The 144,179-nt window shown below is 44.5% G+C and overlaps 1 protein-coding gene across 3 annotated transcripts; it reads right to left on the reverse strand.

Annotated features, from left to right (window-relative positions):
* Window positions 1-21,081: 21,081 nt before the first annotated feature.
* On the reverse strand, window positions 21,082-117,594 carry spg21 (SPG21 abhydrolase domain containing, maspardin). Of its 3 annotated transcripts, XM_041175160.1 has the most exons (10): window positions 117,360-117,574; window positions 107,881-108,004; window positions 101,260-101,353; window positions 82,080-82,241; window positions 75,739-75,819; window positions 73,927-74,072; window positions 44,534-44,642; window positions 41,936-42,043; window positions 30,434-30,574; window positions 21,082-23,004 (listed from the first exon to the last, which is right to left on the reverse strand). In XM_041175160.1, exons 3-10 carry the CDS (start codon window positions 101,320-101,322, stop codon window positions 22,885-22,887), a joined length of 930 nt encoding a protein of 309 aa, XP_041031094.1. In that variant the 5' UTR covers window positions 101,323-101,353; window positions 107,881-108,004; window positions 117,360-117,574; the 3' UTR covers window positions 21,082-22,884. The 3 variants fall into 3 exon arrangements, with proteins under 3 accessions (XP_041031094.1, XP_041031093.1, XP_041031095.1); XM_041175159.1 differs by lacking the exon at window positions 107,881-108,004 and having other exon boundaries at window positions 117,360-117,578; XM_041175161.1 differs by lacking the exons at window positions 30,434-30,574; window positions 107,881-108,004 and having other exon boundaries at window positions 117,360-117,594.
* Between the last annotated feature and the right edge of the window lie 26,585 nt (window positions 117,595-144,179).

Genomic DNA, 144,179 nt, shown 5'->3' on the forward strand with positions numbered 1-144,179 from the left:
GTTGTGCCCTGTGTTGTTCTGTGGTGCTCAGTCGTGCTCTGTATTGTTCTGTCGTGCTCAGTCGTGCTCTGTATTGTTCTGTCGTGCTCAGTTGTGCTCTGTATTGTTCTGTGTTGCTCAGTTGTGCTCTTTATTGTTCAGTGGTGCTCAGTTGTGCTCTGTAGTGTTCTGAGTTGCCCAGTTGTGCTCTGTATTTTTCTGTGTTGCTCAGCTGTGCTCTGTGTTGCTCCGTTGTGTTCTGTGGTGCTCAGTTGTGCTCTGTATTGTTCTGTGATGCTCAGTTGTGCTCTGTAGTGTTCTGTGTTGCTCAGTTGTGCTCTGTATTGTTCTGTGTTGCTCGGTTGTGCTCTGTATTGTTCTGTGTTGCTTGGTTGTGCTCTGTATTGTTCTGTGTTGCTCGGTTGTGCTCCGTGGTACTCGGTTGTGCTCTGTGTTGCTCAGTTGTGCTCTGTGTTGCTTTGTTGTGCTCTTTATTGTTCAGTGGTGCTCAGTTGTGCTCTGTAGTGTTCTGAGTTGCCCAGTTGTGCTCTGTATTGTTCTGTGTTGCTCAGTTGTGCTCTGTATTTTTCTGTGGAGCTCATTTGTGCTCTTTGTTGCTCTGTTGTGTTCTGTGGTTCTCAGTTGGGTTCTGTGTTGCTCTGTTGTGTTCTGCGGTGCTCAGTTGTGCTCTGTATTGTTCTGTGGTGCTCAGTTGTGTTCTGTGGTACTCAGTTGTGCTGTGTTGCTTTGTTGTGTTCTGTGTTGCTCAGTTTAGCTCTGTATTGTTCTGTGGTGCTCAGTTGTGCTCTGTATTGTTGTGTTGCTCAGTTGTCCTCTGTATTGTTCCGTGTTGCTCAGTTGTGCTCTGTGTTGCTCAGTTGTGCTCTCTGTTGCGTTCTGTGCTGCTCAATTGTGCTCTGTATTGTTCTGTGTTGCTCAGTTGTGCTCTGTTTTGCTCAGTTGTGCTCTGTCTTGCTCAGTTGTGTTCTGTGGTACTCAGTTGTGCTCTGTATTGTTGTGTGTTGCTCAGTTGTGCTCTGTTTTGCTCAGTTGTGCTCTGTGTTGCTCAGTTGTGTTCTGTGGTACTCAGTTGTGCTGTGTTGCTCTGTTGTGTTCTGTGTTGCTCAGTTTAGCTCTGTATTTTTCTGTGGTGCTCAGTTGTGCTCTGTATTGTTCTGTGTTGCTCAGTTGTTCTCTGTGTTGCTCAGTTTGCTCTGTGTTCCTCAGTTGTGCTCTGTGTTCCTCAGTTGTGCTCTGTTGTGTTCTCTGGTACTCGGTTGTGCTCTGTGTTGCTCAGTTGTGCTCTGTGTTGCTCAGTTGTGCTCTGTATTGTTCTGTGGTGCTCAGTTGTGTTCTGTAGTGCCCAGTTGTGTTCTGTAGTGCCCAGTTGTGCTCTGTAGTGTTCTGTGTTGTTCATTTGTGCTCAGTGTTGCTCAGTTGTGTTCTGTGTTGCTCTGTTGTGTTCTGTGGTACTCAGTTGTGCCCTGTGTTGTTCTGTGGTGCTCAGTCGTGCTCTGTATTGTTCTGTCGTGCTCAGTCGTGCTCTGTATTGTTCTGTCGTGCTCAGTTGTGCTCTGTATTGTTCTGTGTTGCTCAGTTGTGCTCTTTATTGTTCAGTGGTGCTCAGTTGTGCTCTGTAGTGTTCTGAGTTGCCCAGTTGTGCTCTGTATTTTTCTGTGTTGCTCAGCTGTGCTCTGTGTTGCTCCGTTGTGTTCTGTGGTGCTCAGTTGTGCTCTGTATTGTTCTGTGATGCTCAGTTGTGCTCTGTAGTGTTCTGTGTTGCTCAGTTGTGCTCTGTATTGTTCTGTGTTGCTCGGTTGTGCTCTGTATTGTTCTGTGTTGCTCGGTTGTGCTCTGTATTGTTCTGTGTTGCTCGGTTGTGCTCCGTGGTACTCGGTTGTGCTCTGTGTTGCTCAGTTGTGCTCTGTGTTGCTTTGTTGTGCTCTTTATTGTTCAGTGGTGCTCAGTTGTGCTCTGTAGTGTTCTGAGTTGCCCAGTTGTGCTCTGTATTGTTCTGTGTTGCTCAGTTGTGCTCTGTATTTTTCTGTGGAGCTCATTTGTGCTCTTTGTTGCTCTGTTGTGTTCTGTGGTTCTCAGTTGGGTTCTGTGTTGCTCTGTTGTGTTCTGCGGTGCTCAGTTGTGCTCTGTATTGTTCTGTGGTGCTCAGTTGTGTTCTGTGGTACTCAGTTGTGCTGTGTTGCTTTGTTGTGTTCTGTGTTGCTCAGTTTAGCTCTGTATTGTTCTGTGGTGCTCAGTTGTGCTCTGTATTGTTGTGTTGCTCAGTTGTCCTCTGTATTGTTCCGTGTTGCTCAGTTGTGCTCTCTGTTGCGTTCTGTGCTGCTCAATTGTGCTCTGTATTGTTCTGTGTTGCTCAGTTGTGCTCTGTCTTGCTCAGTTGTGTTCTGTGGTACTCAGTTGTGCTCTGTATTGTTGTGTGTTGCTCAGTTGTGCTCTGTTTTGCTCAGTTGTGCTCTGTGTTGCTCAGTTGTGTTCTGTGGTACTCAGTTGTGCTGTGTTGCTCTGTTGTGTTCTGTGTTGCTCAGTTTAGCTCTGTATTGTTCTGTGGTGCTCAGTTGTGCTCTGTATTGTTCTGTGTTGCTCAGTTGTTCTCTGTGTTGCTCAGTTTGCTCTGTGTTCCTCAGTTGTGCTCTGTGTTCCTCAGTTGTGCTCTGTTGTGTTCTCTGGTACTCGGTTGTGCTCTGTGTTGCTCAGTTGTGCTCTGTGTTGCTCAGTTGTGCTCTGTATTGTTCTGTGGTGCTCAGTTGTGTTCTGTAGTGCCCAGTTGTGTTCTGTAGTGCCCAGTTGTGCTCTGTAGTGTTCTGTGTTGCTCAGTTCTGCTCTGTATTGTTCTTTGTTGCTCAGTTGTGCTCTGTGATGCTTATTTGTGCTCTGTGTTGCTCAGTTGTGCTCTGTATTGTTTTGTGTTGCTCAGTTGTGCTCTGTATTGTTGTGTTGCTCAGTTGTCCTCTGTATTGTTCTGTGTTGCTCAGTTGTGCTCTGTGTTGCTCAGTTGTGCTCTCTGTTGCGTTCTGTGCTGCTCAATTGTGCTCTGTATTGTTCTGTGTTGCTCAGTTGTGCTCTGTGTTGCTCAGTTGTGCTCAGTTTTGCTCAGTTGTGCTCTGTGTTGCTCAGTTGTGTTCTGTGGTACTCAGTTGTGCTCTGTATTGTTGTGTGTTGCTCAGTTGTGCTCTGTGTTGCTCATTTGTGCTCTGTTTTACTCTGTTGTGTTCTGTGATGCTCAGTTGTGCTCTGTATTGTTCTGTGTTGCTCAGTTGTGCTCTGTGTTGCTCTGTTGTGTTCTGTGGTACTCAGTTGTGCTCTGTGTTGCTCTGTTGTGTTCTGTGGTGCTCAGTCATGCTCTGTATTGTTCTGTGGTTCTCAGTCGTGCTCTGTATTGTTCTGTGTTGCTCAGTTGTGCTCTGTGTTGCTCAGTTGTGCTCTGTGTTGCTCTGTTGTGTTCTGTGGTGCTCAGTTGTGCCCTGTGTTGTTCTGTGGTGCTCAGTTGTGCTCTGTGTTGTTCTGTGGTGCTCAGTTGTGATCTGTATTGTTCTGTGGTGCTCAGTTGTGCTCTGCAGTGTTCTGTGTTGCTCATTTGTGCTCTGTATTGTTCTGTGTTACTCGGTTGTGCTCTGTATTGTTCTGTGGTGCTCAGTTGTGCTCTGTATTGTTCTGTAGTGCCCAGTTGTGCTCTGTAGTGCTCAGTTGTGCTCTGCAGTGTTCTGTGTTGCTCAGTTGTGCTCTGTGTTGCTCACTTGTGCTCTGTATTTTTCTGTGTTGCTCAGTTGTGCTCTGTGTTGCTCAGTTGTGCTCTGTTTTGCTCAGTTGTGCTCTGTGTTGCTCTGTTGTGTTCTGTGGTACTCAGTTGTGCTCTGTATTGTTGTGTGTTGCTCAGTTGTGCTCTGTGTTGCTCAGTTGTGCTCTGTGTTGCTCTGTTGTGTTCTGTGGTACTCAGTTGTGCTCTTTATTGTTGTGTGTTGCTCAGTTGTGCTCTGTGTTGCTCAGTTGTGCTCTGTGTTGCTCAGTTGTGCTCAGTTGTGCTCTGTTGTGTTCTGTGGTACTCAGTTGTGCTCTGTATTGTGTGTTGCTCAGTTGTGCTCTGTGTTGCTCACTTGTGTTCTGTGGTACTCAGTTGTGCTCTGTATTGTTCAGTGTTGCTCAGTTGTGCTCTGTGTTGCTCTGTTGTGTTCTGTGGTACTCAGTTGTGCTCTGTGTTGCTCTGTTGTGTTCTGTGGTACTCAGTTGTGCCCTGAGTTGTTCTGTTGTGCTCAGTTGTGATCTGTATTGTTCTGTGGTGCTCAGTTGTGCTCTGTTGTGTTCTGTGGTGCTCAGTTGTGATCTGTATTGTTCTGTGGTGCTCAGTTGTGCTCTGCAGTGTTCTGTGTTGCTCGGTTGTGCTCTGTATTGTTCTATGGTGCTCAGTTGTGCTCTGTATTGTTCTGTAGTGCTCAGTTGTGCTCTGCAGTGTTCTGTGTTGCTCAGTTGTGCTCTGTATTTTTCTGTGTTGCTCAGCGGTGCTCTGTGTTGCTCAGTTGTGCTCTGTGTTGCTCCGTTGTGTTCTGTGGTACTCAGTTGTGCTCTGTTTTTCTCTGTTGTGTTCTGTGGTGCTCAGTTGTGCTCTGTTTTGTTCTGTGGTGCTCAGTTGTGCACTGTGTTGCTCAGTTGTGTACTGTATTGTTCTGTGGTGCCCAGTTGTGCTCTGTATTGTTCTGTGATGCTCAGTTGTGCTCTGTAGTGTTCTGTGTTGCTCGGTTGTGCTCCGTGGTACTCGGTTGTGCTCTGTGTTGCTCTGTTGTGTTCTGTGGTACTCAGTTGTGCCCTGTGTTGTTCTGTGGTGCTCAGTCGTGCTCTGTATTGTTCTGTCGTGCTCAGTTGTGCTCTGTATTGTTCTGTGTTGCTCAGTTGTGCTCTTTATTGTTCAGTGGTGCTCAGTTGTGCTCTGTAGTGTTCTGAGTTGCCCAGTTGTGCTCTGTATTGTTCTGTGTTGTTCATCTGTGCTCAGTGTTGCTCAGTTGTGCTCTTTGTTGCTCTGTTGTGTTCTGTGGTACTCAGTTGGGTTCTGTGTTGCTCTGTTGTGTTCTGCGGTGCTCAGTTGTGTTCTGTGGTACTCAGTTGTGCTGTGTTGCTCTGTTGTGTTCTGTGTTGCTCAGTTTAGCTCTGTATTGTTCTGTGGTGCTCAGTTGTGCTCTGTATTGTTCTGTGTTGCTCAGTTGTTCTCTGTGTTGCTCAGTTTGCTCTGTGTTCCTCAGTTGTGCTCTGTGTTCCTCAGTTGTGCTCTGTTGTGTTCTCTGGTACTCGGTTGTGCTCTGTGTTGCTCAGTTGTGCTCTGTGTTGCTCAGTTGTGCTCTGTATTGTTCTGTGGTGCTCAGTTGTGTTCTGTAGTGCCCAGTTGTGTTCTGTAGTGCCCAGTTGTGCTCTGTAGTGTTCTGTGTTGCTCAGTTCTGCTCTGTATTGTTCTTTGTTGCTCAGTTGTGCTCTGTGCTGCTTATTTGTGCTCTGTGTTGCTCAGTTGTGCTCTGTATTGTTTTGTGTTGCTCAGTTGTGCTCTGTATTGTGTTGCTCAGTTGTCCTCTGTATTGTTCTGTGTTGCTCAGTTGTGCTCTCTGTTGCGTTCTGTGCTGCTCAATTGTGCTCTGTATTGTTCTGTGTTGCTCAGTTGTGCTCTGTGTTGCTCAGTTGTGCTCTGTTTTGCTCAGTTGTGCTCTGTGTTGCTCAGTTGTGTTCTGTGGTACTCAGTTGTGCTCTGTATTGTGTGTTGCTCAGTTGTGCTCTGTGTTGCTCATTTGTGCTCTGTTTTGCTCTGTTGTGTTCTGTGATGCTCAGTTGTGCTCTGTATTGTTCTGTGTTGCTCAGTTGTGCTCTGTGTTGCTCTGTTGTGTTCTGTGGTACTCAGTTGTGCTCTGTGTTGCTCTGTTGTGTTCTGTGGTGCTCAGTCATGCTCTGTATTGTTCTGTGGTTCTCAGTCGTGCTCTGTATTGTTCTGTGTTGCTCAGTTGTGCTCTGTGTTGCTCAGTTGTGCTCTGTGTTGCTCTGTTGTGTTCTGTGGTGCTCAGTTGTGCCCTGTGTTGTTCTGTGGTGCTCAGTTGTGATCTGTATTGTTCTGTGGTGCTCAGTTGTGCTCTGTGTTGTTCTGTGGTGCTCAGTTGTGATCTGTATTGTTCTGTGGTGCTCAGTTGTGCTCTGCAGTGTTCTGTGTTGCTCATTTGTGCTCTGTATTGTTCTGTGTTACTCGGTTGTGCTCTGTATTGTTCTGTGGTGCTCAGTTGTGCTCTGTATTGTTCTGTAGTGCCCAGTTGTGCTCTGTAGTGCTCAGTTGTGCTCTGCAGTGTTCTGTGTTGCTCAGTTGTGCTCTGTGTTGCTCACTTGTGCTCTGTATTTTTCTGTGTTGCTCAGTTGTGCTCTGTGTTGCTCAGTTGTGCTCTGTTTTGCTCAGTTGTGCTCTGTGTTGCTCTGTTGTGTTCTGTGGTACTCAGTTGTGCTCTGTATTGTTGTGTGTTGCTCAGTTGTGCTCTGTGTTGCTCAGTTGTGCTCTGTGTTGCTCTGTTGTGTTCTGTGGTACTCAGTTGTGCTCTTTATTGTTGTGTGTTGCTCAGTTGTGCTCTGTGTTGCTCAGTTGTGCTCTGTGTTGCTCAGTTGTGCTCAGTTGTGCTCTGTTGTGTTCTGTGGTACTCAGTTGTGCTCTGTATTGTGTGTTGCTCAGTTGTGCTCTGTGTTGCTCACTTGTGTTCTGTGGTACTCAGTTGTGCTCTGTATTGTTCAGTGTTGCTCAGTTGTGCTCTGTGTTGCTCTGTTGTGTTCTGTGGTACTCAGTTGTGCTCTGTGTTGCTCTGTTGTGTTCTGTGGTGCTCAGTCGTGCTCTGTGTTGTTCTGTGGTTCTCAGTCGTGCTCTGTATTGTTCTGTGTTGCTCAGTTGTGCTCTGTGTTGCTCTGTTGTGTTCTGTGGTACTCAGTTGTGCCCTGAGTTGTTCTGTGGTGCTCAGTTGTGATCTGTATTGTTCTGTGGTGCTCAGTTGTGCTCTGTTGTGTTCTGTGGTGCTCAGTTGTGATCTGTATTGTTCTGTGGTGCTCAGTTGTGCTCTGCAGTGTTCTGTGTTGCTCGGTTGTGCTCTGTATTGTTCTATGGTGCTCAGTTGTGCTCTGTATTGTTCTGTAGTGCTCAGTTGTGCTCTGCAGTGTTCTGTGTTGCTCAGTTGTGCTCTGTATTTTTCTGTGTTGCTCAGCTGTGCTCTGTGTTGCTCAGTTGTGCTCTGTGTTGCTCCGTTGTGTTCTGTGGTACTCAGTTGTGCTCTGTTTTTCTCTGTTGTGTTCTGTGGTGCTCAGTTGTGCTCTGTTTTGTTCTGTGGTGCTCAGTTGTGCACTGTATTGTTCTGTGTTGTTCATTTGTGCTCTGTATTTTTCTGTGTTGCTCAGTTGTGCTCTGTGTTGCTCAGTTGTGCACTGTGTTGTTCTGTGGTGCCCAGTTGTGCTCTGTATTGTTCTGTGATGCTCAGTTGTGCTCTGTAGTGTTCTGTGTTGCTCGGTTGTGCTCCGTGGTACTCAGTTGTGCTCTGTGTTGCTCTGTTGTGTTCTGTGGTACTCAGTTGTGCCCTGTGTTGTTCTGTGGTGCTCAGTCGTGCTCTGTATGGTTCTGTCGTGCTCAGTTGTGCTCTGTATTGTTCTGTGTTGCTCAGTTGTGCTCTTTATTGTTCAGTGGTGCTCAGTTGTGCTCTGTAGTGTTCTGAGTTGCCAAGTTGTGCTCTGTATTGTTCTGTGTTGTTCATTTGTGCTCAGTGTTGCTCAGTTGTGTTCTTTGTTGCTCTGTTGTGTTCTGTGGTACTCAGTTGGGTTCTGTGTTGCTCTGTTGTGTTCTGCGGTGCTCAGTTGTGTTCTGTATTGTTCTGTGTTGCTCAGTTGTGCTCTGTGTTGCTCAGTTGTGTTCTGTGGTACTCAGTTGTGCTCTGTATTGTTCTGTGTTGCTCAGTTGTGCTCTGTGTTGCTCTGTTGTGTTCTGTGGTACTCAGTTGTGCTCTGTGTTGCTCTGTTGTGTTCTGTGGTGCTCAGTCGTGCTCTGTATTGTTCTGTGGTTCTCAGTCGTGCTCTGTATTGTTCTGTGTTGCTCAGTTGTGATCTGTATTGTTCTGTGGTGCTCAGTTGTGCTCTGTGTTGTTCTGTGGTGCTCAGTTGTGATCTGTATTGTTCTGTGGTGCTCGGTTGTGCTCTGCAGTGTTCTGTGTTGCTCGGTTGTGCTCTGTATTCTTCTATGGTGCTCAGTTGTGCTCTGCAGTGTTCTGTGTTGCTCAGTTGTGCTCTGTATTTTTCTGTGTTGCTCAGCTGTGCTCTGTGTTGCTCAGTTGTGCTCTGTGTTGCTCCGTTGTGTTCTGTGGTACTCAGTTGTGCTCTGTTTTTCTCTGTTGTGTTCTGTGGTGCTCAGTTGTGCTCTGTATTGTTCTGTGTTGCTCAGTTGTGTTCTGTGTTGCTCGGTTGTGCTCCGTGGTACTCGGTTGTGCTCTGTGTTGCTCTTTTGTGTTCTGTGGTACTCAGTTGTGCCCTGTGTTGTTCTGTGGTGCTCAGTCGTGCTCTGTATTGTTCTGTCGTGCTCAGTCGTGCTCTGTATTGTTCTGTCGTGCTCAGTTGTGCTCTGTATTGTTCTGTGTTGCTCAGTTGTGCTCTTTATTGTTCAGTGGTGCTCAGTTGTGCTCTGTAGTGTTCTGAGTTGCCCAGTTGTGCTCTGTATTGTTCTGTGTTGCTCAGCTGTGCTCTGTGTTGCTCCGTTGTGTTCTGTGGTGCTCAGTTGTGCTCTGTATTGTTCTGTGATGCTCAGTTGTGCTCTGTAGTGTTCTGTGTTGCTCAGTTGTGCTCTGTATTGTTCTGTGTTGCTCGGTTGTGCTCTGTATTGTTCTGTGTTGCTCGGTTGTGCTCTGTATTGTTCTGTGTTGCTCGGTTGTGCTCCGTGGTACTCGGTTGTGCTCTGTGTTGCTCAGTTGTGCTCTGTGTTGCTTTGTTGTGCTCTTTATTGTTCAGTGGTGCTCAGTTGTGCTCTGTAGTGTTCTGAGTTGCCCAGTTGTGCTCTGTATTGTTCTGTGTTGCTCAGTTGTGCTCTGTATTTTTCTGTGGAGCTCATTTGTGCTCTTTGTTGCTCTGTTGTGTTCTGTGGTTCTCAGTTGGGTTCTGTGTTGCTCTGTTGTGTTCTGCGGTGCTCAGTTGTGCTCTGTATTGTTCTGTGGTGCTCAGTTGTGTTCTGTGGTACTCAGTTGTGCTGTGTTGCTTTGTTGTGTTCTGTGTTGCTCAGTTTAGCTCTGTATTGTTCTGTGGTGCTCAGTTGTGCTCTGTATTGTTGTGTTGCTCAGTTGTCCTCTGTATTGTTCCGTGTTGCTCAGTTGTGCTCTGTGTTGCTCAGTTGTGCTCTCTGTTGCGTTCTGTGCTGCTCAATTGTGCTCTGTATTGTTCTGTGTTGCTCAGTTGTGCTCTGTTTTGCTCAGTTGTGCTCTGTCTTGCTCAGTTGTGTTCTGTGGTACTCAGTTGTGCTCTGTATTGTTGTGTGTTGCTCAGTTGTGCTCTGTTTTGCTCAGTTGTGCTCTGTGTTGCTCAGTTGTGTTCTGTGGTACTCAGTTGTGCTGTGTTGCTCTGTTGTGTTCTGTGTTGCTCAGTTTAGCTCTGTATTGTTCTGTGGTGCTCAGTTGTGCTCTGTATTGTTCTGTGTTGCTCAGTTGTTCTCTGTGTTGCTCAGTTTGCTCTGTGTTCCTCAGTTGTGCTCTGTGTTCCTCAGTTGTGCTCTGTTGTGTTCTCTGGTACTCGGTTGTGCTCTGTGTTGCTCAGTTGTGCTCTGTATTGTTCTGTGGTGCTCAGTTGTGTTCTGTAGTGCCCAGTTGTGTTCTGTAGTGCCCAGTTGTGCTCTGTAGTGTTCTGTGTTGCTCAGTTCTGCTCTGTATTGTTCTTTGTTGCTCAGTTGTGCTCTGTGATGCTTATTTGTGCTCTGTGTTGCTCAGTTGTGCTCTGTATTGTTTTGTGTTGCTCAGTTGTGCTCTGTATTGTTGTGTTGCTCAGTTGTCCTCTGTATTGTTCTGTGTTGCTCAGTTGTGCTCTGTGTTGCTCAGTTGTGCTCTCTGTTGCGTTCTGTGCTGCTCAATTGTGCTCTGTATTGTTCTGTGTTGCTCAGTTGTGCTCAGTTTTGCTCAGTTGTGCTCTGTGTTGCTCAGTTGTGTTCTGTGGTACTCAGTTGTGCTCTGTATTGTTGTGTGTTGCTCAGTTGTGCTCTGTGTTGCTCATTTGTGCTCTGTTTTACTCTGTTGTGTTCTGTGATGCTCAGTTGTGCTCTGTATTGTTCTGTGTTGCTCAGTTGTGCTCTGTGTTGCTCTGTTGTGTTCTGTGGTACTCAGTTGTGCTCTGTGTTGCTCTGTTGTGTTCTGTGGTGCTCAGTCATGCTCTGTATTGTTCTGTGGTTCTCAGTCGTGCTCTGTATTGTTCTGTGTTGCTCAGTTGTGCTCTGTGTTGCTCAGTTGTGCTCTGTGTTGCTCTGTTGTGTTCTGTGGTGCTCAGTTGTGCCCTGTGTTGTTCTGTGGTGCTCAGTTGTGATCTGTATTGTTCTGTGGTGCTCAGTTGTGCTCTGTGTTGTTCTGTGGTGCTCAGTTGTGATCTGTATTGTTCTGTGGTGCTCAGTTGTGCTCTGCAGTGTTCTGTGTTGCTCATTTGTGCTCTGTATTGTTCTGTGTTACTCGGTTGTGCTCTGTATTTTTCTGTGGTGCTCAGTTGTGCTCTGTATTGTTCTGTGTTGCTCAGTTGTTCTCTGTGTTGCTCAGTTTGCTCTGTGTTCCTCAGTTGTGCTCTGTGTTCCTCAGTTGTGCTCTGTTGTGTTCTCTGGTACTCGGTTGTGCTCTGTGTTGCTCAGTTGTGCTCTGTGTTGCTCAGTTGTGCTCTGTATTGTTCTGTGGTGCTCAGTTGTGTTCTGTAGTGCCCAGTTGTGTTCTTTGTTGCTCAGTTGTGCTCTGTATTGTTCTGTGTTGCTCGGTTGTGCTCCGTGGTACTCGGTTGTGCTCTGTGTTGCTCAGTTGTGCTCTGTGTTGCTTTGTTGTGCTCTTTATTGTTCAGTGGTGCTCAGTTGTGCTCTGTAGTGTTCTGAGTTGCCCAGTTGTGCTCTGTATTGTTCTGTGTTGCTCAGTTGTGCTCTGTATTTTTCTGTGGAGCTCATTTGTGCTCTTTGTTGCTCTGTTGTGTTCTGTGGTTCTCAGTTGGGTTCTGTGTTGCTCTGTTGTGTTCTGCGGTGCTCAGTTGTGCTCTGTATTGTTCTGTGGTGCTCAGTTGTGTTCTGTGGTACTCAGTTGTGCTGTGTTGCTTTGTTGTGTTCTGTGTTGCTCAGTTTAGCTCTGTATTGTTCTGTGGTGCTCAGTTGTGCTCTGTATTGTTGTGTTGCTCAGTTGTCCTCTGTATTGTTCCGTGTTGCTCAGTTGTGCTCTGTGTTGCTCAGTTGTGCTCTCTGTTGCGTTCTGTGCTGCTCAATTGTGCTCTGTATTGTTCTGTGTTGCTCAGTTGTGCTCTGTTTTGCTCAGTTGTGCTCTGTCTTGCTCAGTTGTGTTCTGTGGTACTCAGTTGTGCTCTGTATTGTTGTGTGTTGCTCAGTTGTGCTCTGTTTTGCTCAGTTGTGCTCTGTGTTGCTCAGTTGTGTTCTGTGGTACTCAGTTGTGCTGTGTTGCTCTGTTGTGTTCTGTGTTGCTCAGTTTAGCTCTGTATTGTTCTGTGGTGCTCAGTTGTGCTCTGTATTGTTCTGTGTTGCTCAGTTGTTCTCTGTGTTGCTCAGTTTGCTCTGTGTTCCTCAGTTGTGCTCTGTGTTCCTCAGTTGTGCTCTGTTGTGTTCTCTGGTACTCGGTTGTGCTCTGTGTTGCTCAGTTGTGCTCTGTATTGTTCTGTGGTGCTCAGTTGTGTTCTGTAGTGCCCAGTTGTGTTCTGTAGTGCCCAGTTGTGCTCTGTAGTGTTCTGTGTTGCTCAGTTCTGCTCTGTATTGTTCTTTGTTGCTCAGTTGTGCTCTGTGATGCTTATTTGTGCTCTGTGTTGCTCAGTTGTGCTCTGTATTGTTTTGTGTTGCTCAGTTGTGCTCTGTATTGTTGTGTTGCTCAGTTGTCCTCTGTATTGTTCTGTGTTGCTCAGTTGTGCTCTGTGTTGCTCAGTTGTGCTCTCTGTTGCGTTCTGTGCTGCTCAATTGTGCTCTGTATTGTTCTGTGTTGCTCAGTTGTGCTCAGTTTTGCTCAGTTGTGCTCTGTGTTGCTCAGTTGTGTTCTGTGGTACTCAGTTGTGCTCTGTATTGTTGTGTGTTGCTCAGTTGTGCTCTGTGTTGCTCATTTGTGCTCTGTTTTACTCTGTTGTGTTCTGTGATGCTCAGTTGTGCTCTGTATTGTTCTGTGTTGCTCAGTTGTGCTCTGTGTTGCTCTGTTGTGTTCTGTGGTACTCAGTTGTGCTCTGTGTTGCTCTGTTGTGTTCTGTGGTGCTCAGTCATGCTCTGTATTGTTCTGTGGTTCTCAGTCGTGCTCTGTATTGTTCTGTGTTGCTCAGTTGTGCTCTGTGTTGCTCAGTTGTGCTCTGTGTTGCTCTGTTGTGTTCTGTGGTGCTCAGTTGTGCCCTGTGTTGTTCTGTGGTGCTCAGTTGTGATCTGTATTGTTCTGTGGTGCTCAGTTGTGCTCTGTGTTGTTCTGTGGTGCTCAGTTGTGATCTGTATTGTTCTGTGGTGCTCAGTTGTGCTCTGCAGTGTTCTGTGTTGCTCATTTGTGCTCTGTATTGTTCTGTGTTACTCGGTTGTGCTCTGTATTTTTCTGTGGTGCTCAGTTGTGCTCTGTATTGTTCTGTGTTGCTCAGTTGTTCTCTGTGTTGCTCAGTTTGCTCTGTGTTCCTCAGTTGTGCTCTGTGTTCCTCAGTTGTGCTCTGTTGTGTTCTCTGGTACTCGGTTGTGCTCTGTGTTGCTCAGTTGTGCTCTGTGTTGCTCAGTTGTGCTCTGTATTGTTCTGTGGTGCTCAGTTGTGTTCTGTAGTGCCCAGTTGTGTTCTTTGTTGCTCAGTTGTGCTCTGTATTGTTCTGTGTTGCTCGGTTGTGCTCCGTGGTACTCGGTTGTGCTCTGTGTTGCTCAGTTGTGCTCTGTGTTGCTTTGTTGTGCTCTTTATTGTTCAGTGGTGCTCAGTTGTGCTCTGTAGTGTTCTGAGTTGCCCAGTTGTGCTCTGTATTGTTCTGTGTTGCTCAGTTGTGCTCTGTATTTTTCTGTGGAGCTCATTTGTGCTCTTTGTTGCTCTGTTGTGTTCTGTGGTTCTCAGTTGGGTTCTGTGTTGCTCTGTTGTGTTCTGCGGTGCTCAGTTGTGCTCTGTATTGTTCTGTGGTGCTCAGTTGTGTTCTGTGGTACTCAGTTGTGCTGTGTTGCTTTGTTGTGTTCTGTGTTGCTCAGTTTAGCTCTGTATTGTTCTGTGGTGCTCAGTTGTGCTCTGTATTGTTGTGTTGCTCAGTTGTCCTCTGTATTGTTCCGTGTTGCTCAGTTGTGCTCTGTGTTGCTCAGTTGTGCTCTCTGTTGCGTTCTGTGCTGCTCAATTGTGCTCTGTATTGTTCTGTGTTGCTCAGTTGTGCTCTGTTTTGCTCAGTTGTGCTCTGTCTTGCTCAGTTGTGTTCTGTGGTACTCAGTTGTGCTCTGTATTGTTGTGTGTTGCTCAGTTGTGCTCTGTTTTGCTCAGTTGTGCTCTGTGTTGCTCAGTTGTGTTCTGTGGTACTCAGTTGTGCTGTGTTGCTCTGTTGTGTTCTGTGTTGCTCAGTTTAGCTCTGTATTGTTCTGTGGTGCTCAGTTGTGCTCTGTATTGTTCTGTGTTGCTCAGTTGTTCTCTGTGTTGCTCAGTTTGCTCTGTGTTCCTCAGTTGTGCTCTGTGTTCCTCAGTTGTGCTCTGTTGTGTTCTCTGGTACTCGGTTGTGCTCTGTGTTGCTCAGTTGTGCTCTGTATTGTTCTGTGGTGCTCAGTTGTGTTCTGTAGTGCCCAGTTGTGTTCTGTAGTGCCCAGTTGTGCTCTGTAGTGTTCTGTGTTGCTCAGTTCTGCTCTGTATTGTTCTTTGTTGCTCAGTTGTGCTCTGTGATGCTTATTTGTGCTCTGTGTTGCTCAGTTGTGCTCTGTATTGTTTTGTGTTGCTCAGTTGTGCTCTGTATTGTTGTGTTGCTCAGTTGTCCTCTGTATTGTTCTGTGTTGCTCAGTTGTGCTCTGTGTTGCTCAGTTGTGCTCTCTGTTGCGTTCTGTGCTGCTCAATTGTGCTCTGTATTGTTCTGTGTTGCTCAGTTGTGCTCAGTTTTGCTCAGTTGTGCTCTGTGTTGCTCAGTTGTGTTCTGTGGTACTCAGTTGTGCTCTGTATTGTTGTGTGTTGCTCAGTTGTGCTCTGTGTTGCTCATTTGTGCTCTGTTTTACTCTGTTGTGTTCTGTGATGCTCAGTTGTGCTCTGTATTGTTCTGTGTTGCTCAGTTGTGCTCTGTGTTGCTCTGTTGTGTTCTGTGGTACTCAGTTGTGCTCTGTGTTGCTCTGTTGTGTTCTGTGGTGCTCAGTCATGCTCTGTATTGTTCTGTGGTTCTCAGTCGTGCTCTGTATTGTTCTGTGTTGCTCAGTTGTGCTCTGTGTTGCTCAGTTGTGCTCTGTGTTGCTCAGTTGTGCTCTGTGTTGCTCTGTTGTGTTCTGTGGTGCTCAGTTGTGCCCTGTGTTGTTCTGTGGTGCTCAGTTGTGATCTGTATTGTTCTGTGGTGCTCAGTTGTGCTCTGTGTTGTTCTGTGGTGCTCAGTTGTGATCTGTATTGTTCTGTGGTGCTCAGTTGTGCTCTGCAGTGTTCTGTGTTGCTCATTTGTGCTCTGTATTGTTCTGTGTTACTCGGTTGTGCTCTGTATTTTTCTGTGGTGCTCAGTTGTGCTCTGTATTGTTCTGTGTTGCTCAGTTGTTCTCTGTGTTGCTCAGTTTGCTCTGTGTTCCTCAGTTGTGCTCTGTGTTCCTCAGTTGTGCTCTGTTGTGTTCTCTGGTACTCGGTTGTGCTCTGTGTTGCTCAGTTGTGCTCTGTGTTGCTCAGTTGTGCTCTGTATTGTTCTGTGGTGCTCAGTTGTGTTCTGTAGTGCCCAGTTGTGTTCTTTGTTGCTCAGTTGTGCTCTGTATTGTTCTGTGTTGCTCGGTTGTGCTCCGTGGTACTCGGTTGTGCTCTGTGTTGCTCAGTTGTGCTCTGTGTTGCTTTGTTGTGCTCTTTATTGTTCAGTGGTGCTCAGTTGTGCTCTGTAGTGTTCTGAGTTGCCCAGTTGTGCTCTGTATTGTTCTGTGTTGCTCAGTTGTGCTCTGTATTTTTCTGTGGAGCTCATTTGTGCTCTTTGTTGCTCTGTTGTGTTCTGTGGTTCTCAGTTGGGTTCTGTGTTGCTCTGTTGTGTTCTGCGGTGCTCAGTTGTGCTCTGTATTGTTCTGTGTTGCTCAGTTGAGCTCTGTATTTTTCTGTGGAGCTCATTTGTGCTCTTTGTTGCTCTGTTGTGTTCGGTGGTACTCAGTTGGGTTCTGTGTTGCTCTGTTGTGTTCTGCGGTGCTCAGCTGTGCTCTCTGTTGCGTTCTGTGCTGCTCAATTGTGCTCTGTATTGTTCTGTGTTGCTCAGTTGTGCTCTGTGTTGCTCAGTTGTGCTCTTTGTTGCTCTGTTGTGTTCTGTGGTACTCAGTTGGGTTCTGTGTTGCTCTGTTGTGTTCTGTGTTGCTCAGTTTAGCTCTGTATTGTTCTGTGTTGCTCTGCGGTGCTCAGTTGTTCTCTGTAGTGTTCTGTGTTGCTCAGTTGTGCTCTGCGGTGCTCTGTTGTGTTCTGCTCTGCCTGGGTCTATTGGGCTCTGGCAGGCTTTGTTTGGCTCTGTTTAGTTCTTTTAGGCTCTGTTTCTCTCTGGTTGGCTCTGTTTTGCTTGTTTATCCAATGTCTGGAAGCTGGCTTTGTGCTCCAGTCTCATAACCTCATAGCATCTGTTTCAACCCATAACAGCTATTTGTTGAGGGTCTGGTGTTATAGTGTCTCCACTGGCAGGCCTGGTTTATCAATACAAATGGCTTTCATGTAGTTCCCTTTGAAGTTGGTCTATGCCGGAGGCAGGTCTGTTAGCAGCTCCTCAGAAATAACAGGGAGTGACATTTCCAAAACTGCTGAGTGGCTTTTGTTCTGGTGACTCTCAGACAAGGGATCAGCTATCTTAATTGCCTTTGTTCATTCAAAAGGTCCAATTTAAAATTGAGAAATAGCACTGAACATATATTTTTATAAAATAGATAGTGTTCTATTCCATCACAGGACAATGAGGCAAGGACCTGTCTTTTGGCAGGACACTTATGTAATGGAGTCACAGTAAATGTCTAATTATCACACCAAATCGTTTTGTTCTGATGGTGGTCTGTCTGATGGCTTCAAATTTACTTGAATTTCTCCTCTTGTTCCTCTCTACATTACAGGAAGAAATTGTCTTCAGTCCCTAGAGGAAAATTCCTAGCATAATTTTCTCATTTTCTTTCAAAACTTGAAGTGTATTATGTAAAGCCTCAACACTTTTCTTGTGACATGGTGCATTTGTCCTGGATAATAACTTTTGCATCTCTAACACATTGCACTTTACCGAGCCTCTCTTGATATCGCATGCTGGTATATCCTCATTTGCTGTTGGTGTGGCAATTTGAAGGCAGAGTGAGCTGTCCTATATCCAGGCAAGAGTGTGGATGTAATTCTTGAAGACATGTCCACTTTTGTAATATTGCCTTGTGATCAAACGCTGGCTAATACTAAAGAAATGGTGAAAGCTTTTCCTGTGCTATTTGGACTATCATACCACTGTCATTACCATTAATATCTAATTATTTTTCTCCATCCACACAGGATACAATTAATTGTTTACTACAATACTAATATTAAATGTCTTATTTCCAGTCAGTCTAAATAAATATGCTTTTTCATGGTTTCATTTTATAATCACTGGAATTATCTAACTTTTTCTGTACAAAATTCACAGGACATGACTGTGTAATGTGCTAATTTGTAGTTCAATAATCAGTGAATTTCAAATAATTATTAAGTCCAATAAACAATGATATCATCTATTGGTTAATTCAATAATGGTAAATATCTAATTATTTTAATGCCAAGTAAACCAATAAAAATCTGATTAGTGTTGCTGAATATTAACAGAAAATATCAGATTATTGTCCAGTCCAATAGATGCAGATAACTAATAAAATTTCAGTTCAATGATCACTGTAATTATCTAACACCCATCCAATAGTTAGGTTCTAATTATTCTTCAGAAAATAATCACAGTAAATGTTGCCATTCCAATAATAATGAATTGAATAATTATTTCTTCAGCCCAAAATCAGTGATTTGTGAAAATTAGTCCATTGATTACCATAATCTTTATAGAATCAAAGAGATCAGAATTTTTTTGGTCCAATAATCAATGTAAATACCTGAAAATGTGTTCACTCCAATAAGCACAAATATTTAGTGATTGTTCATGTCCACGAATACCAATATCTTTCAGGCTTTCATTCCACTAATCACAATGAATATAGAGTTATCATCAGTCCAAACAGCTTTGAACGTATATAATTATCATTCACTTCAATATTAACTTTAATTATCTATTTGTTATTCCAGAAATCACTTGTTTAGATATTATTGTCTATAAATCATCTGAATTTTCAATAATTACTAATTAACATTCAGTCCAGTGATCACAAGAAACATCTAATTATTATTCAGCTCAATATGTTCAGATTATTTCTAATTATTGTTCAGACATTAAAGATGCCATTAATGTCAAAGATGACATTAAAGATAATAACTATTGATTAATCAAACAGTAAACACAAATTTTGGCAGTCCAGTAACAACATTAGATGATCAATTATTAAGTCCAACAATCACAGTGATTATTCGAATGAAGAAAAGTTAGAAAAAATTAATGTAAACATCATTGCTCAGTTCATGATAAAAGTAAAGCTCAGATTATTGTTCTGTCTAATAAGCGCAGTAAATATCTCATTGCAGGTCTTAACTTCTTGGAAAATATCTAATTACTGTTTAGTCAATGAGTTGCAGCAAATATAAGTTAGCACTTCATTCCAATAATCAAAGTGAATACTTAATGATTCCTCTAGACCGCTTTGAATATATCTAATTACTTTTCACTTCAGTCATTTGATAGTACAGAACTTGAACATTGCTGAAAAGAGACAAATGTTGCTGAGGCTTTTCATCCTGTGCTCACCGGGACAAATGCAAGAATGCCAAATTTCAAATGATCAAAGCAATTTATACGATGGGAAAAAAGGATAGTACTTAGTCGGCAAGTCCACTCTGGCTGAGGAAATGCCGTGGAGAACGCAAAAGGGAATACACGTCTCAAGCTCCCTGGTAATTCAAGAAAAGGTGCAAGGCTTGATCAATTCCTTTAGTTTGCAGACTGCAGGTCCTTGTGTATGAATGCATGTTGCTTCTAGTGAGTAAATGAGGCATGTTACAAGCTCCACTGATTATCTTGAATTGTAATGTGGTAAATGAATTTCAGGGCTGGTGTGATGCCAGGTACGTTGGCCATATGTCCGAATGATTGGTGGATAATAACAAACAGCATCGCTAACTACTTGCAATAGGCAGAGTGCTGACCACACTCAACCAACCTGTGCTTGCCAAACTGAGGACATGTATAATTTTAGATGTGACTCTGCAATCGGGCAGCTTTTGCTGAACAACCTCAAGGGTGCCAACAACAGATTTAAGAATATCAGTCTGACTCAATGTAGCTCACATATGCTTGCCAGAAGGCACATATATTCATGGACCTGTCCTCTGCACGTAGAAGGAATAGGTCTAGCTATTGCATCTTTCTTTGAATTAACAAAACCATGGGGGACAATAGCTCCTGGTGCACTCACCATGGCAACACCTGGACCAATCAGAGCTGACTTTTGTCATGCAGTACAAATTGTTGGTCCCTTTGAAATTTGGCATTCTTGCATTTGTCTGGATGAGTGCATGACAAAAAGCTTCAACAGCATTCCCCTTCTCATCAATCCTCAAGTTCCCATTAATAGAGATTTTATTTTTTTTTTAAAAGCAGCATTTATCAACCAGTAAGAACTTATTCTTTACCGCAGTGAATTGAATCGTCATTGATGAAGACTCCATTGGTAAACAGACCAGTTTACCTGTCTCATTGTATTGTATGTATTTTAGCATTGTGCAAACAGGTAGTTTAATTACTGAAGTGACAGGATTGCATTATTGAATTTTCCAGCAGCTCCACTAAATATCTGTTTAATTGGAATCTGTTAGCTTATAATTAGAAAGGACTTATGTTGCAGTGTGGAATGAACTGTCACTAGTAGGATAATGTCTTCAAAGTGCCCATGCCCAGGTTTCCTTTGTCTGCAAATCAGCTGCCCAGTAAGCAGAACATCTGCTTCTCCAAGACAAAACAGAGAATTGTTTCTCATGGAAACACAGCAGATAAGAGTTATTTCACCAAGGATGATTTTTACCAGAACCTGTCAACTACTGTGTTCGTTAAGTCTTTCTGAACAGTTCCTAACTGTGTACATATACATCTCATGGTCGTTTTGTTGCTTTGCAGTCTGCTGAGGATTTAGTCCCATTCTTCTGAGCTGCTGAGTTTTCCACTTTGACTATTGATTCCGTGTGATCACTATTCGGACCAGAATACTCTTCAAATTCCCGACATCAGTAATGTATTCATCGAACATTTGACGATTCTGACACAAACTGAACCATGGCTTCATTTTCAGACAATGATTTGCCTTAAAGTTATCTGGTTTAGTTCATTTTTAGAGGATCAGCTTCTGACTGATATTTCCATTAACTTGTGTTCTGGATGATGGATCAGTTGGTCACTTGCTCAGTTTCCAGTGGCTCATTCAGTTCATTTCCTGCTGAAACACTCATTCCAGCATTTGTTACCCCTTGGTGTGACTATTCCAATTCATTCCCAGCTGGCCTCCCACATTCTGCCCTCTGTAATCTGATGGTCATCCAAAATTTTGCTGCCCATATTCTTATTCACACCAAGTCCCGTTCATCCATCCCTGTTGCATAGTGACCCTACATCGTGTCCCGATTTTAACATTCTCTTCGTTGTTTTCAAATCCCTCCATACAATGTCTTCATAACGGTCTGCAGACCCACACCCCTCCAAGATATTTGCACTTATCAAATTCTAGCCTCGAGGAATCCTGGTTTTAATCTCTCCACCGTCGGTGGTCATGGGGTGTGAGGTGGTGAGGGTCCAGGTGAAGGGATTTAGAATTTCCGATTTAGAAATTCAAAGAGAAATATTGAGGCATCAGAACAGCATAACAATGAATAAGGACAAGCAGAGCGGGACAGGAAGGGATAGAGGGTTTAAGGAAATGGTCATTGCAGGGAATTGAAGTAATAAAGTGAAATGAAAAGTTCTGTATGCACAAAGCATCTGCAATAAGATAGATGAACTAGTGGATCACATAGAAGTAAATGACTTTGATCTACTCACCATTACAGAGACATGATCAAGGGTAGGAAATAAATATTCAGGATACACAGTCTTTTAGGGAGACAGACAGAATGGCAAAGGAGGAAGGGCAGCCCTGATATCAAAGGATTACATAGAGGAATTCGTGAGAAAGGATGTGGCCTCAATAGGTCATGAAGTAGAATCATCATGGCTGGAAATTAGGAATAGCAAGCATCAGAAAAAACTGAGAGTAATTTATAGGCTCCCTAACAGTAGTTATACCATTGGGCAGAGCATTAAACAAGAAATTATTAGCGGTTTTAACAAAGAAAATGTAATAATTGTTGGGGAGTTTAATCTTCATTTACTGGAACAATCAAATAGGCAAGAGAGTGGTCTAGAAGATCAGTTTGCAGAATGTTTGTGACAGTTTCTTGGAGCAACACATTGTGGAACCCGACTAGGATAACTCTTAGATCTAGTACTGTGTATTGGAGGAGGGTTAATTAATAATGTTATAGCATGTTCTGAGAAATAGTGATCATAATACAATTCAATTACATTTAAGATTGAAAGTGACATACACCAATCGCTAGCAAGAATCTTAAACTTAAATAAAGCCAATTATATAGGTTTGGCAGGAGAACTGACTAAGGTTTATTGGGTAAATGTACTAAAAGGCATGGCAGTAAATGAACAGTGCCATTCATTTAAAGAAACAATTCAAAACGTTCAACAAAAATACATTCCATTGCAAAACAAAAATTCAAGAAGGACCTACTCAGCAAGAAGTACTCACCTGTGGCTCACTCAGGAATTAAGGATGCAATTAAAGGAAGAGGCTTACAATGTTGCAAAAAAAAACAGCTGAAAACCTGATGATTGGAAGAGTTTTGGAAACCAGAAAAGTTGATAAAATTTGAAAAAATAGAATAGGTGAGTAAACTAGACAGAAATATAATGCCTTCCCAGAGGAAATAGTTTCTCTGTACCAACTGTTTTCAATACTTAACATTCTTAACATCTTTATTAAATCATTCCTCAACCTTAACAGAGTGTACAAACTAATACCATGTGCCATATCCTCATAAATTAATCCGTATAACCCAGGCATCAATCCATTAAATCTACGCCGCACCACTGAAGGCCAACATATGCTTCTTTGACCCAGCGTCCAGAACCAACATTGGTTTGCCACTCACCCTTTTGCTGCTCAAACCTAAAATTAAAATCTTTCATGTTGGGGGCACCATTTACAGATTGCTATTTCTGGTACACTAAGTCCAATTCCAGTCTCTCTGACAGCACCCCGATAGTGCAGTGACATCACTTAAGGATGAAAAGTAGTCCAAAATCTTCAAACAACTCATTTAAATTAAAAACAGAAAATGCTAGTCAAAAAATGGCAGCAATTGTGGAGAAAAGACAAGGTGCCATCAAATGATGCCGTTTTACCATGAACATATAGTACAATGTTTAAACAATCGAGAAAGTAATTTATTGGCCAGTATAATGCAATAATGCAAAAACCTCCAATAATAGGGGCTCAGCCCCAAAAGACATTTTTAAAAGAAGTTTTGAATTCTATTAATTGCAGGTTAGATATGCACTCCATTCACAGAATGCAGTAAACACATCAATAGCATTAGCACACTAGAGTATAATCTAGACAACTACTTCCTGATTTCAGTGAATTGTCTCCCAATGAAACATTTGGCACAGAATGCCACTTTCAGCTAATATTTTCAGCAATATGTTTACAGAAGAATATTTACACTTTAAACCATAATCTAATAAACAAGTTAAAGACAGCAAATTTTCAAATGTGGGTTTTATATTTGCAGCAACTGCAAACAGATTCATTGATTAATTAAAATTACAAATTAACCTTACAATGTATACGTGCATTTATTTTAATAGATTATATGAACTTCAAAACAAATGATTGCAACCATTTAAATAAATGACTAAAATATTTGCAGTACATCTAATCAGGCACAAGTACAAAATAAAGGCCCAACATTACTATTTAGGTATCCACCAAAAATATAATTCAGGATCAAGGAACCGTAAGGTGATTGGACCACAGGCAAGATGCAACTGAAACGCTTAATTGGTCAAAAAGTGAATTAAAATAAAATGGGCTTGAACAAAATGGAACTGACATAAGAACTATATAAGGAGACTTTGTTCTTAGAGTTGGTTATTTACCTATGGCTTCGATTCCATAGCTCTAATTAGACAACAGATTGTGGGCAGTTTCAGACAGAGGTTTCTGGGGACTCGATCCATTTGAAGAATGAAAATAATCAGACATCTCATTTTCTCTGCCAAAAAGAATTTGTTTTTAAAAAGGCACTGCTGACAGTTCAAAAAAACCTAGTAGAGTTCAGTGCCTTCATGTGGAAATTCACTCCATTTTTCCAAGGGACAAAGTCACAGCTCTTCCTCATTCCTATTTTCAATCCTGGCTTTGTGTACCTCAAGCTCTTCGGCACTCACCATTGCTGGGTCAATTGCAGCATATCGTGTACCATGGAACTGTCGCAGGTGGATCTGAAAATAAGGAGAAGGTTTAAACCGTCTAATGCATTGTACCTTTACTGAGCCAAGTTACTGCAAAGCAATAAGCAAAAACTTAGAACATTAAATAAATTAAATTCAAGTATAATTAGAAACAATGGCTGCCCATTTAAACAGTTGTAAATTCTGACATTACCCATTATATATCCATTTGAACAAGAAAATAGGAAACATAGGCAACCTTTATTATTGGGTACGGAATAGTGGGACAGGTTGTCAGGTGAAGTAGAAAAGCAAAGCAGAGTTAAAGACTGTTAAATGCTGTTGGGGCTGCACTCAACCAGGCAAGTGGAGAGCATTCCATCACACTCCTAATCTGTGCCTTGGACAGGCTTTTGTGGTGATTTTTTTTTGAGGGAGTGGGGGATTTAGGGTTATCAATTCCATAAACACAATGCTGCAGGACTCCAATACTTGAAGCATTGCCTATCAAAAGTAGATTACATTTCACAAATGGTAATCACTAAGACAATATGACAGTGATGAGACAGCAAAGGCCTACATTTAAGATTGTACATCAATAGCGTCAAAACACATCTACATTTTGTTGAAGCTACTTTCTTAAACCAATTCCACCAAAAATTTTAACAGTCCAAGATACAGTTAAGGGAGAAACATATGTTGCAAGAACACTGTACAACAGCCACTTATTTAAAAATTCATTCACAGGATATGAGCGTCACTGACAAGGCCGGCATTTATTGCCTAGAGAAGCTAATGGTGAAGTGTGTTCTTGAACCGCTGCAGCCATATGATGAAAATACTCCCAACAGTGCTGCTTGGAGGAAGGTCCAAGATTTTGACCCAATGATGAAGGAACAGTGACAAAGTTCCAAACCAGTGTGGTTTGTGTCTTGGAGGGGAACTTGCAAGTGGTGGTACTTCCATGCATACTCTGCCATTGTCCTTTTGGGTGGTAGTGATTATGGGTTTAGATAATGTTTTGGCTTTCCACAGCCTTGGTGAGCTGGTACAATGCATCATGTAGAAGGTACAGACCAATGCTCCCTCCCAGCTGCTCAGGTGCACAGTCATGCAGCAGTTTGGAACTTACTATGGGATGCAATAGACATGCTGTACGTAGCAAACCAGTGTGGCTGCGCAGCTGAACATATTGTGTAATGTAATAAACAGGCTGTGCACAAAGAAAAATCAGACAGAAAATTGGCACACTGCAAGTTTGGTGTGCCAGTGATTTTTAATGTTTAGTGGCTGTTTAAGCTGGTGGAAGGAGTGCTAAGCAAAGGGGCTGAATGGTGTTGAGCTTCATGAGTGGTGTTGGAACTGCAATCACCCAGGCAAGTGGATTGTATTCCATCTCACTCCTGACTTACTCCTTACAGATGGTGGATAGGCTTTGGGGAGGCAAGATGTGATACGGACATCACAGATAACAAAGCCTTTTGTAGCCAGATTGTCTGGTCCAGTTAAGATTTGCGTCAGTGGTAGCCTCCACATAATGTTGTTGATGGGACATTTAATGATGGCAGTGCCATGAGCACATGGCTAGACCCTCTTTTGTTGAAGATAGTCATTGCTTAGTACTGGTGTGGATGTTACTTGTCACTAATCAGAAAAGGTCATGACATAAGTGTTTGGAACCACATTCATCCTTCCCTGAGGTCCCCAGCGTTATGAAAGCCAGCATTCAGCTAATACTATGCACTCCATAAGATATCAAGAAACAGCTCAGCTCACTAGATACAGTAAAGGCCCTGAAACATCCTGGCCAAAGTACTGAAGACTGAGCTCCAGAATTAGCTTTGCCTCCAGCCAAGCTGCTCCGGTACCAAACAATGTGGAAATTTGCTGAAGTATGTCCTGTCCACAACAACCTGGTCAATTATTGCTCCATCAGTCTACTTTAATCATCTGTAAAGTGACAGAAGGCAATACTATCAAGCAGCACAGGCTTGCTCACTGATGCTCATTTAGGTTCCAAGGCCACTCATCTCCAGATCGCATTACAGCGTTGGTTCAAACCTGGATAAAGGAGCTGAATTCCACATGTGAGATGAGTGTAACTGCCCTTGACATCAATGTAGCCTTTAACCAAGTGTAGCATGAAAGAACCCTAGTAAAACTGAAGTCAATGGGAATTTTTGGGGCGGTTGGGGGGATGAGGGGGGAGCTCTCCAATGGCTAGAGTCATACCTAGCATAAAACGAAAATCGTTGTGGTTGTTGGAGGCCAATCATCACAGCCCCAGGAAATAACTACATAAGTTCCTCAGGGTAGTATTCTAGGTCAACCAGCTTCAGTTACTTCATCAATGACATTCCCTCCATCATAAGGTCAGAAATGGGGCATTTGCTGGTGACTGCAGAGTGTTCAGTTCTGTTCGTAATCCTTAGATAATGAAGCATCATGCAGCAAATTCTAGACAACATTCAGGCCTGATTAGTGGTAAGTGCAATGACTACCTCCAGCACGTGTGAGACTAACCACCTCCCCTTAACATTCAATGGCATTATATTTAATAGCAGTATAGCTGAATGAGTGTAGATGGAATAAGGAGTCGGGAATTTGGTCCACGTGCTAAGTTCTGGTAAGTTTTTCTAAAGTTCAAAAATAGATTAAGAGTCAGACTCTGACATATAACTAACAACCTCAAGTGAATTAAATAGCCTTGTTAAACAAGGGGCTGCCATGTAATGGCAGTTATCTGTCAATCAGCTGAAAGCAGTTGGTTCAATAATGAGATGTACATGGACTGTGGAGCTGGGCATTTGGTTCATATGGGAATTCAGTGCACAGGACAAAAGATATTATCTGATACCTTTTTTAAAATCAGTCTCCAATAATTGGTGAGTTTTTCTTTCCTTGTCTCAAGTTAGGAAACTAACGTTCTAATATATTAGAAAATTAGAAAAATTTAAAAGCTTTACTTAACCCTTAAGTATCAAACTTACAGGAACAAGAGGAGCTGATTGTTAAGTAAGCCTATTTGACTTTCTCGCCTCTAGCTTATAGTAAATAGTCAAAAAGTCAGCTTAACGTATGGCAGGGAAGCTCGGCCATTGCGGACAATGGAATGCCCATTCCTATGCCATTTGGGGGTCATGGACACTTCATGGGACAAGCACATATGCAGGTGTCACCAGCTGCAGAAACTTGAGCTCCAGGTTTCGGAACTGGAGTGGCTGTCCCTGGAGTCACTGGTGTGGAGTACTACATGGATAGCATGTTTAGGGAGGTGGTCACACCACAGGTTAGGAGCATACAGGCAGAGAAGAAAAGGGTGACCACCAGAAATTCTAGGATGACCAGACAGTAGTACAGGAGTCCTCTAAGTCTAGTTCGGTCACAAACCAGTTTTCCATTTTGGATGCCGGTGAGGGTGACAGTTCCTCAGGGGAGAGCAGCAAGAGCCAGGTTTGGGGCAACACAGGTGGCTCAGCTGTAGGGGCAGCAAGGAAGAAAAGTGGAAGAGGAATTACAGAGCAGCTGCAGGACATTAAGGGGGAGGGTGATCAGCCAGAGGTCATAGTTCACATTGGTAATAGATTGACTAGGTAGAAAGGTATAAACAACATAGGTAAAAAGAGGGATGAGGTCCTGAAAGTAGATTTGAGAGAGCTAGGTAAGGCATTAAAAAGAAGAACCTCAGAGGTAGTAATCTCCAATTACTAGCAGTGCCATGTGCTAGTGAGCATAGAAATAGGAGGTTAGAGCTGATGAATACGTGGCTGGAGAGATGGTATAGCAGAGAGAGATTCAGATTCCTGAGGCATTGGGGCCTGTTCTGGAGGAGGTGAGACCTGTACAAGCCGAACAGTATGCATTTCAATGAGGTCAGGACCAATATCCTTGCTGGGACAGTTGCTAGTTGAGGAGGATTTAAATTACAAGGGGCAGGGGGGAGAGACTTGAGGGTATACTCAGTTGGGGCAAAATCAGAATTGGTAATGGAAGGCAGAACATCAGTGAGTGAGTTTGGAAGACAGAGGAAACAAAAGATAGAAAATAAAAAACGAGTTTGGCAGTGCTCAAGGGTATATACTTCAATCCAAGGAATAGCACAAAGAAAGCAGTAAAGCTGAGGGCACAGATGAAGATGTAGCAGTACGATGTCATAGCTATTACAGAAACATGGCTTAATGAGGGACCAGGAATGACAGCTCAACATTCCTGGTTACAGGGTTTTCAGACAGGAAGTGTGTGTGGAAATTTTGGTTAGAGCGGCAATTACAGCTGTGAGGAGGGATGATATGTTAGAAGGATCAATTGAAGCCATGTGGATTGAGATTAGGAACAAAAAAGGTCACTCACACTACTAGGCATGTACAATAGACCCTCCCAAACAATAGAAGGGGAAAAAATAGCAAATATGTAGGCAAATCTCTGAGAAGTGCAGAAACAGAGCAGTAATAGATTTTAACTATCCCTAATATTAACTGGGATTGTTTTAGTGAGAGAAGAATGGAGGGAACAGAATTCTTAAGGTGCATTCAAGAAAACTATTTTGGCCAGCATCCAGCAAATCTGACACGAGGGGGCACGGTTCTTGACATAGTTCTGGGAAATGAAGCTGGGCAGCTGAAAGGAGTGACAGTGGAAGAGCATTTTGGTGATAGTTTTAACATAATTATGGAAAAGGCCAAAGATAAAACAGGAATTAAAGTTCTAAACTGGGGCAAGGCCAATTTTACTAAGTTGAGGAGTGATTTAGCAAAAGTGGAATGCAAACAGCTACTTGAAAGTAAAATGGGAGGCAAAGGGAAGATTCAAGGGATTCAGAGTAAACATGTTCCCACAAAGGAAAAGGGTGGGATGGCCAAACCTAGATCCCCCTGGATGTCAAGGAATTTACAGGGCAAGATAAGACAGAAAAGCAAAGCTTATGTCAGACGCCACGAACGCAATACTACAGAAAGCCGAGAGAAGTATAGAAAAAGGTGGGGTACAGAAAAAGGTGTGAAATCAAAAAGGAAATTAAGAAAGCAATGAGGGGGCCTGAAAGAATATTGGCCAGCAAAATCAAGGAGAACCCAAAGATGTTTGGTCAATATATTAAGAGTAAAAGGATAAAGAGTAGGGCTCATAAAAGACCAAAAAGGCAACCTATATGTGGAGGCAGAGGATATGGGTATGGTTCTTAATGAATACTTTATGTCTGTCTTCATAAAAAGTAGACCTTGTAGTTAAGGAGGGGTGTAAAGTCCTGGGTGTGATAGACATAGGGAGAGAGGAAGTGTTAAGGGGATTAGCATCCTTGAAAGTGGATAAATCATCAAGGCCAGATGGAATGTAACCCAGGCTGAAGAAGCCAGGGGGGAAATTGCAGAGGGTCTGACCATCATTTTCCAATCCTCACTGGATACAGGTGAGGTGCCAGAGCATTGAAGGTCTGCTAACATTGCACATTGGTTTGAAAAAGGAATGAAGGTTAGACCAAATAATTACAGACTGGTTTAAAAAAATAAAAGCTCCTGGGATCCATGGAGAATGTGGGTACAAAATTAGCTCAGTGAAAGGAAAAAAAGGGTAATTGTTGATGGATGTTTTTGTGACTGGAAGGCTGTTTCCAGTGGGATTCTGCAGGGCTCAGTGCTAGATCCCATGCTTTATGTAGTATATATTAATGATTTGGACTGTAAATATACAGGGAGCGGCCAAGAAGTTTGCAAATACAAAAACTGACCATGCAGTAGATAGCGAGGAGGATTGCTATAGGCTGCAGGAAGATATTAATAGACTGGTCAGGTGGACAGAAAAGTGGCAAATGGAACTCAATCCAGACAAATGTGAGGTCAAACAAGGCAAAGGATTACACAATAAATGGGAGGATATTGAGAGGCGGAGAGGAAGTGAGGGACCTTGGAGTGAATATCCACAGGTCCCTGAAGGTAGGACAGGTTGATAAGGTGGTTAGGAAGGCATATGGAAGCTTTTCATTTATTCGCCGATGCATAGAAATAAGAGCAGGGAGGTTATGCTGGAACCATACAGAACATTAGTTAGGCCACAACTTGAGCATTGTGTGCAATTCTGGTCTCATTACAGAGATGATGCAATTGCATTAGAAAAGATAGAGATTTACGACATGTTGCCAGGACTGGAAAATTGCAGCTATGAGGAAAGATTGGATAGGTTGGGTTGTTTTTCTTGGAACAAAGGAGGCTGAGGGCAGATTTGATTGAGATGTGCAACATTGAGGGGCCTGGAATGAGCGGATGGGAAAGGCCCATTTACTTTACCAGAGATGTCAGTGACTAGGGTGCAATAGATCAAAACTGATTGGTAGAATGATAAGGAAAAAGATTTCACCCAAGGCTTATGGGATCTGGAACTCTGCCCGAAAGAGTAGTAGAGGCAGAAACCCTCAAGTCATTTAAAAGATGTCTGGATATGCACCTCAAGTGTTGTAACCTGCAGGGCTGCACACTAAATGCTGGAAAGTGGGATTAGGCTGGGTGGATCATTTCATAGCTGGCGCAAACACAATGGGCCAAGTGGCCTCTTTCTGTGCCGTAAACTTTCAATGATTACCATCACCGAATTGCCTGTCAATATCCTGGGGCTCATTATTAACAATAGAGTTTTAATTGAAGTAGCCACTTAAATACTGTGGCTACAAGGGCAGGTCAAAGGCTGCAAATTCCACAACAAGTGACTCATCATCTGGCCTTTCAAAGCCTTTCCACCATCTATATGATACAACACAGGAATGTGACAGAATATTCTCTAGCTGCCCGTCTCAGCAAAGCTCCAACAACACTCTAGAAACGTGACACCAGCCAAGACAAAGCAGTCCATTTGATTGGCACCCCATCCACCACCTTCAATATTTGCTACCTCCACCAACAGTGCACATTGACAACAGTGTGCACTACACTACAGTATGCACTACAGTAACTCAATGACCTTCCTTTGACAGCACTTCCAAAACTCATGATATCTAATGCCTAGAAGGACAAGGAAAGTAGGCACATGTGTGCATCTCCAATATCCAAGATCCACCTCATCCACACCCCCGCCCCACATCATACAGACTTGGAACTATACCATCATTACTCCTTCATTGCTGGATCAAATCCTGGAACTCCTTCCCTAACAACACTGCTGTGTGAACAGCAGTTCAAGGCAACAGCTCAGCACCTTCAAAAGGGAAATTGAGGCTGGGCAATAAACGGTGGCCTTGCCAGTAATGCCCACATACCATGAAAGAAAGAATAATAAAAAAAAGTCCAAGCTGTCTGTGACAGTTTGTCCTTGAATCATGTACATGTCAAGAAAAACTCCTGGAACTCCCTCCCTAACAGCACTGTGGGTCTGCCCACACCACGTGAACTGAAGGAGTTCAAGGTAGCAGCCCAACTACACCTTCTCATGGGCAATAAATGCTGACCTCGCCAACGATGCCAACATCCCGTAAATAAAAAGAAAGAAAACAATTCACCTGTACATAAAGGTTAACCTCAGCACTCCGACACAAATAGGGAAAGTTGCCACCAGTTTTAAGATGCGCCCGCCTTGCATTTGGATATAATTTATACATTTCTTCTTTGGCTTCTTGAGAAAGTGCACTGTGGTCAAAGACCTGAAACAGATGACAGAAAACATAACTAGAATATGCAGCTTGAATTATCAAAAAATAAAAACTTGCATTTATCAATCGCCTTTCATGACCAAAGGACATCAAAAGGTGCTATATGAATGCAAGCCTTGGTTTCTTAAGCTGGGCAATCAATCTACATACACAAAGCTCCCACAAATAGCAATGTGATAATGACTTAGATAATCTGTGATTTTGATTGAGGAACAAAAATTGACCAGAATCTGGGGATAATTCTGCTACACTCCTTTGAAAAAGTGTGATGGCAGCATCTCCAACAGCAAAGCACTGTACTCAAGTATCAGCATAGATCTTTTGTGCTCAAATGGGACTTGAACTCAAAACCGTCCAACTCACAGGCAAGAGTGCTACCAACTGAGCTACAGTTGACACATTACATTGACATAAGATATTCATAGATGCCATATTTTATAAACACAAAGTCAGATAATCAAAGGAAGGTTGAGGCCAATCATGGATGGAAAAGATCAGCATTTTGCATCTGCCTTCATTAGAGAAGAGGATACTGACAATGTACCCAGTAAAGAAATTTAATGGTATAAAATTAAAGAGCTGGCATTGCACAAAGTAGAACAGACACTCGGTTTGGACAATTTACATCCTAGGTTTCTCAGGGAAGTAACAATGGATAAAGTGGAGGCTCTGGCCACAATCTTTTAATCTCCTTAGATATGGGAATAGTGCCAGAGGACTGCAGAATTGTAAATCTTATACTCACGTTCAAAAAAAGGGGGAAGGGATAAATCAAAAAACTCTGTCACTGAGCCTAATGTCAATGGTGGAGAAAGATCCAGAAATCATAGCACATAATTAATTATTTGCAAGAACAAGTCAATAACTGGCTGCCAATACGAAGTTGCGAAAATGAGCCCTTGCCTGCCCTTTCAGGAGGGCGTCAATGATTCCACGGTGCTATTTAATTCATTGATGCAATACAACCCTGTCCTCCACTGACGATGGGCACGTCTATCTCCCCTGCTGCATAACAGAGTGTGCATGCAATCCCATCACCTACTGCGCACCCCCCCACCCTCCCCTCCACTCCCTGACAGACCATCTGCCAGTAAGCAAAGGACACAGATTTAAGGAATGGCAAAAGAACCAGAGGTGATGTGAAGAACACGACATATCAAGCTACTATACTCTGAATGTACAGCCTAAGAGGATGTAGAAACAGATTCAATAATAATTTCCAAAGGAAATTCGATAAATAGTCCAAAATATTTTAAAAATTTAAATATAAGTGTGGGCTCGCAGTGTGGCTCACTTACACCTGCTAGATGCTACATATTTTCACATACAGGGCCTTGTCCTTTGTAAACAGAAAGAATGTGTCCCCACACACTGCCTTTTTCAACTAAACAAAAGCTTGGAGGACAACATTCCCTGGTTCATTCCCCATGGCAATGCCTTGGCCAGAGTTGAGCCGCCGGCTTGAATTTAACTGAAAGCTTGGCAGTTAATTGTTCCCTGGTACATTGGTAGAGGCATTGCCATGGACAATCAGAGTCCACTTGCGATCCAATCAGCACCCTCTTCTCTTGCAATATAAACTGTTCAAATTTGAGATTTGGTATTCTTGCAAATCTGTCCTGATGAGTGCAAGACGCAAAGCTTCAACTGCATGTCTTTTTTCAGCAATACTCAAGCTCTGTCTTTTTTTTTTCCTCAATTAAATAGTGGAGAGGGTTGATGAAGGTAGTGAGTCCACTGATGTTGTATACAATCTTTCAGAAGGTATTTGATCATGAACCACATAACTAGACCTGCTAGTAAAATTAAAGGAACAGCGGCAGCTTAGATTTAAATTAATAAAATTGGTTAAGAGACAGAAAGCAGACAGTAGCACTGAATACTTGTTTTTTTAGACTGAAGCGAAGTATTCAGTCATGTTCCCCAGGGGTCACGCCATTTTTGTTGCTTTCAGTTAATGGCCTGGACTTATGGCATAATTTCAAAGGTTAAACATGTTGTAAGTAGGGAGGTCAGTAACAGATTTCAGAAAGATATAGACAAGTTGTGAAATTAGAAGACACATGGCAGATACCATTTCATGCAATGAAGTTTGAACTGATAGGATGAATAAGAGGCAATATAAATTAAACAGTACAATTTTAGAAGGGGTGTAGAAGCAGAGAGCCCTGGGGTTCACACACACAAATCAGTGAAGGTGGCAGGATAAGTTTAGAAAACTGTTTATAAGAAACAGGAAGCCTTGATTGTAGTGTCATACCCTGAACAGGCATGTCATATTATAAACTTTCAGTCCATACTTTTAAAATTTGGACACAGATATTAAGATGGCTGCCGCAAATCATGTGACTTTTGGCATTTGAACCACAGACAATATCAAGTTGCCAGTGAATACCTAATTAAATATGGACATAGGTGAGGGTACATCAACCATTTGTGGAATTCACACATCTCATTGTTTAAGGATGGGCCAACACCTAAAGACCATGGAGTTTCCAGATTACCTGTCTCCATGTTTCATACTGGACAAAAGGAAAGATTAAAACTCAATGGCCACTATCTACTTCATATTGTATCACAATGGCCTCCACATCCAACTAGACTGGGTGGGCCTCAGAAGTGTTAACCCAGCTGTCATGTAACAAACTGTGTTTCAGGGACTACACCTTTATTACCCAAGCACCCAACAGATCCATCAGAACTAGTCATCAGCCAGTCTGAGAACCAGACTCTGAAATAGCTGAAGTCTTCAAGCAACCAAAGTACGTAACCTATTCTAGTTTCAAAGTTCACTGGAGAACCAGCCTTCTAGATATTCGATGACATACTATACTCTAGATATCTATCTCACCTGATGTGAACACTTCACTTTACAAAACCCTCACTTCAACTCTAAATTGTTGAATCCATTCAAGAAACCACAGGGCTGCCACGTGAGACACCAGATACCACAAACCAGAGACTGAATTAACTGTAGTCTGTAAAATTGCACTCTGTAACTGATCCATGTGCATGCACGAGACAAGATGTATGATGTGTTAATTTTGGGTAAATATGAGGGAATAAATAACCTTCATTTTAAACTCTCAAAAGCTGGCTGCCGGATTATTTGTGATACACACTCCAAGGGTTATACCAAGACAAAACATACTGACTACAGGCTGTAAGACAGCACATACATTCTGTCCATGACAGAACTGCTGACTCTAGATTGACATTCATTGGAGCAAACGAGCTAAACCTGACTTTTAAGGAATATTGAAAGTAGAAGGGAAAAGTGACATAGCCAAAATTGTGGAAACAAAAACTAAAGGGATTATAGCAGTAAGCTTTGTGAATTGGTTGACTTTGACATAAAAGCATTTGTGCAACAGGAAGCCTTAATTTGGGCTAAATTAACATCTTTAACCATAGAATAGCTAAAATGCACAGCTAGGCAGGTAGAACTTAATATACATTGTAAAGAACCTATTTTTATTTTTCTTGGACTGTGGCTTTAAAATTGGACTGTGGTTTCAAAAAGTACCACTGGAAAAGGATGTAGAATATATAATGTTGCTATCTCCTGGAACAGGGTGCTAGGCTGGAAAAAATGGTGCCAGAAATGGTTCTGAACTAAGAGGGACTGCCTAGCAACATTTTAATTGGCTCCCGAGCAGGTGACCAAGGTTGTGTGTGATAGCAGTGAGCCGAGAGATCCTAGCCTGAAAAGAGAACGCACCTCACACCTAAAACCTCTCTCTCTCGTGTGTGTGTGTGTGTGTGTGTGTGTGTGTGTGTGTGTGTGTGTGTGTGTGTGTGTGTGTAAGATTCCAGTAAATCTACAAGGCTAGCTAGCTGGCCTTTTTCCCCACAAAAAGTGCCTTCCTATCCACACTATCTATGCCCCTCAATCTTATACACCTCTATCAGGACCCCCTCAACCTTCGCTGCTCCAAGGAAAACAGCCCCAGCCTATCCAATCTTTCCTCATAGCTCAAACCCTCCAGCCCAGGCAGCAAGCAGATGAATCGTCTCTGCACCCTCTGCAGTGCAATCACATCCTTCCCATAATGTGGTGACCAGAACTGCACACAAAACTCCAGTTGTGGCCTAACTAGCATTTTATACAGTTCCAGCATAACCTCCCTGCTCTTGTATTCTATGCCTCAGCTAATCAAGGCAAGTATCCCATATGCCTTCTTAAAGTAATAGAGTTAAAAGTTAGCAGTTCATATTTCTTTCTTTTGCCACTGGTTAAAGACAATTTGTGTAATAAACAGATATTTACTTAAGTTTACAAACCTGGTGCTCATACTGTGTTAACCTAAATGAAACAGTTAGGTAGAATTGGGCAATTTGGTGGTCTAATCTAACTTTCCACATTTGTATTAAAAGTGCTGGTTGAGCAGAACAGTAGAAGATACAGAACACAAAACAGATTACCTTGGCCAAAATCCACCTTGAATAGCAGCAACTAGAGTTAGGAGTTTCAGGCAAGAAGAGAGGAATGTGAAAGGCATAAGGAAAGGGAGGAAAGAGAATCCCAGGAGAGAAAAGAGGATTGGGCCTTCCAGCTGGAGAAACTGGAGAAAGAATTACAGGCACAAAGAATAGGGAACTAAAGCAGATTGAAGCAGCTGAAGAGAACTTGTCTTTACCTAGTGGAGATGCTGTTGGTAATTCAAGTACTCGTGGGTCAGATATAAATTTTGATTGCTTATTCCCAACTACTGCTCAAGTTTGAAGAACAGGAAACCTGTTGTGAAAACCTCCTTCACAACCTTTGAGAAGCTGGCAGATCAGTTAAAGTGGCCAGTGAGTATTGAACTCTCCTAACGCAGGGTTAGTTATTAGGAAAAGCCCATGAGGTTTGCACTCTGTTGCCTGCAGACAGTTCTGCAAGTTATGAACAGACAGTGGTTGTGAAAGACTGAACAGACAAAGGCAAATCCCAAGTGCCTATGAACATGTACTAGAGGCGTACAGCCAAGCCAACAATTCTGGAACTCTCATAAAAAGCCCACTTGAATTTTCCTCAAATCCAACAGAATTAAACAAATAGCACTTGACTGGTGAATCAGCTCCAAAAATTGACCATACCCATGGTGGAACAAGCAGAGATTAAAATCTGCCTCCCATCCGGCTTCAAAATCCATGTCAAGGAACAGAAGGTTTTAACAGCCAGGAATGCTGCCATCCTTGCTGATGACTATGACATCATCTACAGGCCTGGGAACTCCCCAATAACACTCAGAAACTTGGGAATAGAATAGGTGGAGTAACCACAAAAAGGAAAATAAAGATGTCGGAGCGAGAAGTTCTCCCAAGTCCAAAGTGAAGGCACAGATAATCAAAATGACACGAGGCCCACGTGTTCTCACTGCAACATAGGGCATAGAAACAGAAAATAGCAGGAATAAGTCACTCAGCCCTTCAAGCCTGCTCCACCATTCAATATGGTCATGGCTGATCCTCTATCTCAACGCCATACCCCCGCTCTCTCGTCATTCTCCTTGATGCCTTCAGAGTCTAGAAAACTATTTCCTTCTTAAATATATTCAGCCTTCTGTGGTAGAGAATTCCATTAGTTCACCACCCTCTGAGTGAAGAGGTTTCTCCTCATCTTAGCCTTAAATGGCCTTACCCAGTATCCTGAGACTGTGCCCCTTGTTCGAGACACCACCCAGCCAGAGGAAACACCATCCTTGCGTCCAGTCTGTTCAGCCCTGTCAGAATTTGATGTTGCAATAATATCCCCTCTCATTCTTCTAACTCAGTGAATTTAGGTCTAGTCGACCCAACCTCTACTCACATGACAATCCTGCCATCCCAGGAATCAGTCGGGTGAACCTCCCGCTGCACTCCTTCAACAGCAAGCATGCTCTCTCTTAGGTAAGGAGACCAAAACTGCATACAATACTCCAGGTGTGGTCTCACCAAGGCTCTGTACAGCTGCAGTAAGGCATCCTTGCTCCTGTACTCAAGTCCTCTCGCAATGAAGGCCAACATACCATTTACCTTAACTGCTTGCTGCACCTGTATGTTTGCTTTCAGTGATTGATGTAAAAGGACACCCAGGTGCCTTTGTACATCAACATTTCCCAACCTATCACTATTTAAATAATACTCTGCCATTCTGTTTTCCTACCAAAATGGATAACTTCACACTTATCCACACTATACTACATTTGCCATGTATTTGCTCACTCAACTTGTCTAAATTGCCTTGAAGCCTCTTAACATCCTCATCACTCACATTCCCAAGTTTCATGTCATCAGCAAACTTGGAAATATTAAATTTGATTCCCTCATCCAAATCATTGATTTATATTGTGAATAACTGGGGTCCCAAGCACTGATTCCTCTGGTATCCCAATCATCACTGCCTGCCACTTCGAAAAAGACCCAATCATGCCTACCCTGTTTCCTGTCTGCTAACCAATTCTCAAGCCATGCCAATAGAATACCCCCAAACCCATGTGCTTTAATTTTGCACACTAACCTCTAAACTAGGACTTTATCTCCAGACCTGATGCTAGAGGCTCAAAGGGGCCCGCAGGTCTTTAAAGAATTCACAAGATTAGTCCTGAGGAGGATGTCCCTGTAAGTGGCATAGCAGATCAGGCACTGACCCTAGCTGCAGGAATTAGCCCCTCTAGTAGTATCACTCTATGCATTGCTGAACCTGACAAAATTCCTGAGTGCGACCGGAGTTCTGCCCATCAAGGAACAGTGCCCCTGTACCCCTCTAAGGGAATAAGCAATCCATTTACTGCTCAGGGATACAGTCTTGATATGGGGAAACTCAAAAAACTCCATGGGGCCAAGGTACTAAATAATGGAGTTGGAAGATACATGTCCCTTCCCCTCCATCGGGTCCACCTACAGAATGACTTAGTCTCGGGTCCATTCACTATAGGGATTGTACCCAAGCTGCTGATGGCAAGGATAAATTTCTCGCTTGGAAATGACTTGACTGGTAGTAAGGGAGCGAGAAAAGGAAAACCAAGCAACTATGGGGGGGGAAGCTCCCATGATTTTCCCCAATTGTGACTCCAAGTCACACAGGCAAATTTAAAGGAGAGGGAGCCAGCACCCCAGCTGGATGAGCCAGGGGTCTGGGCAGTTGAAACGTTGTTTGGAAACCTGTCTGAAAGAGCCTCCTTAATTAAGGCACAGCAGGCAGATTTCGAATGAAAGCACATAGCACAGGCTGCCTGCTCTGAGGCAGAAGCCACCTATGTTCCCGAGTGCTATTACCTAAGAGATGAGGTAGCAATGTGGAAATCGAAACCCTTTGGGAGACCTGCAGATGAAGAGTGGACAGATTGTAGTGCCCCAGAATATTGTAAGGAAGTGTTATGAATTGCCTATGCTATCCAATGGTTGGACATGTGGGTTCCCACAAAACTTCAGCCTGCATAAACAGATACTTTTCTGATCTCACCTACTGTCTGATGTGGCCATGCTTGTCAGGTTCAGGAAAACCTCAGGCCACAATTGCAACTGCCCCTCAAACCCATAATGACATTTGGTAAACCCTTTAACCGAATCCTGATAGACTGTGTAGGGCCGCTATCCAAATCTAGCAGAGGCTATCAGTATTTCCCTATGATAATGGACCTGGCCACCCGATTCCACAAGGCCATTCTTCTCAAAAAGATCACAGCTAACTCCCTCATGACTGGGATAAGGGCTTCGGCTTCCTGCTGCTCGCCACAAGGGTGTCCCCGAATGAGTCCACAGGCTTCAGCCCATTTGAACTAATTTATGGGCATAAGGTTTGAGGCCCTGAAGCTAATAAAAGAAGTTTCTGGAGCCCGGGGAGGACACCTCACTGCTGATGTATCCACATTCCGGGAACGACTCTTTAATGCCTGTGCTGTGGTCAAGGAACATTTAAAAACCTCCCAGTAAGTCATGAAAAACAAGGCAGGCAGACAGGCATGCTAGACTCAAACTCTCCAGCCAGGAGAACAGGTCGAAGTGCTGCTGCCACTGCCAAATGATCCTCTCAGGGCCAAAAGAATCAGTGAAGTAAATTATTTGATCCACACCCCCAACTGGAGAAAAAAAAAATCAGTTATGCCAGCTTAGTATGTTAAAGAAATATCATAGCCAAGAACCGAGTCAACCAGTAAGCCTTTGCAAGAGCGTAGAGATAGAGGACAGCCGGGGAGAGTCAGACAAGGAGGGATGACTGGAGGAATCCGAGGTCAAACCTCCACCTACTATGCTGGCAAAAATAAATTCTGAAAAATCTAAATGCCCTATTAACTGATCTAACAGAACAGCAGCAGAAGGATACAGCCACCCCTGCTCTGGGACCCTAAAGAAATCTGCAGGGACCAACCAGGATGCAACCCACTAAGACACCACAATGTGAGCAGGGGGGGGATACCCCTCTACCAAAGCAAATTCCTACCTACTGAGCCCTGACAAGCTTGCTCAGGTCAGTCAAGAAATAGACAAGGGCACAATCGAGCCCAGCCAGAGCAGCTGGAGCTCCCCCACTGTATTAGTCCCAAAACTAGTTGGATCATTGACTATCAGAAGGAAATGCAGTGACCTGAACTGATTCATATCCAATCTCTCGCATCAAAGATTGTACAAATAATGTAAATCACTCTGCCTACCTCAGTAAAATTGACCTTTTGAAAGGGTACTGGCAAGTCCCCATGACCCCCAGAGTGAGAGAAATCTCGGTCTTTGTCAGCAAGGTGGCCTAAACCAGTATACGGTCATGCCCTTCAGCCTTAATAACGCCCAGCAATCTTTCAGATGTTGCAAGGTTGTGGTAGCTGGATTAATCAACTGGGCAGTATGCCTGGATGAATTGTTAATTTGCAATGATATCTGGAAGGTCCATTTAGACTACCTGGAAGCAATGTTTTAGGGTCTATGGAGAGTCATCGTTGTTGTGAACAATGTTGTGAACTAAGAGCAAGTTTGCAATTGCAAAGCTAACTTATCTGATGCACAGTGGGACAAGATGGAGTGCTACCTTGGGAAATGAAAATATGCACCCTGGTCGATTTTTGCATTCCCAAAACAGAGAGAGAAATCCTGCCACTTTGGAAATGAGCAGGTTCTACTGAAAGGTTGTGCCAAATTAAAGCCACTCCACCAACCAATTTACTAAAGAAAACTGCCAAGCTAGTGTGATCAGAGGCATGCCAAAAGCTGTTTGAGAAATTAAAAGCCATCCAAATAAATGGACCTATGCCAAACTTCAGTAAACCATTTAGACACAAATATAGGGGTAGGCACAGTCCTACTCCAGGATGACAACTCCGGAACTGTATGGCCAATTGGCTATTTCTCAAGAAAGCTAAACAGACATCAGAAAAAGAACTCTGCAGTTGAGAAAGAAACATTAAGCCTTTTGTTAGCTCTGCAGTATTTAGCGTTCTATGTTAATAATAGGCACTGAGAGACCCTAATATACACAGACTATAACCCATTAAAATTCCAAGAAAAATTTAAGTGATCAACCCCAGATTGTTCTGATGGAGCTTACGCTTATAGTCTTTTAACTTAAAGATTACATACATATCTAGCTGGAAAGAACGTCATGGCTGACACAGTATCCAGATTGTAAACCCGCAAGGGAGTGCAACTTAGAGAAAACTATAGCAATACTGGACTCTTGTGTGAATGTCAGAATGTGTGCAGGACATACGTGTACGTTTTCTCTTGTTTCACAGAGACGTCATGTCATGCCTAGTACAGGCATGTCATACTGTGAACTTTATATCAATACAGTATCAAGTCTCCTGATAATACTTAATTAAATATGGACACAGGTCACAGCCATTTGTGAAATTCAAACGTCTCCTTGTTTAAGGGTGAGCCAACATCTAAAGGCTATGGCGTTTCCAAACTGCTTGTCTCTATGTTTCATACTAGACAACAGGGAAGACTGAAACTCAATGGCCACCATCAACTTCACATCGTATCACGACAGCCTCCCCGTCCCGAACCAGGCTGGGTGGGCCCAGGAGTGTTAACCCAGCGGTCACGTGATTAAAATTTCAGGGACTGCATCCTTATTACTCCAGGTCCCAGCAGAATCTTCAGAACCAGTCTGAAGCCAATCTGAAAACCAGATTCAAACTAGCTGCACGACATCAAGCAGCCAAAGTACTTAGCCTGTTTCAGTTTCAAAGTTTACAGAGGATCAACCTCCTAGATGAGAATACAAAAAACCCCAACTCTTTGCTTTAAAAGAAATTCACTAACTTTAAATCATCAAATCCATTCAGGAAATCACAGCAAACCAGAATTCGTAAATCAGAGACTAAATTAACTGTAGTCTGTAAAAATACACAGTCTTTCTCTCTATCTAGTCTTTGTGCGTGCGTATGCACACACATACAAGTGGTGTGCGCGCATCTGTGCGTGTATAGTGTAAACCTGCATGTGAAGTTGCATTAATTCGGCCTAAGCGTGATAGTATAAATAACCTTTATTTTAAACTCATGAAAGCTTGCTGCTGGATTATGTAAATGGGATACACATTGCAAGAGTAAAAGACACACCTCTTTCCAGACAATACAGCTGATTATGCACAGTAAGAAAGCACACACATTTGGTCCGTGACATAAAGGCACAGAGTACAAAAGCAAGTAAGTTATGCTAAACCTATACAATATACTAGTTGGGTACCAGCTGGAGTACTGCATCTAATTTTAGACAACACACTAAGATATCAAAGTCTTGCAGAGGTTGCAGAGAATTATTAGAATGGTAACAGACACGAAGGACTTCAGTTATGTGGAGAGGCTAGAGAAGCTGTGCTTGTTCTCTTTGGAGCAGCGAGGGTCGGGAGATTTAACTCAAGTGTTTTGATAAAGTATATAGTGGCATGGGGGTCAGGAACCAGAGACACAGGTTTAAGCTAAGTGGCAAAAAAGTCAAAAGGGGAGATGAGAATTTTTTTATGCAGTGCATTGTGCACTCCCTGGAGGGGTGGTGGAAGCAAATTCAATAGTAACTTACAGATGTGAATTGGATAAATACTTGAAAGAAGAAACTTGCAGAACCATTGAGCGGTGGGGAAAAAAAGAGGAATAGGACTAACTGAATAGCTCTTTCAAAAAGCTGGTTAATGTACAATAGGCTGAATGGCCCTCTTCTGTGCAGATAATTACAAAGTATTACAGGAAATTTGAACTTGTTACAGATGCAAGTTTAGAAAGTATAAAGCATCAATATCTGGGATTGGGGAAAAAGTAAGCCACGAAAGACAAAGATAAGTATCACTTATCAAAGATTCACTAGATTAAACAGTTCAACAATGGGCAACTTCCAGCAATTGAGGGGATCTCAGCCACTTGGATATAGAAAATCAAACAAACACATACTTACATCCATTATGGTTACAGGAACATCTTTGATCTTGTGAGGCTCTACATAGGAATTCTGGCAGTTAAGAGTGAGACGAGAGGCCAGCTCACCCTGTCCTAAACTCTCCAACTGTTCTTCCACAGAAAGAGAGAAATCAGAGGAGTTCATGAAATAACAACACAAAGTAAGGCTAAAGCATCTGGAGTTCAAACTTTTGAATCTTTAAGCACCCTGTAAGTGACTGCCCCAGTTGATAAAATACTAGAACAGCTAAGGTCATGTAATGCACAAGATATTACCAGAGTCACTGATTTAGAGTGACTCCATAAGTCAAGGGCAGCTCAGGAAGTGAGTAGTGTTCTTGCCTCTGAGCCAGAAGCTCCAGGTGACAGTCCTACCAAAGGACTTGATAGCCAAAGAAGGTGCATCCAAGCTGGTTGAGTATCAATCTACAAATCCTTCCACACAAAACAATGGTAGGCAGTAAGGCAGGGTGATATTCCTGGGCAGCCATGTGTTGGAAAGGATTCTGGAGCCTCTACAATTACTATCTACAGCTCCAGACCATAACATGCATGTAAAATGTGCATGTTGCTGCAGCAACACAGACCCCAAGTGAACTGCAACACACCATGAGCAAATTTTTACTCATCAAATCTTACTCTGGTCAGATCAATAAACTGGGAGAGAAGATATAGCACTTCCAGGACATGAGTGATGCATCAGATTTTGCATCAACTTCTATAATTACAAGTTATCAACAATTATCTTAACAAGCTTTCTGAAATTAATTTTCATCTTCCACTCTCACATCAGACTTATGATTTCTAACATCCAAAGGGAAACTTTAAATAAAATGAAAAAAGTTGAAGAAAATATGGCAAAATAAAACCTAGTAACTAAAGAGGGAAGGATAAAACACAAGGGCTGCCCCAAGATCCACCCACCTCTGTTTTGACAGAGTAAAATAAGGAACAAGTACCCTTTGGTGAGTGGGTCAAAAATTAGAGATCATAGATTTAAAAATCATCAGGAATAGTAACCCTTGGACCCTGGCTAATGCCCTGGGAACACAGGTTCAAACCAATTAATAAATCTGGAATATAATGCTAATCTCAGCAATGGTGACCATGAAACTAACATTAATTGTTGTAAAAACCCATCTGGTTTAGAGAAGGAAATCTGCCAACCTTATCTGGTCTGGATTGTGACTCTGGACCCACAGCAATGTGGTTGACTCTTAACTGCCCTCTGAAACAGCCTAGCAAGCCACTCGGTTCAAGAGCAATTAGTGATGGGCAAGTGCCCCCCAACATCCATTAAAAGAATAAAGAAAAACAAAAGGTCCAGTGCGGAGATGAGTAGAGAGTATTTCACCCAGTTGTCAGGATCTATAATGCTGTACCTGAAAAGGTAGTAGTTAGTGGGAGTCAATTCCATAAATAATTTTGAAAGTGAGTTATTGGACAGGTGCTTGAAGATGAGGAACTTGAAATACAGGCAAAAAGCAGGTCTGTGGGACTAAGCACAAATGTTCTACATGGAACAAATTTAAGATTCTACAAATTGGATAGCTATTACTCTTTGCGTACATAAAATGGCCTGAGCTGAATCATTCTATGATTGTATGAAATTAGGCTTGTATTCTCTGGAATATACAGGTTGTGATTTTATTGATGTTTTTAGGATTTTCACAAAGGAATTGGTCAGATAAGGGAGAAAAAAGCTTTTTCTGGTGCCAAGGGAGTCAAGGCCAAGGAGATTATCAAAAATTGGAGCCAGGCTATTCAGGAGAAAAGTTAGAAAAGACTTTTCAAGCAAAGGGTGAAAGCTCCGTCTCACGAAAAATAGTAGATGCTAATTCAATCAATAACTTTCAATCTAAGATCAATAGATTTTTGCTAGCCAAAGGCATAAAAGCATGTGGAGCAAAGGCAGGTGGATGAAGTTAAGATGCTGTTCAGCTATAATCTCAATGCCAGAAGAGGCTTGAGGCTTTACTCCTATTGTTTTTTTCTCTTTCTATTTTCATGGGATATGAGCTTCACTGACAAGGCCAGCATTTGTTGCCCATCCCTAACTGCCTTTGAAATGAGTGGCTTGCTAGGCCATTTCAGAGGGCAGTTAAGAAGCAACCACATTGCTGTGGGTCTGGATACATGTGGGCCAGATCAGGTAAGGGTGGTAGATTTCCTTCCCGAAAGGATATTAATGAACCAGATGGGTTTTTACAACAATGATAGTTTAATTAGACTAGCTTTATACTCCAGGTTTATTGAGTTTAATTTCCATCAGCTGCCATGGTGGGTTTAGAACTTATGGCCTTAGGGCATTAGCCTGGGCTTCTGGATTACTGTTCAGTGACATTACCACAATGCCACCATCTACCCACCCCCACCATAGCATAGGGACAAGGTTCCATGCAGTAATTTTGACTGAAGTAGTGATGCTCCCTAGGATGTGACTCACTGGTGTCAGTCTTAGTTTTCTCCTCTCCATGTTTTTCTTATGCTCTGTACATTAATTTCTGCTGGGTTTTATGGTTAAATGATTCAAGTTCTAGAACTCGGGTACGCCAGTACGTTAGACAGTAAAGCTTTGCCCAATTATTTGGCTTACCCGATCAACCATGAAATCGATCGCATCTGCCATTTTTGGATCCACGGGACCAGCTGTAAAATTTCCAAGAACAATCTTCTTCAACATAAATCCAGGCATCAGCCAGAAGCTAGAAGAAAAATTTCATAAAAGTAGCAGAGTCACATCAATAGAGAGCACTGAAGAAAATAAATACAATTAATACAAATAATTAAATGGGAAACAGATTATGAATTTGTTTTCAGATTGTGCGCAGATGGGAACGTCAACGAGAAGAAACAAACTCAGTAAACTGACCATCAGATGCTTCCACAATTTATCATTAGGCCGGACGAGACTTGAAATTGAGCAGGATCAGAGTCGATGCATGGGAAGTCCTTGCGGCTGACTGGAATGCTTGGACACAAGCGGTCAGGAAAGGCATGGAGAAAGCAGAGGACTAAAGAAACGGCAGTATAGAGAGGGGAAGGAAAAAATATCAGTCCATTTCAGGCCAGTGCCATTCATCTGTCAGCTGCAGAAGGGACCGCCACTTGCGAATTGACCTCTACAGCTACAACACACCATGTCCAATTCAAAATGGGGGCAAGAGGGTGAAAGGAACAAGGAGAGAATTTTTAGATGCAAAACTCCAAAGTTAAAGAATATTAGAGCCAGCAGTGTTCTGACCTGAGTTGGTTACACTTACGACTTCAAAAGTCGCCTGTGTTGAATAGGGGGCCTGCAACCATAGGACGGTTGCAGGAGATTAGAAGGGAAAAACCGTGCCGGGAGTAAGCAGAAGGCCCATGAAACCTCAATCTTTATACAACTCTTCAAGGCAGCACTCAGACCAAGCAACTAGTCTTCCAACTAATTTTATAAGTATCTGAATTAAGTTTATTGGTGATCTAAGTCTAATAGAGGTATGAGAAAATGTGATTTAGGAGTTCGGTTTAGATTATAAGTAACTGATTCACTGTATCTTTTAATATCTTTAAAATAACTGGCGTTTAAAGGTAGAATGTATTTATTAACATTCATGTTCTTTGATTTCTGTATGGCAAAATTCATTTGATTTAAACCATGAATCTTGGGGCTTCATTCTTTTTGTAAATATCTGGGCTTTTGGACTCTAAAAAAAATTACATGATTGGTCTTTGCTAAGATCATATGGACACCAAAGTCTCTCTGCTCATGGACTCGGAGTCAAGAGTATTTACAGCACAGGAGTAAGCCATTTGGCCTGAGTCCATGTCAGCTCTCCATTGAGCATCCAGTCAGTCCCATTGCCCTGCTCGATCCCTGTAGCACCAATTGTCCATCCAATTTCCTTTTGATATCATTCATCTCCACATCCACCAGTCTTATGGACATCAAGTTCCAAGTCAATTTCTATCCAATTTCTAGAAATGGCAGTTGCTGGGGTGAAGTGCTTCACCCATGGGATGTGGGAAATCTGTGGCGCTTCAAGTGTCCCGGACAACTACATCTGCGGAAAGTGTACCCAATTGCAGCTCCTCACAGACCGCAGCAGTTGGATGCACTTAGGAGCATTCACGTGGCGGAAAGCGTCATTAACAGGAGTTTTGCAGACGTGGTCACACCCAAGGTACAGACAGATAGATGGGTGACCGCTAGAAGGGGTAGGCAGGCAGTCAGTGCAGAAATCCCCTGTGGCTGTCGCCGTCTCTAACAGGTATACAGTTTTGGATACTGTTGAGGAGATGGCCTATCAGGGGAAAACAACAGCAGTAGCCAGAGCTGTGGCACCACGGCTGTCTCTGTTGTTCAGCAGTGGGGTCAAAGCACAAAAGAGCAATTGTCATAAGGGACTCTATAGTCAGGGGCTCAGATAGGCGCTTCTGTGGTCATGAAAGAGACACCAGGATGATATGTTGCCTCCCTGGTGCCAGGGTCCAGGATATCCCCTGATCGGATACGGGACATTCTGAAGAGGGAGGGAGAACAGCCAGAGGTCGTTGTACACATTGATATGAACCACACAGGCAGGAAGAGTGACGAGGTCCTGCAGCGGGAGTTCAGGGAGTTAGGCAGAAAGTTAAAAAACAGGACCTCTAGGGTTGTAATCTCAGGATTACTCCCTGTGCCACGTGCCAGTGAGGCTAGAAATAGGAAGATAGTGCAGCTAAACACGTGGCTGAACAGACGGTGTAGGAGGGAGGGTTTCCAATATCTGGATCATTGGGATCTCTTCCAGGGCAGGTGGGACTTGCACAATAAGGACGGGTTGCATCTAAACTGGAGGGGCACCAAAATCCTGGCTGCGAGGTTTGCTGGTGTCACTCGGGAGGGTTTAAACTAGTATGGCAGGGGGATAGAAACCAGAGCAATAGGTCAGCAGGTGAAATAAATGACTGGGAACTAGTGAAAATGGCCAATAGGACTAAGAGGAAGAGCAGGCAGGGAGAAATTATTGAACACAGTGGGACTGGGGGTCTGAAATGCATTTGTTTCAATGAGAGAAGTATAACAGGCAAGGCAGATGAGCTTAGAGCTTGGATTAGTACTTGAGACTATCATGTTATTGCTATTGCAGAGACTTGGTTGAAGGATGGATAGGATTGGCAGATAGATATTCCAGGATTTAGATGTTTCAGGCAGGATAGAGAGAAATGTAGAAGAGGTGGGGGAGTTGCACTGCTGGTTAAGGAGAATATCACAGCTGTACGATAGGAGGACACCCTCGGTGGGCTCATGCAGCGAGGCAATATGGGTAGAGCTCCAGAATAGGAAGGGTGCAGTCACAATGTTGGGGGTTTACTGTAGGCCTCCCAATTGCCGGTGGGAGATTGAGGAACAGTTGTGTAGGCAGATTTTGGAAAGATGTAAAAGCAATAGGGTTGTTGTGGTGGGTGATTTTAACTTTCCCTATATTGACGGGGAATCACTTAGTGCTAGGGGTTTGGATGGTGCAGAATTTGTAAGGTGCATCCAGGAGGGCTTCCTGAGACAAGATATAGATAGTCCAACTAGGGAAGAGGCAATACTGGAACTGGTATTAGAGAATGAACCCTTTCCCTGGCTACCCTCTTGCTTTTTACGTATGTATAAAAGGCCTTGGGATTTTCCTTAATCCTGGTTGCCAATGAGTTTTCATGACCCCTTTTAGCCCTCCTGACTCCTTGCTTAATTTTCTTCCTACTTTCTTTATATTCTCCATGGGCTTCATCTGTTCCCAGCCTTCTAGCCAGGTGGTCGAAGTTTCAGTAGGGGAGCTTTTCGGGAAAAGTGACCATAATGCAGTAAGTTTCAAGGTACTGGTGGATAAGGATAACATGAATCCTCAGGTTAAGGTGCTTAATTAGGGGAAGGCTAATTATAACAATATTAAGCAGGAACTGAGGAATCTAGACTGGAGGCGGATGATTGAGGGCAAATCAACAACTGACATGTGGGGGGGGCTTTCAAACGTCAGTTGATAAGAATTCAGGACCAGCATGTTCCTGCTAGGATGAAGGATAAGCATGGCAATTTCAGGAACCTTGGATAACGAAGGATATTGTGAGATTAGTCAAAAAGAAAAGGGAAGCATTCGTAAGGGCTAGAAGGCTGGGAACAGATGAAGCCCATGGAGAATATAAAGAAAGTAGGAAGAAAATTAAGCAAGGAGTCAGGAGGGCTAAAAGGGGTCATGAAAACTCATTGGCAACCAGGATTAAGGAAAATCCCAAGGCCTTTTATACATACGTAAAAAGCAAGAGGGTAGCCAGGGAAAGGGTAAGCCCACTCAGGGACAAAGGTGGGAATCTGTGTGTGGAGCCAGAAGAAATGGAAGAGATACTAAATGAGTACTTCTCATCAGTATTCACCAAAGAGAAGGACTTAGCGGTTGATTTGTCTAGGGAAGAGTATGTAAATAGCCTGGATCATGTTGAGATCAAAAAAGAGGTGTTAGGCGTCTTGAAGAATATTAAGGTGGATACGTCCCCAGGGCCAGATGGGATCTACCACAGAGTACTAAGGGAGGCAAGGGAGGAGATTGCTGGGGCCTTGACAGAAATCTTTGTATCCTCACTGGCTACGGGTGAGGTCCCAGGGGACTGGAGAATGGCCAATGTTGTTCCATTTTTTAAGAAGGGTAGCAGGGATAATCCAAGAAATTACAGGCCGGTGAGCCTTACGTCAGTGGTAGGGAAATTATTGGAGAAGATTCTTCACGACAGGATTTACTACCATTTGGAAGCAAATGGGCGTATTAGTGAGAGGCAGCATGGTTTTGTGAAGGGGAGGCCGTGTCTCACTAACTTGATCGAGTTTTTTGAGGATGTGACAAAGATGATTGACGATGGAAGGGCAGTGGATGTTATCTACACGGATTTCAGTAAGGTCTTTGACAAGGTCCCTCAAAAAGGTAAAGTCACATGGGATCAGAGGTGAGCTGGAAAGATGGATACAGAATTGGCTTGGTCATAGAAGACAGAGGGTAACAGCGGAAGGGTGCTTTTCTGAATGGAGAGCTGTGACTAGTGGAGTTCCGCAGGGATCAGTGCTGGGACCTTTGCTGTTTGTAGTATACATAAATGATTTGGAGGAAAATGTAACTGGGCTAATTAGTAAGTTTGCAGACGACACTAAGGTTGGAGGAGTTGCAGATAGTGAAGAGGATTGTCAAAGGATACAACGGGATATAGATCGGTTGGAGACTTGGGCGGAGAAATGGCAGATGGAGTTTAATCTGGACAAATGCGAGGTAATGCATTTTGGAAGGTCTAATACAGGCAGGAATTATACAGTAAATGGCAGAACCCTTAAGTGACGGGCAGAGGGATCTGGGTGTACAGGTCCACAGGTCACTGAAAGTGGCAATGCACGTGGATAAGGTAGTCAGGAAGGCATATGGCAAGCTTGCCTTCATTGGCAGGGGTATTGAGTATAAAAGCTGGGAAATCATGCTGCAGATGTATAGAACCTTGGGTAGGCCACACTTGGAATATTGCGTGCAATTCTGGTCGCCACATTACCAGAAGGATATGGAGGCATTGGAGAGGGTGCAGATGAGGTTTACCAGGATGCTGCCTGGTCTGGAGGTTATTATCTATGAGAGGTTGGAGAAACTCGGATTGTTCTCACTAGAGCGATGGAGACTGAGGGGCGACGTGATTGAAATTTACAAAATTATGAGTGGCATGGACAGACTAGATAGTCAGAAGCTTTTTCCCCAGGGTGGAAGAGTGCATTACTAGGGGACATAGATTTAAGGTGAGTGGAAAAACTTTAGAGGAGATGTGCAAGGCAAGTATTTTATGCAGAGGGCAGTGAGTGTCTGGAATTCGCTGCCAGAAGAGGTGGTGGAAGCAGGTACGATAGTGGTGTTTAAGAGGCAGCTTGACAAATACATGAATAGAACGGGAATAGAGGGATACGGAACCTGGAAGTGCAAAATGTTTTAGTTTGACAGGCAATATGATCGGCGCAGGCTCAGAGGGCCGAAGGGCCTGTTTCTGTGCTGTACTTTTCTTTGTTCTTTGTTCAATACCACTTGCTGCATACAAAAGATTTCCTCACATTCCACCTGCGTTTCTTGCCTAAAACCTCGTGTCCCCGATCCTCATATCATCAGCTAATGGGAATAGTTTTTCTTTGCCCACCTTATCCAAACCTGTCATAATCTTGTGTACCTCTACCAAATCTTTCCTCAAACTCCATCACTCCAAGAAAAACCCCAGTTTCTTTAACCTATCCTTATAGCTGAAATCTCCCATCCCCGAAACCACTTTGATAAATTTCCTCTGCACCCTCTCAAGGACCCTCACATCCTATAGTGTAGTGACCAGAACTCAACAATACTCTAGCTATGGCTGAGCCAGAGCTTTATAAAGGTTCAGAGTAACTTCCTTGCTTTTGCACTCAAACGCTTCTATTTATCAAGCCCAAAATCCCACATGCTTTGCTAACCACTCAACATATCCTGTCACCTTCAAAGATCGATGCATATGCATCCCAGCTCCCTCTGTTCTGAGCACCATTTATACCTGCGCCATTGAGTCTATATTGCCTCATGTTGTGCACTCAGAAACTAAGCTCCAGGTTGTCAACACCTCCTTTGAAGCTATGAGAAAAAAGGTTGGTTTCCAACCAGCTCCCACAGGACAACATCTCACTCCTTGAATAAGATTAAGAAAGATCCTGGAAACTGTGGACTATTTTCCTTCTCTCAATGAAGGCAGACACAGGCGACAAAATTAATCATTGCCTCCAATGATGGTAGCTCAGCTTTAGGCCGACTAAGAGACAGTATTCGACGCCCAGGATCTCAAATACAAGACTAAGGTCATGGTTTACCAGGCAGCAGTGATCCCTGGGCCCTTATAGGCTTCACAGACTTGGACAACCTACAGCAGGCACCTCAAAGCACCAGCAGTGCTGCCTTCGCAAGATCCTCCAAGTCCAGTAGCAAGACAGACAATTTCAACAGCATCGTCCTCTCTCAAGCAACATGACCAGCATGCCCTCTGAACAAGGGCAATCCGGGATGGGCAATAAATGCTGATGGCCACATCCCATGAATGAGTAAAATAAAGGGTCATGGGGGCACAACGGAAAATTGTTGTTTAGACAGCATCTAGATCAGCCATGATCTTAGGCTGAATGTATCAAACCGCTACAAAGTTTACTCAGCATCAACCTCGGCACCAGAAACGACAATGGCAAAATCAGCCCTGCCAACCCTACAAAATCCTCCTTGCTAACACCTGGTGGTTTGTGCCAAAATTGACCTACAGGCTAGCTGGCAGAGTCCCAAGGACACAGCTGCTAGGCTGGGTCTGCTGCAGCTGCTAAGGGAACCAAAAGGAGGAACAAGCCTACTTGACCCCTTCCTCACAAATCTACCTGTGGCAAATGCATCTGTCATTGATAGTATTGGTCGGAGTGACCACCACAGAGCCCTTGTGAAGACAAAGTCCTGTCCTCACTGAGTATAGCCTCCATATTGTGTGGGACTACCACCAAGCTAAATGGGGTAGATTTCAAACAGATTTAGCAATTCAAAACTGGGAAACCATGAGGCACTGTGGGCCATCAGCAGCAGAATTATATACAGCCATAATCTGTAAGTCAGCTTGAAATATCTCCCACACTACCATCAGGTAATCAACTCTGATTCAATGAAGAGTGCAGGAGGGCATGCTAGGAGCATCAGGCATACCTAAAAATGAGGTCTCAACCTGATGAAGCTACAACACAAGAATACTTGCATACAAAAAAATTAAAGCACAATGCAAAAGATAGAGGTAAATGATCTCACAACCAATGGATCAGATCTAAATTCTGTAGTCCTGCCACATCCTGTCATGAATGGTGGTGGACATTAAACTAACTAGAAGAGCAGGCTCCACAAATATTCCTCTCCTCGATGATGCGAGAGCCCAGCACATCAGTGCAAAACACATTTGCAACAATTTACAGTCAAGGGCCATGTGCATTGGAAAAGGGGGAACCAGTGGATGTACTGTACTTAGATTTCCAGAAGACATTTGATAAAGTGCCACATCAAAGGTTACTGTGGAAAATAAAAGCTCATAGTGAAGGGGGTAACATATTGGCATAGATAGCCAACAGGAAACAGAGTAGGCATAAATGGGTCTTTTTCAGGTTGGCAAGATGTGCCACAGGGATCAATGCTGGGATCTCAAATGTTTACAATTGATATAAATGATGAAGTGATGGATGCCAAATTAACTGATGACAAAGACAAAGTGGGACAGCCTGTGAAGAGCACATAAGGAGGCTACAAAAAGATATAGATAGGTTAAGTGAGTGGGCAAAGATCTGGTAAATGGAGTATAATGTGGGAAAATGTGTAAATTTACACATAATAGAATGAATAGAAGAGAAGCATTTTATCTAAATGATGAGAGATTGCAGAACTCAGATGCAGCGGGATCTAGGTGTCTTAATGCATGAATTGGAAAAGGCTAGTATGCAGATACAGCAAGTAATTAGGAAAGCTAATAGAATGTTATCAAAGAGATAAAAACAAAAAACTGCGGATGCTGGAAATCCAAATCAAAAACATAATTACCTGGAAAAACTCAGCAGGTCTGGCAGCATCAGCGGAGAAGAAAAGAGTTGATGTTTCGAGTCCTCATGACCCTTCAGCAGAACGGGGTGAATCCAAGGAGAGGGGTGAAATATAAGCTGGTTTAAGGTGGGCAGGGGGGGGTTGGGTGGGGGGAGAGAAGTGGAGGGGGTGGTGTGGTTGTAGAGACAAGCAAGCAGTGATAGAAGCAGATAATCAAAAGATGTCACAGACAAAAGAACACAGAGGTGTTGAAGTTGGTGATATTATCTAAACGAATGTGCTAATAAAGAATGGATGGTACGGCACTCAAGGTATAGCTCTAGTGGGAGTGGAGGGCATAAAAGATTTAAAAATAATGGAAATAGGTGGGAAAAGAAAAATCCATATTATTGGAAAAAAAGGGGGGAAGAAACAGAAAGGGGGTGGGGATGGAGGAGGGAGCTCAAGATCTAAAGTTGTTGAATTCAATATTCAGTCCGGAAGGCTGTAAAGTGCCTGGTCGGAAGATGAGGTGCTGTCCCTCCAGTTTGCGTTGGGCTTCACTGGAACAATGCAGCAAGCCGAGGACAGACATGTGGGCAAGAGAGCAGGGTGGAGTGTTAAAATGGCAAGCGACAGGGAGGTTTGGGTCATTCTTGCGGACAGACCGCGGGTGTTCTGCAAAGCGGTCGCCCAGTTTACGTTTGGTGTCTCCAATGTAGAGAAGACCGCATTGGGAGCAACGAATGCAGTAGACTAAGTTGGGGGAAATGCTGCTTCACTTGAAAGGAGTGTTTGGGCCCTTGGACGGTGAGGAGAGAGGAAGTGAAGGGGCAGGTGTTGCATCTTTTGCGTGGGCATGGGGAGGTGCCATAGGTGCGGGTTGAGGAGTAGGGGGTGATGGAGGAGTGGACCAGGGTGTCCCGGAGGGAACGATCCCTACGGAAAGCCGCCGGGGGGGGTGAAGGGAAGATGTGTTTGGTGGTGGCATCATGCTGGAGTTGGCGGAAATGGCGGAGGATGACCCTTCGAATGAAGAGGCTGGTGGGGTGATAAGTGAGGACAAGGGGGACCCTATCATGTTTCTGGGAGGGAGGAGAAGGCGTGAGGGCGGATGCGCGGGAGATGGGCCAGATACAGTTGAGGGCCCTGTCAACGACCATGGGTAGAAAACCTCGGTTAAGGAAGGAGGAGGACATGTCAGAGGAACTGTTTTTGAAGGTAGTATCATCAGAACAGATGCGACGGAGGCGAAGGAACTGAGAGAATGGGATGGAGCCCTTACAGGAAGCAGGGTGTGAGGAGCTGTAGTCGAGGTAGCTGTGGGAGTCGGTAGGCTTGTAATGGATATTGGTGGACAGTCTATCACCAGAGATTGAGACAGAGAGGTCAAGGAAGGGAACGGAAGTGTCAGAGATGGACCACGTGAAAATGGAGAGGTGGAGATTGGAAGCAAAATTAATAAATTTTTCCAAGTCCTGATGAGAGCATGAAGCAGCACCGAAGTAATCATCGATGTACCGGAGAAAGTTGTGGGAGGGGGCCGGAGTAGGACTGGAACAAGGAATGTTCCACATACCCCATAAAGAGACAGGCATAGCTGGGGCCCATGCAGGTACCCATAGCCACACCTTTTATTTGGAGGAAGTGAGAGGAGCTAAAGGAGAAATTGTTCAGTGTGAGAACAAGTTCAGCCAGACGGAGGAGAGTAATGGTGGATGGGGATTGTTCGGGCCTCTGTTCGAGGAAGAAGCTAAGGGCCCTCAGACCATCCTGGTGGGGGATGGAGGTGTAGAGGGATTGGACGTCCATGGTGAAGAGGAAGCTGTCCCGGTAGACCAATCGTGTCAGCTTGCTCCTGCCCCACGGAACTCATTTCTCATTATCTTGACTCCCTTCTCTCTCCCCTTGTCCAGTCCCTTCCCACCTACATCCTTGATTCCTCTGACACCTTACGTCACATCAACAATTTCCAGTTCCCTGGCCCCAATCGCATCCTCTTCACCATGGACATCCAATCCCTCTACACCTCCATCCCCCACCAGGATGGTCTGAGGGCCCTTAGCTTCTTCCTCGAACAGAGGCCCGAACAATCCCCATCCACCACTACCCTCCTCCGTCTGGCTGAACTTGTTCTCACACTGAACAATTTCTCCTTCAACTCCTCTCACTTCCTCCAAATAAAAGGTGTGGCTATGGGTACCCGCATGGGCCCCAGCTATGCCTGTCTCTTTATGGGGTATGTGGAACATTCCTTGTTCCAGTCCTACTCCGGCCCCCTCCCACAACTCTTTCACCGGTACATCGATGATTACTTCGGTGCTGCTTCATGCTCTCGTCAGGACTTGGAAAAATTTATTAATTTTGCTTCCAATCTCCACCCCTCCATCATTTTCACGTGGTCCATCTCTGACACTTCCCTTCCCTTCCTTGACCTCTCTGTCTCAAGCTCTGGTGATAGACTGTCCACCAATATCCATTACAAACCCACCGACTCCCACAGCTATCTCGACTACAGATCCTCACACCCCGCTTCCTGTAAGGACTCCATCCCATTCTCTCAGTTCCTTCGCCTCCGTCGCATCTGTTCTGATGATGCTACCTTCAAAAACAGTTCCTCTGACATGTCCTCCTTCTTCCTTAACCAAGGTTTTCCACCCATGGTCGTTGACAGGGCCCTCAACCGTGTCTGGCCCAGCTCCCGCGCATCCGCCCTCACGCCTTCTCCTCCCTCACAGAAACATGATGGGATCCCCCTTGTCCTCACTTATCACCCCACCAGCCTCTGCATTCAAAGGATCATCCCCCGCCATTTCCGCCAACTCCAGCATGATGCCACCACCAAACACATCTTCCCTTCACCCCCCCGGCGGCTTTCCGTAGGGATCGTTCCCTCCGGGACACCCTGGTCCACTCCTCCATCACCCCCTACTCCTCAACCCCCACCTATAGCACCTCCCCATGCCCACGCAAAAGATGCAACACCTGCCCCTTCAGTTCCTCTCTCCTCACTGTCCAAGGGCCCAAACACTCCTTTCAAGTGAAGCAGCATTTCACTTGCATTTCCCCCAACTTAGTCTACTGTGTTCGTTGCTCCCAATGTGGTCTCCGCTACATTGGAGAGTCCAAACGTAAACTGGGCGACCGCTTTGCTGAACACCCACGGTCTGTCCGCAAGAATGACCCAGTCCTCCCTGTCGCTTGCTATTTTAACACTCCACCCTGCTCTCTTGCCCACATGTCTGTCCTCGGCTTGCTGCATTGTTCTAGTGAAGCCCAATGCAAACTGGAGGAACAGCACCTCATCTTCCGACTAGGCACTTTACCGCCTTCCGGACTGAATATTAAACTCAACAACTTTAGATCTTGAGCTCCCTCCTCCATCCCCACCCTCCTTCTGTTTCTTCCCCCTTCCTTTTGTTTTTTCCAATAATTTATATAGATTTTTCTTTTCCCACCTATTTCCATTATTTTTAAATCTTTTATGCGCTCCCACCCCCACTAGAGCTAAACCTTGAGTGCCCTACCATCCATTCTTAATTAGCACATTCGTTTAGATAATATCACCAACTTCAACAGCTGTGTTCTTTTGTTCCTTTGTCTGTGACATCTTTTGATTATCTGCTCCTATCACTGCTTGCTTGTCCCTACAACCACACCACCCTCCTCCACTTCTCTCCCCCCACCCAACTGCCCCCCCAACGTTAAACCAGCTTATATTTCACCCCTCTCTTTGGATTTACCCAGTTCTGCTGAAGGGTCATGAGGACTCGAAATGTCAACTCTTTTCTTCTCTGCCGATGCTGCCAGACCTGCTGAGTTTTTCCAGGTAATGCTGTTTTTGAATAGAATGTTATCGTTTATTGTGAGGGGGATTGAACACAAAAGCAGGGAGGTTATGCTTCAGTTATACAAAGCACTAGTGAGAGCACATTTGAAGTGTTGACGCTGAACAAAGTTAATAAACTCTCAACAAAGAAAGATTGTGTGTCTTAATTTTGTCTTCAACTGGAGTGGATCCTATTATCAATGGTTGGCAGGGAATGGTTGGCCTAAAGATGAAGATTGGAAACTAAAACTTATTTTCAGACAGAAGATTGCAATTGGAGTTATTTTGGAAAAGAACAGCTGAAACCAAGTGTAAAGCATTAAGGCATGATTTCCCGCCATTGTTCTATGAAGCTGAACCTTATGACCAATGGAAGGATGAAGTGTATATGTTGACAGGGGTTACGTCCTTACCAGAGAGGAAGCAAGGTATGACTTTGATACTTCCGCTTCCCAGCAGAAACAGGGTCAGATGTAAAGTATTTTCAGAGCTCCAGGTTCATCAATTGGACAGTGAGGAAGGTTTAGATACATTCTTGAATTTTATGGACAAAATTTATAAGAAAGATAATCTGTTAAATGCATATGAGGCATGGTCAGACCTTGATAAATTTAGAAGGATGAACAGTTATTCCATAGAAGAATATATCATGGGAATTAACAGGTTATATACAAGACTGCAGAAATTCTATTTGGAGATTGCTAATTTAGTGCTTGCTTTCAAATTGTTGGATTGTGCGAAAGTATCGAACATGGATTTAGGTTCTCAGAAAGAGATATGCTTTTGGGGCAGATGTCTGAAATTTTAAAATTTTCTAGGGAAACCTTTCATTTCCAGCCACTTTTATGGCTCCAATGGAACATTCAACAGTAACACGAAAGATTCAATGCCAGCATCATTTCGAGACCATTTAGATGTGGAGTGCAAGCATCGATGCGAAAGAACCACAAACAAAAGAAATGAGGATAGAGACCCTTCTGGCAGCTTTAACAGGCGACAGGAATTGGTTAACTACGGCAAGAGAATGAACTCCAGGAATAACCAAGGAATGGTAAACAGGTGCTTCCAATGTGACATGAAATATCATTATGCAATGAATTGTCCGAAGCAGAATAACAGGGTTTTTGAAATGATACATGGAAGGATCGGAAGAGGAAGATGACAATACTGATCAGTCAGAAGGAATTGTACTGGTCACCAGAAGCTTTAGTCTGGTAATGGAAGTTCCAGTTGCCAACACCTTGAATTGTGCTGCGTTAGATAGTGGCTACATGTCTACAATATGTGAAATGGATTAGTTAAAGGGTTGCCTCAATTCTCTATATAGTAAAGACCAAAGCAAGATTAAGGAATGTGAAAGTTCCACTTACTTTCGGTTCAGGGCTGATAATAGAAACTAGGAGGAGTAGGCCATTTGGCCCTTCGAGCCTGCTCCACCATTCATTATGATCATGGCTGATCATCCAACTCAATAGCTTGCTCCTGCTTTCTCCGCATACCCTCTGATCCCTTTCGCCCCAAGAGCTATATCTAACTCCTTCTTGAAAACATACAATGTTTTGGTCTCAACTACTTTCTGTGGTAGTGAATTCCACAGGCTCACCACTCTCTGGGTGAAGAAATTTCTCCTCATCTCAGTCCTAAATGGTCTACCCCATATCCTCAGACTGTGACCCCTGGTTCTGGGCTCCCCCGCCATCGGGAACATCCTTCCTGCATCTACCCTGTCTAGTCCTGTTAGAATTTTATAGATTTCTATGAGATGCCCCCCCCCCCAACTCATTCTTCTGAACTCCAGCGCATATAATCTTAATCGACTCAATCTCTCCTCATGTCAGTCCCGCCATCCCAGGAATCAGTCGGGTAAACCTTCGCTGCACTTCCTCTATAGCAAGTACATCCTTCCTCAGATAAGGAGATGAAAACTGCACACAATATTCCAGGTGTGGTCTCACAAAGGCCCTGTACAATTGCAGCAAGACATCCCTGTTCCTGTACTCAAATCCTCTAGCTATGAAGGCCAACATTTGCCTTCTTTACCACCTGCTGCTCCTGCATGCTTTTACCTTCAGTGACTGGTGTACAAGGACACCCAGGTCTCGTTGCACATTCCCCTCTCTCAATTTATAGCCATTCAGATAATCTGCCTTCCTGTTTTTGCTACCAAAACGGAGAACCTCACGTTTATCTACATTATACTGCATCTGCCGTGCATTTGCCCACTCACTCAGCTTTTCCAAATCATACTGAAGCATCTCTGCATCCTCCGCACAGCTCACCCTCCCACCCAGCTCTGTGTCACCTGCAAATTTGGAGATATTATATTTAATTCCCTCATCTAAATCATTAATATATATTGTGAATAACTGGGATCTCAGCACCGATCCCTGCGGTACCCCACAAGTCACTGCCTGCCATTTGGAAAAAGAAAAAGACTCATTTATTCCCACTCTTTGTTTCCTGCCTGCCAACCAGTTTTCTATCCATCTCAATACACTACCCCCAATCCCATGTGCTTTAATTTTACACGCCAATCTCTTATGTAGGGCTTTGTCCAAAGCCTTCTGAAAGTCCAAATAAACCACATCCACTGGTTCCCCCTAATCAACTCTACTAGTAACATCCTCGAAAAATTCCTGTAGATTTGTCAAGCATGATTTCCCTTTCATAAATCCATGCTGACTCTGTCCGATTCTGCCACTGTTCTCCACATGCTCAGCTATTAAATCTTTTATAATGGAATTTTCCCCACTACTTGGTCTATAATTCCTTGTTTTCTCTCTGCCTCCCTTTTTAAATAGTGGGGTTACATTAGCTATCCTCCAATCTGTAGGAACTGTTCCAGAGTCTGTAGAATCTCGGATGATGACCACCAATGCATGCATCATTTCTAGGGCCACTTCCTTAAGTACTCTGGGATGTAGATTATCAGGCCCCAGGGATTTATCGGCCTTCAATCCCATCAATTTCCCCAACACCATTTCCCAACTAATACTGATTTCTTTCAGTTTCTACCTCTCACTAAACCTAGTGTTCACCAACATTTCTGGTATGTTATTAGTATCCTCCTTTGTGAAGACAGAACCAAAGTATGTCTTTAGTTGGTCAGCCATTTCTTTGTTCCCCATTACAAATTCCCGTTTCTGACTGTAAGGAATCTACATTTGTCTTCACCAACCTTTTTCTCTTCACATACCTATAGAAACTTTTACTGTCAGTTTTTATGTTCCCTGCAAGCTTACTCTCATGCTCTATTTTCCACTTCTTAATCAATCCCTCGGTCCTCCTTTGCTGAATTCTAAACTGCTCCCAATTCTCAGGTCTGTTATTTTTTTCTGGCCAATTTGTATGCTTTTTCCTTGCATCTAATACTATCTCTAATTTCCCTTGTAAGCCAAGGTTTGGCCACCTTTCCTGTTTTACTTTTGCGCCAGACAGGAATAAACAATTGTTGCAGTTCACCCATGCGCTCTTTGAACGTTTGCCATTGCCTATCCACCGTCATCCCTTTAAGTAACGTTTCCCAATCCATCACAGCCAACTCGCGCCTCATACCATCGTAGTTTCCTTTATTAAGATGTTATAGAGTCACTAAAAGAGAGTTGTGATTCCATGCAAAATAACTGGGATAATCCATTTTATCAGCAAAGATGTAGAATCCAGTGAAATACACTTACTGCTGAGTAAGCCATCTATGAAAAAGGCTCCAAAGAAATTAGGTATGGAACACGATAAGGAACTGTTTTTGGGAAATCTGTAGCTTTACAGTTTGCACAATCCGGACATTATTGTACCCCCTTAACAAGGCCTAATGTTTCTAATCACCATGTTAAAACAGTGTTGATGACATCAGGGATAGGAGTTTAAAGGAAAAAAAGACAAACTGTTTTAAAATTAGATTGTCAGTTTGCCCATCCATCAAGTCATAGGTTAAAAATTCTACTAAAGGATGCAGGGGTAATAAAAGATGAATATACTAAACTTATAGAAAAGATCAGTGAGAAATACAATGTGCGAAGAAAAAGGAGGACACCATCATGGTCTGTAGTAAGTCTCCCATTAGCAAGTCTTCAATAAAATTGTAGCAATGGACTTGAGGAAATGGGATGAGGACAAAAACATTTTTCTCTTACACTTCATAGACATGGCAACTAGACTCAGTCTGTCAACAGTAGTATATGATAAAAATGAAAAGGTGATTTTGGACAAGATAATGGAAAAATGGATGGGAACTGGACTGGGAGCAATTTGCCAGCGATGAATTTGTGAAAATATGAACATCGTAGTAAAGAACAAAGCAGCGGGAAGTCCCTTTAGTAATAGGGTTTGTGAAAGAAATCATGCAGTAATTGATGAGATGGTTCACAAAATCTGAGCAGGCCAACCAAGTTGTAAACTGAAATCCGTCCTGGCATGGGCAGTCCGTGCAAAGAATTCACTTCAAATCGTTAGTGGCTATAGTCCCTATCAATTAGTTTGAGAGAAGTCCAAAAATACCTTCGATGATGTAGGATCAACCCTCCCAGCCTCGGAAGGGACTACAATTAGTTCAAATTTTTTTTTTTTTTTGAGTACTTGAATGACCTGCATGCAAGGAGAAAGGCATTTATCAAGGTTGAGGTTTCAGAGAAAATTCAGCGAGCCTATGCATGGAGAAGGCCACCAGAAATAAATTTTAATTCAGGGGACATGGTATATTACAAAAGAGAAGGGCAGTAAGGATGGAAAGGCCCGGGTAAGGTTATAGGCAGTAATGGACAAACAGTAATTTATCAAACTGTTAGGGTACATTATTGGCAATGATTATACATTTAAGTGAAGAAGGACCATGCACTTCACATACATATATACATTAACAGATCTAGCAACTTAAGACTGGGCATCTATGAGGCACTGTGGGCCATCAGCAGCAGCAAAGTAATGCTCAACATCAAACTGTAACCTCATGGTCCATCATATCCCCCACTCCACCACTACCACCAAGGCAGGGAATCAACCCTGGTTCACTGAAGAGTGCAGGAGGGCATGCCAGGAGCAGCACCAGGCATACCTAAAAATGAGCTGTCAGCCTGGTGAAGCTACAACTCAGAACTACTTGCATGCAATAGACAGAGCCACAACTAAGATCTAAGCTCTGCAGTCTGGCCACATCCAGTCGTGAATGGTGGTGGACAATTAAACAACTCACTGGAAGAGGAGACTCCACAAATATCCTCATCCTCAATGACAGGGGAGCCCAGCACATCAGAGCAAAAGATAAGGCTGAAGCATTTGCTACAATCTTCAGCCAGAACTGCCAAGTGGATGATCCATTGCGGCCTCCTCTGGAGGCCCCAGCATCACAGATGCCAGTCTCCAGCTAATTCAATTCACTCCACATGTTATCAAGAAGCAGCTGAAGGCACTGGATACAGCAAAGGCTACGGGCCCTGACAACATTCCAGTAATAGCACTGGAGACTTGTGCTTCAGAATGTGCCACGCCCCTAGCCAAGCTGTTCCAGTACAGCTACAACGCTGGCATCCACCCAGCAATGTAGAAAATTGCCCAAGTATGTCCTGTTTACGAAATGCAGGACAAATCTAACCAAGCTACGCTCAATCATTGGTAAAGTGATGGAAGGGGTCGTCAATAGTGCTATCAAGCAGCACTTGTTTAGCAATAACCTGACACTCAGATTGGGTTCTGCCACGATCACTCAGCTCCTGACCGCATTACGGCCTTGGCTCAAACCTGGACAAAAGAGCTGAACTCAAAGTGAGATGAGTGACTCCCTTGGTATCAAGGAGCCCTGGCAAAACTGGAGTGCATGGTAATCAGTTGGAAAAGTCTCTGCTAGTTGGAGTCATACCTAGCACAAAGAAAAATGGTTGCAGTTGTTGGAGGTCAATCATCTCAGTTCCAGGACATCACTACAGGACGTCCTCAGGGTAATGTCCTCGGCCCAACCATTTCAGCTGCTTCATCAATGACGTTCCTTCTATCATAAGGTCAGGAGTGGGGGTGTTTGCTGATGATTGCACAATGTTCAGCACCATTCGCAACTCCTCAGATACTGAAGCAGTCCACGTACAATGCAGCAAGACCTGGGCAATATCCAGACTTGGGTTGACAAGCGGCAAGTAACACTCGTGCCACACAAGTGCCAGACAATGACCATCTCCAACAGGGGAGAATCTTACCATCGCCCCTTGACGTTCAATGGCATTACTGTCACTGAATCCCCCACTATTAATATCGGGAGGTGGGAGGGGTTACCATTGACCAGAAACTGAACTGGACTACCCATATAAATACTGTAGCTACAAGAGCAGGTCAAAGGCTAGGAATCCTGCAGCAAGTAACTCACCTCCCAACTCCCCAAAGCCTGTCCACCATCTACAAGGCACAAGTCAGGAATATGATGGAATAATCTCCACTTGCCTGGATGAGTGTAGCTCCAACAATACTCAAGAAGCTTGACACCATCCAACACAAAGCAGCCTCCTTGATTGGCACCCCATCCGCAAACATTAACTCCCTCCAACACTGACACACAGTGGCAGCAGTATGTACCATCTACAAGATGCACTGCAGCAATTCACCAAGGATCCTTAGCCAGCATCTTACAAACCCACGACCACTACCCATCTAGAAGGACAAGGGCAGCAGATGCACAGGTACACCACCACCTGGGAGTTCCCCTCCAGGCCACTCACCATCCTGACTTGGAAATTAATCATCGTTCCTTCACTGTCACTAGGTCTAACAGCACTGTGGTTATAACACCACAGACTGCAGCAGCTCATCTTCTCAAGGGCAATTAGGGATGGGCAATGAATACTGGCCTAGCCAGCAATGCCCACATCTCACGAATGCATTAAAAAAAGATATGTTGGGAAATTACAAGGAGCAGACTATGGCAGATAAAGGGATGACTGAATATGAACAAAGCAATACTGAAGTGCAGGATAAGTCTATTTATCCCAAAGGAAAACTACCCAAAGTTGGCACTTGAGTAACTAGAGAAAGAAGCTGGCAACATAGAAAGGAAACTGTGGAAATGAAAGTGTTTTAATGGGTTGAATGATGAGTCAAGGGTGTGGCATTTCTCAGTTTGCTCCGTCCTGTTGAAAACAGCTTGTACTCAGCTAAAGCCAGGCCCAGCAGTGTTCTATTGATATCACAAGGAGAAACTGGCCAGTATTTTTATAATGCACACTGACAATTTTCTGTGGGGTGGTTCTGCAGAATTTCAGCAATGGGTGATTTTTAAAATAAAACGGATTTAACATTGGAAATCAGGCTTCGGGGGGGTTTAAACATATAAGGGCTAGACATTAAGCAGAATAAGTCAGGAGCAACCTTGAATCAACAATCTTACTAAGAAAATGTCAGTCACATCCCAATAAGTCGGGCTAGCTCCTCACAGAAAGAGCATCTTGCATCCAAGGAAAAAACAGGCTAAAAAGTTTGATTGGACAGTTGAGCTGGTTGTGCACTCAGACTAGACCTGATGCCAGTTATAATGTATTGGAACTGAGTACTATGATGAAACATGATACAGTTGAGGAAGTTCTGAGAGTAAATAAAACATTGAAATTAAATTGAGAAATGCGCACTCAAATCTCCAGCCTCGGGTGGACCAGGAGATATGAGGTTAGTCATTTTTAGCGCTACTTCACATGCCAATCTTCCAAATGGATATTCTAGCACAGCAGGATTTATCATTTTCTTGGCAGGAAAAAATATGAAATCTTGCCCAATGGCTGAGAAGTGAAGAAAATGAAAAAGGTAATTAAAAGCACCTTAGCTACTGAAACACTGGTGTTAGTAGAAGCTAGAGTTATGGGAGTGTAGGTATCTAGTCGACTGAAGGAAATCCTATACAGGGAGAGAGAAAAGTTAGCCCATAGAATGCTATGTGGATAGCTGTTTTCTTTGGGACAATGTTCAAGGGTGTCACTGAAAAAAGGTTGAGGATTGACCTTGCTGGTATAAGCAAATGTTGAAAAGACATCCTAGGGTCTTAAAAGAGTTGGCTAATGGGGTAGTTGATGCGGTTAATTTTACTAAATTCGCTAGGTTCCGGAAAGGTTCCAACAGATTGGAAAGTAGCAAATATAACCCCTCTATTCAAGAAGGGAGGGAGACAGAAAATAGGTCAGTTAGCTTGTCGTCTGTCCTGGGGAAGTTATCAGAATCCATCATTAAGGAGGTTATAGCTGGGCACTTGGAAGAGCTCAAGACAACCAGGAAGAGTCAACATGGTTTTGTGAAAGGAAAATCATGTTTAACCAATCTATTAGGAGTTTTTTTGAAGGAGTAACATGTGCAGTAGATAAAGGGGAGCCTGTAGACGACTGTACTTGGATTTCCAGAATGCATTTGATAAGGTGCCACACCAAAGATTATTACAGAAAATAAAAATGCATGGTGTAGAGGGTAACGTATTAGCATGGATAGAAGATTGGCCAGCTGGTAGAGAGCAGAAAGTATACATAAATGGGTCTTATTCAGATTGGCAGGATGTGATGAGTGGAGTGCCACAGGGATCTGTACTGGGACCTCAACTTTTACAATTTAAATCAATGACCTAGATGAGGAGAGTGAAGACATGATAGCTAAATTTACAGATGACTCAGAGGTAGGTAGGAAAGTAGGTTGTGAAGAGGACATTGCAGATGGAAATATACAGGTTGAGTGAGAGGGCAAAGATCTGGCAAATTAAGTTTAATGTGGGAAAATGTGAGGTTGTTCACTTTGGCAGGAAGAACAAAAAAGCAGAGTATTACTTAAAAGGAGAATGGCTGCATAATTCTGCAGCAGGATCTAGGTGTTCTAGTGTATGAGTCACAAAAACTTAGTATGCAGGTACAGCAAGTAATTAAGGAGGCTAATGGAATGCTATCCTTTATTATGAAAGGAGTTGAACATAAAACTAAGGATAAAAACAAAAAACTGCGGATGCTGGAAATCCAAAATAAAAACAGAATTACCTAGAAAAACTCAGGTCTGGCAGCATCGGCAGAGAACAACAAAGTTGACGTTGAGGACTCAAAACGTCAACTTTGTTCTTCTCCACCGATGCTGCCGGACCTGCTGAGTTTTTCCAGGTATTTCTATAAAAGTAAGGATGTTGTACTTCAGTTATACAGGGCATTGGTGAGACCGCACCTCTAACAGTGTGCAGTTTTTGCCTCCTTATTTATGGAAGGGTGAAAATGCATTGGAGGCGGTTCAAAGGAGGTTTACTAGATTGATACCTGGAATGAGTGGGCTGTCTTATGAGGAAAGGTTGGACAGACTGGGCTTGTTTCCACCTGGAGATTAGAAGAGTGAAGGGTGATTTGATTGAAGTGTACAAGATCTTGAACAGCCTTGACAAGATAGACATCGAATGGATGTTTCTTCTTGTGGGTGAGTCCAGAACTAGGGGGCACTGTTTTAAAATTAAGGGTCACCCTTTTAGGGCAGAGATGGGGAGAAATTTTTGGAGGGTTGAGACACTTTGGAACTCTCTGCCTCAGAAGGCGGTGGAGGCAGGGTCATTGAATATTTTTAAGGCAGAGGTAGATAAGATTCTTGTTAGGCAAGGGAATCAAAGGTTATTGGGATTAGATGGGAATGTGGAAATCGAAACACATAATCAGCCATGATCTTATTGAATGGCAGAGCAGGCTCGAGGGGCCAAATGGTCTACTCCTGTTCCTATTTCTTATCAGAATCTCAGAACCGCTCAGTGCAGAAGAGGGCCTTCGGCCCATCAAGTCTGCACTGACACGTGAGAAATACTTGACCTACCCACCTAATCCCATTTACCAGCACTTGGCCCATAGCCTTGAACGTTATGACGTGCCAAGTGCCCATCCAGGTACTTTTTAAAGGATGTGAGGCAACCCACCTCCACCACCCTCCCAGGCAGCACATTCCAGACCATCACCACCCTCTGGGTAAAAAAGTTTTTCCTCACATCCCCCCTAAACCTCCTGCCCCTCACCTTGAACTTATGCCCCCTTGTGACTGACCCTTCAACTAAGGGTAACAGCTGCTCCCTATCCACCCTGTCCATGCCCCACATAATCTTGTACACCTCGATCAGGTCACCCCTCAGTCTTCTCTGCTCCAACGAAAACAACCCAAGTCTATCCAACCTCTCTTCATAACTTAAATGTTTCATCCCAGGCAACACCCTGGTGAATCTCCTCTGCATCCCCTCCAGTACAATCACATGCTTCCTATAATGTGACGACCAGAACTGCACACAGTACTCCAACTGTGGTATCACCAAGGTTCTATACAACCCCAACATGACCTCCCTACTTTTGTAATCTATGCCTCGATTGATAAAGGCAAGTATCCCATTGCCTTTTTCACCACCCCACTAACATGCCCCTCCACCTTCAGAGATCTATGGACACACACGCCAAGGTCCCTTTGTTCTTCAGAACTTCATAGTGTCATGCTGTTCATTGAATACTTCCTCGTCAAATTACTCCTTCCAAAGTGTATCACCTCCTTTTCAGAGTTAAATTCCATCTGCCACTTATCTGCCCATATGACCATCCCATCTGTATCTTCCTGTAGCCCAAGACACTCAACCTCACTGTTAACCACCCGGCCAATCTTTGTGTCATCCGCAAACTTACTAATCCTACCCCCACACAGTCATCTCTGCCACTTATATAAAATGACAAATAATAGGGGACCGAGCACAGATTCCTGTGGTACGCCACTGGACACTGGCTTCCAGTCACTAAAATATCCTTCTGTCATCACCCTCTGCCTCCTACAACTAAGCAAATTTTGAATCCACCTTATCAAATTACCCTGTATCCCATCTGCCTTTGCCTTCTTTATAAATCTCCCATGTGGGACCTTGTCAAAGGCTTTGCTGAAATCCATATAAACTACATCAACTGCACTACCCTCATCTACACACCTGGTCACCTCCTCAAACAATTCAATCAAATGTGTTAGGCATGACCTCCCTCTAACAAAGCCATGCTGACTATCCCTGATCAAACCTTGCCTCTCCAAGTGGAGATAGATTCTCTCCGTCAGAATTTTCTCCAATAGTTTCCCTACCACTGACGGGAGACTCACTGGCCTGTAGTTCCCTGGCTTATCTCTTCAACCCTTCTTATATAGCAGAACCACATTAGCTGTTCTCCAGTCCTCTGGCACCTCCCCCATGGCCAGAGAGGAATTAAAAATTTGGGTCAGAGCCCCTGCGATCTCCTCCCTTGCCTCCCTCAGCAGTCTGGGACAAAAATCATCCGGACCTGGATATTTGTCCACTTTTAAGCCTGCCAACACCTCCAATACCTTGTCACTCCCTAAATAAATGGGTGAATGCAAGGGTGGGACTGTTTGAGGAAGAGAGGTGCTTGCTCCAAGCAATTTTTGAAATATGGAAGACCAATATTTTCTTTGAATGCTTGGTATTTAATTATAAAAGGTAAAAAAGAAAAAATATTTAAAGAAGGGGAATATAGGACCTATTAAATGGTTGGCTGCACAATAATGAGGCATAGATGAAAAATATGTAATTTTATTTTTGATTAGTTTGAAAGATTGTTTTTCAAATGTTTTTAACGTAAAAGAGGGGAACCTGTCAATGTCTTGTCAATTACATTAAGGTTTGTTAATGTCAACTACACTTATGGGAAACAGGTATTTGAACACACAAAAAGGGGGTGGCTGGGACACTGGGTAAACGTGAGGAGTGTTGACACTGAACTAAGTCATTAAACTCTCAGCAAGGAAAGACTGTCTTAGTTTTGACTTCACCAACCAGCGTGGATCCTATTATCAGAGATGTAGACTGGTGGAAAGAGCAAATGTATGGTGGCTGAAATTAAGCACAGAAAAATGCGAGATGATATTCTTCCTGTCAAAAAGTGAAGAGGATTTTAAGAAAGCATTTGATAAAGTACCCCAAAAAAGCTTGTTGAAATTGAGGTGCATGCAATGGGAGAGGCAGTGTCAGCTTGGATAAAAAAAATTGGCTTGTAAGAAAACAGCACTCGTGGTAAATTGTTTTTCCAGACTAGAGGATGGAGACAGTGTCAGTGTTAAATTATTGTTATTAAATACAGGGGACATGATTAAGAAGTTTACTGACAATACAAAAATAGGCTGTGTGGTTGATAGTGAGGAAGGAAGCTGTAGACTGCAGGAAAATATCACTGGATAGGTAGAAAAGTGGCAAATTGAATTCAATTTGGAGAAGTGAGAGGTAATGCATCTGGCAAGGGAATACACAATAAATGGTAGGATACGGAGATGGGCAGAGGAACTTGAAATGCTTGTTCACAGATCCCTGAAGATGATAGGTCAAGTTGAGAAGATGGCTAAAAATGTACACGTTAATACTTTACCAGTATTAGCCCAGGCATAGAATACAAGAGCAGGATTCTATATTAGAATTGTAGAAAACACTAGTTTTGCCACAGCTACAGAAGTGTGCGCAATTCCAGTCACAACATTACAGGAAGCTCTAGAGGTTACAGAGGAGATTTACAAGTATTACAGAAAGGGAGCAGTTTAATTTAAACAGCCCTGATTTCTCCTCTCACCACCTGTCCATAACAAAGGTGTTTTGACTTTGATTTCCCCCTTTGTAAACTGACGTATTTCCCAACCCCTCTGTTTTGGTGTGATCAGATTTCTATTAATAGCCCCACAGCAAACTCGAAATAGGGTGAACTCAGAGGGTAGTTCATTCACACACACAAAACACAAGAGCATTCGCAATGCACCCACTCTTTTTTTTGCATTCCTACAGTAAAAGAGGGATAAAGAAGAGGTACAGGACAAATAACAAAGAAAATAGAAATGATTGTTTCAGATAAGTCCAGAATCAGAAGTCCTTCAGAGGTCAGCAGGTTGAAACAGATGCTGGATAATCCACTTTTCCAGCAGAGATGACTTCCACGATGAAATGGGCAGGCAGAGGTGAATTAGTCTTGTAGACAATGGCACAGAAGTTCAGGGGTTCCAGTAGAAACAGCATAGATGGGACTAGGCATTCAAACCTGGACAGAGCCTTTTTCTGACTTGCTGCTTAGTTGATGGAAGATGGCAGAATGATTGGCAGTACAGCTAGACAGGCTAACTGGTTCTCCCAGTGGGGCATGGGGGAAATCATGTGACATGACTCCAACTTCTCCACTTTGACTTTAACAAAGGGTGCATATTCCTTTATCTGGATTCTTGAGACTGAAACTCAATGGTTGAAACATTAACAAAAGCGACTGCAGGGTCCAGTGTCCTAGCAGGTTAGGAGTCTCCACTGGCCAGGCCTTGCTAAAGAAATGTAAATTATCTTTGCATAATTCCCTTGGAAATTGGTCTTCTGCATCTCTTCAGAGATAACGAGGAACTTCTCTGAATACCAGCAAGATCATTCTGTCTGAGTCATAGTCAGCCATGGCTTCAATCATTGTAAAGCCTTTGTTGAGTTTTTTTAAAAAGTTTAGGATGTAGCCTGGATGATATACATCAGCATATTTCCAGGGTTGGAAAATTCTAGCTACGAGGAAATATTGGTTCAGCTTGCCTTGTTTACTTTTTGAACAGAGGAAACTGAGGGGGGATTTAATTAAGATGTAAAAAATTATGAGGTGTCCAGATGGAGTAGACAGGAAGAATCCATTTCCCTTCACAAAGAGGTCAATAACCAGAGGGCACAGATATAAACAACAGAGGTTAGAGGGGAGTTGTGGAGGAATTCTCTCAACCAAGGGGTGATGGAGGTCTGTAACTCTCTGTCTGAAAGAATGATAGAGGCATAAACCTTCACTGCATTTAAAAGGTGCTTAAGACACGCACTTGAAGTGTTGTAGCCTACAAAGCTATGAACCAAGAGCTTGAAACTGGGATTAGGATGAGCCGCTATCTTTCAGCCAGCACAGACACAGTGGTTTGAAACGGTTCTGTTGAAGGGTCATTCAGACTTGAAACATTAACTGTGTTCCTCTCCGCAGATGCTGCCAGACCTGCTGAGTTTTTCCAGGTATTTTTGTTTTTGGTTTGAAGTCTGCCTTTTGTGCCAATTACTATAATTCTATGATAAGAAAAATGACAGAATGTCTCTCCTTCACAATACGTTTAACAGCTGGAATAGGTTTCCGAAGGAGCAGGCTGGGGTTTTTAAGGCAGGGCGTTTGAATCATTTAACAAACAGTTGGTTGCTGAAACGGGGAGCTAATAGGGTTGTTATTCTGCAAGAAAGCGATAAAATGGGGTGAAAGATCTCCTTCATTGAAACCCAAAAAGGCCAGAAGAGTTTAAGGAAGCTGATAAGGAACAGACTTTTTATTCATTCACTTGATGTCACTGCGTTTATTGTCAAACATTAATTGCCCTCAACTGAGTAGCTTGCTAGGCCATTTCAGAGGGCAGTTAAGAGTCAACCACATTGCTGTAGGTCTGGAATCACAAATGGTAGGTTGGGTAATGCAGCAGATTTCCTTCAGTAAAGGGTAATGCATGAACCAGATATGTTATCACAACAATCCAGTAGTTATGTGGTCATCATTACTGATACCTGATTTATTTATTAACTGAATTTAGATTTCCCAGCTGTCATGGAGGGATCTGAACTCATGTCTCATAAAATCATAAGAACTATGGGCAGGTGTAGGCAATTCAGCCCCTCGAGCCTGCCCCGCCATTCAATGCAATCATAGCTGATCTCATTTCGGCCTCAACTCCAATTTCCCGCGGAGAGGCCCCATAACCTTTCAACCCGTTGCTAATTAAAAATCTGTCTATCTCCTCCTCAAATTTGTTCAGCATCCCAGCATCCACTGCACTCTGCGGTAGTGAATTCCAGAGATTCACGACCCTTTGAGAAAAGTAATTCCTCCTCATCTCTGATTTAAATCTACCGCCCCTTAGCCTAAAACTATGGCCTCTCATTCTAGAATGCCCCACAAGGGGAAACATCTGCTCCACGTCTACTTTGTCTATCCCCTTTAGCATCTTTTCTCCCTCAATTAGATCTCCTCTCATCCTTCTTAACTCCAGCGAGTATAGGCCTAAACTGCTCAATCTCTCCTCATAAGACAAGCCCCGCATCTGTGGAATCAACCTAGTGATCCTCCTCTGAACCGCCTCCAATGTAACTACATCCTTCCTCAAGTAAAGGGACCAAAACTGTACACAATACTCCAGGTGCAGTCTCACCAATGCCTTGTACAGTTGCAACAACACTTCCCTATTTTTATATTCTATTCCTTTAGCAATAAATGCCAAAATTCCATTTGCCTTCCTTATTACCTGCTCTACCTGCATACTGGCTTTCAGTGATTCATGCACGAGGACACCCAGATCCCTCTGCACTGAAGCACTCTGAAGTTTCTCTCCATTTAAATAATAAGTCGCCTTTTTATTCTTCCGACCAAAATGGATAACCTCACACTTATCCATGTTAAACTCCATCTGCCAAATTTTGGACCATTCACCTAACCTGTCCATATCCATTTGTAAATTTCTTATTTCTTCATTGCAACTTACTTTCCACCTATTTTGGTGTCATCTGCAAATTTAGCTATAGTACCTTCTATCCCTGAATCCAAGTCACTGATGTAGATTGTAAATAGTTGGGGCCCAAGGACCGAACCCTGTGGCACCCCACTAGTTACAGCTTGCCATCCAGAAAAAGACCCATTTATCCCGACTCTCTGCTTTCTGTTGGTTAGCCAATCCTCTATCCAAGCTAATATATTACCCTTAACTCCATGTGATCTTATCTTGCGTATTAATCTTTTTTGCGGCACCTTATCAAAGGCCTTCTGGAAGTCCAGATATACAACTACAGGATCCCCATTATCCACTTTGCTTGTCACATCTTCAAATAACTCAAGCAAATTGGTCAGACAAGATTTACTCTTCATAAAACCATGCTGATTCTGATGGATTGCATTTTGACTTTCCAAATGCCCCACTGCTACTTTCTTAATAATGGATTCCAACAATTTCCCAATGACAGACATTAAACTAACTGGTCTATAGTTTCCTACTTTCTGCCTCCTCCTCCTTTTTGAATAAGGGCATTATAGTAGCATTTTTCCAATCCACTGGAACCTTTCCAGAATCCAGGGAATTTTGGAATATTATAGCCAATACATCCACTACCTCCGCAGCCACTCCCTTTAAAACCCTGGGATGTAGGCCATCAGGTCCTTGTCACCTTTTAATCCCAATAGTTTGCGCAGTACTTTTTTCTCTCTAGTGTTGGTGATTGTTCTAAGGTCCTCCTTCTCTATACCCTCTGCACAACCTGTTACTACTGGGGTGGGACTAGTGTCTTCCACCTTGAAAACTGAGGCAAAATATTGATTAAACATCTCTGCCATTTCTGCATTCCCCACGATTAACTCCCCGGTCTCATCCTCCAAGGGACCAACATTCACTTTAGCTATTCTCTTTCCTTTTGTATACTTGTAGAAGCTTTTGCTATCAGTTTTTACATTTTGCGTTAGTTTTCCTTCATAATTTACCTTTGCTCTTATTACTTCTTTAGTAACCCTTTGTTGATCTTTAAAAGTTTCCCAATCTTCCAGCCTACCTCTGACCTTTGCAATTTGGTATGCCTTAGTTTTTGCCTTTATGTTATCTTTAACTTCCTTGCTTAGCCATGGATGCTTTTTCCCCCTCTTATCATTTTTCTTCCTCTTTGGAATATATTTTACTTGGGAGGAATTGAATATCTCCTTAAATATCTGCCACTGTTCATTAACTGTCCTACCTTGTAGTCTTCCTGCCCAGTCCGCTAGGGCCAAATCTGCCCTCATGCCTATATAGTTATCTTTGTTTAACTCCAGAACACTAGTGTGGGACTCAAGTTTCTCCCTCTCAAACTGAACCTGAAATTCTATCATGCTATGATCACTCTTCCCTAGGGGATCCTTTCCTCCGAGATCATTAATTAATTCCATCTCATTACACAAAACCAAATCCAGAATTGCCTGCTCCCTGGTTGGTTCCACAACATATTGCTCCAAGAAACAATTTCTAATAGACTCTATGAACTCTCCCTCAAGGCGACCCTTGCCAATTTGATTAGTCCAGTCTATATGCACATTAAAATCATCCATGATTATTGCCGTGCCTTTCTTACATGCTCCCAGTACTTCCTAGTCTCTAGGTCATTAGGCCTCTGGATTACTGGTCCAGTAACAATCATGATGCTAAAGTTCCCTATATTCAGTAATGGGTATGAGCAATGAATAATGGTTCAGGGTATTGAAACAGAAGCAGATTTTTGAGCCAAAATACAATATTAAAGTTTCCCCAAGTCTTTCCATTTCGGAATCATTTATGTGCCCTTAAGTTTGTTATTTTAAAATGCTAGCACTTGAGGCCACTAGACCCAGTTATTGAATTTCCAAAGGAAAGAGGTTCTAGCGAGGTGACAGATGACCGCACATGCAAGTTGATGTACAAATTGCCCTGCCCCTCCAAAAACACGGGACAGGGGGGAAAGAGTGCGGGATTCTACAATACTACCTTATCTAAATGGGTTCCTGATATGATCAGAAGTAAATGATTACCTTGTAACATAAAATCTTTAATACCTTCATTTCTTACCTGCTAGCAGTCCAAGACTGGTTGAAGATAGATGTATCACTGAATGAGTTACATAAGATAAGAGAATGAACTCTGGGTGATTTATGAGCATATTCTGCGAACTTCTGTGCCAAAAATCCTCCCAGGGAAGCACCAAAAATGTGAACCTGTGCAAGTCAGATTTGGCTGGTGTTAAGTTGTTAAGGACTTGAGTTGTGCCCATTTTGACATTGAAACTCAGATGAACAATTACAATTTACCATTTCAGAGAAATTCCATATTATCTGACTTTGTCAAAGGTTTCAGCAAGTCTCCAGCACTCTACAAATAGCTCATTCATCCCAAACAGCATTTATTTTCCAAGTAAGGCTCCTCTCAGCCACCTTCATCTAATTCAATAAGCATATCCTTCTATTTCTTTCTCACTTCTGCTTATCCTTGTGGTAGTTTTCTTCAATCTTACTATTCTTTGGCAAAGAAGTTCCTCCTGAATTCCACATTGGAATTATGTTTGGCTATGTTTATTTTTTGGTCTCCTCTCAACCCACCACAACATTTTCTCTACATCCACCCTATCAAATCTTTACATTGGGCCGTAACTTGCAAGCTTCTGTTCAGTGTAACTGAGGTACCCCAAAGGTGAGCTGGGGAACCTTCCCCAAAGTTCCCAGATAAGGATTGCACGGCAATTGCCTGGAAAGTGCAAACTTCCACTGGGCAATTGCCCTGCACTGGGAACAATCCGAAAATGCAATTTAAATTTCATGCAAGTTTCAGCTGGTTCCGACATCAATAGTTACTCAAAAAAGTTAGAAGAATTGAAACCACTTCTAGCTTCTGGGTAACTACTGTACAGACCCACACAGCCTTCCAAAGGACTCCTGCCACACCCTGGAAACCCCCTACCCCACTGACTATCTCTCCCTCACACACACTCCACCACACCACACCCCACCCCCCCCCCCCCCCCCCCCGCCCCCCCACCCCCGTGCAGCTACTCCGTAAAAAAAAGGGGCATGGATAAATTACCTGTGACTGAGCTGGCCTTGACAATAGGCCCCTGGAGTGCACTGAACTACACAGACCTCACCCTGCCCTAGTCCGAAGGTCAGGCAAGATAGGATCGCCTGGATTTCCAAGTAAGTAATTTTGAGTGGAGTGGCAATCCAACTCAATTGCCACTCCACCAGAAGTTACAGCCCATAACCTTAAAGACCTCCATCAGGTCGCCACTCAGCTTTCTTTATCGAGCAAAAAAAAAGTGCTAACCTATTCAATCTTTTGTGGTAATTATAACCTCTCAGTTCTGGTATCATCAAGAATCCTTTTTGCACCTTCTGCAATCCTTTCATATCCTTTTGGTGCAAAATATACCAAGCATGGTCCAACCACAGGTCTATACAAGTTTAACTAACTTCTCTGCTTTTAAGTTCTACCACTTTAAAAATAAACACTGGAACTTGTTTTTCTTTTAAAATAGCCTTACTAACCTGCATCACTACTTTAAGTGATTTGTGTATCTGCACCCCTACATCCCTCTGCTTCCTCTACCTCAGCTGGACTCTCTTATCCAAGGACCTCCTTATTCTTCCTAACAAAAAGCATCACTTCACATTTATCTATGTTTAAGCTCATTTGACAACGAAATTCCCATTCAGCAAGTTTATGAATGTCTTGAATTTTGTTACATTTTTGCTCTGGACGAAATACGCATCCAATTTTATGGAATCAGTAAATTTAGAAATTGTACTTCTAATTCCCGAGTCCAAATCATTAATGTATCCAAACAATGCAATCTAAAAGAAGTTGACAAGACCCTACACTTGTACTGACCTTATCCAGCTGGAGATGATCTAAAAGCTTCCTGAATCCATCGCAAAATTCAAGGAGGTCCCAGTATACAGGATACTGTAGCTGAGAGATATTTAAAATAGTAAAATAGGACTTGTGTGAAGTTCAAAGAAATGTGTGCAAGCCATAGAATTTACAGTATAAATGGGAGCCATTGGCCCATTCCTCTCTACTGGTACTAGCTCCTCAACTAAAGCATTCCATTCATATCTTTCTGCATCTTTTTATACTTGTCGTTTTCAAACTCAGCCAATTTTCTGTACTAGTGTTAGCCTGTGCCTCACTGCCCTTTATAGTAAAAGTATTCCATGTGCTAATTACCACTGGAGTACAAGTATTAAATATTTCATTGAGTCGGATTTATTTCAGTTCAGCTAAACAGACTAGTTTTAACTTGTTTATTTGGTACCTCAACTGTGGGTTGGTTTGAACTGGCACCAGGTTAATTAATTGATCAACTAGGTAACCTAAGTTGCAAGAGAGCAGTGGAGTGTAAGAGACAAAAGAGCTGTGGAGTTCAATCTTCGTGGGAGTTGAGCCGGACAATTTTTTCCCATAATGTGTGAAGTGACCAGAGGTATTTGATTCCAATGAGAAATAATTGGTGACGGAAGCTCATGTTAACATAGTCTCATAAAAGCAAAGCACAGGAACAGGGTACAGGAATCCCACGTGATGGTAAGGGAGCCAGTGTGGATCTAGAGTGCATCACAGAAAAGTACAGCACAAATGCCAGCTCTTTAGACCACTGATGTTTGCTCTTTCAAAGAGCAACCAGTGAGAACCACTCCCTGGTTCTTTCCCCATATCCCTGTAACTTTTCCTCCTTCAAAGATTTATCAAAGTCCCTTTTGAAGGCAACTATTAATTCTGTTTTCACCACTCTATCAGGTAGTGCATCAGTGCAATTCTAATCCTAATCATTGTTACTTATTAAAATTATAATAATTGGAAATTTTGTCTTTCAAACTAAAGGTCTCCGTGTTCAAGGGGCAACTGACCACACACTGCAGCTAAGGGATGATGCTTCTGGATCATATGCTCCAGAACATAAACAGAATTACCTGGAAAAACTCAGCAGGTCTGGCAGTATCGGCGGAGAAGAAAAGAGTTGACGTTTCGAGTCCTCATGACCCTTCAACAGAACTGATTGAATATTAAAAGAGGGGTGAAAGATAAGCTGGTTTAAGGGGTGGGTGGGACAAGTAGAGCTGGATAGAGGGCCAGTGATAGGTGGAGATAGCCAAAAGATGTCACAGACAAAAGGACAAAGAGGTATTGAAGGTGGTGATATTATCTAAGGAATGTGCTAATTAAGGGTAGAAAGCAGGACAAGCAAGGTACAGATAGCCCTAGTGGGGGTGGGGTGGGGTGAAGGAATCGAAAAAGGCTAAAAGGTAAAGATAAAACAATGGATGGAAATACATTTAAAAATAATGGAAATAGTTAGGAAAAGAAAAATCTATATAAATTATTGAAAAAAAAGGGATCGGAAAGGGGGTGGGGATGGAGGAGAGAGTTCATGATCTAAAATTGTTGAACTCAATATTCAGTCCAGAAGGCTGTAAAGTGCCTGGTCGGAAGATGAGGTGCTGTTGTTATGCCATCCAGAAGGGAAGGCCTGTTTTTGGATAAACAACAAGCAGAGTGCCAGTGAGGACAGAAGACCTGTTCGAAGGAACAAAGTTTATTGTGCAGAGTTGAAGACCAAAAAATCATCAGGGGTGCCTTGTGCTGGAAGTCCATTTGAGTATGCTCACAAGGATTGAGTGAAGGGGACTGTGTTTAAAAGGACACTGGAAGATTACCCCAGTTAGGGCAAGGAGAAGAGCATTTGTTGAATCGCTATGAGACATTTGGGACTTTAAGTACAAAGCTATTTATCTGCTGAGAACGTGCCATAATGCATAAACATAGCGTGGGGTTTTCAGTTGTGTTAAGTTGTTAGTGAGGATAGTTTGGTGTAATAGTGTAATGCTAGTCAATACTGATTTTCATTTGTTGCAGTAAAAGTCTTAAAACTTGAAATCTTGATGTGAGATTCCTTTTCGTTGATCACTGGGAAATAAAAATCTCTTTTTTAAGTTATCAATCTCTACAAGGAGCGTAACACCATTCACAGGGGACACCAGAGGGTGATGGAATTGATGGGGGGTGAAACTGATTGGGGCGGAGAGGTGGTCACACAGCAGCTTAAGGGCCTAGAGACAGAAAGGGAATTGGTGACCACCAGGCAGTCCAAGAGAACCAGGCAGGTAATGCCTGGGATCTCGCTCACAAATCAGTTTTCCATTTTGTAAGATGGTGAGGATGCTGGTTCCTCAGAGGAGTGCAGTCAGAGCCAAGTTTGTGGTACCACGAGCAGCTCAGCTCTACAGGAGGGGAGGAGGAAGAAAAGAAGAACAATCGTGATAGAGGACTCATTAGTTAAAAGGAACAGACAGGCATTTCTGCAGCCATAGACATGACTCCAGGATGGTATGTTGCCTTCCTGGTGCCAGGGTCAAGGATGTCACAGAGCAATTGCAGGACATTCTTCTGGGGGAGGGTGAACAGCCTTAGGTAGGAGGGGTGTGTGCTCCTGTGATCAGGATTTAGGGAGCTAGGTCGAAAATTAACAAATAGGACCTCACATGTAGTAATCTCCAGATTATTCCCAGTGCTAAGTGCAAGTGACTACAGAAATAGAAGGATAAGGCAAGTGAATGGGCGGCTGGAAAGATGGTGCAGGAAGGAGGGCTTTAAGATTCCTGGACACTGGGAGTGGCTCTGGGGAAGATGGCACCTGTACAAACCAGACGGGTTGCACCTGAACAGAGCAAGGACCGAGTTCCTTGCGGAGCGTTTTGCTAGCACTGTTGGGAGGGCTTTAAACTAACTCAGCAGGGGTGTGAAAACCAGGAGAGAATATGAGAGAGGAATACCAGGTGCACAAAATACTAGGAGATACAGATAGCACTAGTATAGAGAATAGTAAGGTAATAGATGGAGTCAGAGTAAGGGAGAAAGTCAAAGTTTAAATCTGGGTTACTTTACTATGCATGTATGTGAATGCAGAGTATAGTAAATAAGATTGGGGAGATACAGACGCAGATTGGCATGATGTTGTGACAATAACAGAGACCTGGCTCAAGGAAGGGCAGGATTGAAGGTTAAATATTCCTGAGTACAAGGTGTTTAGAAAAGATAGAAAAGGAAGGAAAGGAGGAGGGGTGGCAGTATTGATTAAGGAGAGCATTGCAGTGCTGGAGAAAGAGAATGTCCCAGAGGGTTCGAGGACAGAAGCAATTTGGCTAGAGCTAAGGAACAAAAAGGGTACAATTTCATTGCTCAATGTAGTCTGTAGGCTGCCAACTGGTGGGAAGGATGTAGAGGAACAAATCTGCAAGGAAATTACAGAGAGATCAAATATTATACAGCAGTTATAATGGAGGACATTAATTACCCAAACACAGACTGGGACAGTGGTAGAGTAAAGGGCAGAGGGGAACAAGAGTTCCTAGATCATGGTCAGAATTTTCTACAGCAGCATGTGTCCAGCCCAACAAGAAAGGATGCACTGATAGACCTGGCTCTTGGAAATGAGATGGGCCTCAGTGTGCAATCCAAGAAAGAATAATTAACTGGGAGAGAGCAGACTTCAACAGGGCCAAGAACACAGGTGGGCCAGATAGACTGGAACCAAGGTTGGCAGGAAAAACTGTAGCTGAACAATGGGCTACCTTCAAAGAAGAAATGGTTCGGGCACAGTCACGGTGTATTCCCTCAAAAGGGAAAGGTAGGGCAAACAAATCCAGAGCTCCCTGGATGAAAATGGAGATAAAAATTAAGGTAAAGAAAAAGTGTGTTAATGACAGGTTTCAGGTAGAAAATACAATTGAGAACCAAGCGGAACACAGAAGGTTCAGAGGGGAGGTGACAAAGCAAATAAGAGAAACAGAGGGATTATGAGAGAAAACTGGCAGCCAACATAAAAAGGAATCCCAAAGTCTTCTATCAGCGCACAAATAGTAAGAGGGTGGTAAAAGGAGGAGTGGGGCCAATTAGGAACCAAAAAGCGATTTACACATGGAGGCAGGGGGCGTGGTTGAGGTGTTAAATGAATACCTGGCACCTGACTTTATCAAGGAACCAGATGTTACTGAGGTCACGGTGACACAGCAGGAAACGCTGTCACTAGAAGAGTTCAAAATTGATAAGCAGAAAGTGTTGGATAAACTGTCAGTACTTAAAGTTGACAAGGCACTGGGACCAGATGAGATGTATCCAAGGATATTGAAGGAAGTGAGTGTACAAATTGCAGCGGCATTGGCCATCATCTTTCAGTCTTCCCTAGACTCAGAGGAGATGCCAGAGGACTGGAGAATTGCAAGCATTACACCCTTGTTCAAAAAAGGTTGAAAGTACAGATCAATCACTTTAACTTCAGTGATGGGGAAGCCTCTAGAAACAATTATTCTGGATAGAATTAGTCATCACATGGAAAATTGTGGGTTCATTAGAAAGAACCAGCATGCATTTTTAATTGTGTTAAAGTAGCTTGGAGTTTTTTGAAAAAGTAACAGAGAGGGTTGATAAGATGTACATGGACTTTCAAAAAGGCGTTCAATACAGTGCCACACAATAGACTTGAGAAAAGTTATAGCTCATGGAATAAAAGGGACGGTAGCAATGTGGATACAAAATTGGCTGAGTAATAGGAAACAGAGCAATGGTTAATGGCTATTTTTCAGGCTGGAGGAAGGTTTGCAGCATTCTCCAGGAGTCAGTATTGAGACTCTTCTTTTGCCTGATATATATTAATGATCTAGACCTTGGTGTACAGTATACAATTTCAATTGGTATGCAGGGGACAATTTCAAAGTTTGCAGTTGATATGAAACTTGGAAACTTGTGAGGATGACAGTGTAGAATTTCAAAAAGACAGACACGTTGGTGGACTGCGCAGTTAGGTGGCAGATGGAGTTCAATGTGGAGAAGTGTGAGGTGATGCATTTTGGCAGGAAGAACTTGGAGACACAATATAAAATAAGGGGTACAATCCGTAAGGGGTTCAGGAGCAGATGGGCCTGTGCATAGATCACTGAAGGTGGCAGGACATGTGGAGAGAGAGGTTAATAAAGCATTCAGTTGCCTGGGCTTTATTAATAGGGGCATAGAGTACAAGAGCAGGGAGGTTATGTTGAACTTGTATAGGCCACTAGTTAGACCTCATCTGGAATATTGTGTATAGTTCTGGGCACCACACTAAGAAGGATGTGAAGACACTGCAGAAGTGAAGACATTTACAAGAATAGTTCCAGGAATGAGAAACTTCTGTTATGAAGATAGATCGGAGACACTGTTCTCCTTGGACAGGAGAAGGCTAAGAGGAAATTTGATAGAGGTGTTCAAAATCATGAGGGGGATGGATAGAGTGGTTGGGAAAAACTGTCCCCAGTTGTAAAAGAATGGAGAACGAGAGGACACAGATTTAAAATGATTTGCAAAAGCAGCAAATGCGATGTGAGGAAAAAAAAAACTTTACACAGCAAGTGGCTCGAGTCTGGAATGCACAATGCATTCCTGGGAGTGCAGTGGAGGCAGGCTCAATTGAGGTATTCAAGAGGGGATCAGATGATTATTTAATTAGAAACAATGTACAGGATTACAGGGAAAAGCACAAATCATAATGCTCATTCGGAGAGCCGGTGCCAACACAATGGACTGAATGGCCTCCTTTTGCACCATAACAATTCTGTAATTCCGAGAAGCCTTGAACAACTGGAACTGTTCCAAAGATATAGTTTGGGACCAGTGAAGATGAAAAAAAAAGGCAATAGTTTGAATAATCTTAACCCCAAAATATCAACACCACAAAATATCAACACCCCACCCATGAATGGCACTCACTAGTTTGCCAATTACCATGATGCTTACAGACATAATATTGTGATTTGAGTTAAATAAGGAATAAGTGGTTTGGTACTAGCTCAAGATAACCAAGATATTCCTCCTGTTTTATACCTTACTGCACTTAAATAACTGCTAGAAGGAATTTAAGATTAATTCAATACAATCTGAATTATTTGCATAAATGCTGTTGCTGATATGAATGTAAATTATATACTTCAACACATTCACTATAGTATTCTATAATGGTGCAAGTCCACTAAGTTTGTTAAATAATTAAATCTTTAGTATAGCAGAATCCACATCAGAGCCAAGAATGTTAATCTGTGGTTAAATGGTCCTTTGGAACAAAACAACTAATTTATTTTCTAAGATTATTATGCTACATAGGACAATACAGCAAAGGAGGCCACCATTTGGCCCATACTTACAGAGATAACTCTGTATCCCCATCCAGTTAGGGCCAAAATCTGCTGGAAAAACACATCTGCCGTTCCACTGACAGGAGGGAGAAATATAACCGGGCATCTTATGTTTCTGGGTCCTGCATCATAAAGGGACCAGACTTTACTATCATCGTCATCCACTATTATCTGTAACATGGAATAAAATTAAAATTAGTCAAAACCTGAACCAAATACACATTCCAAATAATTAAAAATAAGATAAAAGCAAAAAACTGCGGATGCTGGAAATCCAAAACAAAAATAAAAACACCTGGAAAAACTCAGTAGGTCTGGCAGCATCTGCGGAGAGGAACACAGTTAACGTTTCAAGACTGTATTACTCTTCAACAGAACTAAGTAAAAATAAAAAGGTGAAATATAAGCTGGTATAAGTGGGGGGGGCGGGGGGGGTAAAGAGCTGCATAGAGGGCCAGTGATAGGTGGAGATAACCAAAAGATGTCACAGACAAAAGGACAAAGAGGTGCTGAAGGTGGTGATATTATCTAAGGAATGTGCTAATTAAGGGTAGAAAGCAGGACGAGCAAGGTACAGATAGCCCTAGTCGGGGTGGGGTGAAGGAATCGAAAAAGGCTAAAAGGTAGAGATAAAACAATGGATGGAAATACATTTAAAAATAATGGAAATAGGTGGGAAAAGAAAAATCTATATAAATTATTGGAAAAAAGGGGGATCGGAAAGGGGGTGGGGATGGAGGAGAGAGTTCATGACTTAAAGTTGTTGAACCCAATATTCAGTCCGGAAGGCTGTAAAGTGCCTAGTCGGAAGATGAGGTGCTGTTCCAGTTTGTGTTGAGCTTCACTGGAACAATGCAGCAGGCCAAGGACAGACATGCGGACATGAGAGCAGGGTGGAGTGTTGAAATGGCAAGTGACAGGGAGGTCTGGGTCATGCTTGCAGACAAACCGAAGGTGTTCTGCAAAGCGGTCACCCAGTCTGCGTTTACTCTCTCCAAAGTAGAGGAAACTGCATTGGGAGCAACGAATGCAGTTGCCAATGTAACCCCACTATTTAAAGAGGAAGTGAGAAAACAGCAAATTACATTGCAGTTAGCCCTATTAGTGGTAGGGAAAATCCTAGAGTCTATTATGAAGGATGTGATGACAGGACACTGAGAAAATATCAACGGGATTAGACAAAGTCAACATGGATTTATGAATGCAAATCATGTTTGACAAACCTACTGCAGTTTTTTGAAGATGCAATTAGCAGAACAGATGAGGGAGAGCCAGTGGATGTGGTGCACTTGGACTTTCAGAAAGCTTTTGATAAAGACCCACATAAAAGATTAGTGTATAAAATTAAAGCACACGGGATTATTGGTTAGCAGACAGGAAACAGAGAAGAGCAATAATTGGGTCTTTTTCAGTGTGGCAGGCGCTGACCAGTGGGGTAACGCAGGGGATCAGTGTTTGGGCCCTAGTTATTCACAATATGTATCAATGATTTGGATGAGGGCACCACATGTAATATTTCCAAGGTTGCTGACAATGCGAAACTTGATGGGAATGTAAGCGATGAGGAAGGTGTTAAGAGCCTTCAGTGATTTGGATGGGTTGAGTGAGTGGACAAATACATGGCAAATGCAGTATAACGTGGATAAATGTGAAGCTATCCACTTCAGTAGGAAAATAAAATATAGCGAAAATTAAAATCACCCACCACAACAACCCTATTGTTTTTACATCTTTCTAAAATCTGCCTACATAACTGTTCCTCAATCTCCCACCGGCAATTGGGAGGCCTACAGTAAACCCCCAACATTGTGACTGCACCCTTCCTATTCCGGAGCTCTACCCATATTGCCTCGCTGCATGAGCCCAACGAGGTGTCCTCCTGTCGTTCAGCTGTGATATTCCCCTTAACCAGCAGTGCAACTCCCCCACCTCTTCTAAATCTCTCTCTATCCTGCCTGAAACATCTAAATCCTGGAACGTTTATCTGCCAATCCTGTCCATCCTTCAACCAAGTCTCTGTAATAGCAATAACATCATAGTCCCAAGTCCCAAGCTCTAAGCTCATCTGCCATGCCTGTTATACTTCTCGCATTGAAACAAATGCATTTCAGACCCCCAGTCCCACGGTGTTCAGTAATTTCTCCCTGCCTGCTCTTCTTCTTAGTCCTACTGGCCATATTCATTGGTTCAAAGTCATTTATTTCACCTGATGACCTATTGATCTGGTTCCCACCCCCCTGCCATACTAGTTTAAATCCTCCCGAGAGACACTAGGAAACCTCGCAGCCAGGATATTGGTGCCCCTCCAGTTTAGATGCAACCCGTCCTTATTGTACAGGTCTCACCTGCCCCTGAAGAGATCCCACTGATCCAGATATCGGAAACCCTCCCTCCCACACCATCTGTTCAGCCACATGTTTAGCTGCGCTATCTTCCTATTTCTAGCCTCACTGGCACGTGGCACAGGGAGTAATCCTGAGATTACAACCCTAGAGGTCCTGTTTTTTTAACTTTCTGCCTAACTCCTTGAACTCCCACTGCAGGACCTCGTCACTCATCCTGCCTATGTCGTTAGTACCAATGTGTACCACGACCTCTGGCTGTTCTCCTTCCCCCTTCAGAATATCCTGTATCCGATCAGAGACATCCTGGACCCTGGCACCAGGGAGGCAACATACCATCCTGGTGTCTCTTTCACGACCACAGAAGCGCCTATCTGAGCCCCTGACTATAGAGTCCCCTATGACAATTGCTCTTCTGTGCTTTGACCCCCCTCTGCTGAACAACAGAGACAGCCGTGATGCCACTGCTCTGGCTACTGCTGTTGTTTTCCCCTGATAGGCCACCCCCCCCCAACAGTATCCAAAGCGGCATACCTGTTAGAGAGGGATACCTTTGCACTCTTCATATCCTCCTCACAATTTCATCTCCTACCTGTCTTTGTATCATCAACAAACTTGGCTAAAATGCAGTTAAGTCCTTTCAGTGTGCACCATCTCCAAGATGCACTGCACAAACTTACCAAGGCTCCTTCGGCAGCACCTCCCAAAGCCATGACCACTACTATCTAGATGGACAAGGGCAGCAGAGAACACCACCACCTGGAAGTTCCCCTCCCAGCAACTCACCATCCTGACTTGGAAATATATCGCCGTTCCTTCATTGTCACTGGGTCAAAATCCTGAAACTCCCTTCCTAACAGCACTATGGGTGTACATACATCACAGGGGCTGCAGCAGTTCAAGAAGATAACTCACCACCGCCTTCTCAAGGGCAATTAGGGATGGGCAATAAATGATGACCTAGCCATCTTGTAAATGAATTTTTAAAAAAGGCAAGTTATTTATGTCGATCGTAAATAGTTGAGGCCCCAGCACAGATTCCTTTGGCACTCCATTAGTTTGACAACCTGAAAATTACCCAATTGTCCCAACATTGTTTCTTGTTAGCCAGACAATTCCCTATCCTTTAGATATTTCACCCCCAACATCATGAGCTCTTACCTTGTACAGTAATCTTTTGTGTGACACCTTATCAAATGCTTTTTGGAAATCCAATTACACTACATCTGTCAGTTCCCCTCTATCTACCCTGCTTGTTACATCCTCAAAGAACTAATAAATTTGTCAAACACAATTTTCCTTTCACAAAACCATGCTAAATCTGCCTCATTGTTTCATGATTTTCTAAATGTCCTCCTGTAAGAAATTGGGGTCATTAATAAGCAGGTATTTTCTGCATTTTATGGGATTAGCTATGCAGCATTGATTTTTCTTTCTGGAAAGAGGGTTTCTAAACTCTTTTGACCTCTAAACAGTCATAGTTCAGGCTGCCATGTTGGCATTCCTGAGTTCTTAGATGATATTCTGTGCACCCCCTTATCTCCAATGTGTTTAGAAAGGACCAGGATATGACCCTCAGCAAGATGTAAACTAAAAAGCTGACCATGAGCAGGATGATGCACAAGGTGGGTGGTAACCACCCTGATGTTTGGAATACCTGTACTGCATCCATTGGTTAGAATACTTAGTTAGATGATTGACACTGGGTAAGCCAGCAGCCCCCTGATAAGGATCTATATTGATGTCATACTGGTGGCATAGGGCGTCTGAGGTGGCATTGCTTGTTGGTCAGCTACCTTCTTCAGATGGAAGATGGACCAGAGGAAAAGGAGGGAGATCAAGAGATCGAGGGAAGAGCTTCCTGACATTTCAACTGGAGAGCTGAATGCTGTTATCACAAGCTGTTACGGGCCGTAAGCATTTTTCCCTGTCTAACTGGTTAATGTATCATATCTAAACTATTGTTTCTTAATAAACTATCTTAAGATTATATACGGACAGTCAACTGCCCATCTTAGGTATGTGTGGCTCCAAGCCCACAAAATCTTACAAGTTGGGTCAGAAGTGGGATACATAGTAGTTGAGATTGGCTTGGAATTTGAGAATCAGTCTTAGATTGTAGTTAAATGTGTGTTGTAGTTATTAAACGAAGCCAGGAGTCACCATAGCATTGGTATATGCTAGTATGCGACTAATAGACAGTTTGACAAAGGAAACAGGAGCATCAGGAATGACAGATGTCCTGGGAGCTGTAGAAGAGTGAGGTAGAAATTACGAGTATCCTTGATTGGCCTTCTAAAGAGGTTCAGAAAGGAAACAGTGAGCTGGAGAAAGTCCGGAACAAATTGGCCTACAGTGCACATCTGCATGCCTTACAGCTGAGTAAAAAAGTACAAGGAGCTAAGGTTGCAAAAGGGAACGGATGGTTGGCAGGAGAGTGTGGCTGTCCTGAACAATCAGTTACACTGAGAACAGAAGGCACAAGTTCGGGTGTGTGATGCTAAGAAAATACTACTGTTGAACCAAACATCAGAACCCACAAAGATTGAAGTGGCTCCGGAGAAGCCACGTGAATCGTTCTTTTCAGAGCTAAACAGGGGCTGAGGAGATTTGAAAGCAGAGTTAGAAAGCAATGATTTTAAACAAATCCCAACTGCAGGCTCCCTAGAACCAAAACAAGAGATGGACCAGGACACTCACGAAGTCCTAGTTAGCTTCAAACAGTTCCCTACCGGAAGCCAGAGTGTATTCGCCAAGAGATCTGACTCCCGCTTCATCAGTCATGACCCTTACCTTGACCCTATGAATTTGGCAGCAATTTCCCCACCTGAGAGCATACAATACATTCAAGTCAAGTCATGGTTTTTAAAGCAGGGTGTTGTTCACAAACATCAAAGATTCAAAATGCTAAAATGCATAAAACTCAAATTACACATTTTAGTGAGTTTACTTTAAACTGCGAGGTTCTGTTTAGGAAAAAAACTTTCAAGCTATACCAGTACACAACTGTGAAGGCCAGGTTGTTCCCAAAATACAAAGTCTGGAGTTTGGCAGCAATCCAATTTGAAATTTTCAAGATCATATGAGTTAACTGAATGGCTAAAATTCAAGCTCAAAACATGTTTCAAATTTGATTAAGCAGTTGAAATTGAAAATTATTTTAAAGAGGGGAAAGGATACACAAAAGTGATAAGAAGAATTCAGTTCCTTTTCTAGAGTCTGTGAGGCTGCAGTGTTGACCTTTTTTCTCCAAGAAGCTGTTATCTCTTACAAAGAGCTAACAAGGTTTCGAAATAATTGGAATTTAACCTAAAATTGGGAGGAAGTTGGAGACAAAAGAATTTAACAAAACAAGTTTAAAATGGAGTTTTATTTGTGCTTGGAGAAGTGTTTTTTTTTAAATTGTATAAAGTGACGCATTGCAATTTCTCTGCCCCTGCACCCTCCGCTACAAGCAGCAGAATTAACTCTTTCTGCTGACAGCTACTTTTCCCCCTCCCCCCCACCCCCCCAAGCTACAACCTTCAGATTAATAAATGTATATTTGGCGTTATTATATTTTAAGTTTCTAATTTTACAGATATGATTGGATGTATTAACCCATTGGGTTCTTGGCCAGAGCCACAATGAAATGTTTGTGTTTTTTAAAAAAAAAAACAGGTGATGATGGTTTCCAGCTCCAAATCTACAGTGTCTGCACTGGACTGCAATTTTGGTCTGCATTAGAGTGCTTCAGTTGGAGTTTGGTGAGAGAGGGATTTAAGAGTTAATTTCTATTTAAAGTGTAATCGTTCTTTAAGTTAGCAACTAACTAGAAGTTGTTCTTTAAGTTGGGAGAAGGTGAGTTTTAGTGCAGCTTTAAAACAGGCTCTGCTTGTGGCTGCAGCTAGTAAACTAATTAACTGGCTTAAACATGTTTTCAGAAGATAGATTCAGACAGCATAAAAGCAAGTCATCCACAACGCTGCTTTTGTCTGCATTACAGTGCTTCAGTTGGAATTTGGAGAGACAGGGAGTTTGCTGAAGAGGGGAGGAAGAATCCTTTCATTTTCTACCTTTCCTCAGTAAAAGGAGCCGCGGCAAAGGTAAGTCGGACGTGGTAAGTGTTTCTTCTGTCCTTAATATTCTCTAAACTAGAAGAATTAAAAATAAAGGAAGTAAGTTAAGGGAAAGTCATGGCAGGGCAGCTCAGCCAAGTAGAATGCTCCTCCCGTGCGATGTGGGAAGTCAGGGACACTTCCAGTGCCCAGGGCAACCACGTGTACAGGAAGTGTCGCCAGCTGCAGCTACACAAAATCCGTGTTTCGGAGCTGGAGCTGCACCTGGAGTTACGATGGAGCATCCGCAAGGATGAGGTCTTCGTGGGTAGCACAGGCAGAAAGGGAACAGGTGGCCGCCAGACAGAGTAAAAACACTAGGCAGGTAGAGCAGGAGTCCCCTGGGTCCATCTCCCTCACCAGCAGATTTTCCGTTTTGGATACTACGGTGGGGAGATGGTTTCTCAAGGGAATGCAGCAAAGTCAAGTCCATGGCACCAAGAGAATCTCAGCTGCAGAGTGGGCGGGGGGGGGAAGAAGAGTGGGAGAGCAATACTGTTGGGAATTCTATCGTAAGCGGAAAAGATAGACATTTCTGCAGCTCCAGACATGACACCAGGATGGTACGTTGCCTCCCTGGTGCCAGAGTGACGGGTGTCATTGAGCAGCTGCAGGGCAATCTGAAGGGGGAGGGTGAACAGCCAGAGGTTGTGGTCCATATTGGTACCAATGACAGATAAAAAGGATGAGGTCCTGAAAGCAGAATATAGACAGCTAGGAAATAACTTAAAAAGGACCTCAAAGGTAGTAATCTCAGGATTACTCCCAGTGCCACGTGCTAGCGAGGTCAGGAATAAGAGAATAGACCAGATGAATGCATGCCTGGAGAGATGGTATAGGAGAGAGGGATTTAGATTCCTGAGGAATTAGGACCGATTCTGGGGAAGATGTCAACTTGTACAAGCTGGATGGGTTGCACCCCAGCAGGACTGGGACCAATATCCTCGCAGGGATATTCGCTCAGGGGCCAAGAGATTGATTAGGAGGGAAAAAAATAGAGTAATGAGAGTAAACTTGCAAGGAACATAAAAGCGGACTGCAAAAGCTTATATATGTAAAAAGAAAAAGATCACTGAAAACAAATGTAGGTCCCTTACAGTCTGAAACAAGAGAATTTATAATAGAGAACAAGGAAATGGAACAGCAATTAAGCAACTACTTTAATTCTGTCTTCACAGGGGAAGGCACAAATAACTTCCCAGAAATACTTGTGGACCAAAGGTTGCGTAAGAAGGAAGAATTGAAGAAAATTAGTATTACTAATACAACAGTATTGGAGAAATTAATGGGACTGAAAGCCAATAATTCCCCAGGGTCTGATAATCTACATCCAGGGTACTAAGGGAGGTGACTATGGAAATAGTGGATGCATTGGTTGTCGTCTTCCAAAATTCGGTAGATTCTGGAACAGTCCCAGCAGACTGGAGGGTGGCCAATGTAACCCCACTATTTAAAAAGGAGGAAGTGAGAAAACAGCAAATTACATTGCAGTTAGCCTATCAGTGGTAGGGAAAATGCTAGAGTCTATTATGAAGGATGTGATAACAGGACACTGAGAAAATATCAACGGGATTAGACAAAGTCAACATGGATTTATGAAAGCAAATCATGTTTGACAAACCTACTGGAGTTTTTTGAAGATGCAATTAGTAGAATAGGTGAGGGAGAGCCAGTGGATGTGGTGCACTTGGACTTTCAGAAAGCTTTTGATAAAGTCTCACATAAAAGATTAGTGTATAAAATTAAAGCACATGGGATTGAGAATTGGTAAGCAGACAGGAAACAGAGAAGAGCAATAATTGGGTCTTTTTCAGTGTGGCAGGCGCTGACCAGTGGGGTAACACAGGGATCAGTGTTTGGGCCCTAGTTATTCACAATATGTATCAATGATTTGGATGAGGGCACCACATGTAATATTTCCAAGGTTGCTGACAACACGAAACTTGATGGGAATGTGAGCGATGAGGAAGGTGTTAAGAGCCTTCAAAGTGATTTGGACGGGTTGAGTGAGTGGACAAATACATGGCAAATGCAGTATAACGTGGATAAATGTGAAGCTATCCACTTCAGTAGGAAAATAAAATGGCGGAGTATTATTTAAAATGGTGATAGATGGGTAAATGCAGATTTACAAAGGGATATGGGTTTCTTTGTACACCAATCATTAAAAGCAAGCGTGCAGGTGCGGCAAGCAGTTAAGAAGGCAAATGGTATGGTGGCCTTCATTGCGAGGGGACTTGAGCACAGGAGCAAGAATGTCTTACTGCAGCTGTACAGGGCCTTGGTGAGACCACACCTGGGAGTATTGTATGCAGTTTTGGTCTCCTTACCTAAGAAAGGATATACTTGGCATAGAGGGAGTGCAGCGAAGGTTCACCAGACTGATTCCTGGGATGGCAGGATTGTCATATGAGAAGAGATTGGGTCGACTAGGCCTGTATTCACTGAAGTTTAGTAGAATGAAAGGAGACCTCATTGAAACATAAAATTCTGACAGGCATGGACAGGCTGGATGCAGGGCTGATATTTCCTCTGGCTGGGGAGGGTCTAGAATAAGGGCCATAGACTCAGGATACTGGATAGACCATTTAGAACAAAGAAAAGTACAGCACAGGAACAGGCCCTTCCGCCCTCCAAGCCTGCGCCGATCATACTGCCCGTCAACTAAAACATTTTGCACTTCCAGGGTCCGTATCCCTCTATTCCCATCCTATTCATGTATTTGTCAAGCTGCCTCTTAAACACCACTATCGTACCTGCTTCCACCACCTCCTCTGGCAGCGAATTCCAGACACTCACTACCCTATGCGTAAAAAAGTTGCCCCGCACATCATCTTTATAGTTTTCTCCTCTCACCTTAAATCTATGTCCCCTAGTAATTGACTCTTCCATCCTGGGAAAAAGCTTCTATCTACTCTGTCCATGCCACTCATAATTTTGTAAACTTCTATCAAGTCGCTCCTCAATCTCCATCGCTCTAGTGAGAACAATCCGAGTTTCTCCAACCTCTCCTCATAGCTAATAACCTCCAGGCCAGGCAGCATCCTGGTAAACCTCCTCTGCACCCTCTCCAATGCCTCCATATCCTTCTGGTAACGTGGTGACCAGAATTGCATGCAATATTCCAAGTGTGGCCTAACCTATACAGCTGCAGCATGATTTCCCAGCTTTTATACTCAATACCCCTGCCAATGAAGGTAAGCATGCCATATGCCTTCCTGACTACCTTATCCACGTGCATTGCCACTTTCAGTGACCTGTGGACCTGTACACCCAGATCCCTCTGCCCGTCAATGCACTTAAGGGTTCTGCCATTTACTGTGTAATTCCTGCCTGTATTAGACCTTCCAAAATGCATTACCTCGCATTTGTCCAGATTAAACTCCATCTGCCATTTCTCCGCCCAAGTCTCCAACCGATCTATATCCCGTTGTATCCTTTTATGACAATCCTCTTCACTATCTGCAACTCCTCCAACCTTAGTGTTGTCTGCAAACTTACTAATTAGCCCAGTTACATTTTCCTCCAAATCATTTATGTATACTACAAACAGCAAAGATCCCAGCACTGATCCCTGCTTTTAGGACTGAGATGAGGAGAAACTTCTTCATTCAGAGGGTGGTGCACCTATGGAATTCTCTACCACAGAAGGCTGAGGAGGCCAAGTCAATGCATATATTTAAAAAGGAATTAGACAGATTTCTAAACTCTAAAGGTGTCAAGGAGTATGGGGAGAGTTCGGGTGTACAACATTGAGATAGAGGATCAGCCATGATCATACCAAATGGCAGAGCAGCCTCGAAGGGCCAAATGACCTACTCCTGCTCCTATTTTCTGTTTCTACACAGTTGAGAATTAAAGCACAGCAGAAAGACTTTACCTTTCAGAGACTTGGCCTCAACAATTCAGGCCGTTTATACAATTTGTTATATTTCGAGATGAAGCATTTGAGTTTGGGAGGCATGAAAACCACCTCCAGACTGATTGCAAACGCTTTTGTCTCTGATGCAAAACCTTCATTCAAAACCATCAAGCCTGAGTATAATTGCTTTTGAAATTGGAATTGATAAATCAATTGACATGAGTTGCTATTTCAAGCATTCAAAGGGAAATTTACCTAAGGGGATAAACAAATCCTAATTTTTCAAAAAAAGCTAATGGAAAAACAGTCTAGATGGCTTCTCAAAAAGCAAAGTTTGTTTTTGGAAGAATAAATTGAACAGTAACAAAATCCGTCAGTCAACAACACTACTATTTGAACTTGGGATAATTTTAAAATAAAAAAAAGTCGGACACAATCTAGTGCAGGCTTGTCCCTGCCTTTTTGCTTGGGGAGCCACATGTTACTCCAAACAGCACAAGCTGCAGATGAGAAGACTAATTTATTGCCTTACCTCTGCCCATGTTCTTGCCTACCACAAGGAGTCAATGTAGTGCTATGAAGCATCCCTGACCTGATGCCTTGCCATCTGTTAGGCTGTGAAGAGCCCTCCCCCTCCCCCCCACAACATACTGTATCTAGGCCCTGCACATCTGCCTCATGGGCCGGCCCTTGGACAAGCCTGAAGTAGTGGGCTATTTTTGAGAAAATAAAATGTTGTTTAAGAGAAAGAATAAACAAACAAAGCTGAAAAATTAATGCCTGGAATCAAGTGGGAATGTTTAATGTCTGTTTTAACGATATCATGAAAACATATTGTTAGACCATAATGTTTCTCCAGAGCTCCTGAAAGAGATCCAAAGTTAATTAACGGGATTCCCCACTTAGAATAAAGGAGTGTTGGGAAAAAGGACAACACCCAATGGGAATAACTCACCTTGGGTGTAATTCAATGGAATATATAAATCTGGTACTGGCGTACATTCTAGTGAAAGTGTAGATGAGATGAATAAGGTGACAGCTTTCTCTTGGAGATGTGTGTCTCTGCCAATGAACTTTTTAAGAGAACTGAATTTAATAATCTGGCCACCACCTGAGACATTGGGACCGTACAGGGGGAGATAAGCAAAAATCTTGAGACAGAGACCTCCTTTGACCTTTTAAGAAGATTACTAGAAAGTCAGGAAGAATTATTGAATGGTGCATCCTTTCAAAGAAATCCCGGGTGATGAATTTGATTAGCAAAATACACAGCATGATCCCTACAGAACCATAGAACACTACAGCACAGAAAACAGGCCATTCAGCCCTTCTAGTCTGTGCCAAAATATTATTCCGCTAGTCCCACTTACCCAGTCCATAACCCTCCAGACCTGATAAACCTTCCACATATGCAAAAAAAAGAATTTGTAGGAGAGGGAAGAAAGATTACCACCACGCATGATGAAGTGACATGTAGGAGAAGGAACATTACCCGAATAAAAATGTTAGGAAAAAGAGAATCCCTAAAGACCATATCCAACAGATAGAGAAACATGTGAAGATGACTTACAAACGTGAAATTCCAACAGGGGATTAAAGGAGGAATTGGAACACCAGTGTGTGTGTGCAGAAGTGATTTGTAACTTGTAAAGTAACAGACGTGAGGTTACATGGTGCAGTTGCATTGAAGAACATATCTCAGGCTTGCTTAGCTACTTGACAAACAGCGTGACATGAAATGGTTAATACACTGCTACTATCTCCTTAATGATGGATTCTAGCATTTTCCCCCTGAAGACAGATGTTAGACTAACTGCCCGATAGTTTCCTGCTCTCTCTCTCCCTCCTTTCTTGAAAAGTGGTGTTATGTTTGTGGTTTTCCAATTTGCAGGGGCCTTTCCAGAATCTAGAGAATTTTGGAAGATTATAACCAATGCATCCACAATCTCTACAGCTACCCTAGGATGTAGGTCATCAGTTCCAGGGGACTTGTTAGTCTTTGATCCCATTAGTTTTCCTGGTACTTTTTCTTCTAATGGTCACTATTGGTTTAAGTTCCTCCCTCCCTTTTGCCTTTTGACGTTCTACAATTCTTTGGGTGCTTTTTCTGTCTTTTGCTGTGAAGAAAGATACAAAGTAATGTTTCCCCATTATTAATTTCCCACCCTTACCCACTTAGGGACCAACACTAACTTCAGTAACTTTTCTTCTTTTATACTTGTAAAAGCTTTTTACTGTCTGTATTTATATGTCTTGCTAGTCTACTCTCATAATACAATTTCACCCTATATATTTTAAGTCATTGTTTGCTGGTTTCTAAAGTTGTCCAAATTTTCTGCTAATCTTTCCAGCATTGTACATCTTTCTTTTCAATTTGATACCATCCTTAACTTCTTTACTTAGGCACCAACGTTGCATCCTTCCAGTAGTGTCTTTCTTTCTCAATGAAATACATCTTTGTTGAGTTATGAAATACCATAGCTGAGAAAAGGTGGTGGGGTAGCTCTGTTAATTAAAGAGGGTGAGAGATGACCTTAGCTTTAAAGGTTAGGATGTAGAATAAGTTTAGATGGAACTAAGAAACAGCAAGGGGCAGAAAATATTGGTGGAAGTTGTTTATAGGCCAAACAGCAATGGTAATGTAAATCACAGTATAAATCAGGAAATTAGAGGTGTGTGTAACAAGGGTAAGATAGTAATCATGGGGGATTTCAATCTACAGATAGGCTGGGTAAACCTAATTAGTACTAATGTTATGGAGGACGAATTCTTGAATGTGAGATAGTTTTCTAGAGCAGTACATTGAGGAAGCAACTCGGGAATGGACTATATTGGACTATTGTGCAATGAAAAGGGACTAATTAATATTCTTGTTGTAATGGGGCCTTTAGAAAAGAGTGAGTGACCATAATATGATGGAATTTTACATTAAGTTTGAAAGTGATGTAGTTAAATCAGAAACCTTAAACCTAAACAAGGGAAACCATGAAAGTATGAGGGGCAAATTAGCTCTGGTAGATCAGGAAACTATGTTGAAAGCTATGACGGCAGACAGGCAATCGCTAATGTTTAAAGAACTAATACATAGTTAACAAAAATGCATTTCTTCAAGGCACAAAAACCCAGCAAGAAAAGTGTTCCAGCTATGGCTAACAAAAGGAATCAAGGATTGTATTAAATCAAAGTAAGAGGTGTATAAAGTTGCCAAAAAGAATGGCAAGCCTGAGGACCAGGAGCAGTTTAGAGTTCAGCAATGTAGGACCAAGAAATAAAGATTTATGGGAAAAAAGGTGTAAAAACTAGCAGAAAATAGGTACATAAAAAGCAAAAGATTAGCAATGGGTCCATTACAAGCAGAACCAAGAGAATTTAAAATGGGAAATAAGGGAATAGCAGAGAAGCTAAACAAATACTCCATATCTGTCTTCACGCAGGAAGGTATTAAAAGCCTCCCAGTAATGAGGAGAATTTTTATCCCTCACAGGGTTGAGACTCTTTGAACTCTCTCCCTCAAAAGATGGTGGAAATAGAGTTTTTTTTAATTCATTCACAGGTTGTGGGTTTCGCTGGCTGGGCCAGCATTTATTGCCCATCCCTAGTTGCCCTTGAGGTGGTGGTGGTGAGCTGCCTTCTTGAAGCACTGGAGTCAATGTGGTGTAGATACACCCACAGTGCTGTTAGGGAGTTCCAGGATTTTGACCCAGTGACAGTGAAAGAACGACGATATATTTCCAAGTCAGGATGGCGTGGCTTGGAGGGGAACTTCCAAGTGGTGGTGTTCCCATCTATCTGCTTCCCTTGTCCTTCTAGATGATAGCGGTCGTGGGTTTGGAAGGAGCTGTCTAAGGAGCTTTGGTGAATTCCTGCAGTGCATTTTGTAGATGGTACACACTGCTGCTACTGTGCATTGCAGTAATGTGGAGGCAGTGAACGTTTGTAAATGTGGTGCCAATCAAGCGGACTGCATTGTCCTGGACGGTGTCCAGCTTCTTGAGTGTTGTGGGAGCTGCACTCATCCAAACAAGTGGGCAGTGTCCCATCACAACTCCTGACTTGTGCCTTGTAGATGGTGGACAGGCTTTGGGGAGTTAGAGGGGAAATACTCATCGCAGGATTCCTAGCCTCTGACCTACTCTTGTAGCCACAGTATTTATATGGCTAGTCCAGCTCAGTTTCTGGTCAATGGTAACCCCCAGGATGTGGACAGTGGGAGATTCAGTGATGGCAGTGTAATTGAACATCAAGGGGAGCTGATTAGATTCTCTCTTGTTGGAAATGGTCCTTGCCTGGCACTTGTGTGGCGTGAATGTTATTTGCCACTTATCAGCCCAAGCCTGGATATTGTCCAGGTCTTGCTGCATTTGGACCTGGACTGCTTCAAAGTTATAGAATGGTTACAGCACAGAAGGGAGGGCATTTGGCCCGCTGGGTCCGTGCTGGCTCTCTGCAAGAACAAGTTACCCAGTGCCGCCACCAACTCATCTCATTCTGGTAGCTCTGTAATTTTTCTCCTCTTCAGATAATGAGCCAATTTCCTTTTGTAAGCAATGATTGAATAAACCTCCACCACACTCTCAGGTGCCTTCCAGATCCTAGCCACTCACTGCACTAAAACTTTTTTCCACTCACTTCACCATTGTCCTGACTACTCATAACTTTTCCTGCAGTGCTTCCATCCTCACCTCAGTCCCTCTTCCTCCTGCTCCCGGTCTTGCCAGTTTCCTATTTACTTCTCCTGGTCTCTTGCCAACCCCTTGCCAACTCTCCTAGTCTTGCCAAATACCACCACCCACATCCCCCCCCCACCCTCCCCTCAAAAACCACTCCTTGCCTCCTGACCACTGTTTTTACATGAGTCCTCAGGGTCTGTCCTCCAGTGACTCTGACTTTGCTTCTAAATTCGCACTAAGTTTTGGGCTCCATCCAGTGCTAGAAGTCGGTCAATGCAGGTAGCTGCTAACTGCACTGACAAACTCCTGTCACTAGATGGAGGTGGGTCAATCTAAATGTACTGTGTACTAAGGTGACAACAGGTACTGTGATTTTTTTTTAAATATTTAATTTGTATGCTGTATTTCTTTTTTTACAATACTTACTGATGTATTCTATTTTACAAGCTATTCCAGCTAGGAATGTACAGTGCAGCACATGTACGGTACAGTATTTCAACTTGTATGTTGTTTTATTCTGGGGAGAAACGTCCGAAGAAACCTACCTCCAGTTTGAACACTGATTGCTACGGGAACCCCTGATTCACATAAAGCCGTTCCAATTAAAAGTCACAATGCTCAGCAACACAACCACAACTTTAATTGAGGACTCACTGAATGCATCAACGATTTTGACTTAAATTTAGGGTGCATGATTAAGAAGTTTACAGATGGTATGAAAACTGGTTGTGGTTTAGGGTGAGGAAGAAAGCTGTGAGCTGCAGAAAGATATCAATGAACTAGTTTGGTGGGCAGAAAAAATGGCAAAGGGTGTGCCAGCCATTGTTCAGTCGGTAGCATTCTCATCTCTGAATCACAAGGTTCCAAGTTCAAGTCTGACTCCAGGTTTTAAACACAAAAATTAAGGCCAACACTCCAGTGCAGGACTGAGGGGGCAGTGCACTGTCAGAGATGCTGTCTTTCAGATGAGACATTCAGTCAAGGCCCTATCTATCTGCTCACATGGCACTATTTTGAAGAGCTATCCCTGGAATTTGGCCAATAGTTATTCCTCAATCAATATCACAACAAACATTATACAAGGCTGCCTGGGGGAAGTTTGCTGAGCGCAAATTAGCTGCCATGTTTCCTATGTTACAACAGCGACTACATTTGAAAAAGTACTTCATTGGCTGTGAAGCACTTTGAGATTCCAGTGGTCGTGAAAATCACTATATAAATGCGAGTCTTCCTTTTGCTTCTTTTTTTCAAATTGAATTCAATTTGGAGGAGTATAAGTTAATGCATTTGAGAGGGCAAACAAGGCAAAAGGATTCATAATAAATGTCAGAATTCTAAATACAGTAAAGAGGAATCATGGGAGTGCACATCGATCCATGAAGATAGCAGGGCAGGAAGATAAGGTGTTTAAGGCAGCATATGGGATACTTTCCATTAATGGCTGACAAAGTATAAGAGAAGGGATAAAAGGGCATTGTTATGGGTGCCCACATGGGTTTTTGTGGAATATGTGGAACATTCAGTATTCTAGACCTACCCAGGCTCCCTCCCTCATCGCTTCTTCCAGTATACTGATGGTTGTATCGGTGCTGCCTCCTGCTCTCACCATGAGCTAGAAAAATTCAGTGACTTTGTTTCCAATTACCACCCTTCCCTCACATTCACCTTGTCCATCTCTGACTCTTCCCTTCTCTTCCACCACTTGTGACTCGATTTCTGGAGATAGGCTATCAACTAATAATCACTACTAACCCACAGACTGCTTCGGCTGCACTTCCTCACACCTTGCTTCCTGTAAGGACTACATTCCATTCTCCCAGTTTCTCTGTATCTGTTGCATCTCTTCTGATAACGCAACCTTCCATGCCAGTGTTTCCGATACATCTTCCTTTTTCCTCAACCGAGGGTTCCCATCCCAGCGTGGCTGACAGGGTACTCTAACCTGTCTGATCGATTTCACATACTTCTGCTCTCACTCTTTTCCTTCCCTCCCAGGACCATGATGAGGTTCCCCTTACCCTCACCTTCCACTCCACCTGCCACGTATTCAATGGATCATCCTCCATTTTCACCAGCTCCGGTGTGATGCCACCACCAAACACATCTTCCATGCTCTCCCCTTTCAGCATTCCAAAGGGACCGTTCCTTCTGTGACAATTCTGTCCACTCCCGTCAACCCTAACATGCCCTCCCTTTCCCATAGCACCTTTTTGTGCAAGCAGAGGAGATGCAACACCTGTCCTTTCACCTGCTCTGTTCTCATCAAGGCCCCATACACACCTTCCAAGTGAAACAGTGATTTGCTTGTACTTCTTTCAATTTGCCACACTCTATTGGCTGTCGACAATATGGTCTCTACATTGAGGAGAACAGCTGTAGACTGAGTGACTGTTTCGTGAAACACCCTCCGTTCAGTCTGCAAGTATGACCCCAAGCTTCCTGTCAACACCTCATCTTCCCTTTCAGCACTCTACAGCCTTCTGGCAATATTGAGTTCAGCAACTTTGGATCATAAAATATCCAGAACCAGTTGAAAGCAAAGGTTATGTTGCTTTTTTTGCTGGCTTATTTCTTTATCTCTTCATGTTGCATATAGGTGGCTGCTACATAGCAAGTCACACCACATTTGGACACAACCTTTGTTTCTTGACTGTACCCATTACCACTGTTGCATGGTAAAATCTTTTTTGTTATTTAATGAGCCAGCCCTCCACCCTAATACTGTTCTTCCTGCCCCCTCACCCCTTCTACTGGTTTAAAAAACTTCTTAAATTTCGATCTTTCTTCAGTTCTGATGAAAGGTCATCAACCTGAAGTGTTAATGCAGTTAACTGTTTCTCTCTCCACAGATGCTGCCTGACCTGAGTATTTCCAGCATTTTCAGTTTTTATTTCAGATTTCCAGCTTCTGCAGTATTTTGCTTTTGTAGAAAGACCAAGGAGATTATGCCAGAACAGCATAGTTTGTCTGCAGAGCTAGGGCACTGAGTAGAGTTCTGGTCACTGCAGGAATGGTGTGATTGCACTGGAAAAGGTAGAGGAGATTTATGAGGATGCTGTCAGGAATGGAGAATTTTAGCTGAGAGGAAAAATCAGATAGGTTGGGTTTCTTTTCTTTAGAACAGAGGTGGTTAAGGGAAGATTTAGTTGAGGCGTATAAAATTATGAGTGGATAGCAAGGGCCTATTTCCCTTAGTATAGAGGTCAATAACCAGGAGACAGATTTAAAGCAATTGGTTGTAGGGTTAGAAGGAAACTAAGTAATTTAGCCACCTGAGTGTGGCATTTAGAGTTCAATATCTGAAAGGGCAGTAGAGGCACAACCCTCATGGCATTTTAAAAAAACACGACATACAATTGAGGTGCCATAACCCACAGCACTGAGAACCAAGATCTGGGGTTATCACCTGTCCAACCCTCCTTAAACAGCTTATATTTCACCACATTTCTATTTCTCTTTAGTTCTGCTGAAGATTCATACGGACTCGAAACGTTAATTCTGTCTTCCTCTCCACAGATGCTGTCGGACCTGCTGAGTTTTTCCAGCAATTTTTGTTTTTGTGTCTGGGGTTAAGGCTTCAGGTTTCAGTTTTCCTGTTTTTAGCAAAATGAAAAGTATCTTATACCTTGGACAGATCAGGGAGCTGGGCTACTAAGAGAAATATGCCATTTAATGTGGATCAATACAATGCAGACTGTGGGAGATAAAATAAGCAAAATAGGCACAAGAGAGGAGAGGATGTAGGGAGCTCAGCTGGAGAACACAAACTATCAACACACTGAACAGCAGCAGAAAGGAAAATAAATGGGACCTCATTCACAGACATGGAACACAAACCCATGGGCTGAGAGTCTGAAAAAGATGCGGATACCTCACACCAGGTACAATGCCAGCACAGGCACCCCATACCTGGAGCACTAGCAGATGTACCAACACCTGTAGCACTGGGTACAATCCTGGGCACAGGCACATCACAGCTGCAGCGCTGAATATAATCCTAGGTATAGGAATCCCACCACCTGGACCACTGGATACAAACCGGGCATTGGTAAACTACAAACCTGGAGTACTGACCACAAACGCTTGCACATCAGTTTACAAGTAAACCAAGTACAGAAAAGGATAAGTTAACTACACGTCATACACAATGAGAATAGCTCATCTCTTTGGAAGCCAACAGTCACCTTGAAGGGGCGGAAAAAAAAAAGCAGTACTTGCCTTTTTCAGTGGGACTGTACTCCGGAACCAGTTATAATCAGGGGAGACTTTTATCTCACCCATAGTGACTGGAACATCTAATGTTGCAGGAAGTCTGTTTAAGGCACAACGAAATACAAGTTATTGTGTATTATTTGAAGTCATAATTCAAAAAATATTCTTCCTCTTTTGCAACAGAGGTGGAGAACGAACTAGCCAAGCTAACCACATTCTAACGGTTTTCGTATACCAGTGATTGTTAAAAGAGCAAAGTGTAAAAATATATGTAAGAGCAGAAGGATCTGGGGTGCATATTCACAAATCTTTTAAGGAGGGAGGGGCAAGATAAGAGTTAAGAAAGCATATCCAGAGCAAAATTAATAACCACTTGGACAAATGCGAGCTACTTAAGGAAAGCCAACACATTTTTTTAAAGGCAAATCGCATTTAACTAACTTCATTGAGCAGAGCTAACTTCACTTTTGCTGAGCTGACAGAGAGGGTTAATGAGGCTAACGTGATGTAAAGTGGTGTACATGGACTTCCTAAAGGCATTTGATAAAGTGCCACATAATAGGCTTGCCAGTAAAGTCGTAGCCCATGAAACAAAAGGGACAATGACGGCATGTTGGACAGGTGACAGTAGTGAACGATTGTTTTTCACAAGTATGCAGTGGAGTTTCCCCAAAGTCAGTACCAGGACTCTACTTTTACTGTATATTAATGATCTAGATTTGGGTGCACAGGGCACATCATTAAAATTTGCAGATGACACAAAACTTGGGTGTATTGTGAAGTGAGAGGTTGGAACAGGAAGACACATGGCAAGAGTACAAAGGCAAAAAAGTTATGATGAACCTGTATAAAACACTAGTTTGGTCTCAACTGGAGTAGTGTGTCCAATTCTGGGCACCACACTTTAGGAGGGATGTGAAGGCTTTAAAAAAGGTACCGGGAATGAAGGTAAGCAGCAGAGGCAACTGAATGGATGATATTACTGAAAAAAGAGACATGTCTAAGCTTTTTGCGCTGCATTGATCAGGACACCTCAAAAATACCAATAACGGTGCATCAAAGACATTCTGCAGAATAATGGCTCCCCTGATCAGATCATTTCATGCTATATATCACGCAAACTCATGAACGGACCTAAGGCTGTCACTTTCAGCCCTGAAAAGTGCCCAGTCTACCTCTGATTACCCTGGAAGGGCAAGGTATCTCAAAAATTTGAGCAATAGGTGAAATTAGCTGTTTCACGCTACTACTGTGCAGTAGCATCACAAGTGATATTCGCCACTAACAGGATGCTGCTGTCAAGCAAAAAATACATTCTGCCCATCACACAAATGAGTAATATGGTATATGAATTTCAGTTCCAAAGTGATGCTGGGTATGTAGACCGGACATCCCAAAGACTGGCGGATCGTATCAAACAGCATGTCCCAGCTGCTGTACCCAACCAGCCCATGCTTGCAAAACTCAAAACAGTGTCCAACATTAGATGTGATTCTGCGATTGGACAACATTTGCTAAGTAATCCTCAGTGTGCTACGAATTACACTGACTACCAATTTAAGATTGTCAATCGGGCTCACAATGTGGTGCGTTTGCAGGTACTGGAAGCTATATATATTAACACATGAGGCCCTGTTCTTTGCAGACAGAAAGAACAAATACATACATTGCACCTTTTTCAGATAAACAAAATAAGTGACAGCCATTCGCTGACTCATATTCCTCAGGGCAATGCCTTGACCAATCAGGGTCAAGCTGCCTAGTTTAAATTTCAAACAATGTTTGGCAGTTAACTGTCAGTCACCAGCACTGGTGCATTCTCCATGGCAAAGCCACTTGCCAACTAATCAGCACTCTCTTCACATACAGTATAAATTGTTGTTTTCCAATTATATTGGTATTTCTGACCCAGTGCAAGACGAAAAGCTTAGACGTCTCTTTTTTCAGCAATAATCAAGTTCTGTACTACCAAATGACTATTTGAATGGATGGTCTCAATCTTATCGGTGAAGAACTCCACAAGCTACTTCCACTTCTTGGTGGAGGTGAAGCCACACAAGGTAGGGACAAAGGTTTAAGTTGACAGTTGGTCATGGAAAATAGATATCTAGGGTTATCTTTGCATTTCATGATAATCCTGGAATAATGACAGAGAAGAGGAGGGTCTGGCAGCACCTAGTGCCTTGAGCAAGGTCTGGTGATGAATGGCTATAACAGTTGCCCACCCTACATATTTGTCTGCGTCCCTTGGTCTTAAAGGTGCCGAGATGGGGTAGGAGAGAGTACCAGTTTTAACAGAGAATAGGACAAAGATTTTTTGTTATTCATTCATAGGATGTGGGCTTCGCTGGCTGGTCCAGCCATTTATTGCCCAGTCCCATTGCCCTTGAGAAAGTGGTGGTGAGCTGCCTACTTGAACTGCTGCAGTCCATGTGGTGTAGGTACATCCGCAGTGCTGTTAGGAAGGGAGCTCCAGGATTTTTACCCAACGACAGTGAAGAAACGGGTGATATATTTCCAAGTGGCTTGGAGGAGAGGTTCCAGGTGGTGGTGTTCCTATCTATCTGCTGCCCTAGTCCTTCTAGATGGTAGTGGTCGTGGGTTTGGAATAAACCTTGGTGAGTTCCTGCAGTGCCTCTTGTAGATGGTACACACTGCTGCTACTGCGGTGGTGGAGGGAGTGAATAATTGTGGATGTTGTGCCAATCAAGCAGGCTGCTTGGTTGGCACACAAGGTAGAGGGAAATGGTGTGATTGAACAGAATGGTAGCATGCTGCAAGACTTTAATCTAATCTGTTGGTTGTGAGACTGCTTAGCTCTATGTATCACATGGTGCTTCCGCTGTTTAGCGGTTAGTATTTTAGTTTCACCTGGAATAAAAGGCCAAAGGCTAGGCAACTAGGATTTGAAAGGGCAGTTGCATTGTTACTTAGAGGAGAGCATTTTCTCCCCATGGTCAGATGCAGAAGGAAGAAAGAAGGTTGGAAGAAAAAAGGGGTTTGCAGATGGAGAGAAACGCAAAGAAGTGGTCGGAGATGTCTGTCTGTAATTGAGGTAACTGGTGCTAGATTCCACATGAGATAGCAAGGTCAGAGTGGAGGAGAAGCACCACTAATGAGTTGACAATTTGTGGAGGGAGAGATTAAGGGAGGATAGCAGGAAAATGAACTCCAACGAAAGATGGCATGATGAGTTGAGATCAGGGTAAAATCAGCGAGGATGAGAAGTCGCATGATGCAGAGATTGATGGATGAAAGTAGTGAAGACGTCTGGGTGAGAAACTCGGCAAGGGGCATGGGTGGACAGTAGACAAAGATTTTGAATGAGGAGCTGTTCAAAGCAAAAGGCAACAGAGGAGTAGTGGGGGAGACTGAGGTGAGGTACCACAACAGTCTGGAAAGGGTAAATGGTGGAAGGTGTAAGCAGACGGAGTAATTTCATTAAAGGAGGTGTTATCACCCATCAGCTATGTTTCCATTAAAGTCATGATGTTCCTGGTTAGCAAAAAGCTCATGAATAGCAAATACCTTATTCACAGGTGAATGAACATTGTGGGACATAGAAATTGAATAGGTGATTTAGACCCTGCACCCTTTTCCACTTAGGGAGGGAGATGCAATGAAAGCTGATCGAGCAGCACATCCACAGGGTCAATGTGAGAAGGGACAGTAATGAGACCAGCAAGAAACTAGGCAGGAAGGTCAGAAAGAGAACAGGATAGAGAAACTAGGGTACCTGTCCGTAAGGAGGTAGTGACAAACATGAAATATAGAAACTGGAAGGAGTAGGCCATTCGGCCCTTCAAGCCTGCTCCGCCATTCATTATGATCATGGCTGATCATCCAACTCAATAGCCTGCTCCTGCTTTCTCCCCATACCCTTTGATCCCTTTCGCCCCAAGAGCTATATCTAACTCCTTCTTGAAAACATACAATGTTTTGGTCTCAACTACTTTCTGTGGTAACGAATTCCACAGGTTCACCACTCTCTGGGTGAAGAAATTTCTCCTCATCTCAGTCCTAAATGGTCTACCCCATATCCTCAGACTGTGACCCCTGGTTCTGGGCTCCCCCACCATCAGGAACATCCTTCCTGCATCCAACTTGTCTAGCCCTGTTAGAATTTTATAGGTTTCTATGAGATCCCCCCCTCATTCTTCTGAACTCCAGTGAATATAATCCTAATCAACTCAATCTTTCCTCATATGTCAGTCCTACCATCCCAGGAATCAGTTGGGTAAACCTTCGCTGCACTCCCTCTATATCAAGTACATCCTTCCTCAGATAAGGAGACCAAAACTGCACACAATATTCCAGGTGTAGTCTCACCAAGGCCCTGTACAATTGCAGCAAGACATCCCTGTTCCTGTACTCGAATCCTCTGGCTATGAAGGCCAACGTACCATTTGCCTTCTTTACCGCCTGCTGCACCTGCATACTTACCTTCAGCGACTGGTGTACAAGGACACCCAGGTCTCGTTGCACATTCCCCTCTCAATTTATAGCCATTATCTAATAATCTGCCTTCCTGATTTTGCTACCAAAGTAGATAACCTCACATTTATCCACATTATACTGCATCTGCCCACTCATTCAGCTTGTCCAAATCACACTGAAGCATCTCTGCATCCGCCTCACAGCTCACCCTCCCACCCAGCTTTGTGTCACCTGCAAATTTGGAGATATTGCATTTAATTCCCTCATCTAAATCATTAATATATATTGTGAATAGCTGGGGTCTCAGCACCAATCCCTGCAGTACCCCACTAGTCACTGCCTGCCATTTGGAAAAAGACCTGTTTATTCCTACTCTTTGTTTCCTGTCTGCCAACCAGTTTTCTATCCATCTCAGTACACTACCCCCAATCCCATGTGCTTCAATTTTACACACTAATCTCTTATGTGGGGCTTTGTCGAAAGCCTTCTGAAAGTCCAAATAAACCACATCCATTGGCTCCCCCTCATCAACTCTACTAGCTACATCCTTAAAAAATTCCAGTAGATTTGTCAAGCATGATTTCCCTTTCATAAATCCATGCTGACTGTGTCCAATTCTGCTGCTGTTTTCCACGTGCTAAGCTATTAAATCTTTTATAATGGACTCTAGAATTTTCCCCACTACCGACGTCAGGCTGACTGGTCTATAATTCCGTTTTCTCTCTGCCTCCCTTTTTAAATAGTGGGGTTACATTAGCTACCCTCCAATCTGTAGGAACTGCTCCAGAGTCTTTAGAATCTCGGAAGATGATCACCAATGCATCCGCTATTTCTAGGGCCACTTCTTAAGTACTCTAGGATATAGATTATCAGGCCCCGGAGATTTATCTCAATGTACCTCAATGGGCCCTTCAGAGCATGCCAAGAGAGGCAGAGAGGGAAGCTGTAGGTTTATCTAAGAGGTTATGAAGCCTGAGACAGTAGCAGGAAAGTAAGAAAGTCAAGGAGTACAGAAGAGTTAAGGTAGGGATTTGAGGGAACAAAGTACTCATGAGGGATGAAACAAATGGAGACATGACCACATAATTGGATGCAAAGCAGAAAGAGCACAGAACCCCAGGGGTAGAGAAAACAAAGAAAAAAGGAACATAGAGGTAATGGACTCAGATCTTGAGTGCCAGCCAAAGCATGATGCAAACGAACACAGGCATGCCAAAAATTAAGATAAATATTTGTAAACTGAAAATGGGGAGGAGACAATAGGAGGCCAAAGACAGTCTGAAACCCCCCTGGTGGAATGAAACGGACTTGTTTGGAGCAACTAATGTGCAAGTTCAAAGGTAGTTGGGGGACCATGAGCGAATCCTGTGGTGTATGAGGAGCAGAGTATCACTGAACACTCAGATTACTAGGAATGCGTAAAGGGTCAACCATGAGTCAGCAGTGACTGATCCAGCGATTCAGTGATAGTGAACTTGGTGATGGGTTTAGTAGAACAAAGATAGTGGTGGGCAACCTGCAGTCCACGGGCCGCATGCGGTCTATCATGGTTCAGAGTGTGACATTTTGCTGACCATTGCCCACACGCCTGGCTGACTGATTTTACTGGTTTCCGTTCACCTAATCTTTTTCCTACCAGTATTACTAAAGTGGTACACACGCAAAGCAAGGGCACGTGACGTGAGGTACACGTTGATTGTACACATTGACTGCGAGAGCCGTGCACTCCCTCTGCGTCCAAAGCGGTTCAATCGGCATGCCCCAAAAATTTTTATTCATGGGATTATGGTTAGTGCACATGCAAGATTTCAATCTTGCTGCCCACTGAGATGAAGGAGGGCCACTCATGCGGCCCACTCACTAGCCCAGGTTGCCCATCACTGAGCAAAGGCATGAATGAGTCAGCAGCAAAACAAAGCAAAGCTCATTCGGCAGAAGCAGAGCAAAATCCAGAGCAGGATGGGAACCAGCAGAAATCATAGCTAATTGAGCTTAACTGAGGAATTCCCAGCAAAGAAACAGAAAACAGAAAACTGAGGACACAACAGCAGGCCGGATACATGCCATTCCTGGGCATGAGCATCACCTCATCAAGATATCAGTAATTTAGCACATTACTTTCATTTTTTCAAGGAGCATTACATCACTTGAACTATTTTAAGAAGTGATTTTATAAAAAGATATACGCACCATACAATTTCAGCCAGAGTTTTTCTTTCAACAGTAGGCTAATTTATCCACAGCAGTAACTGTGCATACTGGGAACAGCACACTGGAGGACACTAAAACAGAGCTTGTAATATTGCTGGGTGACCTGTAAAGGAGACAATCTGAATATACTGCTTGTTTATGTCAAAGAGGACTTAAAATGAAAATATCACATCAAAATCCTGATGACATCACAAAACAATCGTGTATACTATTCTCCCACACCCCTGCAGCTTCCATCACTTATCATTTAAGAATCTCTACCATTTTTTTAAGAAGAAAAAAATCTTTGCCTGCTTTACCAGATTATGCACACTATTTTGCTTGCATTTCCAGCAAACATACCAACTTCCATTTATATAGAATTATATAATACAGTAGGCAAATATTCAGCCCATCGTGCTGTGCTACTCTTTGAAAGAGCTATTCAATTAGACCTCCTACCTGCATAGCCTTGCAAATTTCTTCCTTTCAAATGTTTATCCTTTTAGAAGTTTTTTAATTGGATCTGCTACTACCACCCTTTCAGGCAGTGCATCCCAAATCATAACTCAAAAGAAAATTCTCATAGTCCTTCTTTTTGCCAATTGCCTTAAATTGATGTCCTCTGGTTAAAGATCCTCATGCCAAAGGAAACAATCTATGAAAATTCATGATTTTGTACATTAAATATTATGTTAAATATTAAATCTCCCGTTAAACAACCTGGTCATTATCACATTGTTACTCGTGTGGGCTTGCTAAACAAAAATTGGCAGCTGCATTTTCCACATTATATAATGTTTAATAGATATTTTTCAGGCTGGAGGAAGGTTCGCAGTGAAGTTCTCCAGGGGTCTGTACTGGGACCCTTGCCTTTCCTGATATATATTAATGATCTAGATCTTGGTGTGCAGGGTACAATTTCAAAGTCTGTGGATGATACAAAATGAAAGCATTGTAAACTGTGAGAACAACAACATAGAGCTTCAAAAAGACATAAACAAGTTGGTGGAGTGGGCAGATACTTGGTAGATGAAGTTCAATGCGGAGAAGTGTGAGGTGATTCATTTTGGTAGGAAGAACATGGAGACACAATATAAGAGGTTCAACTCAAAAGGATGTGCAGGAGCAGAGAGACCTGGGTTTGCATAGGTCATTAAAGGTAGTAGGACAGGTGGAGAGCAGTTAATAAAGCATACAGTATCCTCGGCTTTATTAATAGGGGCTTAGAGTATAAGAGCAAGGAGGTTATGCCGAACTTGTATAGGACACTAACTAGAACTAGGAGTATTGTGTACAGTTCTGGCCGCCACGCTTTAAGGACGTGAACGCATCGGAGATAGTGCAGAAGAGGTTTACAAAAATGGTTCCAGGAATGAGAAACTTCAGTTATGAAGATAGATTGGAGAAATTGGGACTGTTCTCCTTGGAGGAGAAGGCTAAGAGGAGATTTGATAGAGGTGTTCAAAATCATGAGGGGACTGGACAGAGTAGGTAGGGAGAAACTGTAAAATGGTTGGCAACAAGTGGGCACAGATTTAAAGTGATTTGCAAAAGAAGCAAATACAATGCAAGAAAAGAATTTTTCACACAGCGAGTGGTTCAGGTCTGGAATGCACTGCCTGGAAGTGTGATGGAGGCAGGTTCAACCATGGCATTCAAGAGGGCATTAAACGATTATTTAAATAGAAACAATATGCAGGGTTATAGGGAAAAGGCAGAAGAATGGCACTGAGTCATAATGCTCATTCAGAAGGCCACAATGGGCCAAATGGCCTCCTTCTACACTGTAATGACTCTGTGATTATAACAGTGGCTATAGTTCATTGTTTGTAAAGCACTTTGGAACGTCCTCTACCTTCCACCTCTCTGATTGTAAGACACAATAGATAAGGTCTTTGTACCTTCCTTTTTACCTTCTCTACTAAGGAACCACCCCAGGTCTCCCCACAAAACTGAAGTCCTTACTCTGGAACCATATTAGTAAATCTTGCGAGATTCCAAATGACTTGGCCAATTTTCACATGCAACACGAATATCCGGTATCGTCGCAGCGCCTCAATGCCAACCTAGACATAAATATCTGCAAACCCGACAAAGGGACTAGAATAGTCATCCTTAACAAGTTGGACATATGTAAGAGCAATTAGTTGCTGGGTGATATCCCTATCCTACCAATGAGTGGTTCTATACAACATGATTTGTCCAAATGGTTGGGCAAGTTGTTACAATCAGTTTTGAGCACATACACAGTGAAAGATTCCTTTACATCTGTGAAGATCATACAGGACTTGCATTTTGATAGTGATCCCATGTCCATTTGACATTGCTAGCATATTCACTAATGTACAGCTCAAGGAAGTCATAGACATTTGCACCGCAATTTTGTATCATGGCATTCTAGGCCTGCCACCCAATGTGAGAATCAGTATTCATTGAACTTTTGAACTCAGCAAATCATGCAGTTGAGTTCAGTTTTAATGACACCGTATATGCCCAAATGGATGGTGCTGCCATGGGATCTTCGCTAGGCCAAACTCTCACAAACATCTTTGCTGGGTTCCGCAAGAAACAAGGCTTCAATGGACTAACATTTAACCTCCTATCCCTTGCATATTTCCAATACGTAGATGATACATTTGCTAGATTTGAATCCACAGCTGCATGTAAGAATTTCCTTACACACCTTAGTGGGCTCCATCCTGCGCTTAAATTCACCTTTGAAATGGAGCAGTCAAATGAGCTCCCTTTCCTTGATGCACTAGTTAAGTAATCTGCCAGATGGTTCTCTACTACGGTCTACCTTCACTGGTCAATGTACACCTCAGGATTCCTACAGTTCCACGTGCTATAATATTGCTGATAAGGCCAATCTCGTAAATAGGGGTCGAGCCATTTGCTCACCTTGCAAGCTTGACACTGAAATAGGGGCATCAAAGGCAACCTGCGAGATATTGGGTATCCTGATCAGATCTTTGCTCACTATATATCACACAAACTCAAGAATGCGCCTAAGGCTGTCACTTTTGGTCCTGAAAAGTGCGCAGCCTACCTCAGATTACCCTGAAAGGGTAAGTAATTGCAAAAAGTTGAGCAACAGGTGAAGCTAGCCATTTCACGCTGCTACAATGCAGTAGCAATACAAGTGGTATTCACCACTAACAGGATGCTGCCATCAAGCCAAAAAGATGTTCTGCCTATCACATAAATGAGTAATGTGGTATATGAATTTCAGGAACTGGTGATTATAAGGATAAGACCAAGGACAACATAAATTTGGCTGTCCGCAACGGGAACAGCACACCACTTTGTGCTGACAAAACAATCAATAACAGAGTGTCAAAGATTAACCAGCCCAATGTTCACAAAACAATCCTGATAAAAGCACTTCCACCAATGTAGATTACCATTCTCTCAAGTTATGACACTAGCGCTAAACTATATATTAGTATACAGGATCCTGTGACAAAGAACATGCACACCAATGCAACTTTTTCAACTAGTGGCCATACCATTTCAGGCAGTGCATCCCCCATTATACCAGGAACCCGCCTTGGTTAATTTAAAGAAAGCTTAACTTCATAATGACATTTATCTGAAAGTTAACTCCCAACAACTGCATACTCCCAACACCTCCCAAGCAATGCTCCAGTGAATTGTTGTTCCCTTGTAAAATTTAATTTTCTTGCAGCAATTGTCTATGATACAAAGAAAGCTTCTGCAACAACTGCTGACATAGGAGTGGCAAATTATAATGAATCAGCAGAGTGTCATTTTGTCATGGAGAATTGTGTTCCACTAAAAGTTAGTGGGTTTGATAGGTCATTAACCAGTAAGGTGGATAAAAAGCAACAGTACGGATTTAAAAGGGGCTTGATAAGGGTTATAGTATAGGCATAAGAACTAAGGTGTAAGTTACCTTTCAGCATGGAGGCAGGAGGTTGGTTCCTGAGAATTCAGATGATAGGGGTTGTGTTCTCACTAAGTTTGGAAAAATCATGAGGGACTCAGTAGGTGGGATAAAATGCAACAAGTACTTGTGATTTGAAAAGGCTACAATGGATAGCGTGGTTCATCATGAAAGTGTTGGATTCAACCCATCAAGATAAAGAGAACAAGGGTTAAGGGGCAAAAATTGAGTGGATTCAGAAGGCCACAATTGGAGTAACTCTGTGGGATAATGTGAATTGTCCTCTTTCCACAGGAAGATAGATAAGCTTTGTACACCATAAGGAACCACCCCAGGTCTCACAAAACTTCCTTACAACATATTAGATCTAGTCCAAATGACATGAATCACAAGAATAGTATGTCAGCTCAATTGACAGAAGACAAAGGGACAGAGTCATCCTTAACAAGTTGGAATATAAGTTAGTTGCTGGGTGATATGTACTACCAATGAGTGGTTACAACATCAAATGGTGGAAGTGTTTTGACACAAACAATTACATCTGGAAGATATATTGTGAAGCATGTCCAACATTGCACAATTCACTAATGACAGCAAGGAAGTCATAGACAGCACCAAAAATTTAGGCCTGCCAGGAGAGTAGAATTTTAAAAAATCATGCAGTTGATCTTTTTGACACCGTATCCCAAATGATGGTGCTGCCATGGGACTTGCAGGCCAAACTCACAAACATCAAGAAACAAGGCTTCGGACTAACATGGAAATCCATATTTCCAATACGAGATGAACAGAGATTACCACAGCTGATGTAAAATTTCCTTACACACAGTGTCTCCTGCGCATTCACCGGAAATGGAGCAAAATGAGCTCCCTGACGTTAAGTAATCAGTTTCTGGTCTACCTTCACTGGTCAATGAACCTCAGGATTCCTACAGTCCACGTGCTATAATATTTGAAAGGCCAATCTCGTAAATAGGTTCAGCCAACCCATTGACACTGAAATAGATCAAACACCGCGCCCATCGCTCACTATATTCAACAAACTCAAAAGCTAAGGCTGTCAGGTCCTGGTGCCAGCCTACCTCAGCCCTGAAAAAGTACAAAAAGTTGAGAACAGGTGAAGCTCCTTTCACCCCAACAAGCAATACTGATTCACCACAACAGGGCCCATCAAGCCAAAAAGATCTGCCTATCAATAAACAAAAACTGCTGGATGCAGGAAAGCCCTAAAGACCAACATCCAGCACCCTGGCTGTCCCAACCAACACTGGCACCCAACCAGCCCCCAAAACTCAAAGAGCCAAGACCCGCAGACACCTAAACAATCCCCAAATTACACTGACAGTACCCTCTCAAGTGTCCCACACCCTCCTCTATATTAATATACCCATCCTGTCCAGACAGAAAGAACATTCAACTAACCCACCCATCCTCCCCCACAACCTACCCAACCCGCCAACAAAGCCCACACCACTGCCTGCTGCCCCCAACACCCACCCTCCATTCTCCCCCAAAACCCACCCACGAGCTTCAACAACACCCATAAAAGACATCAGGCAGAGTCAGACCCACTACCCTCTCCCAACCCCACCCCACATCAACCCAACACAACCCACATCTAACCACCACAAGCCCACCCTCCTCTCCCCCAACAACAATCTCCTCCCTCCCCCAAGACACCCTACAAAACCCTCCCTCCCACCCCCACATACCCCATACATCACAACCCCACCCTACCCAACACCCATCCCTCCTCCAACACCCACCCTCCATCTCCCATCAAAACACCCTCCTCTCCCCCAAAACCCATCCCTAAAAACCTGCGGATGCCCAACACCCACCCTCAGCAGGTCTGGCCCCAACACCCACCGAGTCCTCCCCCAACAGAACACCGGCCGAGCCCCCACCCATCCCATCCCCCCCACAAACAGCTGACCCCACACCGCGCCCCCCCCCGCCACCATTTCTAACCAAAAGCTAGTTGAGCCCTCCCACCTTCTCCTCTCTCAAAAAGACACAAGGAGACATAACCCCTGCCACCCCCAACACCCACCCTCCTCTCCCCCAACACCCACCCTCCTCTCCCCCAACACCCACCCTCCTCTCCCCCAACACCCACCCTCCTCTCCCCCACCACCCACCGGCCGAGCCCCCAACACCCACCCTCCTCTCCCCCAACACCCACCCTCCTCTCCCCCACAACCCACCCTCCTCTCCCCCACAACCCACCCTCCTCTCCCCCACAACCCACCGGCCGAGCCCCCAACACCCACCCTCCTCTCCCCCACAACCCACCCTCCTCTCCCCCACAACCCACCCTCCTCTCCCCCACAACCCACCCTCCTCTCCCCCACAACCCACCGGCCGAGCCCCCAACACCCACCCTCCTCTCCCCCAACACCCACCCTCCTCTCCCCCACAACCCACCCTCCTCTCCCCCACAACCCACCCTCCTCTCCCCCACAACCCACCCTCCTCTCCCCCACAACCCACCCTCCTCTCCCCCACAACCCACCCTCCTCTCCCCCACAACCCACCCTCCTCTCCCCCACAACCCACCCTCCTCTCCCCCACAACCCACCCTCCTCTCCCCCACAACCCACCCTCCTCTCCCCCACAACCCACCCTCCTCTCCCCCACAACCCACCCTCCTCTCCCCCACAACCCACCCTCCTCTCCCCCACAACCCACCCTCCTCTCCCCCAACACCCACCCTCCTCTCCCCCAACACCCACCCTCCTCTCCCCCAACACCCACCCTCCTCTCCCCCAACACCCACCCTCCTCTCCCCCAACACCCACCCTCCTCTCCCCCAACACCCACCCTCCTCTCCCCCAACACCCACCCTCCTCTCCCCCAACACCCACCCTCCTCTCCCCCAACACCCACCCTCCTCTCCCCCAACACCCACCCTCCTCTCCCCCAACACCCACCCTCCTCTCCCCCAACACCCACCCTCCTCTCCCCCAACACCCACCCTCCTCTCCCCCAACACCCACCCTCCTCTCCCCCAACACCCACCCTCCTCTCCCCCAACACCCACCCTCCTCTCCCCCAACACCCACCCTCCTCTCCCCCAACACCCACCCTCCTCTCCCCCAACACCCACCCTCCTCTCCCCCAACACCCACCCTCCTCTCCCCCAACACCCACCCTCCTCTCCCCCAACACCCACCCTCCTCTCCCCCAACACCCACCCTCCTCTCCCCCAACACCCACCCTCCTCTCCCCCAACACCCACCCTCCTCTCCCCCAACACCCACCCTCCTCTCCCCCAACACCCACCCTCCTCTCCCCCAACACCCACCCTCCTCTCCCCCAACACCCACCCTCCTCTCCCCCAACACCCACCCTCCTCTCCCCCAACACCCACCCTCCTCTCCCCCAACACCCACCCTCCTCTCCCCCAACACCCACCCTCCTCTCCCCACAACACCCACCCTCCTCTCCCCCAACACCCACCCTCCTCTCCCCCAACACCCACCCTCCTCTCCCCACAACACCCACCCTCCTCTCCCCCACAACACCCACCCTCCTCTCCCCCAACACCCACCCTCCTCTCCCCCAACACCCACCCTCCTCTCCCCCAACACCCACCCTCCTCTCCCCCAACACCCACCCTCCTCTCCCCCAACACCCACCCTCCTCTCCCCCAACACCCACCCTCCTCTCCCCCAACACCCACCCTCCTCTCCCCCAACACCCACCCTCCTCTCCCCCAACACCCACCCTCCTCTCCCCCAACACCCACCCTCCTCTCCCCCAACACCCACCCTCCTCTCCCCCAACACCCACCCTCCTCTCCCCCAACACCCACCCTCCTCTCCCCCAACACCCACCCTCCTCTCCCCCAACACCCACCCTCCTCTCCCCCAACACCCACCCTCCTCTCCCCCAACACCCACCCTCCTCTCCCCCAACACCCACCCTCCTCTCCCCCACCACCCACCCTCCTCTCCCCCAACACCCACCCTCCTCTCCCCCAACACCCACCCTCCTCTCCCCCAACACCCACCCTCCTCTCCCCCAACACCCACCCTCCTCTCCCCCAACACCCACCCTCCTCTCCCCCAACACCCACCCTCCTCTCCCCCACCACCCACCCTCCTCTCCCCCACCACCCACCCTCCTCTCCCCCACAACACCCACCCTCCTCTCCCCCACAACGCACCCTCCTCTCCCCCAACACCCACCGGCCGAGCCCCCAACACCCACCCTCCTCTCCCCCAACACCCACCCTCCTCTCCCCCAACACCCACCGGCCGAGCCCCCAACACCCACCCTCCTCTCCCCCAACACCCACCCTCCTCTCCCCCAACACCCACCCTCCTCTACCCCAACACCCACCCTCCTCTCCCCCAACACCCACCCTCCTCTCCCCCAACACCCACCCTCCTCTCCCCCAACACCCACCCTCCTCTCCCCCAACACCCACCCTCCTCTCCCCCAACACCCACCCTCCTCTCCCCCAACACCCACCCTCCTCTCCCCCAACACCCACCCTCCTCTCCCCCACCACCCACCCTCCTCTCCCCCACCACCCACCCTCCTCTCCCCCACCACCCACCCTCCTCTCCCCCACCACCCACCCTCCTCTCCCCCAACACCCACCCTCCTCTCCCCCAACACCCACCCTCCTCTCCCCCAACACCCACCCTCCTCTCCCCCAACACCCACCCTCCTCTCCCCCAACACCCACCCTCCTCTCCCCCACCACCCACCCTCCTCTCCCCCACCACCCACCCTCCTCTCCCCCACCACCCACCCTCCTCTCCCCCAACACCCACCCTCCTCTCCCCCAACACCCACCCTCCTCTCCCCCAACACCCACCCTCCTCTCCCCCAACACCCACCCTCCTCTCCCCCAACACCCACCCTCCTCTCCCCCAACACCCACCCTCCTCTCCCCCAACACCCACCCTCCTCTCCCCCAACACCCACCCTCCTCTCCCCCAACACCCACCCTCCTCTCCCCCACAACCCACCCTCCTCTCCCCCAACACCCACCGGCCGAGCCCCCAACACCCACCCTCCTCTCCCCCAACACCCACCGGCCGAGCCCCCAACACCCACCCTCCTCTCCCCCAACACCCACCGGCCGAGCCCCCAACACCCACCGGCCGAGCCCCCAACACCCACCCTCCTCTCCCCCACAACACCCACCCTCCTCTCCCCCACAACACCCACCCTCCTCTCCCCCACAACACCCACCCTCCTCTCCCCCACAACACCCACCCTCCTCTCCCCCACAACACCCACCCTCCTCTCCCCCACAACACCCACCCTCCTCTCCCCCACAACACCCACCCTCCTCTCCCCCACAACACCCACCCTCCTCTCCCCCACAACACCCACCCTCCTCTCCCCCAACACCCACCCTCCTCTCCCCCACAACACCCACCCTCCTCTCCCCCACAACACCCACCCTCCTCTCCCCCACAACACCCACCCTCCTCTCCCCCACAACCCACCGGCCCAGCCTCCAATTCCGCCTCCGGCCCAGCCCCCAATTGCCCCACCCCCCCCCCCCCCCCCCAACCCACCGGCCGAGCCCCCAATTCCTCCTCACCTCAGTCCCGTCGAACCCACTCGGCCGGAAGCAGCCGTCCCGTGATCAACCCTCGCTCCGTCCATCCGGGTACAATCCCTGGGCGGGGCTCCCGCTCCGGTGGGCGGGGCTATCTCATCTCTGGCTGGGCTTTGTGCAGCCTGAAGGCCAAAAAGTTGGTCAAGGTGTGAGGTTGATGTTGCTCCGGCCCCCGCCCTGGCAGCGGCTCCCTTCCACTCTGAGTGGCTCCTCTATCTTCTTTGAGCCAATGGTATAAAATTTGGGATCGGTCCTGACAGTAGCGAATGCTGTCCGGGCAGTTGACCCTATCAAATTTTATCCAGGGATAAGCCCAGAAGGGAAAAGTAGTTGAAACCTGTCAAGTTCATAGAATGTTTGTTCAGCAGCACTTCCTGCAACCAACCAAAGAGCAGGTTATATTAGTCTTGGTGTTATGTAATGTGACAGGATTAATTAATGAACTCAGAGGGAAGAATTTTCCGAGCAGTGGCAGGCGTCCTGACATCACCATGCGTCATTGATATTGTCAGTTAGGCTGCGCGTCTGCCAAACTGTCAAAGGCCTATAAAGTCCATTTAGAAAGTAATTTAAGTTGTTAAGAATGTTGCCCTTAAGGTTGGCAGCATGCAAAGAGCCCAGGCAGCCTTCAAATTTTTCATGAAACCTCGTCCACGGGCGCGCCTCAGGGAGATTTCTGCACTCTTTCCTCTTCCTCTTCCTCTTGTGGATGAGTCCAAAAGTAGGGGGCGCTGCTTTAAAATTAGGGGGTCACTCTTTTAGGACAGAGATGAGTTTTTTTCAGAGGGTTGTGCAACCTTGGAACTCTACCTCAAAAAGCGGTGGAGGCGGAGTCATTGAATACTTTGAAGGTGGAGGTAGATAGATGCTTGTTAAGCAAGGAAATCAAACGTCATTGCGGGTAGATAGGAATGTGGAATTCAAAACACAAACAGATTGGCCATGATCTTATTGAATGGCCGAGCAGGTTCAAAGAGCCTACTTCTGCTCCTATTTCATATGTTTGAAAACTGAAGCAGGAATAAACAGTATATAGGGAGGGGATGGGGGGGTGTGTTGGTGGTCAGCCACAACAACTGGGAAATCCAACTGGGCCAACTGGAAATCATTTGACCCCTGATTTAGTATGGCCAGTTGTGATTTACTGGGAGCAGTTAACTTGAACTGGATTGACTGGCTGAAGCCAAGTGTGCCCAATTAGTAGGGCCACTTTGGGATTCCGATCCTATCGACATATATAGCTACTTCTGATTTAAATGTGTCATGATCAGAAGACATGAAGGAAAACATATCATCCTGGCTACTTTATGGCTGGACTGAAAAAATGGCAAGACCTCAAATGGACCTTGGATAAGAAAATGGTTGAGTCACAGGAAACAGAGAGTAGTGGTAAATGGTTGTTTTTCAGATTGGAGGAAGGTTCATTGTGGAGTTCCTCAGGGGCATATTGAACTTGTATAAGACACTAGTTCAGCTCCAGCTGAAGGACTGCATCTAGTGTTGAGACCCTTGCTCTTCTTGATATATGTTAATGACCTAGACTGTGGTGTTCGGGGCATGATTTCAAAGTTTGTAGATGACACGAAGATTTGAAATGTTGTCAATTGTGGTGGAGATAGTCTTGAACTTCAAAATGACATGGACATGTTAGTGGATTGGGAAGACAAGGGGCAGATGAAGTTCAATGCAGAGAAGTGTGAGGTGATTCATTTTGGCAGGAAGGATATGGTGAGACAGTATAAAATAAAGAGAGAGCCTCTAAAGGAGTTGTAGGAACAGAGGGGCCTCAGTGTATATGTACATAGATCATTGAAGATGGCAGGGCATGTTGAGAGAGCAGTTAATAAAACATATAGTAACTTAGGCTTTATTAATAGGGGCAATGAATACAAGAGTAAGGAGGTAATGTTGAACTTGTATAAGACACTAGTTGGGCTCCATCTGGAGGACTGCATCTAGTTCTGGGCGCCATACTTGAGGAAGGATGTGAAGGCATTGGAGAGAGTACAGAGGAGATTCACAAGAATGATTTCTGGGATAAAGAACTGTAGCTATGACGATAGATTGGAGAGGCTGGAACTGTTTTCCTTGGAGAAAAGAAGGCTGAGAGGAGACTTGATAGAGGTATTCAAGATCCTTAGGGGTATGGACAGGGTAAATAGTAAGAAACTGTTCCCACTCAAGAGATCATCAAAAACTAGAGGGCACAGATTCAAAATAATTGGCAAAAGGAGTAAAAGTGATGTGAGGAAAATCTTTTTCACCCAGAGGGTGGTTGGAGTCTGGAACAAATTTCCCGAAAGTGTGGTGGAGGCAGGTTCGATTGAGGTATTCAAAAGGGAATTGGATTGCTACCTGAAAAGAGAGAATGTGCAAGATTATGGGGATAAAGCAGGGAAGTGGGTCTAGTTGGAATGCTCTTTCAGAGAACCAGTGCAGACTCGATGGGCTGAATGGCCTTCTACACTGTAAAGACACTGTGATACTGTGACTGTGATCTGACTCCTGCCCATATACTGACCCCACCTTCACATTGATCCCTCCTACAACCTGAACCCCACCCACACCTTGACCCTTCCCAGAAACACTGACCCCGTCCACACATTGATGCCATCCACGTACTGACCCCACCCTCACACTGACCCCATCTACACCCTGACCTCACCCTCACACTGACCCCCACCTAGACCAGGAGCCCCCTGAGTGCTGAAAACCTGGGAACTTCCTGCTACTGCCTGCTGTGGATCAGACTGCGCGATGTGCTCACTAGATTGTGACACCAAGGCTTCTCTAGAACTAGGTCCCACCAAGATGTGTGCCCCTGCGCTGGTGGAGGGTGTGGGTGAGCACTGTAATGGGTCTTCAGTTAGGGTTTCAGCAGATTCCTTTTCTGTGGTGTCTTTGGGGCTTGAGTCAAGGACCTGGGTCATGGACCCTCTTGGCTGTTTCCTAGATGTGCCTGCAAAAGCAAAGGGAGATAATTAATGCATGGCAGTGGCCTGTGAAACAGGACACATCACTCACAGCATGGTTGTCTGATGGATGTTGCACTGCTGGATCCTCACTTGGTAGAGCAGCGCCGACCTCACTGTCAGCACAGGAACGGTCCAGATCTTCACCAGCCAGCTGGATGGCTCTGTTTTCAAAGCCGGTTAGAACCTTGATGTTGCGCATTCCTTCACCAGTCTGCGACTTCTCTCTCTTGCTGTGTGCCAGCTTGTCCTGCATGAAGACAGGTGGAAAGAGTGTATGCAGGATGCCTGCCAGGCCAAATGATAAGTATGCCTGGCATGTGTGGGTGGTGAGTGGTCCCATGGACAGGATAAGGACAATGAAGGGGTGTATGAGAGATGAATAGTAATGTCCCTTGAACTGGCAGTGAGTGAGATTCCTGTGGATGTGTGATGGGTTTGTGAGTTGAGAATGATGAGAAGAGTGACTTACCCTGGCGGAACGGAGGAGATCATTCATCCTCTTTCAGCACTGAATGGCTGTCCTCTTCTGCAGAGCACTGACCACTGCCTCCCAAGCCGGATTGGTGATGTTGCTGCCCCTCCAGCAGCCAAGTGAGGGCAGAGGTCATCATGGTGAGCTTCCATGGTGTCCAAGAAGCATTTCAAGGACATGTCACTAAACTAGGGGGTGGCTGCAGTCTTCTCGCCTTTCAGGGCCATGTCTTCCATGCAGCAGTCCTGGGCTTTCCAGCACTGAGAGGCATGGCTGCATTTTAAATATGGCGTGCGGCATGAGGGAGTGGTGTGGCGGACAAATGAGAGTCCGCCGGCCATGAAAACGGTGTGTTTTCTGGGATTGCATGATTAGTGAGGCGGTATTGGGATGATACAGTGTGTAAAACTGCCATTGCAGCCAATGTATAAAACATTATTTTTCCCTCCCACAACCACCCTTAGTGGAAATCTGGAATGATTCAGCCCATAATGCAGGAGGTGCCAGTGCTTTGATGACCACCTCCATGTGGTTTTATATTTGTCCTTCTGTCAGAGGAAGGTGTTTTTTATAATGGGACCACGCTGAACACACTTTGTCAGCAGGAGGACAGCATTTGCTTTGGCTTTGCCCACCCCATTTTTCCCAATGGTTCCACTCCAGACATTGGAATCACAGCCAACCCTGGCATTAAAGCCCCCAGAAGGTTGATTTTTTCTTCTTTTGAGGCAGTGAGGACTTTATCTGGGCCAGATCCTATCTCACCCCACTGAACTTCCCCCGGTTCTTTGTCCTTTTCCATATCCAACCTAAACTTTATGATACAGTGATCATTGTCCCCATAGATATTCCTCGACTGACATTTGATCCACTTGGCCCATCTCATTCTCAAGAACCAGGTCCAGCAATGCCCCCTTTCTTGTTGAACTGGAAACATTCAGCTGTAGAAAATTCTCCTGAGCTCTAGCCCTGTTCTGCCTTTTGCACTACTACTATCCAAGTCTGCATTCAGATAATTAAAGTCTCCCATTATAACTCTATAATTCTTGCATTTTTCTATAATTTCTTCCAATTTGTTCCTCTACACTTTTCCCTATAGACTACATTGTTCAATGTAATTTCACCTTTTTTGCTGTTAACCTCTAAATAAATAGATTCTGTCTCTGATCCCTCTACAACATCATCCCTCTCCAGAACTGCTATGTCCTTCTTAATCAACACTGTTAGGGGAAAATTAAAAATGCTAAAATAGAACACTGTAAGAATTTACTAAAGAACACTTCAAATCTCCAAACATCCATGGATGTTAAACCTATTGACAGCTGAGGGTAAGCAGAAGGACATTGCACACTAAGGAGATTTGAGTTTGTGTGATTTACACTGTTTCAAGAGATGAGCTAATGTCCAGTCACAGGCAGAACCATTCAAGTGGTGCAATGATGTGATGAAGCCTTGAGAGCTGGACTGGAGATAAAACATAACATAAAGTCAGTTTAATTATAGTCCTCTCTCAGATAGGGACAGGGCAGATGGTTTAGCATAGATATGGGAGGACATACAAAGACAAGAGAGGTCTTTGTTGAAACACAAGCAATCTTGAGTTGTGAGAACCAAGGTCTTTGCATATGTGTTTTAATTTTGATTGGATAATATAATTATGTATACACCCTTTAGAATAATTGGTGAGCAAAATCACATGTTTATGTACTCAATAGGATAGTTTTAACATGGTACCTCTGTGTCGGTTACCAATCGGATATTTTCAAATGTACTCAAATGTATTGTGATAAGAAAAAGTTCAAAAGTAATGAAATGTAATCAATCAGGGAGCTGGGTCTTCATTCTTAGGAATGATTGCAGCTCCCTTGCATATGCTTGAATAAAACCGGTAAAGGAAGCCTGAGTCTCTGTGGTCACTGTGTGATCAGGAATTGTATTTTCTTCTCTTCAACTGGCCTATGTAGTAGTTGCATGATGGGAGGAAACATCTTCTTCAAATGGCGTAGTTGGCAGGATCTGCCCGGACCTCTGTGAAGGCGGAACAATAATCTGGTGAGTATTTTCTTTTTGAAAGATAGTTGTTCGCGTCAGACTAGAACGGAGGTCTAATAGGGCGGATCCAAACGTTTCAGCCAGGGAGACTCAGGTGGACAGTTGGTGCGTGGGGGAACTGTGGATCCCTGTTGTTGGAGACGGTGTGTCTTGGGGAACTGTGGGTCCCTGTTTTCATTTGAATGTGAGTATGACTGAGAAGGATGAACTCAAGTTCGTTGCAGAATGGGAAGGTGAAGGAACCTGGAAGCATAAAAGCTGATCAGCAAAATGAAACAACAAGGGTGGCAGCTGAGTGACCCACCGTTACGATCCAAGGAGAGGTGACAAACTCAGATTAAAGATAAAACTGACAAAGCTACAATACTCATTCTGAGTCTGTGCCTGCAATAAAGTAAACTAAACTAATCCAGAAACATCTCAGGGAAATTGCCCTGGTCGCAGCGGCAGGAGACCTGAAGTGTCCCCTACTGAATTTTTGTAACTTAAAGAAAGGAATTGATCTAAGTTTCAAGAGCTGTTTGTGCTGAGGAGAGAGAGAGAAAGGGGGTACCCCTAGGGGGTTAATGAGCAAGTGTGAGCTTCAGCCAGTTTGATTGCCCCTACCACTGCTACTTGAATCTTCATCTAGAGTTAAGTTGAATATAATAGGAATATAAATACATACCTTTATATATGTGTAAGTTTGTGTGCAAGGAAGCATTTGTACGTGAGCTTTAATGTGTTTTTGTCCCTAAATTGTCTTTTTTGTGTGGAGTTGAGCACTTTAGAGTCGAAAGCCCCATATTAGCTCAAAGGAAAAGCATATTCAAACATTCCAAAGTTTTGAGTATAAGGTTTGAGTTGAGATTTCTGGCAAAAATCGCAATTTGAACTCTCTCCTCCATCCCCACCCCCTTCCCGTTTCTTCCCCCTCCTTTTTCTTCCAATAATTTATATAGATATTTTCTTTTCCCACCTATTTCCATTATTTTTAAATGTATTTCCATCATTGTTTATTTCTACCTTTCAGTATTCCCCCACCCCCACTAGAGCTATCTGTACCTTATCTGTCCTGTCTTATACTCTTAATTAGCACATTCCTTTAGATCATATCACCACCTTCAACACCTCTTTGTTCTTTTGTTTGTAACAGCTTTTTGTAATCTCCACCTATTACTGGCTGCTTGTCCCAAACCACCCCCCTCCCCCAAACCAGCTTATATTTCACTCCTTTCCTAATATTACTTAGTTCTGTCGAAGGGTCATGAGGACTCAAAACGTCAACTGTACTTTTCTCCGCCGATGCTGCCAGACCTGCTGATTTTTTCCCGCTATTTCTGTTTCTGTTTTTGTTTTGGATTTCCAGCATCCCCAGTTTTTTGTTTTTATCTCTGTGTTTATTTGACTGCCACTTCTCTTCAAGAAATGCCTACCTTGAAGAAGTTTTGTTTTACTCTCCGTCAGGATTTTTGAATTTCCTTTTTACCTTGTTCACATTCATTGCTTTCCATTTCTCTCCTGGTGTTTGACAAGGTGTTTACTAAAACCCGCTTTCACAGCCATATCTCCTTTCTCAGTGACTGTCTCCATCTCTGACTTACCCCATGTGGATTTCAACTGAAATTCCATCCCTCATGTTTTGAACCCACCCAGGATTACAGGTATCTCCAGGACATACAACGTTCCTCGGATTGCTGTTCCCGTCACATTCTGAGATCCACACAGTGCCATGCTCTGCCATATGAACACACAAAAGTTTCATTTTATTCTTCGTTTCATCCGACGCCTCAACAAGAAACTTTGTCTCTTTCTTTCAGGTGCAAAGTTACGCAAGCCCCAACAACTCATCGACACCAACACCCATCTAGGACCCTCCACCCCTGCCTGTCCCTCCATCCCCACCCCATCTTCCAATCCCAGCCCCAGCCGTGTATTCACTATACCTCCTGACCTTCCCCTCTCCGATGCTGAACGTTCAATGCTCAGCAAAGGACTTAGTTTCATACCCTTACGCCCTCACCTCAATGAATTTCGGGCTCGGCACGATGCTGAACTCTTCTTCTGCCGTCTTCATCTCCGTGCTCACTTCTTTGGGCAGGAGTCCTCTCCCTGTTTAACGGATCCTTTTACCCACCTCCAATATTCTCCCTCCACCTGGACCCCTCCCTCTGGATTCTTACCTTCTCTTGATCTTTTCATTGAGAACTGTCGGCGCGACATTAGTCGTCTCAATTTCTCTGCTCCTCTCACCCATTCTAACCTGTCTCTCTCTGAACTTACTTCACTCCGTTCTCTCAGGTCCAACCCTAACATTGTCATCAAACCCGCTGACAAGGGTGGTGCTGTTATTGTCTGGCGCACTGACCTCTACCTCACAGAGGCTGAGTGTCAACTCGCAGACACTTCCTCCTACCTTTCCCTGGACCATGACCCCACCACTGAATATCAAGCCATTGTTTCCAGGACTGTCACTGACCTCATCTCCTCTGGAGATCTTCCTCCCACAGCTTCCAACCTGACAGTCGCCCAACCTCGGACAGCCCGCTTCGACCTCCTACCCAAAATCCACAAACAGGACTGTCCTGGCAGACCGATCGTGTCAGCCTGTTCCTGCCCCACGGAACACATTTCTCGCTATCTTGACTCCCTTCTCTCTCCCCTTGTCCAGTCCCTTCTCACCTACATCCGTGATTCCTCTGACACCTTACGTCACATCAACAATTTCCAGTTCCCTGGCCCCAACCGCTTCCTCTTCACCATGGACGTCCAATCCCTCTACACCTCCATCCCCCACCAGGATGGTCTGAGGGCTCTCAGCTTCTTCCTCGAACAGAGGCCCAAACAATCCCCATCCACCACTACTCTCCTCCGTCTGGCTGAACTTGTCCTCACACTGAACAATTTCTCCTTTAACTCCTCTCACTTCCTCAAAATACAAGGTGTGGCCATGGGTACCCGCATGGGCCCCAGCTATGCCTGTCTCTTTATGGGGTATGTGGAACATTCCTTGTTCCATTCCTACTCCAGTCCCCTCCCACAACTCTTTCTCCAGTACCTCGATGATTACTTCGGTGCTGCTTCATGCTCTCGTTGGGACTTGGAAAAATGTATTACTTTTGCTTCCAATCTCCACCCCTCCATCATTTTCACGTGGTCCATCTCTGACACTTCCCTTCCCTTCCCTGACCTCTCTGTCTCAATTTCTGGTGATAGACTGTCCACCAATATCCATTACAAGCCTACCGACTCCCACAGCTACCTCAACTACAGCTCCTCACACCCCGCTTCCTGTAAGAACTCCATCCCATTCTCTCAGTTCCTGCACCTCCGTCGCATCTGTTCTGATGATGCTACTTTCAAAAACAGTTCCTCTGACATGTCCTCCTTCTTCCTTAACCGATGTTTTCCACCCACGGTCGTTGACAGGGCCCTCAACCGTGTCTGGCCCATCTCCCGCGCATCCGCCCTCACACCTTCCTCTCCCTCCCAGAAACATGATAGGGTCCCCCTTGTCCTCACTTATCACGCCACCAGCCTCCACATTCAAAGGATCATCCTCCGCCATTTCCGCCAACTCCAGCCACCACCAAACACATCTTCCCTTCACCTCCCCTGGTGGCATTCCATAGGGATCGTTCCCTCCGTGACACCCTAGTCCACTCCTCCTCCCATGGCATCTCCCCATGCAAACGCAGAAGATGCAACACCTGCCCCTTCACTTCCTCTCTCCTCACCGTCCAAGGGCCCAAACACTCCTTTCAAGTGAAGCAGCATTTCACTTGCATTTCCCTCAATTTAGTCTACTGCATTCGTTGTTCCCAATGCGGTTTCCTCTACATTGGAGAGACCAAACACAGACTGGGTGACCGCTTTGCAGAACACCTTTGGTCTGTTCACAGGCATGACCCAGACCTCCCTGTCGCTTGCCATTTCAACACTCCACCCTGCTCTCTTGCCCACATGTCTGTCCTTGGCTTGCTGCATTGTTCCAGTGAAGCTCAACGCAAACTGGAGGAACAACACCTCATCTTCCGACTAGGCACTTTACAGCCTTCCAGACTGAATATTGAGTTCAACAATTTTAGATCTTGAACTCTCTCCTCCATCCCCACCTCCTTCCTGTTTTTTCCCCCTCCTTTTTGTTTTTTCCAATAATTTATATAGATTTTTTCTTTTCCCACCTATTTCCATTATTTTTAAATGTATTTCCACCATTGTTTATTTCTACCGTTCAGTATTCCCCCACCCCCCTCAAGAGCAACTGTACCTTATCTGTCTTAATTAGCACATTCCTTTAGATAATATCACCACCTTCAACACCTCTTTGTTCTTTTGTCTGTAACAGCTTTTGGTAATCTCCACCTATCACTGGCTGCTTGTCCCAACAACGCCCTCCCCCCCCCCTTAAACCAGCTTATATTTCACCCCTTTCCTAATTTTACTTAGTTCTGTTGAAGGGTCATGAGGACTCGAAACGTCAACTGTGCTCTCCTCCGCCGATGCTGCCAGACCTGCTGAGTTTTTCCAGGTATTTCTGTTTCTGTTTTTGAATTCGATTACCATGTCTGCTGTAGTCATTGCATTGTAGAACAGGCAATTACATATTTGATGTTTCATCTCAGAATTGTTTTAAGAGTAATAGTTCAAAAGTCAGCAGAAGATGGGGTCCTTTGCACTCACCGGCGGGGGTAGTGAGAGTCGGGAACGGTGGTTGAGAGTTTGTTTCTTTTAATCTTATTTGGATGGAATGTAAATTGCATATTCTGCTGGTTGGCAGCCTCTTCATTGTCTTAATGGATTAACAGTTTATTAAAATCAAGTCAGAAAAAAAAGGCATTAAAAATTGTTTCTTTTTCTTTAAAAAACACATCCTTGTAACAATATGTGTGAAGGCCAAGGCAACAAGAAAACTCTGAGTCAGGAAAAAGGACCGAAGACATGAATTCTGACAGAAACTGGTTTTGCTTATTGCATTTGATAAGATGCTCCCTGCTGTATAGTTCTGAATTAATCAAAGGTAATTTCAAACTGTGTCAGCCAATGTGCTATTAAATCATTCATTCATGTACAATCTAAGTCAATAACTCGACTATGCATAAGGTCTTGAAGAGGCCTTTTCATCTTGAAGGAGTTGGGAAAATTCTCAGCTTGGCCCACCCACCTGGGGAGAAAGTGCCCACAAAGATGGGATATTGATTGCTGGGGTGCAGCTGAGGGCTAGAGTCAGGCCAGCCAACATGGGAAAGAGATTGGAGGCAGCCAGAGGGGCTTCCGGGGTACAGAGACGGGCTAGTTATAAAAGCTCCCCAGGGACTTTGTCCCAGTGAAAATTAAAACAAAAAGTCACTCCAACCCTCACCCCTCACACCCTTCAAACACTTTCCGCGCCCAATCCATTCCACCTCATGCACCCCACCCACCGCTATGGCCCCTCATTCTCCCTATGCTAAGCTCTGCCCTTCCACCAACCCCCATGCACCCTTCGTGCCTCCAATGCCATGCTGTGGCTTTTCCATGTCCATTGACTTACAATACACTGTGTGGAACCAATGAACCCTATAGTGACAGTAGGATGTATTAAGAAAAACTTAAAAAAATAATTCATTCATAACTTTCGACCATGTTTAAAATGTAATTTCATTTAGAAGGCAATAGTATCAATAATAAAAACCACAAACCCTTGAAACCCCTTAAACTTGTGAAAATAAACATTGTGAAATTGACAGCAGAGATCAGAGAGCTAGAGCTGTCAATTAAGAAATGTTTTATTTGGGGTACAGGTGTTTCAACAATTGTATTGGATATCTGGACTCTCAGCCAAGCCTCATTATGTATGCTTGGCTGAGAGCCCAGAGATGCATTGCAGTAGATGAAATTGGGAATTGGAATAACTCACCTTGGGTGTAGCTCTATGGAATATATCAATCTGGCATTGATCTATTTTCTGGTGAAAAGAAAGTGTGTATGAGACTAATATTTGCATCCATGCCTATGAACTCTTTAAGAAAACTGAATTTGATAATATGGCAACCACTCGAGACATCAAGACCATGCAGGGAAGGGTAAGCAAAGATTTTGAGACAGAGACCGCCTTTGATCTTTTGAGAAGATTATCCAAAAGTCAAGAAGGCTTATCAGGTGGGACATGGGAGGTGCAATATGCACAACTTCACTGGGAAGAAAAGAAATCAGATGAAGACCATGAAGGATACGCAGCATAATCCCTATGGACCTGATAAACCTTCCACAAATGCAAAACAAGGATTTATGGGAAAGGACAAAGAGATTGCCACCAAGCATGGTTTATATATCATAGCAGATAATGAAGTGGACTTCATTGCTGAAATTGAAGCTTTGAGGGAAAAGAAATCACTGAAGACCACATCCAACAGATAGGAAACATGTGAAGATGACTTATGAATATATAATTCCAACAGAGGATTAAAGAAGGAATTGGGATACTGGTGTGAGTGTGCAGAAATGATTTGTTACCTGTGGAGTAACTAACATTCAGGAGCGCATGGTGCAGCTGCACTGAGGAACAGGTCCCAAGCATACTCAGCTACCTGACATGAAATGGTTAATATGACCTGAAGAGTAAGAAAACATTCTGAAATGATGAAGGCACTGACACATAGTCCACAGTGAAACTGACTTTAACACCATTAAGATGGTAATGTCGGAGGGAGTAAAATTAAAGCAAAAGTCAAAGCAATTTTGCGTTGGGACGATAGAAGGCTAAGGAGAAAAAGCACTTAATGAGAATTATCCACAAGATGGATACAGTGAAGGGAGACCTGGAGAATCTTTTAAATCCATGCATAATCTGTTGCTCTCATTGTACGTATGTATATGCAAATAGCCTATAAATTAAAAGCACCCGTGCAAAAGAACAAGAAATATCACTGAGTGAGATGCAGCTGGGGAGTGCCAATCCAAGTCAATAGTGATCAGATAATTCCAGTAGCTTTAGTATGTTATCTACAATATGTAATCAAGAACTTAGGGAAACAGCTTCATATTTTAGAAATAGCTATGTTAGCTAAAAATTTGTTATGAGAAGTCAGTTTGGATATTTCCTTCTTGGGACATGGGGAGGTGGGATTCGAACGGGGAACTGTATGAAATAGAAGCCTTTAAGAAATGGTATTTTTTAAAGTTGTATAGAATTCTTACGTAATTAGTAGGAAACAACATAAGGCTACCTCAGAAAAGAAACTGTTGTCTTTCTTTCTCTGGGAAAACACATAAACAGTCCCTAGAAACGTTGATGTCTCCTGGTTCAGGCTTCCAAGTTGACATTCCTAAGGCAGTAGGATGGTGCCTTGTGTACCCTTTTATATCTATATGAGTGTCTGGCAAGGGCTAGCAAATGAACCTCAGCAAGAAGTCAACTAAAAAGTGACCTTGAACTAAGTGATGGACAGTGGGGAAGTGACCATCCTGACATCTTGAGTGCCTGTCCTGTATTCATTGGTTAGAAAGTTTTAAACAAGTGATTGACATAGTGATAAACTACCAGCCCCTAGAAATAAAGTATATTAACGAGTGCTCAGAGACAGGGGGCAGTCCTTGTCAGTTGGCAGCACTTGTCAATCAGCTACCTTCTTCAGATAGAAGATGGACCAGGAAAGAACAAGGAAGACAGGGGAAGAATCCCCTAGCACTTCAAGTAGAGAGCAGAATGCTGCCATTACAAACTACTGAGAATAACACACTCTGTGCCAATTGTCCACTCGTCCTCTGGGATCAGTGAACCACTCTCAACAGTCATGGGTCAAACACATTTCTTGCCCACTTAGTTAATGCATTAAATCGAACTATTGTTTCTTAATAAACAACCTTAAAATTACTTACAAATACTCATCTGCTTATCGTAGGTACCTGTGGCTCCTGAAACCAAAATCTTACAATTAGGATTGAGAGGTCCGAGTGAGAAGTGAGTGCATTGGAGAATCTGGTTGAAATTAGCTGTGTGCTCACCTCTCTTGATTTGTTCAAGTCATTGAGCTTCTTATGGCACTAAATCCATAAACTTGGAGTCAAAGACCTGGTGCTCACATCCTCAGCTACCTCCAGCTGTGTCCACTTGGTGGTGACAGCAGGTTTCCCCTTGTCACTGGTTGGGGAACAGCAACTCCCTCCCAGCCATTACTGACCCCAGCAGCACATCTGAAACATAGATGAGAATCAGGGCAGTGAGGCAGCCTTAATCATTCTCCTAAATATTATTCCTCTTCCTGATTAAATGGGTGGGCAAAAAAATGACAGATAGTGTTCAATGTGGAGAGGTGCAAGGATCATACTCTTTGGGTCAAAGTAAGATTTTATATCTAAAGTGAGCTGGAATACAAAGTGGAGGCATTTATGTTACAGTTAGAGAACACAATCTGAAGAATTGCCTTCAGTTCGGGGCACCACACTTTTTGAGGGGTATAATGGCCTTGGTGGGAGAAGAGGCAGTGAGCTGCAACACATCTTTACCAGAATGATACCAGGCTAAAAGGATTAAATTATAAGGAGTTTGCACAGGCTAGGCTTGTAAACCCTTCAGTTCTGGAGATTCAGGTATGTAAAATACACACCTTTTGACTGAGTGACTGAGGGTGGCTGAGTTGGAGAGTGAGGGTGGCTGAGTGAGGGTGACTGATTGAGTGAGGGTGGCTGAGTGGGTGAGGGTGTGAGTGAGATGGCTGACTGAGGGTAGATGACTGAGTGGGTGAGGGTGTGAGTGAGATGGCTGACTGAGGGTAGATGGCTGAGTGGGTGAGGGTGTGAGTGAGATGGCTGACTGAGGGTAGATGACTGAGTGGGTGAGGGTGTGAGTGAGATGGCTGACTGAGGGTAGATGACTGAGTGGGTGAGGGTGTGAGTGAGATGGCTGACTGAGGGTAGATGACTGAGTGGGTGAGGGTGTGAGTGAGATGGCTGACTGAGGGTAGATGACTGAGTGGGTGAGGGTGTGAGTGAGATGGCTGACTGAGGGTAGATGACTGAGTGGGTGAGGGTGTGAGTGAGATGGCTGACTGAGGGTAGATGACTGAGTGGGTGAGGGTGTGAGTGAGATGGCTGACTGAGGGTAGATGACTGAGTGGGTGAGGGTGTGAGTGAGATGGCTGACTGAGGGTAGATGACTGAGTGGGTGAGGGTGTGAGTGAGATGGCTGACTGAGGGTAGATGGCTGAGTGGGTGAGGGTGTGAGTGAGATGGCTGACTGAGGGTAGATGGCTGAGTGGGTGAGGGTGTGAGTGAGATGGCTGACTGAGGGTAGATGACTGAGTGGGTGAGGGTGTGAGTGAGATGGCTGACTGAGGGTAGATGACTGAGTGGGTGAGGGTGTGAGTGAGATGGCTGACTGAGGGTAGATGACTGAGTGGGTGAGGGTGTGAGTGAGATGGCTGACTGAGGGTAGATGACTGAGTGGGTGAGGGTGTGAGTGAGATGGCTGACTGAGGGTAGATGACTGAGTGGGTGAGGGTGTGAGTGAGATGGCTGACTGAGGGTAGATGACTGAGTGGGTGAGGGTGTGAGTGAGATGGCTGACTGAGGGTAGATGACTGAGTGGGTGAGGGTGTGAGTGAGATGGCTGACTGAGGGTAAATGACTGAGTGGGTGAGGGTGTGAGTGAGATGGCTGACTGAGGGTAGATGACTGAGTGGGTGAGGGTGTGAGTGAGATGGCTGACTGAGGGTAGATGACTGAGTGGGTGAGGGTGTGAGTGAGATGGCTGACTGAGGGTAGATGACTGAGTGGGTGAGGGTGTGAGTGAGATGGCTGACTGAGGGTAGATGACTGAGTGGGTGAGGGTGTGAGTGAGATGGCTGACTGAGGGTAGATGACTGAGTGGGTGAGGGTGTGAGTGAGATGGCTGACTGAGGGTAGATGACTGAGTGGGTGAGGGTGTGAGTGAGATGGCTGACTGAGGGTAGATGACTGAGTGGGTGAGGGTGGCTGAGGGAGTCAGAGTGAGAGAGGACACCCAGGCAGCAGGCTCATCAAGGCAATGTTTCTCCGGACGACTTTCTGCTCAGGCTCAGCTTTCTGTTGTCTGTTGTCCACAGCCGAGCTGGGGGCTCCTCCATTTGGCTCTGACACGTCCACTGCTCTTGCTCTCCATTGATCTTGACTTAATTTTCCATTTTCACCAGCTTTCAGTAACATCAGCTGTTTAAAGTCAGGCAGCAGTGTAGATTGCTGGCCAGCTGCTTTCTTAATGCCAAAACCTTTCTTTAAAAAGCATGTGACAGTGCAGAAATAAGCAGACCGACAGGGCTGGAAGGGAAGGCCAGAGCAAAACCAGGCATTTTGGACCAAGTGTGCACCAGTATTGGGAATCCAGACGAATGTGATCTCAGCCACATCCCTCCCTAATTCTTGTGTCTTTGTGGACAGTTCAACATGTGGAAATCCTCCATATATTGTCAGTGATGTTGCCTATGTAATTAAATTTTGCACATAAAAACCCCAGAATTTGGAACAATGAACACGTGTGCACCTTGAAGGGATTTTCATTTTAGAAATAGACATTTTTCCAGCCAGTGAACTGTGTGCTTGAAACAATCCAGATTAAACATTGCAGATTAAACACCAGGCTCATTCCCTTGGATGTAGGACTGGCAACTTAAATGTGTTGACATTACACTGCCCAAAAGTCACATTTGTTATGGACAGCAAGGGGTTTAATTTTTAAAAATCCTGACTTCTTTACTCTCTACCCATCCGTAAACAGAATGGTTTATTTTTTGATTCCCCCCTTTATAAGTATTTTCCCCAACGCTTTAGTTTTGGAGTGATCCAATCCTCAATTAAAACCCCACAGCAAACTCAAGATAGGATAAAATCAGAGGGTTAATTTATTTCACACACACTTAAAACACAGGAAGGGGGTTCGCTATGTCTGCCCCTTTTTGCATTCATATAATAAAAGAGGAATAAGGGAAAGAAAGTGGTCCATGGCAGAGACCACAGACAAAATAAGAATTATGGTTTCATGTGAGTCCAGAGTCCAGAATCTAAAAGTCCAGTGGTGCATCCCTTCAGAAGTTAGCAGGCATAAACTGTTGCAGGGTAATGTTTTTCTAGAAGTAATAGTTTCCACAATGGGAAGCTGTTATGTGCCTTTGCACATAAGTGATGAATTAGTCTTGTAGGCACAGATACAGAAGTTCAGATATTCCAGCAGAACACAGTGTACATGAGGGCCAGGCAGTTTAAAACCTGGGCAGAGCTCTTTGTTGCTATTTGTTAGGTGGTAAATGATAGATGGAGGCAGGCTGCTAGCCTGGAGTCCTGCTTCTCCCCTGAGGCTAAACAGTGACTGAAGATAGAACCCAAAAGCTGTATAATTAAAGCAATTCAAACAACTCAAGTCTCGGTCATGTTACAGGCTGGTTTCGGGTTCAGCTAATAAGGCCCCCTTGTTAAAACCCATTGAACTTTGAGCAGATAACTGTAGGACCATTAGCACATCGTTGGAGATGAGAAGTCCAAATAGCTCTGCCTTTGTCCAGTGCTGGCTGGTACAGATGACTTATCCTCTTTGTGTTGGGCTTGGCTGAAATGTTTATATAATGCAAAGGGTGTTACATTCCAGGAGTTTGATGAGTTAGCCTTTGTCCATTTTGACCTCAAATTTTGCTCACAAGTTGGTTGTGTGGCACTGAATCAAATGCCTTTTAAAAATCTATATACACCACATCAACCTTCTGTTTTGGATTTCCAGCATCTGCAGTTTTTTGCTTTTAACCTTCTCTGTTACCGCCTCAAAAAACTCCAGCAAGTTAGTTCAACATAATTTTCCCTTGATGAACCTATGCTGGCTTTCCTTAATTACCCTGCACTTGTCTAAGTGACTATTGATTTTACCCGGTACTGTAGTTTCCAGAAGTTTCCATCGCACTGACGTCAAACTGACTGGTCTGTAGTTGCCGGCTTTATCCTTGCACCCCCTTTTTGAACAAGAGTGTAACATTCACAATTCCCAGTCCTCTGGCACCTTCCCTGTGTCTAATGAAGACTAGAAGATTATCTCTAATGCCTCTGCAATTTCTATTCTCACTTCCCTCAGTACCCTTGGATGCATCTCAACCGGTCCTGGTAACTTATCTGTTTTAAGTAAAGATAGCCTTTCTAACACCTTCTTCATCTCAGTTGTAAGTTCTTCGAGTGTACCAGTTACCTCCACTCGCACCTTAGCCTGGGTAGAATCCTCTTGCTTTGTAGAGACAGATTTTTAAGAAATTATTCATGGAACGTTGGCTTCACTGGCTGGGCCAGCCTTTATTGCCTATCCCTAGTTGTCCTCGAGAAGGTGGTGGTGAGCTGCCTTCTTGAACCGCTGCAGTCCATATGGTGTAGGTACACCCACAATGCTTTTAGGAAGGGAGTTCCAGAATTTTGACCCAGCGACAGTGAAAGAACGCTGATACATTTCCAAGTCAGGATGGTGTGTGGCTTGGAGAGGAATTTCCAGGTGGTGGTGTTCCCATCTATCTGCTGCCCTTGTCCTTCCAGGTGGTAATGGTCATGGGTTTGGAAGGTGCTGTCCAAGGAGTGCAGCTTGTAGATGGTACACACTGCTGCTACTGTGCATTGGTGGTGGAGGGAGTGAATGTTTGTGCATGGGGTGCCAAACAAATGGACTGATTTGTCCTGGATGGTGTCCAGCTTCTTCAGTGTTGTGGGAGCTGCACTCATCCAGGCAAGTGGAGAGTATTCCATCTCACTCCTGACTCGTGCCTTGTAGATGGCTTTGGGGAGGCAGGAGGTGAGTTACTCATCGCAGGATTCCTAGCTTCTGACCTGCTGTTTTAGCCACAGTATTTATATGGCTAGTCCAGTTCAGTTTCGAGTCAATGGTAACCCCCCCAGGATGTTGATAGTGGGGGATTCAGTGATGGTAATGAACATCAAGGGGCTATGGTTGGATTATCTCTTGTTGGAGATGGTCATTGTCTGACACTTCTGTGGCGCAAACGTTACTTGCCACTTGTCAGCTCAAGCTTGGATATTGTCCAGGTCTTGCTGCATTTGGACATGGATTGCTTCAGTATCTGAGGAGTCACGAATGGTGCTGAACATTGTGCAATCATCAGTGAACATCCCCACTTCTGACCTTGTGATGGAAGGAAGGTCATTGATGAAGCAGCTGAAGATGGTTGGGCCGAGGACACTACCCAGAGGAGCTCCTGCAGTGATATCCTGGAGCTGAGATGACTGACCTCCAACAACCACAACCATCTTCCTTTGTGCTAGATATGACTCCAACCAGCGGAGAGTTTCCCCCCTGATTCCCATTGACTCCAGTTTTGCTGGGGCTCCTTGATGCCACACTTGGTCAAATGCTGCCTTGATGTCAAGGGCAGTCACTCTCACCTCACCTCAGGAGTTCAGCCCTTTTGTCCATGTTTGAACCAAGGCCAGGTTCTGAAGCTGGGAGCAGAACTGGCCCTGGCGGAACCCAAACTGGGCATCAGTGAGCAGGTTTTTGCTAAGCAAGTGCCGCTTGATAGCACTGTTGATGGCCCCTTCCATTGCTTTACTAATAATGGAGAGTAGGCTAATGGGTGGTAATTGGCCAGGTTGGATCTGGCCTGCTTCTTGTGTACAGGACATACCTAGGCAATTTTCCACAGAGCCGGGTAGATGCCAGTGTCATTGCTGTACTGGAACAGCTTGGCTAGGGGCACGACAAGTCCTGGAACACAAGTCTTCAGTACTATTGCTGGAATATTGTCAGGGCCCATAGCCTTTGCAGTAACCAGTGCCTTCAGCTGTTTCTTGGTATTACATGGAGTGAACTGAATTGGCTGAAGACTGGCATCTGTGATGCTGGGGACCTCCGGAGGAGACCGTGATGGATCATCCACTCAGCACTTCTGGCTAAAGATAGTTGCAAATGCTTCAGCCTTATCTTTTGCATTGATGTGCTGGGCTCCCCCATCACTGAGGGATGGGATATTGGTGGAGCCTCCTCCTCCAGTAAGTTGTTTAATTGTTCACCACCATTTACGACTGGATGTGGCAGGACTGAAGAGCTTAGATCTGATCCGTTGGTTGTGGAATCGCTTCGCTCCATCTATCAGTTGCTGCTTATGCTGTTTGGCGTGCAAGTAGTCCTGTGTTATAGTTTCACCAGGTTGACACCTCATTTTAAGGTATGCCTGGTGCTGCTCCTGGCATGTCCTCCTGCACTCTTCAGTGAACCAGGGTTGATCCCCAGGCTTGATGGTAATGGTAGAGTGGAGGATATGTCAGGCCATGAGGTTACAGATTGTGTTCGAGTACAATTCTGCTGCTGCTGATGGCCCACAGCACCTCAGGAATGCCCAGTCTTGAGTTGCTAGATCTGTTCAAAATCTATCCCATTTAGCACAGTGGTAGTGCCACACAACACGATGGAGGGTGTCCTCAATGTGAAGGAGGGGCTTTGTCTGCACAAATGACTGTGCAGTGGTCACGCCGACCGATACTGTCATGGACAGATGCATCTACGGCAGGTACATTATGCAAAGTACAAGATGCAAAGTACTTGTTCAACACCTGAACAATTTCTGCAAGTCCCCTTTTTTGTCCCTAATTGGCCCTACTCTTTCTTTTCCCACCCTCTTGTTATTTATATCCTTATAGAAGACCTTGGGATTCTGTGGAATGAGTCAGTGTGTCCTGTCAGCAGCAGTATGCCCAGGTACGGTCAGTGCGTCCAGGGTGTGAGAGCATTTGGGTGGGGTCAATGCATCTGAACGGGGTCAGAGAGTCTGGGCAGGGTCAGTGTGTCCGGGTGGGTCAGTGAATACGGGTGTGTCAATGCGTCTGGGCATGGTCAGTGTCCAGGCATGCTCAGTGTGCAGGCAAGATGAGTGTGTGGGTGCCGTTGGTGTGTGGGTGGGTTCAGTTTCTGGACAGGGTCACTGAATGGGCAATGTCAGAGCATGGGCAGTAGCAGTTTGTGGGCAGGGTCAGTGTGTCCAAGTGGGATCAGTGGGTCCAGGTGGGGTCGGTAGGGTCAGTTTGTCCGGGATGGTCAGTGTCTGGGTGGGGTCAGTGCATCTGTGATAGTCAGAGCATTTGGATGGGATCAGTATGTCCAGGTGGGATCAATGTGTCTGGGATGGTCAGGGTGTCTGGGCAGATTCAGTGCATCTGGGATGGTCAGTGTATGCATGGGGTCAGTGTGTCCAGGTGGGGTCAGTGTGTCCAGATGGGGTCAGTGTATGCATGGGATCAGTGTGTCCAGGTAGGGTCAGTGTGTCCAGGTGGGGTCAGTGTATGCATGGGGTCAGTGTGTCCAGGTAGGGTCAGTGTGTCCAGGTGGGGTCAGTGTATGTATGGGGTCAGTGTGTCCAGGTGGGGTCAGTGTGTCCAGGTGGGGTCAATGTGTCCGGGATGGTCAGTGTATGCTCGGGGTCAGTGAGTCCAGCTGGGGTCAATGTGTCCGGGATGGTCAGTGTATGCACGGGTTCAGTGTGTCCAGGTGGGGTCAGTGTATGCATGGGGTCAATGTGTCCAGGTGGGGTCAGTGTGTCCAGGTGTGGTCAGTGTATGCATGTGGTCAGTGTGTCCAGGTGGGGTCAGTGTGTCCAGTTAGGATCAGTGTATGCATGGGGTCAGTGTATCCAGGAGGGGTCAGTGTGTCCAGGTGTGGTCAGTGTATGCATGGGGTCAGTGTGTCCAGGTGGGGTCAGTATATGCATGGGGTCAGTGTGTCCAGGTGGGGTCAGTGTATGCATGGGGTCAGTGTGTCCAGGTGGGGTTAGTGTGTCCAGGTGGGGTCAGTGTATGCATGGGGTCAGCGTGTCCAGGTGGGGTTAGTGTGTCCGGGATGGTCAGTGTATGCATGGAGTTAGTGTGTCCAGGTGGGGTCAGTGTGTCCGGGATGGTCAGTGTATGTATGGGGTCAGTGTTTCCAGGTGGGGTCAGTGTATGCATGGGGTCAGTGTGTCCAGGTGGGGTTAGTGTGTCCGGGATGGTCAGTGTATGCATGGGGTCAGTGTGTCCAGGTGGGGTCAGTGTATGCATGGGGTCAGTGTGTCCAGGTGGGGTCAGTGTGTCCGGGATGGTCAGTGTATGTATGGGGTCAGTGTTTCCAGGTGGGGTCAGTGTTTCCAGGTGGGGTCAGTGTGTCCAGGTGGGGTCAGTGTGTCCAGGTGGGGCCAGTGTGTCCAGGTGGGGTCAGTGTGTCCAGGTGGGGTTAGTGTGTCCGGGATGGTCAGTGTATGCATGGGTTCAGTGTGTCCAGGTGGGATCAGTGTATGCATGGGCTCAGTATGTCCAGGTGGGGTCAGTGTATGCATGGGGTCAGTATGTCCAGGTGGGTTCAGTGTGTCCAGGTGGGGTTAGTGTATGCATGGGGTCAGTGTGTCCAGGTGGGGTTAGTGTATGCATGGGGTCAGTGTGTCCAGGTGGGGTTAGTGTATGCATGGTGTCAGTGTGTCCAGGTTGGGTCAGTGTGTCCAGGTGGGGTTAGTGTATGCGTGAGGTCAGTGTGTCCAGGTGGGGTCAGTGTATGCGTGGGGTCAGTGTGTCCAGGTTGGGTCAGTGTGTCCAGGTGGGGTTAGTGTATGCGTGGGGTCAGTGTGTCCGGGTGGGGTTAGTGTATGCGTGGGGTCAGTGTGTCCAGGTGGGGTCAGTGTGTCCAGGTGGGGTTAGTGTATGCATGGGGTCAGTGTGTCCAGGTGGGGTTAGTGTATGCCTGGGGTCAGTGTGTCCAGTTGGGGTTAGTGTATGCATGGGGTCAGTGTGTCCAGGTGGGGTCAGTGTGTCCAGGTGGGGTCAGTGTGTCCAGGTGGGGTTAGTGTATGCATGGGGTCAGTGTGTCCAGGTGGGGTCAGTGTGTCCAGGTGGGGTCAGTGTATGCATGGGGTCAGTGTGTCCAGGTGGGGTTAGTGTATGCATGGGGTCAGTGTGTCCAGGTGGGGTTAGTGTATGCATGGGGTCAGTGTGTCCAGGTGGGGTCAGTGTATGCATGGGGTTAGTGTGTCCAGGTGGGGTCAATGTGTCCGGGATGGTCAGTGTATGCACGGGTTCAGTGTGTCCAGGTGGGGTCGTGTGTCCGGGATGGTCAGAGTGTTTGGATGGGGTCACTGCGTCCAGGAAGGTCAGACTGTCTGGGCAGGGAAATTGCTAGAGTCTATTATAAAAGATGTGGTAACAGAACACATGGAAAGTATTAACGGGATTAGACAAAGTCAGTATGGGTTTATGAAAGGGAAATCATGCTTAACTAATCTACTGGAGTTTTTTTTGAGGATGTAAATAGTAGAATAGATAAGGGAGAACCAGTGGATGTGGTATAGTTGGATTTCAAGAAGGTTTTTGATAAGGTCCCACAAAAGAGGCTATGGCAAAATTAAAGCACATGGGATCTGGGGTAATATACTGGCATGGATTGAGAATTGGTTGACAGACCGGAGAGAGTGACAATAAATGAGTCTTTTTCCGGATGGCAGGTGGTGACTAGTGGTGTACCGCAGGGATCAGTGCTTGGGCCCCAGCTATTCACGATACATAAAAATGACTTCGATGAGGAAACCAAATGCAACATTTCCAAGTGTGCTGATGACACAAAACTGGGCGGGGTTGTGAGTTGTGGGGAGAATGCAAGGAGGCTTCAGGGCAATTTAGGCAAGTTGTGTGTGTGGGCAAACACATGGCAGATGCAGCAAACACATGGATAAATGTGAAGTTATTTGCTTCAGTGTGAAAAACAGAAAGGCAGAGTATTATTTAAATGGTGATATATTGGGAAATGTGGATGTACAAAGGGATCTCAGTGTCCTTGTACACCAGTCAGTGAAAGTAAACAGGCAGGTGCAGCAAGCAATTAGGAATGGCCTTCATTGTAAGAGGATTTGAGTTCAGAAGTAGGGATGCCTTACAAGTTATACAAGGCCTTGGTGAGACCACACCTGGAGTATTGTGTGCAGTTTTGGCCTTCCTGCCTATGAACAGATACAGTTGTCATAGAGGGAGTTCAGTGAAGGTTCACTAGGCTGATACCAGGGATGGCAGGACTGTCGTATGAGGAGAGATTGGTTCGACTGGGCCTGTATTCACTAGAGTTTAGAAGAATGAGAGGGGATCTGATGGAATCATATAAAATTCTAACAGGGCTAGAATACAGGGAGGATGTTTCCCCTGGTTGGGGAGTGTAGAACCAGGGGCCACAGTCTCAGGATACGGGGTAGGTCATTTAGGACTGAGATGAGGAAAAGATGCTTCACTGAGAGGGTGGTCAACCTGTGGAATTCTCTACCACAGAAGGCTATAGAGGCCGGGTCACTGAGTATATTCAAGAAAGAAATTGATAATTTTTTGGATATTAGGGGTTTAAAGGGCTGTGGGGTGAAAGCAGGAATATGGCATTGAGATAGAGGATCAGCCATGATCATATTGAGTGGCGGAGCAGGCTCATGGGCCGAATGGCCTCCTCCTACTCCTGGTTCTATGGGTCAATGTGCCCAGGCAGGGTCAGTCCATCAAGGCATGGTCAGTGCGTCCTGGCAGGGTCAGTGTGTGGCTGGGGTCAGCGTGTGGGCGGGGTCAGTGTGTGGGTGGGGTTAGCGTCTGGGCGGTTTCCGTGTGTGGACGGGGTTAGTGGCCGCTTTTGCCGGTTCCGAGCTGGGATGGAGCTGCTGATGGTCCGGATCGTCTGCCTGCTGACCTGGCGTTGCTGCCCGCTCTGTGCGGACTCCTCCCGGTTACAGCCCGGTCCAGGCTGGCAGCAGCAACAGGTCAGTGCACGGCGGCTGGAATCGGAGTGTCCAGTGGTTTGGGCTGGCGTGTGTTTCTTTCTAGGGGTTTTATTGTGCAGGGAATCAGTTGCTTCACATCCCTGGGTCAGGAAGAGCTGGTGATTGACCCACACCTTGTCTTAATTGTCCTAATCCTTGCCCCTCATCGCCCCCGCTGCTTCTCCTGCGCTGTAAGTGGAACATGTTCCTGTGAAAGGGGGGCAAGGTAGATGGAGATACAATGTGTGTGAAAGGTGTTAGGAGCAAAGTGAAACTGGGCAGTGAGACTGCTGACCAGGAGCACTGAAGTACCCAGTCAGTAAGAGTACAGGTTGGAAAACTTCTCTCGAAATATTCCACGACTGTGTTCATTATCAATTTGAATTGTTAAGTTTAATGCTGTTATATAAGATTATGTAGCCATTGATTTATTCGATGCAAGTACTGCGAATAGGTTTCACTGATATTAAGATTAGAGAGATTGCCACAATGAAGAGTAGCTTTTTTCTGATTGGGCTGAACAATAAGAAGCTAAAATCATTGAGCCTCCAGGAATATGAGCGGTAGTGAGCCCTCAAGTGTTGATTGGCCATCCCTCAAATCACTGAGAGTTAGCACTCCACTGTTGTAGGACTAGAGTCACATGAAGGGTGAAATAATTGCTGTGTTGGATTTTGACCTCACAATCTCTGATTCTTACTCAAATCACCACAAGCAATAGCTGACAACAATATCCAATTGTATTGTGAATTTGTTTTAAGAGTGGTATTATTTGCTGATGAGATTTTGGTGATTTATGAGTAAAAGATTAATAGGAATATCTGTAGGTTTTAATGTTCTCCTTGTTATAGAGGCAGGTGTGAATAGAATGAATGTTATAAAGGCAGCAAGGTAAGTTTGCAGAAGGGAGCCGAGTGATATTCGTCACGGTGAACTTAAAGTAAGACGAGGTAGTCTTTTATCTTAACATGGGGGGATGCATATTTTCCATATAAAGATTTGGCCACAATGGCAGTAACCGTGCAGGCTGAAATTAGGAAAAAAGCAAAAAACTGCGGATGCTGGAAATCCAAAACAAAAACAGAAACAGAAATACCTGGAAAAACTCAGCAGGTCTGGCAGCATCAGCGAAGAACAAAGTTGACGTTTCAAGTCCTCATGACCCATCAACAGAACTAAGTAAAATTAGGAAAGGGGTGAAATATAAGCTGGTTTAAGGGGGGGGGGGGGTGGGTTGTTGGGACAAGCAGCCAGTGATAGGTGGAGATAACCAAAAGCTGTTACAGACAAAAGAACAAAGAGGTGTTGAAGGTGGTGATATTATCTAAAGGAATGTGCTAATTAAGAGTTAAGACAGGACAGATAAGGTACAGATAGCTCTTGGCTTGGCCTAAATAGCCAAGTGGTTATGGTACTGGGTTTGTAACCCCATGATCAAGAGTTCAAATCTCACAATGGCAAACTATGAAACAATGTAACTTCATCTGAAACAGATGGAAACAGGTTTACTCAAAAGAGTATCAAGAGTTCAAATCTCACAATGGCAAACTATGAAGCAATGTAACTTCATCTGAAACAGATGGAAACGGGTTTTCGCCCGAGCCATGCCTTCTCGGCTCGGCACCGTGCTGGACCACATGATCCACCCTGACCAGTCCTACACCGTCCCGGACCGAACCATTTATGACAACATCCATCTGGTCCGGGACATCATCCACCATTCCCAGAGGGCTGGTCTGTCGAGCGCCTTCCTGTCTCTCGATCAGGAGAAGGCGTTCGACAGGGTGGATCACGAATACTTACTCGGAACACTGCGAGCGTTCGGGTTCGGGACGCATTTTGTCGCCCGGATCCGACTTCTGTACACTGCCGCGGAGTGTCTAGTGAAGGTTAACGGGTCCCTGACGGCGCCCCTTCACTTTGGGAGAGGGGTACGTCAGGGCTGCCCCCTGTCTGGCCAGTTGTATTCTATTTGCGTGGAGCCTTTCCTGTGCCTCTTGCGGAGGGGGTTGTCGGGATTGGTTCTGCGCGGGCCGGGCATCGGGGTGGTCCTTTCGGCTTACGCCGATGACGTGCTCCTTATGTTTAGTGACCCGGCTGACCTGCGGAGGATGCGCGAGTGCCAGGAGGTCTACTCTGCCGCTTCTTCTGCCAGGATCAACTAGGGTAAATGTTCTGGACTCCTGGTCGGTCAGTGGCAGATGGATCCCCTGCCCGAGGAGCTCAGGCCTTTCACCTGGAGCAGGACCAGCCTCCTCTACCTGGGGGTCCATCTCTGCCCCGCTGAGGAATCCTGGCCGGCAAACTGGCAGGAACTGGAGACGAAAGTCACCGCTCGCCTGCGGCGCTGGACAGGACTGCTCCGAGTGCTATCTTACCGAGGTCGAGTTCTGGTCATAAACCAGCTGATCGCCGCCATGTTGTGGTATCGGCTGGTCACTTTGACCCCTCCCCCGGACTTTGTCACAAGAATCCAGAGATTGTTAGTCGACTTCTTCTGGGATAAAAGATTGCACTGGGTCGCTGCCGAGGTTCTGAGTCTCTCGTTTAGGGAGGGTGGTCAGGCGCTAGTGTGCCTACGCACACAGGT

The sequence above is a fragment of the Carcharodon carcharias genome, chromosome 26 (genome assembly GCF_017639515.1).
Source record: "Carcharodon carcharias isolate sCarCar2 chromosome 26, sCarCar2.pri, whole genome shotgun sequence".
Lineage (NCBI taxonomy): Eukaryota > Metazoa > Chordata > Chondrichthyes > Lamniformes > Lamnidae > Carcharodon > Carcharodon carcharias.

Coding starts and splice junctions, on each gene's coding strand:
- spg21 (XM_041175159.1), bottom strand. CDS start 117,424: ATGGACGGAGCGAGGGTTGATCACGGGACGGCTGCTTCCGGCCGAGTG. Junction 74,073..75,738: donor ATCATCTCCAGCTGGATAAG/GTCAGTACAAGT, acceptor TGACTTGCACAG/GTTCACATTTTTGGTGCTTC. Junction 42,044..44,533: donor TCGATTTCATGGTTGATCGG/GTAAGCCAAATA, acceptor GTGGAAGAACAG/TTGGAGAGTTTAGGACAGGG.